Genomic DNA, 144,179 nt, shown 5'->3' on the forward strand with positions numbered 1-144,179 from the left:
TTTTTTATTTTTTTTTTTATAACCGGGGTGTCCGGGCTAGTTTATGCACACCTTAACTAATGTTCAAGACCCATTGAACACCCTATAAGTCTAATGTTCTAGGTAAGCTACAAATGTGATAAGTGATCTCAAGGTGGTTTAAACCTAGGAAGTCAATGAAATGAGCAAACCTTCTTGACCACTAGGCCAACCCCTTGAGGTGAACCAACTTTAACATTCATCAGGCTGTAATAGTAACATAAACAATCTATTTGATAAATAAGAAAATATTTACATACTTCTGTTCCAGATGAATCAAATAAATGTTGTAAGTCATGCTTCAGACTTTCTTCCAATTTTTTGTTGTTTGTAGTTAATTTTTGTTCGTCGTTGCTTAGCAATTGATAGATCCCTCTTGATAATTATAACCTAAATTACAGATTAAAATAGTCACTAACTTAATTTACTTCTAATTTAGATTTGTGTTGGCATTTGAAGGGGACAATTCATTTTATGTTATGATAACAATATCCTTGTGTGTAAGCCACAAAAACATGAGATTTCCAAATCACATATTTTTCATTAAATATCAAAATCTTTAAACTCCTAATAAATAGAATAATCAGCATGTTCCCATCCAAGGTTTGGCGAAATGGCAAGTTTCCACCCTTGGTTTCATAAATTTTAGATTCTCACCATTAAACCAACATCGTTAGCGATTTTTAGGTTTTGACATAAGTGCAAAGGGTGTTTTTACCATACTGCCCTTGACAAATAAATTAATAAGTTTCAAATTTATAGAATTAGTAATAAGAATATATTACCATACCCTTAAATTAATAGAATTAGAAAAATAATCATTTTACTTTCAAATTTATTTCAATAACACTCTCTTCTTCAACCTTCACATCATCTCATCTCCAACCACCCAGCCCCTTCCATTGCCACCACCATCTAGCCCCTGTCGTCGAACGATAAACCCAAACACTCTGAAAATCAACCAATCAATTCTAGAAATCCCAAACGAACAAATCCACTCCAACAAATCAACAATCAATCCACAACCTACAATTAACCAAACAACAAATGCGCAATGAGGACACAATCAACCTCCAATCAAACCAAATCTCAATCTCCCATCAAACCCAAATCTCATCAATCTCCTTCCAAAACTCCAAACAACCTCCAATCAACCAAAAAGATCACTAAAACATGCAAAACCCTAAAGGAAGTGGCGAGTGGCGATCAACAGGCAACCAGGGTCGTCAGGGGGGGGGGGGGGTGGTTAGGTGTCGATGATTGCAATTGGTGGTGTCAGGGTGAATTCCAAAACGCCAAGATTGACTAAGATTTGGCTTGAATCGCGACAAAGAGCGATGGTTGACGATTGGCTATGTAATCGGGTAGAGGTGATAGGGTTTTGATGTGTGGGCTAAGTGGAGTGTGTTGGTGGTGTCGGGGCACCGATGATGTCAAATCAGGCTAGATTGGCTTGAGACAATAGTCGCGCATAGGTGGGGTTAGGTCATAAGAAACCAGGCCCAACTTAACCCCTAGGTAGGTGAGGCCCCTGCCTAGGGCCCCCAAAAAAAGGGGTAAAAAAAGGGGCATAAAATTATTTTTTAAAGTATTTTTAATATATTTATAATTTTTTAATTCTCATCAATCCCACCATGTACTCGCCTATGTCTGTCTTTACCCAAAATTATTTTTTTAAGAGTTTTTTAATATATTTATAATTTTTCAATTCCCATCAATCCCACCCTATGTCCAATCAGCCATGCCTATCTCTAAACTTAAAATGCAATTGGCGGCTCATTTTTCCGTTGAAAATTCACGCAACTCTCCAACTCTCAAATGTCAAATCATATCTCCTCTTTCCCCCAAATCTCTTATATAAACCTCATTTCACTTAAAGTTTTCTCATCTTTTACTCATTATTCTCAACTCAGTTTACTCTCTTGTCTCTCCTTTCTTATCTCTTGTCTCTCATTTCTCATCTTTATTACGTAAATTTATCAAGTGAATGTGATTTACATTATTATTATTTTTATGCAAGGTAATATTAAGAGCTTTAAATCATTTTACTCTTAGCATTCTGAACTGATTTTACTTGATATTTGATCAAGTGAATAACTGATTTACATTATTATTTTTATGTAGGATAATAATATAAGATTTTTGAGTATTAGCATAGCAAAAAGCAAAATCAGGAGCATAAATCAGGTGCTAAAGTTCCTTCTTAATTTTTATAATTATTTTTATTTTAACAAAATAATATTAAGAGCTCTAAATTATTTATTCTTTGAATATATATGTCTACTAAGAAGTGTGAATCTAGATTTGAAAAACATAAGAAAAAAAAAAAGAATTGAAGAACTAATTCAACCCCAAAAAGATGCACTTGATAAATTTGTTAGTAATACAAAACACCAAATGCTAGAAAAACCAAATGAAGATTTAAATGAAAAATCAATTGCAAATTGTGAAGAAATTTTTAAAGATAACAATTCAAATTCATCAAATACTTGTGAAGAGTCTCATGAAAATTTAGAAGAAGAAATTCCATTTGACAAAAATGAAAATATTAATGATAAAGATGAAACAACTATTAAAAATATTTATGACCCTGTACATTGGAACAATTTAGACACAAACTTATGTGATTTATTAGTTCATAAAGGTCCAATTAGACAAGTTTTAGATTTTCTAAGAGATGAAAATTCTAGATGCTTTTCTACAATTCATTACATTCGAAAATTACCAAATGGAGAAAAACATGATTGAAAATGGCTAATATATTCAAAAGAATTAAATAAAGTATTTTGTTTTTGTTGTAAATTATTTAGTTTAAAAGGAAATACAATTCAATTAGCAAATGAAGGGTGTGGAGATTGGAAAAATCTTAGTGCCAAGCTTAAGAGTCACGAAACAAGCAATGAACATGCTATAAATATGAACATTTGGGTTGATGTTGAGATGAGATTGCTTAAAAACAAAACAATTGATAAATATTTACAAGAGAAAATAAATAAAGAGAAAGACCATTAGAAGAATATATTATTAAGACTTATAGCGGTTGTAAAAAATCTTTCAAAAAATAATTTGGCATTTTGTGGTACAAATGAGAAGATTTATCAAGAAAATAATGGACATTTTTTGAGTTTAATTAAAATGATTGCTGAGTTTGATCCAATAATGCAAGAACACCTTAGACTTATTCAAAATGGAGAAATTCATACTCATTATCTTGGTCATAATATACAAAATGAGTTGATAAATATTTTAGCATTAGAAATAAGAAATACCATTATTAAAAAAATCAAAGAATCAAAATATTTTTCAGTTATACTTGATTATACCCAAGATACAAGTCATCAAGAACAAATGTCACTTATATTAAGATGTGTAGATATTTCAATAAGTCCAATAAAAATATAAGAGTACTTTATAGATTTTATAAAAGTGGATGATACTTCTCGTCAAGGCCTTTTTAATGTTCTCACAAGTATATTAAAAAATCTTGAACTTGATGTAAATAATGTGAGAGGACAAGGATATGATAATGGATCTAATATGAAAGGTAAACATCAAGGTGTGCAACAAAGATTATTAGATATAAATTCTGGAGTATTTTATACATCATGTGGTTATCACAATCTTAATTTAGTTCTTTGTGATATGGCTAATTTATGTGCTAATGCTATTACATTTTTTGGAGTGACACAACGTATATATTCATTATTTTTTTCTTCTATAAAATGATGGAAAATTTTGTGAGATCATGTTTCTAATTTGACACTTAAGCCATTATCACAAACACGTTGGGAAAGTCGTGTTGAAAGTGTTAAAGCAATAAAATTTTAAGCTCCACAAATAAGAGATACTTTATATCAATTAGCAGAAACTAGTGAAGATCCTAAAACAAAAAGTGAAGCTATTTCTTTAGTAACATATGAGATTGAAAATTTTGAATTTCTATTAGGCATGAATATATGGTATGAAATGTTATTTGCTGTTAATACGGTTAGTAAATATTTACAATCTAAAAATATGGATATTGTTGTTGCAACAGATCAGTTGAAAGGTCTTGTTTCATTTTTTGAAAAATATAGAGAAAATGGGTTTACATCTTCTATGATTTCTACTAAAGAGATTGCAGAGCAAATGAATATAGAACTAAAATTTCATGAAAAACGTATAATAAAAAGAAAATAAACAATTTGATGAGAATGAAAACGAAGAGATGAAATTGTCTGCTGAAGAATCTTTTAGAATAAATTATTTCATATATTTAGTTGATCATGTCATTTCCTCACTTCAAAGTAAGTTTGAACAATTTGAAATATATAGTAATAATTTTGGTTTCATTTATAATATAGAAAAGTTATAATAAAATTGCTTGATGATGATAGTTTGCAGAAACATTGTTTAAATCTTGAAAACTTTTTAAAACATGATATGCTCTCTGATATTAATGGTTTAGATTTATATACAGACTTAAAAGTTCTAAAAGAAATTATAAATGTGGAAATTAAAACACCACTTGAGATACTAGATTTTATAAAAAAAAGTGAATTTTTTTCCAAATGCACGATAGCTAATAGAATATTGTTAACTATTCATGTTACTGTAGCTTCAGCAGAAAGAAGTTTTCCAAAATTAAAGTTAATAAAATCTTATTTGCGTTCAACTATATCACAAGAACGATTAGGTAATTTGGCTATATTATCAATTGAAAAAGATTTGGTTTCTAAACTTGAATATAAAAATTTAATTAGTGATTTTGCATCTCAAAAGGTAAGAAAAATAATTTTGAAATAATTTTTCTAATATATGTTTATATTATTAGAAGGCCCCCAAAGTAATTCTTGTCTAGGGTCACAAATGTTCTTGAGACAACCCTGCAAGAAACGACGTTATTTCAACCAATTCATGAGTGGGGTTGGGTCACGCAGGTGTATGTGCAAGCGGGGAGGCTATGGCTACTAGTTAGGGAGAGAAATGGGAGGTTGTGGCTGAGGGAGGGAGAAAGAAAGAAATGGTAGATGAGAAGAAATAGTTTTAGAGAGAGGATGCTTCTGAGAGAAATTTGAGATGTGGAGGGTTATTTTAAAATTTTTATTTTTATTTTAGATTTAATACTATACAAATGACCACTTTACCCTTTGATCCTTATATTAAACAATTTTCTGTTAATATAAGGGTAGGAATTTGAAATTTATAAAACCATGGGCGTAAACTTTCTATTTTGCCAAACCATGGGTGGGAACTTGTGGCCTACTCTAATAAATATGATAATAGCTAAGCTAAAAAGTCAAGGATTTTTTTTTAATAAATCCTAAATTATTTTATTTATAAGTATTAACTAGTCGTCTAATATTTTAATAGTCAGTTCCCTAGAATAGTTCGGCCCACCACCCTTCTTCCCATCGACTTAAATAAAGAGTTCTTCAAATTTTTAAATTTTTTTTTTTATATTCGATAGTCTTCTTCTTTCAATGAATTTGACCATTTTGTCTGTGAATGTACTATGTAGTTTTATTAACTTTATACAAATGGCCATTTTAAGTTCCGATGGACAATGATCCATGATCAGTTAAATTTAATTTACTTTTAAACATTAGACTAGCAGTTGTTTTTTTTTTTTTTTTTTTTATTATCAATAATTTACAATAGATTCTTTAGTAATTCATCAAATACTTCCAAAATCCAGATATAAAAATATGAATAAGACTAAAAACAGCATATTAATTAACAAATGAACCAATTAATGTAATAAATTAACAAGTTTTCAAACTTATCGCAACTTTGCAGTTGCACCTAATATATTTCTTTATATACATATAAAATTCTACAAATCACACTATTTTATTTTATTTTATTATATTCAACTAAACACCCAACCGACTGTAACGCCTCCGTTACATAACCGTCAGCCAAGAGTGTCCTATAGAAGGATGCGGTGATAACGGAGATAACAAAGGCATACCAAATATGCCCTCTCCAGCATCCCAAACCTCCGTCCAACTTGATGGCGTCAACGGACAAACCCCCGCACTAACGGTCTCCGTCACCGTCTCTTCAGCCACCTCCTTCTTCACGACCTTGCTCTCCACACACTGTGTTTCTTCATTTTTCCTCTTCTTTCCAAACTGACTTCTATTTCAGATTCCCCAAAGTTTGAACTTCCAATCTCAAGAGGAAAGTTCAAGATCGCCTTGCTTCCTCGGAACTTAAACGCAGCGTTATCATAAGCTTTTGCAGCTTCAATAGCAGTGTCAAACGTTCCCAACCAGACCCGAACCCCTTTTCTATTTGGGTCACGGATCTCTGCCGCGTATTTTCCCCATGGCCGTCTCCTTACTCCTCTGTAGTGCTTTTCTTCAGCTTCTGTTTCCGTCTTCACAACTGGGTTAAGGTTGGAGTTGGTTTTGAAGTTTGCCGCTGGAGGTATTGTCACGTTTAGAGACGGTTTGCGCTGACTTAGTGTAGTTGAAGATTTCAGAGCATTTTGGTTTTGTGTTTGCGCTTGCGGTTTGTGGGTATGGATTTGTTCGAGTTCCGGCTCCTTTTTTGGTTCCAAGTAATCGAATTGAGGGGATGTGTTGTAAAGATTGAGACTGGTGATGAAATTGTCTATAGAAGAGCAGTCAGTGAGGAGATACTGGCTGATGAGTTCTAATGTTGAAGCTTCATCTGGAGTTGCCATTTCAGAGAGTGAGAATTGAAAGAGAAGAAGATTTGAGTGGAAAAGAGCGATGTGTAGATTGAGTATTTAAAGGAAAGTAATTACTTGGGCATTAAATTGGGGGGTTAACAGTTGAGGATCTTGGATAGAAGTATAGAACTGGAAGCATCATTTAATAAATGTTGAAATGGTGGGTCCTTTCCTTGCGTTTTGATAGGATTCTGTTTCCAGGGTAGGGCCAAACATCTGTAGCCTGTACAAATAAAAGATTTGAATTTTAATTAAGTGACACAAGATGATGCATTTCATCATTGTAAATATTTTATAGGGAGAACGGCATTTTCCCACCCAAGCTTTGGCGAAAGTACACATTCCCACATGTCAAGTTTTAAAATGATAATTTCTTACATCTGTAACTTTCTTGTTAGTGTTTTTTTATTAATATTTCACTAAAAAGATGAAAATATTTTTAAATAATTTATTATAAATTAAAATTTAGTTAATTTAAAGTTTTTACTCAATTATTTTTTAGTTCAAATACAATCGAACTTCTTTATAGTCGTAATGTTGGAATCGATTAAATTTATTTCTATAAGGAGGTTATAACTTAATAGAGGCGTAGTTACAAGAATTATTTTTTTTATTTCTTATTTTATAATTCATGTTTTAGTAGTATTAGGATTTCAATTCATTGTTTTGGTAGTATTAGGATAGCACGGAAATGGATATTAAAGAGTCACTGTAAAATTAAGTGATCAGATTTGACAATTTCACTGCACTAATCAAATAGATATTAATGTCTTTCTCAATAATCCAAATGAGCAACTAGTCGTGTATGTTTTAACTGAAAAAGAAATCATTATTGGAATTAGACAAGAAGATGAATGAGATAATATTGAGAATGATAGTACGGAAATACGAAAAATTTTATGCCAAAAAGCTCTAAACATGCTTGAGAGTTAGAAATAGTTTGATTTCAACAAGAAAGTGTCCATGCTAATGGCTTATTATGTACCCACAAGATAAATGATGTAGTAACAACTTTAAAGCATAAATTATTGTCCTAAACAATTTTAGATAAATATTTTATTTCATCTTAAACTTTTATTGTAATATAGCATATATTTTTTGCAATATGCATATAAGTATTACTATATAGAGGCAAGTTCTTTAAGACGAGATCTAGAAAAATTATAACTTATTACAATGAGAAATTTATTCTTATTTATAACTAGTCCAAGTTGGGACCGAAAGTTTTTATGACTACATGGAGGTTATTCTTATATAAAGTATTATCATAAAGATGTTTTACTGTATAAAGATATCTTTCTTCCTTTGTTTATTTAATTAATTAAGAATATTGATTTTCTATGTTAATTAGTAAAAATAAATAACATTTTATGTATCATGAAAAACATTATAAATTTAGTAGATTATTGAATAACAGTAATGGGATATTGATGACATTATAAATAAATAAATATTAAGTTAATTTAACTTTAAACAATTCCATAACATTACTTTTAATTTATTTTTTCTTTTCTGACTTTTTAATATTTAACTTTTTGGCTTATAAAAAATTTATAAAGTTAGATATTTAAAGATATTTTTATTTTTTCAGTAAAATATTAACGAAAAATATAACAGAATCTAACGAAATGTAGGAAAGTGTCATTTGAAACTTGAAAGGTGGGAAAGTGTTATTTCGCCAAACCTTAGGTGGGAAATTGTCGTTCTCCCTATATAATATTACACTTAATTATGGTAAGTACAAATAAGATAACATCATAAATTAATTAAAATCTTTAGGGAAAGAGAAACTTTTTTGGTGCACATTTTATTTGCGTCTTTTTTATGATATACAGTATTTATCAAAATGTTATATTATGTTTAATATGTGAGTTTATCAAACAATAAATATGTGGGTTTATCTTTTACTTCATTAAACATTATATATCAATTTTAATTTCTTTTATAAATTTTAGTTAACATGAATAAACATCTCCATATTCATTATCATCTATTTACATAAATTTTTAGTCAAACCATATATAAGGATAGAGTTTTTATGATAACATTAATAATAAAATAATTAATTATGCAATTATTGTTAAGTATTATAGTATTCTTACACCGCTATTGACTTTTTACCTTCTGTGTAAGAAAAAATATCTTAACAGATCTTTTATATGATAATAAAACATTTTTATATTTTTACAAGTAAAAATATTTAATCAAAATTCTATTTTCGTAAATTTACTTGTATTTTGAAGAGAAACTTAATTTTTTAGTTGTCTTTTCTACTAGGCAAATCTTCCCATCTCATGCTTTCATAATTTTATTTATAGCCTTATACAAGTGATAATAAAAATTTATTCATTATTATTGAACCATGTATTTAGGATTAAATATCGTATTGGGTTTGCTCATGATCTCATCATTAGAGTAAAAATATGTAGCGTTAATATCTAGATCAATGAAATAAAACACAATTTAAGAAAAGAACGAATAAATTCAAACTAATCTTCAAACATATAACATCTAAACTTAATTAGTTCCCTATTGCACTCTCATCGCTACTTAGTATGTACATATATATTTCTCAGCCGTCCGATATTTCAAAATTTAGTATAGATCCAATTAACGTTCGTTACATAACGGGAAGCTGAGAGTATCCCATACAAGGATGCGGAGATAACGGAGATAACGGTGGCACACTGAAAACCCCGTTCCCGTTACCAACGTCCCAGAACCCCTTCCAACTTGACGGCGTCAAAGGATGATCCCCAGTGGTTATAGTCTCCGCCGCCACCGTTTCCTCGAATTCTTCCTCCTTCTTCACGACTTTTCTCTCCATACTACTCTCTGCCTCTTCACTCTTCCTCTTTTTCCCGCAATTCGCTTGTAATTTAGACTCCACGGAACTCGAAATTGAACTTGAATTCCCAATCTCAAGTGGAAAGTTCAAGATCGCTTTGCTTCCACGTAGCTTAAACGCTGCGTTATCATAAGCTTTGGCAGCTTCAATGGCGGTTTCAAAGGTTCCTAACCAGACCCGACTCCCTTTTCTATTTGGGTCACGGATTTCCGCAGCATATTTTCCCCATGGTCTTCTCCTTACTCCTCTGTAGTGCTTTTCCTTCTCAGCTTCTGTTTTCACAACTGAGTGATTGTTGGAGGTCGAAGTAAAGCTTGTTGCTGGAGGAATCGTCACGTTTATAGATGGTTTTCTCTGGCTTAAAGTACTTGATGATTTTACAAGGGTTGGATGGTTCTGAGAATTGATTTGTTTGAGTTCTTGTTGTTGGGGTTGTTGGTTGATGGATGAAGTGTGAAAATTGAAATTTGTGATGAAGGATTCCATGGAAGTACTACAATCATTGAGGAGGTACTGGTTGATAGATTCTAAGGTAAAAGCTTCGTCTTGATAGGCCATCTGAAGAGGAGATCAATAAGTTGGAAATTTAAGTTTGATAGATGAGAATTAATGAAGAGGAGAAGCTTGAGTGGAAATGAGGAGTGTGGGATTTGTTTATAAAGAGAAGAATTTGAAGGAGATCTGGGGAGTTTCACTGGAGGTTCGATGTTAGATCCTGGAAGCATCGTTTGAGATCATTCAGGCATACTCAAAGTGGTTTTATGTTTGAAGTTTTGTCGTTTTTTGAAGTTTTTAATGATTGTGGGGTTTGTATGTTTTTCCATGGAGAGTTTCCAGGCTGGTTCCGGTTAAACCCGTGCACTAAATGACTTCTGGTAAATTTGACTTTCCGCTATATAAACTAATAGCACGTTCAAACTTCAAAAGTGACTTAAAGGTTTATCTTTAAATTTTAATTTTTAAAGGACATCATTCTATTTTGAGATATTATTTAGTATATGTATTTCCTATACAATTTTCAAACATTTGATATTCAGTTGAGAGATTTTATAGGTTCTATTATTTGACCACGTGCATTAATTAGCTTTTGGCTCTTGAGGAATGCTGTTAATAAATATAATAATATCATTTATGTAATTAAGTATATATAATCTATGAATATACAAACAAGTCTTACAAAAATTTATGTATAAATTGATGTGACACAAAATAAATAGAAGAATGAATATGATAAATTTGACTTTTTATATTTACTTTTTTATTCATTTTATATCATATTAGTTTGTACACAAATCTTTGTAAGATTTGTTTATACAACTAATATTATTGATAATCTATATGCTAATCTTATTTATATCTTTTTGTAATATATTTCCTAACGAGGCTGGAAAAGGAGCCAATTTCGATAATTCTGATAAACTACCGACAACAAGTGAAAAAGCACAAAGCAGAAGTGATGGTTGTGTCTTGTGGCTTGCAAGTAACCGGTTGGGACATCAAATATTACAGACCAGTCGGGGCATGTTGGATGTTGGTGGCACCACCAACCATGACATTACAACTCCTTATCCTAAATTTATAATACATCCACTAGTAAGACAAACATAATTGAGTTATATATAAAGAAGAAATTTTTACTCTATGATTGTTGAATTGAATACTTTAGCGTCTTCTCAGTCAAAATTGTGTTCGACTATACCCTAACATGAAATGCAAAACGTCGGTAAAAGGTTCATAATATGTCTCATTTTACACGTTTTTTCTAAAAATATTTTTTGATGCATGCATTTTTACCTTCTGTGCTAGTCCAATTTAGAGAAGAAAAAAAAGGCATGAATTGTGTCATTATCAAGTTACATTTTATAATTTTCAACGAAGGACCCTGCTTCATTCAAAACAACAAAACTAAAAAATACTGAGGACCCCGGTAAAACTAAAACATTGATTTTGTCTTTGACTATTAATCATGTGGATTTGAATTTTGAATTTAATGTTTTAGAATTTAAATAAATATAATTTAATCCGAAGAACCTGCTGTGTATGTGCCTTGTTCCAACAAGTTGCAAGGTTCAAGTCTCTTTTATCAACTTGCTATATCCGCTAGGCAGAAACCAGCTAAGTAAAGAAACAAATATCATGAATCTGGTCATCTTTTACAATAGCGCCATTTTATTTTGATTGATAGCTGCTGTTTATTGGCTTAGTTGACCAATTAGGTTAGATGTTTCATCAAGAAACTAAAGAAAGAAGAAAATTATTCATTAGCTGATGGAGATAGCTATGTAACTGCTGTCGAACGCCCCATAGACCATACTACATTTGGTTTGAGACTTCTTTTATTTGTCGTATCTTAAATTTAAATATCCAACAACCCATATCATAAAATTGTTTTTACAACTAAAAATATTGAAGATAATTTTTTTTTTTTAAGTTGTTAATTTTATTTGTAAGCGTTGGAAAGAAAGAAAGAAAACCACCACTGGGTGACCAGCAGTCAATTAAGACTCTTGTGTATATTACTTAAAGGGTCTTAAGTTCGATCTATTTGAGTTATTAATAGAGTTGACCATTGAGGAGATTTACTCGGCTATCAACTTCAGGGTCCTAGGAGATTTGTTGAGATAAGCATAAACTGGTTCGGACATCCCTAGTCACCCAAATAAAAAAAAAAAAAACTGTTGAGTGTCTATAAATATGTAGTGACGAGCAATGTTCTGAAAACCAAACCGGACCGTCCGATCGGACCAGTTCGACCGGCAACCGGCGGCAAATCCAGACCGGTATATATAAAAACCTACTATTTTGATTTAAACCGGATTGGACCGCGATTGGACTGCCGAAATAGTGCTGAATCGCGGTCCAATCGCAGCTAAACCCTGCCGGATTCCGGAATCTTTCGATGGAGAAAACACCCCCATTCGACGGACGGCATCTCCACGACCAAACCCATCCATTTTTAGTTGTCATTGCCCAGCCTACGTCGATCGCCGTCCACCTAAAGTTCACGCGACGTCAAATTTCTTTTGTTGATTCCGGCGAGTTCCGACACCGATGGAACTCCCTAGCACCACCATCAGAGTCGCTAGAACCTACATATCAAAAGCCCCAAGATTCCAGCTTCGATTGGCCGTCGATCGTCGTTGTCGCCACCATTCACCAGAATCTTCGTGTGACAGGGGTGTTTTAGATAGATTTCAAACCTTAAGGGAGTATTAAGGGGTGTTTTTGATGAATTTCAAATCTTTAAGGACTAAAAGAATTTTACAAATTACAGTCCAACCGACCGATCCAACTGGTTAAACCGGAAACCGGACCCTTGAACGGGTCATTGTCCGGTCCGGTTTTCAGAACATTGGTGACGAGTATATTATAACTTTCCTACCATATTTATTAATGTTATATACTTTTGTTTCTTATCTATCGGTAATCGTAGAAAGCTATATAATGATAAATAAACTTCAAAATATTGTAAACTATTAAAATACTAATAAACAAAGAAAAAGAAATGTCAAGGTTGATAATTACATACTGTTGTTTTAAGCTAGGTTGTTTGAAGTCTCACGAAACAAACTAAAAATAAGATGCAATTTCAACGGGAAGCAATAAGAAGGAAAAATGATCTCACCTGCAGATATTACTTTCGTCTTACGCAAAGAGAAATTAAGAAAGAGACATCAATTTAATCACATGGTGTTTTGTAATTGTATATTTGTATATATAAATTAACTTTTCAATTAATTAATTGTCATTTAGAAGTGCGGTATTTGTTGACAGTTGAATAGAGTAGTTCAAGCATGGATGAATTATATGACATATATTAATTACTGCACGCCACTTTGTTGACAAAAGAATACTGAATCACAGAATCTGACATTCGTGTCAAACAGATGGAGCAACTGTTCCATCACAACCTTTGAATATTGACCACGAATTAGCTAATACTTGACCCTTTTATTATTATTTTTTATTATATTCCAAATCATAAATTTCATCTCACACAAGTTGATTCTTATAGCTCAGAATCTTCTATCTTTTTTTTATAAGTACTCGTTGGTTTAACATATGACATTAAACAAGAATAACAAAATACTTATTACCCAAAATAGGATAATTTCATTGGTATTTTTTAAGGATTAGTTGAACTAGGATAGATAGCTATTTGCGTTTTGTTTTTTTTTTTGCGAGTACTCTAAGATCTCCTACCAATAAGGTTTCAAACTGTCTATTTTTTTATTTTTTAAAAACTTTAGAAATGGCGATGCATAAATTTTAAGGTTATCATCTATTATCTCCTATTTGGTTTTATAAAATATGGGTAATGTTATGGGTGCTAATGGATTTTACTAACTAGTATACTAACTTAAAGCATAGTACGAATACCATACGCATAGTACGGGTACTAGGTGGGATTTTAATAAAGGTTAGTACACTAGTTAGTAAAATCCGTTAGTATGCAAAGTATTATTCATAAAATATTAGCAAGACTATTAGCTTTGGTTGCTGCGACATTATTCTATTGCTTGTCTTAGTCCAAGTGTCATATTGTAATTGGATTAGATATTGTAATTAGTTATTTAAGAGAATTTAAATAGTTGTAGTCTCGCAGCTTCTAACATGATATTAGAATATTGATCTTGGGTTCAATTTTCGACAAGTTGGGGAGCCAAATCATTAGCCAAGTTTTAATAGGCAGTGACAATTACAATCTTAGGAGTCGAACGATGAAAATCACACTCCTTGTGAAAAACAAGTTAGGGTTTATTGACGAAACAGTACTCTTGTTACCTCTTGATCTGATTAAGGCTCAAAAGTGGGATCATTGTAATGCCACTGTCATGTCTTTGATAATGAATTGCATTTTCAAAGATCTTGTAGGTTGAGTCATCTATGGAACCTAGAATCGAAGCTCTTAATTCTATTACAAGATTTTGCAATATACACAATCAAATTCAATTGTGTGAGAGAAACTTTGTTTCTTCTTGATTGGCAAAAGAAGAAAGGTATTGAAATTGAATGGCCCATGCTGAAAAATCCCCGTCCAGAAATAGTGTGAGAAGAAGGAGAAAGAAGAAAGAAGAAAGAAGAAAAGAGAAAGAGAAGAAAAAAAAATTATGTTTTTTGTTTTTCAACTTTATATAGGGGCAAAATGACAAAACTATTCTTTTAATTTTTTCTTTTTTGAAATTATTGTTTCATCATTCTACAGTTAAAAATAACGGAAAAATTGGATGAATGAGTGGAAAACTGTTATTTTGAAACTTTTCGAGTGGGCCAAACCAAGTTCCCCCTTCATAAAATAATCCATATTCTCACCACCTTTGTTGTTGTCAAATAATAATCAAAATTATCAAAGGTAATTAGTCATGTAAGGTCAAAAATTAACTGGAATCACATCAAAAAGGTTTAAATTAAAGTTTCAACCCGGTTAATTTAGATAGAATCAATTAAGGAAAATGTATGAAAAGAGAGTATGGAGGGAGTCAACTAATGTATTAAGCTCAGCTGATTCAGCTCTTGAGTTTATTGAAGCTTTAATCTCTTTAGCTCTAACATGAGGAAATAAGGAATAAAATGATCAACGAATCATCGATCAATCCCAAAGCTTCGATGGTTAACATTAGAGAAAGGCTTTAGTTAAAACCTTAATGGAAGCTTATAACAAGGTTAAGGGGTGAATTAATGCGTCAATTTATGACATATTAATTTTGACCGTCAATTTAAAGAGATAAGTTATGATTTTACCAAATATTAGTAGAGTTTATAGATGATTTATATTATCTAAGGGGTCTTAAAGTAATTTATTTTTTGTTTTAAAATGTTTGACTAATAATTATTAAAAAGCATTGCAGTTTATTTATTATATTATAATATATATAATTATCATTTTATAGATATTATTCTTTAAATATACTCTCAAGTCTCAATGGCCATGAACCTCTATTTTTCAAAAAATAAACTAAAAAGAAGAAGAAGAAGAAGAAGGAACTCATTACATCAGCTGAGATCATGGAGCATTGGATACCATTATTAAAGAAAAGAAAACGTATCATAAGGTTCTTTTCATTAATTCGTCCTTTTATATATAATATATGAAAGTTGATGTATGCTTTTGTTTAAATAAAATTGCTTCAACCTATACAATTCTAATTTGGTGGGGCACTGTAAGAGAGTTATCTTAATGTTAATAATTTTTAATTGTTTGTTTCAAATTCCAAAAAATCTTGCAAATAAAATCTTAGTTTATTGGTGAAACATTGATGATGGCATTGTAGATATAAGTGGACTCTGAATTGATTCACATAAAAAAGAAAAAGAAAAAAAGGTAAATTCCAAAGAGGCAGTGTGTTATATAGTAAGTTCAAGAGGCACGAATTTATGTCACGTGTCCTAACAGTCCTATGACTATGCTACTAGAGTATGAGCTCTTGCCATGTGTCCTATGGTTATGTATTTGTCTAGATCTTATGTCATACAGTAAAGGGATTACTTTATTTGTAAGACTGTCATAGGTTGCTTCAATAGTAAGTAGGCTTGGCAAACGGGCAAGTATGGATCGGGTAGCGACGGGTCCCAGGTGAAACAAGTATGGGTTCGCAGGTAAAATTTACTAACGGATCGATATATACATGACCCGTACCCGCCCGCGCGGGTACGGGTCACCCGTGGAAAATGACATTTTTTGTATTTTCCATATTTTTGTTATTTTTCACTGTTTTTCTGTATTCAAATTGCTACTGCCATGCTGCTGCTGCCGTGAGAGAAGAGAGTTGACTGAGATGAGGGTTGTTGACTTGCTGCCGTGAGAGAAGTGAGAGAGTAAGGGAGTGGAGCTGCTGTGAGAGAAGTGGAGCTGCTGTGAGAGGAGTGGAACTGCGTTTTTTGTCTTTTTTCAGTGATAAGTTTTCACTTAGATTAGGGTTTTGGTTTTGTTTTCTTTAGTTTTTACTTTTTAGAATATTTTATTTTATTTTTTTTAATTTCAAATTGTGGGTTCACGGGTACCCGCTGGTATTACCCGGTCCACCAACAAATATCACGGGCGGGCCGGGTACGAGTCAAATTTTCACAGGTCGACTTATGTGTTACACGTACTCGCTCGTTAAATACGGGTATCCGTTTACCCGTAGGTACAGGTGGGTGATTGCTAGGTCAATAAGGTTTAGGATTGAGTTATCATTTAGGTCATATGTCATCTTATGAGAGGGTTGTTTTGCCATTAAGTCTCCATGAAGAGCGGTTTGCTAGGTCACATGTCATGTCATAAGGAGGTTACTTCATGAATAAGTTTGCCTCCCAAAAAAGGTTTTGAAAATTTCATTTTTCTCAATAGCTAAAAGCAATTGCCTTATTTGAGTGCAAACAACTTTGTACACACACAAAAACAAAAAAAGCAATAAAAGTAATAAAATAATAGTGGGCTTAAGATTTGTATTTTACATTCAACTCACTTTAAAAAAAAAAAATTTATTTTTTATTCTTTGTTTATTTACTTGCATTATTAATTTTTTCTCATTAGTTCAGCGTCATATTCTCGATTTCTCATAAATACTTGTGTGAAGTTTCTTGAAGGCTCGCATACTTATCATTGATGCGAGAAATCGCAACAGCCCAGTGGATTTAATGGAATTCCGGGTACAAAATAGAAAGAAAAACACTTTGTTTACTCACGACTTGTACTAACCTCCTTACAACCTTTGTTAAAATTTTACATGGTACCCGTACTATGCGTATAGTATCAGTACTATGCGTTATATTTACAAAGGATAGTAAGATGGTTAGTAAGATGGTGAGTAAGTATAGTATGGTTGAAATAGAAATGTTGAATAACATTGTACAACTAATTAATAATGTAGGAGAACGTGTTCTTCTAAAATTTATCGATAAATTAATTCTCTTTACTTTTCCTTACTTTATTTCAATTGTCAAATCGATACTTTATATCAACAATCGAACCAATCTCTTGTTGCCAAACCAAGTAAAAAATACTTATGAGATAAGGTGAATATGACCATTAAATTAAGCTTTATCATAAACCTATCAAATGTGGTTATATGTGGAACACGTGTTTCCATCAAACATGTGTTACACTTCCTCCTTAAAAATTGGCCTTCGTTTTTCATAGAAAATCGTAACAAAAAGAAAGGCAACGGGACCAATCCATCAAGCATCAATTTTCATGTTTACTCCATCTATCATGCGTATTGACTTAAACAAGTTTTGCCAAGAAACCATGGCCAGGCCCATGGTTGCGGAATCTTTAAGATGTCGTTAATTAATTGTTATTGCTTTCTTGATGTGAGTCTCATTTCTTACCTAATAAGATCTTATTGAAGGAAATGATTACATTCTCTAATAGGCTTAAATATGTCTAGTTAATGTGAAACTTCAACACTCCTCCTCACTGTCAAATCCATATGTTGGGTCATGCCTATTGATGGAGGTAGTAGCTAGTTTTAACTCTTTACTCGCTGGTCAAGTACTCAGCTTCACTAGGTTTAACCCTGATATCATGATAGAATTTGAGTTGGGTTTGACTTTTCACCTAATAAGACTTTATTGAATGGGAGAATTACCTCCTCTAGTAAGCTTTAGCATGTTTAGTCGGTGTGAGACTCCAACAATAACTATGGTTCGCCGATCATTTCTTGAAATGATAATTAATAGTTAGAGGACTATAATTGACGAACAAAGGGTGGAGCTAATAAGTTGATTTTTGGGGGTTAAAGCGTAATGTATTGCGATTGAGTTAGGTTAGAGTATAAACAATGAATTTAGAAAGTTTAGGGGACAAAGTGTGAAGTTTAACAAATGAAGGGGGACAAAGGGTAAACTTAATCTATAAGGATGAAATATATATTTCTGTACGAATTCTGAAAATTTTTGTGGATATAGCTCCGTCCCTGTTTATGAACCTTCCATTTTTTTATGAGTTAGCTCAATTATTTCGCGAAAATGATAGTTAATAGTTTAGGGACCATAATTGATAATCCTCCAGTTTGAGTAGGTGTTTATCTGAGCTTATAAAAATTAGCTTATAAGTGACAAATGCTTATTAACTATTATTTATAAGTACTTATAAGTGATTGATAAGTAATTAACGTGTTTGATAAAATGTGACTTATAAGTACATTTTATTATAAAATGACTAAAAAATGTACTATATTAAATAAGGATAATGTGGTAATATACTTGATCAAACTAGCTTATAATCAGAGTGTTTATAAGTCAAAAAAAAAAAAAAAAAGGTACCTCCCCCTAACTTATTTTTTTTTTTTGCTTATAAGTTCAACTTATAAGCTCAAAAAAGTTATAAACAAATACGTCAACTTAATTTTAGAGTTTATAAGCTAGTTTGACCAGCGTATAAGCTCAGACAAACATCCCTAGATCATTTTTCAAAACAGTAGTTTGAAAAATTGTAATTGATGAACCCACACGCAACTTTAACTTAATAATGGTGATATGGTACGAATTTTCATTTTATTTTAATTTGTTGACTTTTAATTGATAGATTTCTCTACGACAATTCTTGTTACTCCAATTGGTCTCTCTTTTATACAAAAATTCACATAACAGTTGGAAAATAAGTTCATGTTGGTTGTCATTTCAAAGGAACCACAACCATTAATGCAAAGCTTTGGTTGAGATTTTCAGATGTTAAGAAGAATTGAGTCTAGATAAGACTTTTTGTATCGAAATTTATTAGATCTTCAATATTAATATTGTCGTTGAATCTTTATTATTAACTTAATTAAACAAGTTATAAGTTGAAAGAGATAAAAAACTATTACTTAACCCCAGAGGTTTTCACCATTAACAATTTAAGCCATTTGGTTTTGGATATATAACCCTCAATCCCTTACAGTTTGTCAAAGTTGAATTTTATAAGCACACATAAGCACCTTTTTAACCCTTGTTTATATGTTAAAAGTCCCTTTTTTACTCTTAAAAATTACTATAATTCATATATTTAACAACTAATTGATAATCCCCCTTTTAGAATTTAATAACTAATGTTAGTCGGCAAGGGTTGAGTCAAATACTTAATATTAGCCTCTCTTATCCATTAGATGGGTATTAACTTAGTTAAATAACGCCTACTTTTAAAAACTTATATTTTAATGCTATATTGTCGTGGACCTGGCTGGACTTGAAGATTCAATCTAACCCCATTAGAGAGGCCAGCTAAACTCTTACTCAACGACCACAAACTACACAACTCATTGGAAATATTTTGTCAAGTAGGCGTGATGAAAAAATGAAAAAGAAACCGAGGATAAAATTTCTACTACTTTCCCAAGATGATGCAAGAGCAACCGACTGAATAGTTAATTAAAAAGAATTATGTATTATTAATGGCCTGTAGCAAATCAACACTGTCATATTACGATTGACAGCATATTCATTTGGGTGAAATCCAATTAGATTATTTGTCCATTTGTAAGCATGTTGTGTCTGTAATGTGAACACCAATAATTGAACTTTTTATAATTTAATTTGACCCGTGAACTTGATGAATTGAGATCAATTTTGAGTCTGTGAACAGGATTAATTTATGTTCAACAAGTTGATACAAACAAAATCGGATCATAAAAAAATTTGCACAAGTTTCAAAATATTCTTATCACCAACCAAATTTGTTTTATATACGTATGATTAATATTGAATATTTTGTCCATGTATATAGTTTGTTGGGGTGAATCTGAACGGAAATACAGATGCAATAGAGATATGCGAAATCAAAATAACAGACAAACAAACGTACATATCACAAACAATAAAACCAAAAAAGAGGTACGTTTTACTCTAGTTCATTCAATTAATAGATTACGTCTAACAAAGTCAATATCATTTCAATACTATCTCACCTCTCTGATTTACAATGAAGTAATTTACTCTATGATTGTTATAACTTATTATAATAGAAAAGTGTATTTATATATTAGGTTTAAAAGACTAAAACCTAATCTTATAAGGATTTTTATTTCTAAACTCAAATTCAATAAGAAATTAATAACTTAAATAAATCATTTAACGGTTGTATAAGAAAAAGACCTAAACCGCCTACGAGTTATGGAGTGTTGCCCCTGCGACCTTCACTCACTCACCCAAGAGTGGAACCCCCGCCCGAACCCTCAAATACATCTAAGTGGCTCATTGATGCTAAAATAGTCCACAATTCCAAGATTCCAACCGAACGCACCCCACCAAGAAGAAAAACGAATAAGTTCCTTACATAATGCTTTTGAGAAATACTAATGACACACCAATGACATAATACAATGACCTCACCTCTTCAATTAGCTCCATCACGTGATAGAACTGCTCCTCCCATTTGCCCACTTGCCCAACTCAACTTTCACTGCAACTCCTTATAAAGTTTAAACCCATTTCCACAAGTTATAATAATCAACTTCTTTAATCTCTTTCTTCTTCTATATATATATATATATATAGAGTGAGAGAGAGAGAGAGAGAGAGAGAGAGAGACCGCAGTTTAGAACTTCTCCACAGAAATTCCTCTCAAATATCTTCTTTACACGTTTTGCTTTAGCTTTACAAGAAACGTCTGGCCATTATGCCCAACCAAGTTATGTTCTTTAGCAATCTCAGCTCTTGCTTAACGGAGCACTGGGGTGATTTGCCCTTAAAAGTTGACGACTCCGAGGACATGATCATCTACAACTCCCTCCGTGATGCCGTTAATTCTGGATGGTCTCCGTTAGATGTTACTGCAACCACGACAACGGTAAAAGCTGAGCCCAGAGAAGAGCTCGAGCTTGAGCGGGAGCCAGCGGCTTCGAATTGCATAAGCGAAAGTATTAATAAAAAGGAAAAGATTGTTAAGGGGAGACATTACAGAGGGGTGAGGCAGAGACCGTGGGGGAAATTCGCGGCGGAGATAAGAGACCCGGCAAAGAATGGCGCCAGACTATGGCTTGGAACGTATGAAACGGCTGAGGAAGCGGCTTTGGCTTATGATCGAGCCGCTTATAGGATTCGTGGGTCAAGGGCTTTGTTGAATTTTCCTCACCGGGTTGGTATTAATGAGCCGGAGCCGGTGAGAGTGACGGCCAAGCGTTCGGGTAAGAAGAGGAAAGGTTTGACGGCTAATGAAGCCGGACTCACTGTGTTTCAGATTGGCCTACTGGCGAGTGGCGAGCAATTGTTGGTCACTTAATGCTGAGCTGGAATAGGGTTTTGTTAATTAACTGTGTAAATTGAAAAGGTGTACACTGTAATTGTCGGCAAAGTGTGAATGTACTACTATTTTTATGGATAAAAATTAAAAGAGCTTGTTTTTGATAAAATATTAGCAAATGAAATTGGCCATAACCACCCTTATAATGCCAATGTGGAAACAAAATTATGCTTTTCCTTTTCTTCTACTGGCTAACTTTCTTTATTCCATTTCCATATAGTCTTTAATTAAGAAAGGTAAAATATCATTAAATTCATTAATTAATTATGTCTGAAAACGACCCTTTAATAAAGAGTAAACAATTTTTCCTACTTAAATAATGGTTTAATGGCATTTTTCTATACATAGACTTTTAAAATACTATTTTACTATCTAAATTTATATTCAATTTCCAATTCTGACATAGTTGCCACCTTACACCACTATCATTTTCTTCTCTAATCATCTTTCATCAAAACCCCTCAAACCTACTTCCACCAGTCCTACTAATCGCTGACAATCGACCAATTAGGGTTTGTACAACCATCCCTCTTACGTCAAATTTTAATCAATCTTAACCATTGAAATCCAATGTTCCACTACTAAAAAACTTATCGGTCTCTCCTCTTCAAAAATCCCAACAGTCTGGACCAAGTTTGCTTTCTGTTTACTATCGGAGTATAAATTTAGATAGTAAAGTGGTACTTTGAAAGTCTGTGAGTGAGAAAGTATCATTAAGTCATCATTTGGGTAAGAAAAAATGATTAACTCTTTAATAAAACTTTAAAATATTACATAAGATTTTATATAAATATAGAACGATTAGGATATGAACAAGAGAATGTCAATATCATGAAATTTATAATGACCTAGTTGGTTGGGAACAGATTTGGGGTAGAACCAAACCGATTTCCATGTATTTTTAAATGAATTAATTTAGATATGATCTATAATTGCATACACTTTCTATGTAGAATATACTCAATCAGATCAGAAATTTGAGTAACTCTCCAATATATTTCTAAAGGGTAACATAACACTTGGAAGTTTATGTATATAAAAATCAAAATTAACCTTGTGAAAAGGAATAAATCTTAAAGCATAGATCGGAACTACAAATCAAACATTTGAATAAAATATTTTATTGATTGGCTGAGTCAACTGCGCTTGCAAGCTACTTTTCAATTAAAAAAAACAATTAATTTGGTTAAAGTTTCTCAAGAAAAAAATAAGAGATTATCCATTAATTTCTTTATCCACCTACCACCATGCATGTATCCAATTTTGTTGAATAAAGCCTAAAGATTTTGAATAAGTAACATAAAATCATTGATTTATTAATTGTACTTTCTTATTAATATTTTTGTACGGCGCAAAATGTTTAATTTTATAAATATGATTGTAATCAAACTGATTTTGCCATTTTGGTACCATGCAATAACATTATCATTAGACCTAAAAAATTAAAATTTAACATCCAGCAATGATATATATAAGCTTTAATTAACATATATAATCTCAAATTTCCCATTGGATATCGTGTTTTTGAGAAACAAAAACGTGTACAGTATTTCTTTTATCCCAATAAATTGAAACGTGGAACAAACACTTAATAGACAGATAATTTTCCAACTCTTCGAAACCCTTTTTTACTAACAAAAAGGGGATCCTTGTTTGAATCTAGACTTGTTTATTAAAGCATAAATCTACAAGGGGAAGGGGTAAGGTGTGAGTTTTCCAAGTTAAAGATTGAAAAGGTTTATTTTTTTTTTTTTAATGACTAGGGGTATTCAGACCAATTTACAAGTATATCAATATTAATCTCCCGAGACTCTAGAATTATTGACTGAGTAAGAGCTCCAATGACTACCATTATTAGTAACTGAGTGACTACCTCTATTAGCAATCAAGGAGTGATTTAAACTCAGAGTCTCTTGAGCAATATCCAAAAGTTTGTATCAAACCACTCCCACACAGAATTAGTTAAAGATTGAAAAGTTGATAAATATGAAAGGAATAAAGTTCAACTAAAAATATCAATGAAATATACAATTTTATTTTCCAAAAAGTGAACACATTTTAGGATAGTGGTTGGCCATACACCAAAAAAGCCAAAAAACTTGGCAAAAATTTCCATAGAAATCGATCACAAGTCTACACTGAAACCATGAAAGATAAATCCCACAAACTGATTTATCAACGTCTAAAAAGATATGCACTGAAAAGGCATAAAACGTTGTTGATGGTCCATGGCGTAAGAAAGCAAAAACATCCCAATTTTGAATGATTAAATTTCTCCTCCCTATTGCTTTTTTGCTTCATTAAGTCTTTGACAAACCATTGCATCTAGTCTTTTAATAAAGTAGTCTACAAACTAATAAAAGCTTGAGGGGATTTTTGACTGTGGATAATCTTAGTTATAAGAGTCTTTAGTTTTTACGTTTCATAGACCTATTTAGTTTGAATTATATTAGTCAATAAGCAATAACATCGGATTGAATAATACAACTCAATTAATGCATGTTATCAAATTAAATGTTAGGTTTACCTTACCTAAGATTAAAACATCTATATATATGTCAACTCAATTAATGCATGTTATCAAATTAAATGTTAGGTTTACCTTACCTAAGATTAAAACATCTATATATATGGCCGACGTTATTGCTTATTGACTAATATAACTCAAACTGAACAGATCTATGAAACGTAAAAGCTAAAGACTCTTATAACAAAGATTATCCACAATAAAAAATCTCCTCAAGTTTTTATTAGTCTACAAACTAATAAATAGATTTGTGTCATATGGCCTTTATTTTCATGGCTTCTTCAATATTTCAATTAAATTGTTTTCAGATTATACTGTTGTATAAGAGTTCTCTTCTCAACATTCTTAAATTTTTTTTATTTCTAAAATAATGATAATAAAAATAATTCATTTTCTCTTCTGAACAATCAAAATTAGTTTTTTTCTTTGACTCTAAAAGTCTCTTGCTTAAAAGTTCACATTTTTCAATAAGATTTCTCTTTCTCTGATTGATTTATAGATTTATCAATAATACCTAGTGGGTTATCCTGCAAAATTTTTGCTTTTCTTGACAAAGTTTTAAACGTTGATTGTAGATGTCAAATGGTGACATATTTGAGAAGAACCATGATAATATGGACTTTGAGTTCAATTTATGGATATTTTATTTATTTATTTTTTAATTATCAATTCAATATAGAAAATATATATTTAAATCACAAAAAAACCACTAATAATGTAACAAAAATATAATAAACATACCCGTGCAATGCAACTTGAAAATGAATATAAGTTATCGGAAAATTGCAAAAGGTCAATATAAATTTTAAGTTTAAATAGTTGATCTTGATAATATTCAAGTGATATTAAATATCATACACGATTCACTACAAAATACTGACATTGAATATCAAAAGTATGTTTGCAAAAATAATAGCAATTGTACAAGGTGATGATCCCAAAAATATAATTAGATCATATAATATTCATGTGATCTTTTCAAGTTGAATAAATGATTTAATGACATCTACCCATAATTGATATCAATAATTATGTAGGTACAATTATTAATTTTATCTTAACACAACTTTGTATATATATATATACATTAAAATTTGTATAATGTAACAATTATTATGTCGTAATCTAATTTATTTATTTTGTTAAAATAAATTTATTTACACTCTCTTTCAAAAATATTGAATAAACATACTTGCGCAACTTACGGGCCCTATGACTAGTTTTGAAAATTAAGCATGAAAATCGACATATATAGGAAATTAATTTTGACTTTTCATAGTGAATTAATTAATTATCAAATCATATAATCTGATATAGACTGTTTTTTGAAAATATCAATTGGAGAAGCATATTAGCTATAGTGGGCTAGGAATAAGTAAGTCCAGCCCAGTATTAATTCAGCCCATGTAATCGGGTTTTTTTCCCTTATGCCTAGCCTCAATCCAATTCAAAACAAAGGGGCTGGCCCTCCCTCATAACACAATACAGTACTCCTCAATAAAGGTGGAAAAGTAACCCGCCCGGCCCGCGGCGGGTTACTTTGTTTGGTGGGCCGGGCCTAACCCGCCCGCCAACAAAGGCAGGCCGGGTTAGGCTCGCCATTTTCTCCAAAATGGCTGGCCCAGCCCGGCCCGCTAGCCCTAACCCGCCGGGTTAGGTGGCGGGTTGGGCCGGGTTAGCCCGATTTTCCTTTTTTTTTTTTTTATTTAACTTTTCAAATAAATATTTATAAATATAATTGTTTTTAATTAACTTTTCTAATATCAATAATTCAATTCAATTTTTTTGTTTGTTAACATTTCAAATATTAATTCAATTTTGATACAATAAAATTATAATATAAGAAAAATTAGACTTATTGGAGTATGGAAATTGGAATTTGGAAAATTGGAAATATGAATTAAAAATTGCAAAAACTAATAAAAATTAAAATATGAGCAAATTGCAAAAACTAATAAATGAATAATTGAGAGATTAGAGATTAGAGAATATGAGAGAATGAGAGAATTTGAGTTGTGAGAAAAATGTGAGAACTTAGGGCCAATTTATAGAAAAAAAATAGGAAAGAGAAAAGACGAAAAAGACCCTTTCAATGGCTATAAAACGGCTATATTTCAAGGGTAAAGGGATAATTTGAAAAAATAAAATAAAATTTTTATTTTTTTTTATTTTTTTCGGCCAACCCGGCGGGTTGGCGGGTTGTAACGGCAACCCGCCGGGTTGACACAACCAACCCGCGGGTTGCCGGGTCTCTTGCAAAAGAGACAAAATAGCAACCCACCGGGTTGCGGGTTGCCATTGTGCAACCCGGCCCGCCGGGGTTACTGCGGGTTAGGGTCAACCCGGATCGCCATCTTGGCGGTCTGGGCTTAACCCTCATTTTCCCGGGCCGGGTTAGGGTTGACCCGCCTAACCCGGCCCAAATTTTCACCTTCACTCCTCATGATAGGTCTTTATATACCTAAGAATAATGTTACACCAATAATCTTTTCTCACATATTTTTTTACAATCATTCGACGTAACAACTGAGTTGACCATTCCTTATGAAAGAATGGTCGCTCCTCATAGAAAGAATAACCTTTCCTTAGAACAACCAAATGAATTACTGTTCATAAATAAGAAAAAACAACTCCTAATGGCCGTTCATAAATAAAGAACAATCATTCCTAATGACTGTTTATAATAAGGAAACAGTCATTCCTTATGAAATGAATGGTTGTTTCTTAAGGAACAACTATTTCTTATGAAAGAATGATTGTTCCTTAAGGAACACCTATTTCTTATGTAAGAATGCTTGTTTTTTCTTAAGAAACAGATATTCCTTATAAAAGAATAATTGTTCTTTCATAAAGAATAGTCATTCTTTACGAAGGAAATTGTTCTTTCATAAAGAACAACCGTTCGTTTAATAGTGTCTTTTGATGTCTTGAGTGTTGTGAGAGTGAAGTGATAGTATTAATTTGTTGATATATTGGGATTATAAGAAAAGATTATGAGATTGAGTTGTAAAAATAACATATTTAATATTTAATAGATGGAGCGTGTGAAGCATATATGTTTATTAGGAAATAGCACGCACCCGGCAGTGAAACATGAAAATAACTCGAGCTTTTTCTACTCCTTTAATGTTAATTTAAAAAGCAGGAAGACGAAGGAGACACTAATTGGTTGAAGACAGCTGATGGTCTTCATGTATTATAGGTGTTATCCTCCAACGCTCGCCACCCTTCTTCCCTTCCAACCGCCTGATTCAGACAAAAATCAACGTGCCCAAATCATAACCCACTTCGTTGCATGCAACCCCTGCATGATAGCCTCTTCAACACGTGCCTCCTTTTCCTTCAACACGTGCCTCCCACTCTCCCACTCTTCCTCCTATTTAACTCTTCACTCTTTCCCACTTTCAACCTCAACTCATCAAAATCACCGATTTCCTTTTCTCAAATTCATCAAAACCTCTTTGTAACCGTCAGATTTTTCATCAATGGCTGAACATTACCAGCAGCTCCACCAAACACAGTACCACAACCAACAACAGCCTCGGTCCCACCAGGTTGTGAAGGCCGCCACTGCTGTCACCGCCGGTGGCTCTCTTTTGCTTCTCTCCGGTTTGACTCTGGCTGGCACCGTCATTGCACTGACCATTGCCACTCCACTCTTCGTCATATTCAGTCCTGTTCTTGTCCCTGCGGTCATTACAGTGGCTCTTTTGACCACGGGCTTCCTCGCGTCCGGTGGTTTCGGTGTAGCAGCTATCACTGTTTTGTCATGGATCTACAGGTATATAAACCTCAAAACCGAGCAGCCATTCACCTTCAATTGATGGTTTGATTAAGATCGTTAAACTCGCAGGTTTGTTACTGGGAAGCACCCACCTGGGGCAGATCAGCTTGATTATGCACGCAATAAACTGGCTGGTAAAGCGCGAGAAATGAAGGACAAGGTTGAGCACTANAAAAATTAAAATATGAGCAAATTGCAAAAACTAATAAATGAATAATTGAGAGATTAGAGATTAGAGAATATGAGAGAATGAAAGAATTTGAGTTGTGAGAAAAATGTGAGAACTTAGGGCCAATTTATAGAAAAAAAATAGGAAAGAGAAATGACGAAAAAGACCCTTTCAATGGCTATAAAACGGCTATATTTCAAGGGTAAAGGGATAATTTGAAAAATAAAATAAAAATTTTTATTTTTTTTTATTTTTTTCGGCCAACCCGGCGGGTTGGCGGGTTGTAACGGCCAACCCGCCGGGTTGCACACAACCAACCCGGCGGGTTGCCGGGTCTCTTGCAAAAGAGACAAAATAGCAACCCACCGGGTTGCGGGTTGCCATTGTGCAACCCGGCCCGCCCGGGGGTTACTGCCGGGTTAGGGTCAACCCGGATCGCCATCTTGGCGGTCTGGGCTTAACCCTCATTTTCCCGGGCCGGGTTAGGGTTGACCCGCCTAACCCGGCCCAAATTTTCCACCTCTACTCCTCAATGATAGGTCTTATATATACCTAATGAATAATGTTACACCAATAATCTTTTCTCACATATTTTTCTTACAATCATTCAACATGACAACTAAGTTGACCATTCCTTATGAAGGAATGGTGGTTCCTCATAGAAAGAATAATCGTTCCTTAGAACAACCAAATGAATTACTGTTAATAAATAAAAAACAACAATTCCTAACAGCCGTTTATAAATAAAGAACAATCATTCCTAATAGCCGTTTATAATAAGGAAACAATCATTCCTTATGAAATTTCTTATGAAGGAATGGTTGTTCCTTAAGGAACACCTATTTCTTATGTAAGAATGCTTGTTCTTTCTTAAGAGACAGACATTTCTTTTAAAAGAATAATTGTTCTTTCATAAAGAATAGTTATTCTTTATGAAGAAAATTGTTCTTTCATAAACAACAATCGTTCGTTTAATAGTGTCTTTTGATGTCTTTGGTGTTGTGAAAGTTGAAGTGATAGTACTGATTTGTTAACACGTTGGGATTTTAAAAAAAGATTATGAGATTGGATTGTAAAAATAGCGTTAGCACGCACCAGGCAGTGAAACATGAAAATAACTCGAGCTTTTTCCACTCCTTTTATGTTAATTTAAAAAGCAGGAAGACGATGGAGACACTAATTGGTTGAAGACAGCTGATGGTCTTCATGTATTATAGGTGTTATCCTCCAACGCTCGCCACCCTTCTTCCCTTCCAACGGCCTGATTCAGACAAAAATCAACGTGCCCAAATCATAACCCACTTCGTTGCATGCAACCCCTGCATGATAGCCTCTTCAACACGTGCCTCCTTTTCCTTCAACACGTGCCTCCCACTCTCCCACTCTTCCTCCTATTTAACTCTTCACTCTTTCCCACCTTCAACCTCAACGCATCAAAATCACCAATTTCCTTTTCTCAAATTCATCAAAACCTCTTTGTAACCGTCAGATTTTTCATCAATGGCTGAACATTACCAGCAGCTCCACCCAACACAGTACCACAACCAACAACAGCCTCGGTCCCACCAGGTTGTGAAGGCCGCCACTGCTGTCACCGCCGGTGGCTCCCTTTTGCTTCTCTCCGGTTTGACTCTGGCTGGCACCGTCATTGCACTGACCATTGCCACTCCACTCTTCGTCATATTCAGTCCTGTTCTTGTCCCTGCGGTCATTACAGTGGCTCTTTTAACCACGGGCTTCCTCGCGTCCGGTGGTTTCGGTGTAGCAGCTATCACTGTTTTGTCATGGATCTACAGGTATATCAACCTCAAAACCGAGCAGCCATTCACCTTCAATTGATGGTTTGATTAAGATTGTTAAACTCGCAGGTTTGTTACTGGGAAGCACCCACCTGGGGTAGATCAGCTTGATTATGCACGCAATAAACTGGCTGGTAAAGCGCGAGAAATGAAGGACAAGGTTGAGCACTATGGGCAGCAGCACACGGGGACGCAGCAGCATCAGAGCTCTTAAGCCGTGTTGTGTTGATGGGATCTCTGCCATGTGATGGACGTCGATGGTGATAGATGATTGGTTGGAGATCAAACGTCTATGATACAATCAAAGTGTTGTAGTTGAGAAGTCAATTGGTTCTATGTGTTTGTTTTTAATAAAGAGAGTGTTGTTGTAACGGGTTCTTTGTAAGGGTTTTTTTTTTTGTTAATTTGGTGCTACTACTCTTTGAAATGCACTCTTCTTAATCTTAATAGTTGCTCATTTCAGGTCCAGTGGTAATTTCTTTCGGTGTTTTAGTTTTTTTTTTTAATTTCAATTATCATCTTTATTTCGTTATATAATTGGCAAATCATCACCGGCGGCAAGGGCATGCATGTTAGAATTTTGACCACTGTGTTCTGCTCAACTGCGATGGGTGGTAGTCCAGCTCCGGTGGAAGGAGGTGGACACGCGGCATGTTGAGTAGAAGTGGTGAGTGACAGTTGCCATGCATTGGGTAGAAATGTCATAAATTTACCTAGTCAAGTCACAGGTGTTATCCACCACAAAGCAAAGATAATTTTTTACTATATTTTTTTTGTTCTTTTTCTTCTCGTTAGCAGACAGGTTCTGAACTTCTACAAATATGATGACATGAACGTGATACTTCACATCATTCGAAATAAATTACCCCATTTTTTGATCTCCTTTTTGTATTTAGTCACGTTAATGTCGAATCCTAATATTTCAGAGTTCTTAATTATATGCTTAATCCAGCCATTGAATATCGATTGAATCAATATTCAGTCCATAATTGAATTAAGGTATGTAATCAGAAGCTTTAGTTCCTCCTTGCTGAAATTCTGATTTAGACACACAATAATAGAAATTTTATGTTTCCATATAAAATTTGTTCCCATACAACACAACACAATCTTTCACCTCCTTTAATAACCTTTTCGGTTAACCATGAAATCCACAAAAATATTCTCATATTTGTACCATAGACCTTCTCTTGCACTTAAACTCTGTCAATCAAAGTTTCTTGTTGCAAGTCAAACACAAATTCACCACTTGGAATACTCAATTTGATCATTTCTAGCTTAAGGGATGACACAAACCTGTCTTAACTTGATAATTTCTATCCACGAAGAGGCAGAGGCAGAAAATTGATTTCAGATTAAAGTATAATGTTTGGCAGAGGCAGAAAATTGATTTGGGAGTAAAGTTAAAAGTTTGAGGAAATTGATTTTGGGGTAGAGTAGAATGTTTGACTAACAAGAGGTCAGAGTATGAAAATGAATAATAATTAATAAGTCTTCATTTAAGGGGACTAAAGCGTGAATTTAAACAAATAAGAAGAGAAAATAAAAAAACAAAGTGTTTAGAAAATAATTTTTAAAATTGATTAAAGCTGATTATGATGTAATTAGATTTATATTTGAGAATTTGTTTAAATCTGAAGCTGATGATGAAATACTTTAGTTTATAAAAAGAAGTTGAAAAAGTTATTTTTGTAGCTTTTGAAAATCAGATTAATCTTTTAATAAGTTTCAACTAAATTATTTTTTGTTTCTATGTATTTTTTACAGGTTTCAAATCTATATTGAGAGTTCTTAAGTGTAACATTTTTAGTTTCAATCTAGTGTTCTTAGTTAAGTCATTTTGATTTCAAGTTCAAGGTTAATAGTTGTAGGTTTTATATGATGATTTTTAAGTTTTATTTTTTACATTTCAATCCCAAGTTAAATGTTTCAAATCTATTGTTATTGATTTCAAATACAATGTTTTTTGTTTCATGTTTCAAGTCTATTTTCTAAATACACTCATAGCTTAATTTTTTTTTTTTTTTTTCACCAATCTTCATAGCTTCTAGAACTAATAAATATCAACCATCACACGTAGAATCATAGACTCAATATAAGCACATTTAATAATAGCACTACTTGATTTATTATTTATTAACTTACTGGAGGTAAGTGACCATTTACTAAAAGTAAAGGAAGTTGTTGATCTTTCCAAAAGCTGTAATGGAGGTCACAGATAATTAAACCAACTTGTAGTAATACTACTCCAAATATTTAAAAACATGAAGAAATTCACTGAAATATACACTTAAAAAAATAATCTACATTTGGCTTTCGCTATATTTGACGGTTAAGCTTATTGACGTTTATGAAACTATTTTTTACTTACTCATATTTCGCAATTAAGATGCGGTTTATTCTTCTCAGTCCTCAGGTCAGGCTAAGAACTAATTAATTAATTGTTTTATCAGTTTCTTTATTGTATATACTTCTGCTAGCTCCCACACGTGGCCTATATTAAGTTCCTTTTTTTTTTTTTTTTTTTTTTGAGACAAGGGGTGTCGGATTAATTTGTGTATACTTAATAATCCCTCAATGCCTGAAGTTGACAGCGGGTAAATCTCCTCAGTGACCACCTATTAACAACCTAAATATCAAACAAAATTCTTGAAAAATACACCAAAAATCTAGACCGTTATCATGAATGGTGTTATATAATTCCATGATAAATATGGATTATGTATAATCAAGTAGCAGCAAGATACACATAAAATACAAAAAGTAACAACAGAAAATACTCCATCTTTACTCAAACAGACACTGATATATGGTATTAATTACTGGAAACAACACATAAAATTATTACATCAAGAAAAAACAATAAGAACATGAACTCTCTTCACTCATTAAAACAGGAAAAATAAATACATAAACTTAAAAACACAAAATTAAGACCCTCCATCCAAACACAATTAATCTTTACACATTAAAGGCACCAAATTGAAGCGTATATGTGTAATCCATCCCAAAACATAAAATTACACTTGAAATTTACTGCACAACTCTGAAATCCATTCAATATTCGGCAAATCAAATCCGAAACTCAATCCCAACGCCGCGACTCTTCTCTCTTCCTCATCAATTTCCACCCTCAAACTCTTCAGGATTTCTAAACTCTTCAAAACATACTGATCACCAGTCCTCCACGTTGACGGAGAACCTGACGACTCAGCTATAAGAGCTGAGGAGGCATGCTCCCTCTGCCAAATTCCGATCCACTTCCCATCATGAAACGATCTCCACGTTCATTCTTTCCCTGAAAACAAATGGCACTTGTGTTTGGCGCTCGGGCGGAGTTATCGGGGTGTGGGCAAAGAAACAGACCTTACGTTGACAAAACCTCCCGCATTGCATGCACGTGTCCGGTACCGAGCGGGTGAAGCCAGTACTCGAAAACGCCGTGAGCGAAATCACGTGTCGCTTTCGGGCACTTTCCGTTTCGAAAAGCGGGGCAGGCGATAGCACAGTAGGGCACCTTGCGTGGGTCACGGCGCTGAGCCTTCTCCCTTTGTGGGCGTAGGGGCAGTCGGTCCAGTCTGGTGCGGGTCCGAGTGCACCGTTTGATCTTGTACGCATACATGCGGAAATCATCGGAGCCGTAGATTGCTTCGTCGAGCATCTTTTAGCCTAGGGTTTAGAGCTAAGCCACAAAATGGGTATCTGCGAATCGTAGAAATTGGAATTCACACCTGTCAACATTTTTTTTTTTTAAATTAAGGCAATTAGAAAAGCTGCTTCACAGTTTCAAAAAGACAGTGAAAAGCTTATATTCAGATAAAAATTAATATAGTTATGGCAATGATCCTTAATGGTAGTGTTGATTTTGCATAATAGAATATGCAGTTTGATAATTAAAGGATAATTGAGCTGATTAAGAGAGTGCAAAAAGGAAAAAGAAGAGAAAGTAAACGCAGAGAGAAGGCATTGACATGAAAAGAAACGAAAAGCAAAATGGGTTTAAAGAGGAAGCAGTGGAAGGTTGAGGAAGAGGTGATGCATTTATAGAGCAATGAAGTCAAGTGTTGTTCAGTTAAGTGAAAAAGTAAACCATATATAATGAGAGTTACTTTAACTCTTATCTAACGGTAACGGATGTCTCTGGTTTCCCCTGAGCCTTGAGGTTTTGGTTCTATTTATATATATATATATAACCACCATTTTAAGCACATTACCCATTGTTGTTACCCAATTTCATGCTATATTATCTCTTCCTTTTTTCAAATGTCTGTACTATAAGAAAGTGTGTCCTTCTAAGAAAGTGATTCTAGTCAACTTTGGGTATTGCCAACAAATGCTGGTTCTGAGAAACTTCTTTTCATCTATATATATTACAGATTGATAGTTAAATGAAGCATATTATGATAGGTTTATTTATGACATACACGTTAAGAAGAGCTTAAATACCGACTGCAGGTTAATGAAGGTTTCCATCATAATTAACAAAGGTCTTGTGTTGCCTTAGCTAATTACTTAAATGTTTGAATTTGTAATAAACGAAAGGGGTGTTGCTTTAATGAAACCAAAATTAACAAAGTAGTGAGTTTGAACAACATTTATTTACGCTATGATGAGGGCTCAAGTGGGTAATCCAATCGAGAGGATGCTGAAGTTAAGTGACGTCCCTGAGCTTCATAGTGAAGTAACGGACGTCTGAACAAAGAGTATAAAATTGGATAGGAGGGGTAAGTGCATGGCTAGCCACACGTGTTGGTGATAAGTACAAGGGCTTATATTAAGACAAATTGCAGCCTTAGATTCGCTTACGTGTTTAGGCTCTGCCCTGAGGTTTGTTTTAATTTGGCAACGTTTCTTATAAGGGTTTGCTAAAAAAATGAACAATGACAGCCAATTTACACTACACTTATTCGAACTAACTTCATTCGTTCCCTTCAATAAACTTCTGGGTTCATCTTCTTCCCTATGAACAGATTATCAAAATATAATAAAGATTTTAATTAATTTGGTGCTTTTCATTCTCTTCCTGTGGGACAACTATTGTTTAAATTGCATTGAGAGCTTCTAACTTTAGGTCTCTGAAATGTTTTAATTTCTTGTTAATTAGATATTAATTAAATAATCTATAATTTTTAGTGTGACTATCAACTACTCCTGCACTTTGTTGACAAAAAAACGAATTTGAATTCCAATATAACAATAAAGAGATAAGGTAAAACTACCTCTAGGTAATTTGACGGTTCGCTTGGGACTCTTAGGTGTATATCAAAAGGTCCTGATTCGAATCCTCATGACTACTAATAAATGGTAGTCATTGGAGATTACTTGATGTTAATTTAGGGTCTCAGATGACTGGTTGAGATACCGCAAGTGGTCTGGCATCCGGGATACCAAAAAAAGAAGAAGATAAGTAGTTAAACAATAAAAACTTGAATAATTATGATTTTGCTTTAATGACTTGATTAAATTTTACTTAAAAGAAACCATAAATTAAAATATGAGAATGAGGATCTTACCATATCCTTATCTTAGTCGTCTAAGGAAGTGATCATCAAACTTTTGATTTTTTTCATAAACCTGTCAATAAATAAAGATTAGATTTAAGATTAAGATATAATATAACAACAACAGAAGGGAATATTAACCTACAATTCAACCATGGAATTTTGAGTATTCATAATTCAAAGCAGAAATTTGAAACACAACACATTATGTAATAAGATTAACCTACAAGTACTAAAAGAACGGAAACCCTAATTATTTTTGTTTCTGATTCTTATTTATCAATCGAAAACAAAGTTTTCAATTTGATTAGATAATTTCTTAAAGATGAAGGCTTTCAAATGAATATGAGGGAAGAAATTTGAAAGAATAAATATTTCATAAAATTAAATAAAATTATCAATAAATAAGTAAGAAACCCATAAAATTACATGTTTTTCACACAAATATTTTAAATGATCACAAGATTTGCATATAAGATAAGCATCAAATTGTAAAATATTAATTTATTTTTCAATGAAAGGAAACTTGCAAATAAGCACTGGCATATAATAATTTCTGCTGCCTTATAACAAAAGACGAAGCATGCAATTGATAAAGTGAGATGATTTTGAAGGGAATATGACTTGCAATGATTAGTAAATTCATGTACATATATGGGCATTAGAAGCTTTATTTAGTATTAGGAAAATCTAAATTACAATTAAAAGTCTAATATTAGACCTACAAACTTCATTCCTCAATAAAAGATTTAAAAAAAAAAAAAAAAAAAAAACTTTGTTTAATTCAGAACAAGATCTGTATTGTATAGAACTTTTCATACTTTACCTTGAGAATGTCAATCAATAAAATTAATTATTCTGCCTCTTCTCAAATTTACCTCCACAACATGGATCTTCCCCTGATTTGCAATAAATAAAAAATAAATGATTACAATTAGCCCCTAAAAACCTCAATATAAAAATTTAAAATTATTTATATACTATTTCTAAATAATTTACTATTCAAGTAGGCGTCATCTTCCAGCATCGACTTTGGCCTCGATGTAGACAAGTTTTCCTGTGGTGGATATCTCAATATCTGAGATCAAGTTGAAATCACGAACAATTGATATAACTTTGAAATGCTAATTAGAGATGACAAAGTCAGGGGCTAGGGTCGAGTATCTGCATCCCTAGCCCTAGAACGGAGAAGAGCTCCCCAATTCGGAGGAAAAATAGGTAATTTTTTTGTCAGAGTTAGGGTTAATGATTCCCCAGATAAGGGCGAGTTTTTGCTTCATTAAGTTTACAACATAATTTAAAATGAAAAAAGGTTTGAATCTTGATACCGATGACTTTAAATGGTATCGGTGTTCACCGAAGCTCTTAAAAATGGTATTTATAATAATTCTATGAATTTTATAATTAATAAGCAGTGAGTTGAAGGATCTCTAAGTAAAAACATTTCATTTGTTTCCATTTATGCAATATGACATATTAATTGTTGTCTCGTACTTCATTATCGGTCAAGTGTTATTAGATATACAAGGCATAATTGGATTTTTATTAATATTCTTTATTATAAGAAATTAATGAATGTTAGTTTAAGGATTATTATAAGAAATTAATTAGAGTTAATATAATAGTACATCGAGCGGCTAAGATGTTGACACGTAGTGCTATGCTGAGTTTTTGACGGGTTGATTGATCGATTTGACAGTGGAAAAAGGGTCACATGGAACTAAAAAAAAAAATTGAAAATTAATATCAAAAGAAAACAAATAGGCGGTGTGGGTGTGGGTGTGCGTGTGGGTGTGGGGTTTGGGTTTAGTGAGTGATGTGGAAAACACTAAACAGATAATTTGCTAAAAATAGGAAAGGGGCACATGAGATGCACATGCAGAAGCACACGTGGTGGAATGTTATCTTATAATTAAGACAAAACTATGCAATGTAACCGACAGTGTGTGTCAGACACCTGATGTTCCGCGAGCGTTTCCTGTTGATTTACTCACAAAACGACATACCAACTCAACTAATGTTGCATCACATCTTACTGTTACTGTCCATATATGAAACTACCACTACCACCCAACCCAACTTTTATTTTCCTCAAATTAGTGTGAGATCAAGCTTGTAAAAATAAATATAAATATTTCTTATAATTTGAAGAACTTTCTATGACATTTGTGATTTGCTAAATGGTTGGGATTCTCAAAGCTTGTAAAAGACTAACAATTCTCTGTTATCGATCTGAGTCCAAATAATTTTGTAATTGACATTAAATAGTTTTGGATAATAAAAAAATACTAGATATTATCATAACTAAAACATTATTAAAGAAGAGATAAAAAAAATTATGATATCGTTTAAACTTTCTTAAAATTGTAAGTATGAAAAAAACAATAAATTGTATTTGAGTTAAAAAAAAAAAAAAAAGATATGAGATGGAATGATTTAAATACCTGTTTATGTTATGTAGATCTAACAAAGAAAGAACTCATAAGACAATTTACACACCAGATTTTCTTCACTTTCATGTGATAATATTATTTTATGCTTTGTAGATTAATTTTTTTTTTTTTTTTAGTTTCGTTTGGAAGAGGGTTTATAATTGAAGTTAGATATTTGGAATTCTTCAAGAGATTTGTACCTTATTTTTATGAAGGTTAAGAAGATATAGGGTAATATTGGAATAGGATATATAATGAAATTTATTTAATATAGAGTTTAGAGAGAGTTTGGATGGGCTCAAATAACAACACTCTTCTAAAAATGGAGAAAAAGCCCGAGTTCTTAATAACCAGGCCGGGCCTGTCAGGGTTTAAGGCCTGGATTTGATAGAAATAATCAGGTGAAAGACAGTTGATAGTTACGGATATAGTTCTTTCAGGAGAATATATTTTTTTCGTAGGGTAATATAAAATAAATAAATAAATAAAAATCACCGCTAGATGACCCAACGGTTAACTAAAACTCTTAAATGAATTACTCAAAAGATCATTAATTTGATCCATCTGAATTGCTAATAGGTGTAACTACTAAGAGGATTTACACGATTGTCAACTTCAAAATCTTGAAAGATTAGTTAAAATACATATAAACTGACCTAAACACCTTCGGTAACCCAAAAAAAAAGAAAAAAAAAACGAAACCGGGCCCATAATAACTATTGGTGGTGAAATGTCATGGATTAAAGTAACATAGTGAAGAAAAGCATCTTGGTAAGTCACAACTTTTTATTTAATTTTTGGATTTGGATTAGTACCATACCACACAGGCCTCCCAGTATCACAATGGTAATGGTTTCACTTTGCAATTTAACATCTGTTTTAGGCTTGCATTTACTTCCAATTTTTATTAATAATTGGGGAATTCCACAATCCACAGTCCAATATCAATTCCCTTAAAAGAACCAGCCCTACAGTGGTATTTGATGGCAACTATTTAACCATATGAAGATGCAACATATTAACTCCAAATAAAATAAAAACAAAATATATTTGCACTAAATCTCTTGCTCTATAATTTGAATAATGGTATTTGATGGCAATATTTTTTGAATTATACAGTTACATGGTGCAACAGTACAAGAAGGTAAACAGCTTGAGTGGCCTTTAGAATGGGTGAAGAGAGCAGAGAAAAATCTACGCAAAAACCAGCACAAGCTAGAAATGCTATAAAGATAAATGATTAGAATTGGAACTCTACCTCTTCGCTCATCATCATTCACCCATTCACAGCCAAAAAAAAAAAAAAAAAGAATTAAAAATAAAAATCACCTCTTCAGCTTTTCATGGGATCCAAATCCTGCTTTTGGTATTGTTCCAGAGTAATATTACAATTGTTCATGGTGCGTGCATCAAGCAGTCCATGATTCCACAGTTTGATCATAAACAGTCTCCAACACCTGCACAACCAAATACTAATTAATTAATACATTGCATCTGCAACTTCCACTTACAGAATGATTACATTCTTAACCTTCGATACCCGTAAACCCATATGACCATCCATAAATAAATAAACAAAATCACATGCACATTCAACAAATCCCTGGATGTAGAACCTTAAGTGCCAAGGAGACACTGGATCAGAGTATGAGATTGGTGACAAGATCAATGAAAAATAATAAACATAATTTAGTTACAAACCAAAAATCACAAGGACAAGAACAAAACTATATAGTGAGAGATAATATTCTCAAATTTAATTATACGGATGACTACCAAAGTTTTACATATGGCAGGAATAGCTGTAGCACTAATCCAAATTAGTAATTATGAGAATGCTGATAGCAGTTTACCACTAATTCAAACAAATGGGCAACCCTTACATTTGGCTAAGTTCACTTGATTGCTATTTGTGAAACATGACAATTCAATTACAAAATCCTATATACCATTATCCCATTTTACTGAAAATAAAAATAGGTGCTACAAATCACACCCATTTTCTAATGAACTCAAACAAAACTAAAGCACCGAATTGGCTCTCATACAACTTCTATTTACTAAAATTAGTTGGTTAATCAGAAACAATGCTTTCACAAAAGAAATTACAATTACTCAACTATATACCTTGCCGATAAATATGATGCACTTGACAAACTGTGTAATTGTACAGCAGCTGCTCAGTAATAAAAGTTTAAGCCATCTAAAAGGCTTACGCGGAAAACCTTCATGTCACGCTTTTAATAAATTGAGACTATAAACATTACATGATTTTTCAAAATTTTTAATGTAGTTCAGCTGTAACTGTACTGTCAACTGAATACTAATTCCTTAGTAAATTACTGATTCATTGAAAATAAAAATACCACAAGATATTGCAAAACACAATCAGTTGGCATATGTAAGGGAGAAAGGCAAAAGTTAGAAGCCATTGGGAAAGAATATATGGAGGTTCATTAAAACAATCAGAGTCAATGAGAAAAAAGATGAGCTCACCAATTCAGGGCTGGGGCTTGGACCAGGTCATGACCATGTAGTTTCGTAAATGCTTCACACGCCCAGGGAATATGACCATCAGCCAAAACCCTGTGATCATAATTAGAACAGAAACCTAAGTTAAACAACCACAATACAAAATTCAAAAATACCGAATCACATATAGGCACAAAGGATTTTTGCTAATACACACTAAGTACGTTAGAGATAGCCATATACAAATGCATCATGCAGTGAAGTATGACAAAAGCACCCAGGCCAGTTGATGAGTCGGATTTGGTTCAGATTACGTAAGATCTGAATCTCAATCTAATATTTGAAGCTGATATATAAATGAATTCGAAAACCAAATTTTTATTCTGATTATGATTTAAATCTATCTTATTTAATAATTCATCCCAATCCTAGAGGTTAATTTGTGTTCTTAAGCAAGCGGAAAATAAATCAAATGTATTTCTACTGAAAATGATCATTGCATTTGACAAATTTACATAAAATACGACTTTATAATTTTTATAATTTATATGATTCAATATTGCTCCTCCTAAATGAAATTCTTGGCTACGCAACTGTCCGTGTTCAAACACAGTTCCCAATAAAATTGAGTCTGACACTGTTAAAAAAACCACCTGCCCACCTAAAAAATTTTAGCTTATAAGAAATGACTCAACAATAACATTAAAATTATAAGAGAGAAAATCAATTATCACCCCTGATGTTTCAAAAAACATCACTTAAGTGGTGACTATTATAAGTTTAATCAGAATCATCACAGAACTATTTGAAATCCATAATTAAGTACCCTAAATCCTAACGCTGTTAGACTTCTGTTGGTTAGTCAATATAGAAGGACCAAATTGCCCTTATTTTCTAAAATTTAAAAAAAAAAAAAAAAAAAAAAATTTGTTGAACCAACAACCAGCCATTGTCCCTTCATTGCATATCGCTGCCACTGTTCCCTCATCATATATTGCCGCGATCACCGTTACAAAACACCTCCACCAGTCCACTTGCTGAACCAGCCATGCCAGCACCCCCATCGCACCAAAGAACCAAACCCACCCCATCATAAACCACCAACACAGCCCCAGCCCTCACCCCCTCAACACCACCCCAAACAAAGCTCCACAACCAGTCCCCAAAATATTAGCAACAAATTTCAAAGGACAAACACCCCTCTTATGTCCTTTCTCCCCATTTTCTTCATCTCCCACCATCCACTGCCACCACCACCCCACCATTGCCATCTCTCGAGTTTCACTCTTCTAAATCTTAGTAAAGAACCTAATCTAAACCACAAAATCAACCCGTAAATCGGAAAATAAGCAGCAATAAATCAACCACATTTTTATTTCTTTTGTCCAAATTCAAAATTTTTATAGTTCTTCTCCAAGTTCTTAATGGCAGCAATTGGAGTCACGTTTCAAAACCCAGCCATGACATTAAATGTTGCTGGGCAGCAAAGAGAACCGATTTGAAGCAGCCTAATCCCACAAAAACACAGAATCGCAATCAAAACTCTCACATCACAGCCGCACCTATTCCATCACAGCCGTGGTTGGGGTTGGTAACAGGGCGCTGCAGGTGGGGTTTGGTTGCATGCGTGGGGTGGTGCTGGCGATTTTGTAGTGGGGTTAATTTGAGTCAAGTGTGATAGAAAGTCAACAAAAATTGGAAATTATGTTATTACCCGTGAGATCCTAACAGATTCTAAACAGAATCCATCCTAGGGGTAGTTATTGATGGATTTCAAATAGATCACGAATTAGTTTGATTAAACTTGTAATAGTTACCACCCGAGTGCTGATTTCTGAGATATCAAGAGTGTAACTGATTTTCTCTCAAAATTATAACAATATCTCTATAGAGAATGTAGACGAATTATAAATTATAACTACAATATCTTATCTATACGTATCAATTTAGAATACTTACCTGCTCAAACCCAATTATAATTCAATTTGATTACATGAAAATTACTTCCAGACTAATTAATTCGATTTGGTTGTCAGGCCTGGTAATTGATGAATGAATTGAGCTTAAATTCAGACCCATTAAACGGAGCATCTATCAACCACATTGATTTGGTTTCAATGTGTATTATTATAGCAAAAACACTAAAGAACCATTCATCAACAAATACCTGAGAGCTATAGTGAAAATAACCAAGAAACAACCAAAACACCAAAAGAAAAGAGTGATTTGATACAAAAGGGTCCAGAAAACAAGGTCCAGTCATAAAATGTTTTAAGAAAACAAGTTAGGCAAGGTCAACTAACTGTTAAGGGACTCACAGATTGACCCAAAGGAGCAGGGTATCAGGCCTTTCTACGAAACCTCAAGAAACCAAACAACTCAAAATAATTAAGATAAAACTTATGGAGGATTTTCTTTCTTCAATTGGGAATGGCATAGAATTGATTCTTACAACCAGCTCCCAGAGAGAACCAGTCATGGGCACAAAGAATAAATAACTTAAAAAGGAAAGTGGATAGTGAAAAATACCGTTGCTTTCTCACAAAGGAGTTCCACAAGTGCATCATTTGCTTCTCATCTTTAGTTACATCCACAAAATCATCAAGCATCTGAAACATACTTGAATACATTATGGTTGTCCTATCATGAATGAAATCACTAACAAAGCAGAACACCAAATCTTGCAAAAGTAAAGCCTAACTGGCACAAGGGAAAACTCAATTGATGGTGACAGCACATATAACTCAGTCCATGACTCATTTATCCATGCAAAAATCAGATCAAGCAAGGGGAAAAGTCAATCAATAATAACAGCTCATATAACTCAGTCCATGCCTCATTCTTCCATGCAAAGATCAGATCAAGCATGAATTTATTTTACGATTATATCAAATTACAAGAGTTCACATTTCATGACCATGGCCAGTAATATACTAAGATTTACACAAGCATATATAATTTTTTATGTGGTAATACTAAGATGCAGTATTACTTCGCAATAAATGATCAGAAACCAATCAAGGGTGCAGGTAAAAATAGCTGGACTTTCAGGCGGTCCTTGAAGTTTGGGTACATGCAACCTCGCTTGAACCTTGGATTGAAATAAGAAATGCATCAACCAAACATCTTTTGAACTATAAAAATTCGAAGTAGCACTATGTAAAATGTTTTCTCTATTTTATTTTCACATCATTTCTCGCAATTCCTTATAGATTTAATACCATATTTTTCCTAGTAGCAGGAAACCAATATCATCAATCAGTTAAAGCATTCATCTAGTGTCCCCAAGAAATATATTCATGATTAAAAACAATCAGACTCAAGAAAATTTATGCACAATGTATCTTTAGCTATTTCATTGAGCATATAAATATATAGTTGTCAATAACATAAAAAAGACGGTTTTAGTTTCAATCTAGGAGTTCAATGGCACTCAAAGAATGAGCAGAGGAAATTATGCTGCTTGAGGATATACATTAGATATCTCAATGCCTGCGATATATGTTATTTACAGATCCATGTCATAAAAGTTTTTTTTTCTAACATGCATCAAAATTACAAAAAATGAAATTTACAAGGTGACCACAATACATGATATATTTACAAGATGATAAAATACAAGATTTAAATGATGCAGCCATTTTACATACCCTTCGGTCTTCCAAATCTGCAACATCATCATCAACTTCATCCTCGCTATCCCGATCTGACATTACTTGCTCTGGAGCCATTGGCTTTATGGATAGAAGAGTAACTATTTTCAGATGTTTGACACATAATTGCTTGTAATCAAAGTAAAGGTGATCTACTGATGGTAGTCATTCAAAAGGAGAGAAAAACAATATAATCAACTCCCATTTATAATTAAGACATCTTTGGGTAAACACTAACTCATGAGCTTAACAATTGAAGATTTCAAAAGTTCCCAAACTAATAATACTCTTTAAAGGCAGTCTAACCCCCATTTTACCTAAGATGATCAATTATATTGCAACAGATAAATTTGCTACTCACATAATTTGATGAGACTACTACAAAATTAAGGAGCAATCAATTTCAAGGAAAGAATAATCTTTTGAGAAGCCTGATAAATCCAATACTTCCCATTGAGAGTAAGAAGCATACCGCGACGAAAACAGATTATCAATCAAATTAGAAACCATTAGCTACCTGAGCTCTATGCGAGTGAAAGAACTGTCGCTTCTGAAGGAGGGTACGGCTGAAAAGAGAGAATAAAAACTTAGATCAAATCCACATTGATGCTATGAGATATGCAACCAATATGAGATATCTAGTAATAAATTTAACAAGTCATGTGACAACACCTTAAATTATTGCAATAAAAATGGGTGAAGTCACCCTCATATTAACAATAAACACAATATCATGACTAAATCAACATCCCAATACAGCACTAATAAAATGGCCTTACGCTCTTGGTTTGCTGGAATTGACTTAACCAACTCAGCACTCGTAAGCATTTAGTGGTAATTTACTCTCTAGTTGGTTCCATTACAACTATTAGCCTCCTAACCCACATTATATGAATAATTAAGCAACTACAACCACTTTAAAAAGATAAACCACACCACCCAAAACAGGTGGAAATCCAAATGATCAGATCAATATGACAATTATAAAGTTCCATATTTAAACAAATTAGAAGGTATGCCTCAAGCAATAACACTAATCTTATAAGAAACTTCATCATAATAGAGGTCAACTTAACAGCTTAAAGAAAAAATTTCAAAGTTTAGGACAGCATAGCTTTCCTAGTAGCGTTTTATTTTTCTTTTCTTTTCATTGTCCCTCCAAATAAAAAGCATTTAGAAATTTTTTTCAATGATTAACTGATTAATATATACAAATAAATTTTTTACAATAAGGTGAAAAAGCCTTTAGAAAGAGAAAATCCTGTGCTTAAAAAATAGAACAATAGGACATAATACATACTTTCTGGGATCAGTTCGTTCGATAGATAACTTTCTTGTCTTTGCAAATTGTAGCATGGCAGGGGGAGCAAGATTGTTTCCAGATACAGACTGAAGAAACTCAGGATCAGCATATGATTGTGCTGCAGCACCTGAAACTCCCGCAACATTAAAGCTGGGTGTAACACTCTGTGCACACTCCGCAAAACCAACACTAGCATTCTGAAAATCATTCCCACCTGAAATATATCCTTCTTAATTAGTAGTTCAATACAGAACTTCACACAAGGAGCATGTCAGATAAAAAAACTACACAAGTCAACTAAACATAACATCCAACCAAGTATCAAGCACAATCAATGTCGAAGAATACATTCAGTTACACCAAGTAAGATGCATTTTCAGTTCAATATTGGTCTGAGGGCAACAGATCAACCTAATAAAAAAAATGATATACTGGGAACTGCTACTTGGCTATCAGGTTAGCAATTGTTAGGGCATAAACAAAAGCCATCTTATTTAAAAACCTCAGCAAGTAAGAAATACAGGAAAGAATAGCATGATTTTAGAAAGATGGTGCCATATAAGAAATCCATTAACAATAGTATCCCCTTAGGAGTATGGCATATGAATGAGTAGAGAGATATTCAAATCACCGGACTTAGAACCCAACTTGGTCATCAATTTCTGGGGCACATATGTGAGATTACCAATTTTGTAAACCATCTAAGACAACTTATAAGTTCCATGCGAGCAAGGAAAACTAAGAGTGTTACTTTTATAGTATTTACACACTTATTATTAATTCTGCTTTAAATATCCCAGTTTATGTCTCCCCTCTAATTTAAAATTTGGTGTTCGTATATCCCATAAAAGAATAGCCTTCTTTGAGGCAAACATAAGTGCTGTACCTATTCAATTTACTGAGTGGCAGGTAAAAAAGAAACAAACCTTTTCCCCTGATGCTCCCATGGCAGATCTTCTTTATGCAGGTTTCTGGGAAAATGTTGTCCTATAATTAAGATGCAACTAATAATTCTATAGCCCTTGGTTAGTTTAGAGGTTAAGGCCTATGGTAAACCAAGAGGATAAGGGTTAAATCCCCTAAAAGGTCATGAACTTTAAATATAAAATCCTACAAGCTTCTTGCCAAGGTTTTATTTTTGCTAATTGTCTATGGGAGTGCACTGTCAATGCTTTCACTCTCTACAGAAATAATATAAACCAAGACAATAAGGGCCAGTTTGATTTACAGTTCTTGATTTAAAAAGCAGGGGATACAGAAAATTTCATGAAAACACATTTGGTTGAAATGAATTGAAATATTTCCGAAATCAATTTTAAAAAACAATCCAAAAAACTTGGTGCAAAACAAAAATGAGGAAAAAGGAGCCAATTTTCTCATTTTCTATGGTTTTTTACTCTAAAAATTATTTTTGAATACCGTATCAAAGACAATTTTAGTATTCATAAAAACTGAGATACATCTAAAGATTTTGAATAGTATCTAGGTTTTTGAAAATTATTTTTGGGTCACAAACCAAACGGGCCCCTTAAAAGACTCAGTTCTATGTATCTACAATTTTCTCAAGTATTCTATAGTGTTGAGTAGAAGGCTAACATCCATCTAAGCGTACACCAACAATGAGATGGAACACATACCGTTAACCTTGTCAAGAAGCTCACAAACTCCTTCAGGCAAGTTTGACTCTAACACAAGTGGATGCACATGCTTTGAATGTTGAATTAGGTTCTTCCATCTCCTGTGTCTTCGTCTTTTTGAACTGTGCACAATAAGGAGCTTGTTCCAGATCATTTCATGGCATTCACATATATGAACATAACTAGATAAAGCCATGAAAATCTAGAAAATAAACAATGATAAAAAGAAACAGATACTTACCAAAAGAAGAATGTTTGTTGCTTAGGATCAACATCATCCGCAACAACCTGAATAAACATATTGGCACATAAATGATAACTTCTAAAATGCTAGAGTTTATTGAACATACTAATTCTATAATGATCTCAAGAAAAAACTGAATCCATTAAGCAATAACTTAATTGACATACCAATTTTAAAATGAAAATTTCATCGAAATGTATTGTTTAGTAATATCGCAAGATGTATAGTCTCATTGGAAGAAACCCAACAATAATATGTAATAACCAAAAGTAATTAACAAAATTGTCACAGAGATCCAAACACAAAACCATCCATGTGGAAACAAACACAAGCTCATCTTGCTCTCTCCATTATATAATTCTAGAATTGGGGATTAAACACAAGAACTCTTGGTTAAATAGAGTAACAATAAAATTCAAATAAAGTTATCCCAAATGCTCATGCAGGTTTGGAACTTCAAGTTAATTATTCCAACACAAACAATCACAAGTCTAAACTAAATAAATACCACAAAGAACCCTCCAAAAGTAATTTTAGTAAGAAAAAGTCCTGACCTCAGATCTCCAAGTGTCAGTCTTCACGGATACATTTACAGCTTGATATTCTTCAGTAACCTATAAAAGTATTTGTTGATTTAGCAGTTACAATTCACAACATATGGAAGTTATCAGAACAGCACTAAAGATTCCTGAGGTTTACCAACCCAAAATTCAAAGTTGAATAGATCATGTGACGAGGGCAGGTGGTATCTAAGACCCTACAACAATATAAGAAGTTAGTAAGCATCAAGCCAGAACAGTTTAGCTACTATAAGGTCAATAAATTTAAACCACAATGATATTAAACAAAAATATACATCAGGATAAGGTTCAACCTTAAAGCTTGCACATTTCACCAAGCAGAATGGACAAGAAAAGTCTTCAGTTACTGCAAGTTAAAAGATTAATCAGGTTCACACACAACACTAGAAATAATTTCCGACAGCATAAATACAGATAAAAGTTAGAACTAAAAGTTTTCAAGTATTCAAAACAAGACACCTTTCAGTAAATTATAGGCACCAAAAGCATTGTATCAATTGAACAGAAACCGTAGAATTTGTAGATAAATATATTCATTTCACCTGAAGTTAAAGCCTGTCAAATTGTTTCAGCTACACAAAGGATTTGAATGCAAGGCTTGTAATTGCAAAATACTTAAAAAAAAAAAAAAAATTCACATGTACTTCTGTTATTTACCCTTTTACTCTAATGTTTTGTAACATACACAAAAGCAATAAACATTTAATTGAGTGCATTTGTAAAACAATGACCATCAGCTTTGTACCAACATGCCTGAACTTGGAAAAGCCAATCATCTACTATTAAATAAATAAGATATCATCTACTATTAAATAAAAAAGATTCACTAAAAGTAATTAAATAAACAAAAATATAGATATAAGACCTATAAATATTAGGAACAAGAGGAAATGTGAGAATATATCCACATACCTTCAGTTCTCTGTAATTTGTTGTTGTAATATCTATAGTTGAAGACAACATTTCCGGCCCTCAACCTAATAACAGAAGTAGAAAATAGTAACATAAAGCCCATGGGTAATAAAATTATTTATGGATCAATTAGGGAACCCAATGAAGCACCAAATAGTAGTAATACTGAATGCACAAGTCAATGCCTTCCCAATGCAGAGAAAGTTGTATGTTCACCTAAGGGTTAAAAATTCTAAAACTAAGTACTCAAAAGGATCTTCAACAACTATTTGTTTAAGGTAACACATGATATGGTAAACCTGAAGCATGAAAGCAAACTACAAATAGATAGCCACATACTTATGCAGACAGATACATAGATGTATGGAGAGGGAAGGAAGAGAAAGAAAGAGAGAGTTACGCCCAATTGTAGAGAATCTGGGTACATAAAGAACCAAAGCACACAAAAATGGGGAAACTCATTAATCAGTCATTCCAGGATTAAGAAAAGTTATAAGTTCACATGAAAAACAGTAATGATATATAGCAGCAAGAGAAGAGTGACCATGATAATAACAAAGTGAGTAATCTTAGGAGACAAACTATTACCGAATAATACGAGCCAATGATGAAGAAGTAATATCACTACAAGTGTATGAATTGTAGGCTGATTTTTCCTTTCCCCCTATCTCTTCTGCAGAAATGGTGACATGCACCTGCTGTGATGTATTCTTTGAAAGACAAAAGAAAAAAAGTTGAAAAACAAAGAAAAATCAGAAAAGGGATCAACATGAAAAAACACAAACAAAAAAGAAAAAAGAAATAACAAAACATGAAGAATTAAACAAACCGAGGCTCCAGAAGAAAAGGGTATTTGGATTGAGACACTTTTATCCTTATTCAAACAACTCAACTGCAACAAAAAACAGAAATAATATAAATACAAATTACCGAGAAAATATTTTTTCATATATAAAAAATAAAAATAGAAAAACTAATGAGTCCTGAAAAGCCAAATGAAACAAATCATATAAATAAAACCTTTTCCCACAGTTTAAATTTCTAGCAAAAACTAATAGTTTTTATTTCCTTCCTTTGTCAGCACAATCATACTACTTTTCATTTAGTCATATATAACATATTCTAACCCTTATTATTTCATCAGTTGTCCAAAAAATGTGGAAATGGAGGCATAGAAGTAAAATCACAGGTGGTTTCTAAGAAACATACACAAATTAGATGGCATAGAACTTCAAGAAGACAAGCTTTTGAGATCATCATTTGTTTAGCAGTCCTTTTCCTCTGGACTCTTATTTTCCTTTTCGAGATTGGCATAGTTAAAATTTTAGTGGTTATTAGCTCTTTCTTTTTTCAGTTCTTTTTTTCTATTTCTTTGGGGTGGTCTCTCCAGTATTCTCCAAATGTACTTAAAGGAATCTTCAGGAAAGCTTACCAAAAAAGGGGGTTAAGAAAAACTTCAATGGCATACTAAATTGTGATAATGCTTTCAAGTAAAAACAAAGACAACCATGCAAAGAGAAACTGAGAACTAATCATAGGAATCCAAAAACATGCATATAGGTTGGTTTATAGATCCACTGTCAACAAGATGAACATCAAGTTTTAATATACTCCATTTCAAAATGAAAATTGAATTGAAATGCCTTAGACAAGGAAATGTCCTAGATATTATTCATTAATTGCACCCTCACAATGTCGCTAGACATAAAAATATATAGAAATAAACTAGCATCCAATAAGAGCAAAATTTAGTGTGCCAAGAAGTCGTCTTCATTAAGTGCAGTGTGTCAAAGAATAAAATGATAGACCAACCAAAATTGCATAAAATGGCATTGTGTAAACTGTTTAGCCAAATAATCAATATTGAGTCAAGATTTCACAATATGAAGAAGAAGAAGAAGAAGAACGAAAAGTTCTACAAGAGGATGCTTAATGCTGTACCTTCAAGAAGCAAGAAAGCATGTCAACAGGATACGTCACCTCAGCTCTTTGTCCCAGACTCAAATTTGGGGACTTCTCCCACGACATATAAAGTGATTCCAAAGGTATCTTGCCCCAAAGGCAGCATCCTCCATCATTTGCTGTAAGGTAAAATTGAATGGAATTTAAAAGGGGATGAAGAATATTCAAGGTCAAGAGTAACAGAAACAGTTTTGCACTTGACAGCAGTAATCCAGAAGTTGCCAGGAAATTATTGTGATACAGAGACCATAATCCAGAATAAAATTAAAACTCCAAGAAATAGCCACATGTACTTTATTCCATTTAATGAGTAGGAATAATAAAACACAGCAATTTTAGAATTTTGAATAACAATGAATTTCAATAAGACCTACAAACAGTTGCCAGTAGAAATGTGGGCTCCCAAAGTTCCTTATAATCAATTCATATTAATACTTCAGGGAATTCCCTATCACAAGAAGTCCAAAAGAACTAAGTTTGATCTAATAAAAATTAAGCAACAAGAGTATATCTCACATGGAAATGATGTCATACCCAAACGAGCCTTAGTTAAATCAATTCCACACAAAGAATTTGGGGTTGCAGCTGCAAGGAATAACCAAGACCAAAATTCAGACTGATTTTGATACATAAATCCTAGCTCATCAATCAAAAATACAAATGAAAAAATATATTTAAATATACCAAAGTTGACAAGCAAGATCGCCAGTGAGCCTGATTTGGCCTTCAATGCTAGCTTAGTAATGTCAGGGAGAATAAAATTTGCCTGAACCTGAGTACTCCCCTCAACTCCAGTGAAATTTGTCAAAATACAAGCTCGATTAAAACGATATTCTGCAGAATACTTTATTTTGGAATAATATATGCATATTAGAAAACCATACTACAATGAAGTAAAATAAACGGCATATATATATATATATATATCGAAAGAAAGAGTAAATCTCTTATGCAGACGTCCTGAAGTTTTAAACATGCGGACGGAGGGTGAGCAACCAATCACTAGCTCACAGAGTTCAAAAATCAAAGCCAACAACTACTCACTCGCCCTCAGTGTGCACATTATAAATTTTAGGGCGTCCACACCTGAGAATTTTCATATACATATTTATATACACACAAACATTAATATATCAATGAGCTTTAGAGAAATGCATCCCTACCTCTGTAATAGACACTAGTCTTGCCAACAAAATGTACAAAGGAAACGGACACTGAGCTTGTACACCTTCATTGACAGTTCCTGACAGGGAAATTGTCATTTGTATTCTACAAATTCAACCAACAGATGCATAGTTAGTATCTCAAATTCATTTGTATTATAAATATTTAACCAACGCAAACAAGCCAACATCATTAAACAGAACACCTTCAATCAGACCAATTGCATCAAAATTTCAGGCAATCATCAGACGGTGTGAATAAAAAACTATTTAATCATCAAAAATAATTTATTAAATTAAACCATAAGTATCATTAAGACTTGTTAAAAAAACATGGTGAATTATTTGGGACTAGCCATCCAAGATAGCTTAATATGAAAACCTCAAGAAAAGGTACTCCAGCTCCGTAACTGGCAAGGGGTTTGAGTTGATGGGTTCCACTTTTTTGTTGTTTGCAGGCTGTTGTAATCTCTCTCTTTTGTGGTGTTCATATTGCACAAATAACACAAGGTTTTTGAGAATTTTTTTTGTACATATCTCTCTAGCTGTGGACACCTAGTCCACCACTGTAAACATTTACTCTTTTTCAATATAATCAGTGTTTCATATAAAAAAAAAAGGTACTCCAGCTCAGTAACTCCTATGATTACTACAGACTCAGTATCCCAGATTACATGGCATAAAGGGCTATACGAAAAATTGATTTCATACCTGAAGAAACTATATTACATAAATTCGCATAGCGTATGTTTTTTGCACTGTAAGGACAGCACAAAAAGAATGAATAGCAACAGTTTTTTTTTTTTTAAACAGCGGTTGAAGAGAGTTAAGTACTATTAAGTCCCTTACAAAGAGCAAAAAGAAGACCTATAGGGGCAACAGGTCTCATGGGTGTCCATCTCCATGATGCACAGGCTTTTCACAAAAATGTGCAACCATAATATATTTATAAATATTTATTTTAAAAAAAATAAAAAATAATTAAATACAAACTAAAATTAAAATTTTAAAAATTTAAGAATGCAATCAATATCATAATCTGAAAACAATATTATGAAAATGCAAACAATAAAAAGTGATAAGGAGAGCTTTTAAAAAATGAAGAGTATATATTTTTAATAAATAATTACTAAGATATTTCATTAATATTCTTAATACAAATTAATATAATTATAAAAGATTAAGAAAAGATTCATACAACTCAAAATATTTTTTGATTTGAAAAATTAACCCAGATAATGAAGAAAACAGTACTAAAGTGCGTTGCTTTTTTTTTTTTGTCTTTCCTTTATTGAAATTTGAAAATAGATTTTTATTTTTTATTTTCAGAAACCGATAACTAAAATGAATATTTTCTAAACTCTGAAAACAATAAATCATTCACCAAAAATGAAAACGCATGCAGCCAGGGGTTGTTCACTTATGGTTTTAGCGTTTAAATTTTCAAAGAATAAAAAAATAAAATAAAATATCGAATTTTTAAATTAAAATAAAAAATTGAATTTTAATGATTTGAGAACGCATTAAATAACAGATATCTGATTTTTTTTATGCATAACTGTTAAAATACTTTATTACAATTATCATAATTTTAGAAATGAAATCCAGACGACTTATAAAAAATCAAATAAACAACTCAAAATTTCTTTCTGACTCTGATAATGAAATCTTTCAAACGGAGAAAACAATAATTTTTTTTTTTTTGTTACACCACCTTTTAGTCAAAAGGAGAGAAAATAAGACTATTCATTTGTGATAACAGAAAATGAAAACAGGTGTCAGACATGTATTTCACATTTTATAAGAGAAGAAAACATAAAATCAAGAATGGAACCAGTCAACCCCTAAATTTTCCGACGAATCTGTTTCAAAGGGAGATACAACATACTAAAAATAATAACTTCTTAAAACATGTAGCTACTCCAACGCGCGACACAATTTTCCAAGGGAAACCACTGTAAGCTTATCATTGCTAAAAAAATCATAAGCAACTACTAAACAGAACTCTTCCACACAAAAATTCCATATAACAACATATCGTCCCAGCAAACCTAATACTACCATAAAAAACTTTCACAATGCAATTATTTTAGAAATAGAAACCAGATGATTGGCATATTATTACCTCCTTCTGTGCTTTTCTTGAATTTGGTAGTTCAAACATCTTTGAAGAAATGATGGCTACATCAGACAACATTGCTCAGTTAGAAACAAGAAACAAATAACAGAAGAAACTATCAATATGCAAAGTGAAGTGAGAATGCAAAGGATCATGCAGGCATATGAGTATGTGCAAGGTGCAAAAGCAGCACAATTGCACTAAGAACCATTCATTTCCACAATGGTTTGTGCAATCAAGAATCTATTCCAAAGAAAGAAAAAGAAAATGGTTCAAACCACCAAGCTAATTTGAATTGGACCATCAACTTCTCTGGTACAACATTGCTGTAAGCAAAAATACAATCTCTATATAGAGAAAACATAATGAGATGAAACAAAACATGGAAATATTGACAGATCAAAAGCATTACACTTCCTATAGCACGTCGTTGAAGGATGTTGTAAAATTCTACAGGCTTGCAATAGATAGAGAGACTCTCTTCAGCAGCAATTTCCTCCTCTGCAGTTAAATGCGCACGAGAGTCTTCGCGGCACATTTGATCCGTGCTTCTAGAGTACCTGCAGTAGCAAACAAGAAATTCTAACGATGAACTCACATAAAAGGATGAGATTCTCTAAACTCCCATGATGAAAAAGTCCATTACATTCATAAATACATAAATAACGTTTTACACCAAATATTCAAACCCCCCTTCATATCCAATGAAAATTTCCCATTATAATTCTAAGATCAGAAAACAATACTAGTAAACCGGTAAGGATAGAGTATTATACAATCAAGCATCATAACCATAGCTCGAATGAGTTTTCGAATTTCCAACTATTACTCTGGGGTATTCATTTGCATCAGGTATAAAGAAACCACCCAAACCATACCAAACCCATCAAAGAAGAAAATGATAACTAAAGTTAGTAAATCACAAAAGCTACAATCTCCACATTCATTCACACGCATTTTCAGTTTACAAAGAATATAATTTAAGCAAATAACGAGAATAACATAACAAAAGTAACAAAACAGCGTCGTCTTGAGGAGAACATACGAGGAAGTTTCACGTGCCACCAAAGGAATGCCCGGCATTATTGCTAGAGAGCATCGGAATATGATTTCGCAGCCATTCAGTAAGCCAAACCAAACACCTAAACTAAAAAAACAAAAAAATTTAAAAACAAAAATAATGTTTAAAAAAAAAACTCGCAACAATTCTTCAACTACATATAAAATCAATTACTCAACAGAATCCATTAGTCACAAAATAAACGATAAAATCAGAACACAAATGAAGAAAGCAATAATCGAATTAAAAAAAAAAAAAAGGACCTCGTCGAGTTAGAAACCCTAAATGTTAGAAGAAATTGTTTAAGATAAATGCAAGACGTTTGAAGCTTTTTGTTTACCAGAAGTTTCGTTAGGAATTGGGTGCGTTTTAAGAGAGAGAAAGAGAGAAAGGTGATTAAAACGCAGTTACCGAGGCGGGGTTGTTGGGTTCAGCACTTTGAGGTTGAGTCGAGGTCTCTAGCAAAAAGCACGTAAAGCATTGGCAGCTACGATTCTCTGCGGTTAATTGAAGGCGTTACTTTTTAGTTTTTACAGTGGACTGCTTCTGTTTGTCCATACTTTCTTCACAATTTTTTTGATTTTTTCTCTGGATGGATTGGAGATTAACATACGCTTGTTTATACAAAGATTGGGCTGCACTTGGTCCACTTGGACATAGGGACGGTACAAAAACCTGGTTCGGGTCGATTATGACTGGCCGGATCAAAACCAAGATCCTGAAAGATCAAACTGTCTGGATGACTGGACAGATTTATATTACTGGAATATTAGGGTCTATTTATTTTATTATTTTAGATAGAATTTTAAGAATAATATTATTAGGAGGTAAAATTTAAAAATTCATAAAAAAACCCCCTAGGTTTGCTAATTTAATAAACACCCTAATATATAAAATATTGTAAAACGAAAAAAACATCCCCACCATCTGCAATGTCAAATTCTGACTACCACCGTCAGAATCTGGTCGAAAAATTGCATAACAACACATACCAGTCGGATATGGCAAGTATGGCGTCGATATGGCATTTTTCGACCAGATCCATACAGCCAGATGTGACTGTCGACGACCGAAAAAGGCCAAAGAAGTCCATCTTTGGTTGTCGTTATCGGTCAACGATAGACAAGATTTGGCCGTTAGCGACGGCCAAAGATATGGCCGTTGTTGTCAGTCAATGATGGCAAAGATTTGGCCGTCAGCGGTGAATTACTGGCCAATTCTGGTAGTGGTATAGGCCGTTGTGACAGATTCTGGCTACCACCAACGGTGGTTACCGGAATCTGGCAAGTATGGGTCGGTGGGGGTATTTTGTTAATTTTTAAATTTTTTTTTGGGTATTTAATGAAATTAATAAACTTAAGGAGTCTAAAAATAATTAAAAAATATAGTAATATTTTTCAAATAATATGTCAAACAATACTTTGAGAATATGGGTAGAAATAGGGAACCAAACGCACCCTTAAATATTAACGAAATAGTATCTACACATATTACATAACGAAATAGTATTTATACATATTTTAACAGCAATTAATTTTTTTAATGCTAATTATTTATGGCATTTTATAGTATTTTCTTTAAATGAAAAAAAAAAATAAAAATCATGTAAAAAAATTTGGGCCTGTTTGATCTGTGAATTGAAAATAAGGACACCCTTCAAAATTTTGAGTCATATTCTTACAATTTTAATTGCAAAATAATTTATTCCTTAATAAATTATAATATAGTTAAAAGTAACATAATGTAGGCTTAGTTTGAAATTTGTTGTAATTTTTCTTATAATCATTTATGTGTAAACTTGAAGAACAATTAACTTTAGATAAAATCTATAATGTGTTATTGTTTTGCTTAATTTTAAAATTACTTTCGCTTTTGGGAGGAGAGATATAACTTATATAAAAAGAGCTAAAGACAAAAACTAGGTATTTTAAAATAATTTTTTCTATTATAAAAACATAGTTTATTTATTTATTTTAAATAAATAAAAAAGTTTAAAATCAAGAGAATATGAAAACTGACCCGGAGTTGTAAACTAATTGTTACCGATAAACCACCGATAACAAGTAGAGCAATACTGCCGGCACCGGTAAACTATCAATAGTAAATGAGATAATACCGCTAACACCATAGATATACTTACCTTAAATATAATCATTTTCTGATATATGGTTACCAAATAATTATTAATCCATAATAATAGAAATAATAATCAGAAATATTAATATATAAACATACCATAAAATAATATTTCTGGTTCAATACAAGTAATAATGGATAGAAGTAGAAAAGAATTAAATTGGTTGACAAAAATAACTCCCAATTATCATAAAAGCTTTCTGTAAACTCAATATTATAGTTGGAAAGATATCCAATATGATTTTTGATATTGTGTCTCAATATGGAAGTATAAATCAAGTTGAAATTCTTAGAAAATAAATAAAAAGAAATTAAATCCCATAAATCTACTCTTATCATAAAAGATTATCAAGAAACTCAATAATGTAATTGAGAAGAACTCTAAGAGACTTTGGTGGAGGAAGACATATCTTCAAATTCTTGGAAATTGTTTTTAAATAAATATAAAATTATTTTTGCATTATATATATATATATAATAAAAAAAAAATAATAAAAAAAAAAAAAAATACAAAAAAAAAAAAAAAAAAAAAAAAAATTAAAAAAAAATAATAAAAAATATATAAAAAAATTAAAAATTAAATAAAATAAAAAAAAAAAAATTAAAAAAAAAAATATTAAAATTATATAAAAAATAAAAAAATAAAAAAAAAAAAAAAAAAAAAAAAAAAATAAAAAGGTTTAATTAATTTTATTTGAATTTAGTGTTAATCAACAGATGATGTATAGCTGGTTTCTCCAGTTAAAGCAAATCTGAAAAATCCTAACCAATTATATCAACTCCCAAAAATGTGTAAAAACTGGAGGCAGATAAGACATTAATATCATGAACAAAATCTTTGCTGTTTACAGTGGATACGTGTGTTTACTTGGAAGGCAAGAAGAAGCCTATAAAAACTCTCAAGATAAGAAGAAAGTAAAACCTTGGACTTTATCGAAACACTACCATTCATCAGTTTTCTCGATGGCCAGAGAAACAACCAGAAAATGTTCTCACTGTGGGAACATTGGCCATAACTCAAGAACTTGCAATGGCAAGGGATGTTTTAAGCTTTTCGGTGTTGAACTTTCTGATCAGAATCAGGATCAATCCATTAAGAAAAGTGCGAGCTTTGGAAATTTACAGTCTCTTTTTGCGGAGCCACACAACTCCCATGGAGATGGTGACGGTGATGGTGATGATGGATATCTCTCTGATGGACAGGTCCATTGTAAGAGAGCCAAGACTGCACGTGAAAGGAAGAAGGGTAATATTTGAGATCTATTTATATGATTCTATTTGTATGTTTGTTGGTTGGCATTCAATAACCCATTACTTCCCTTTGTTTGAGATCTGTTATTGATGGATATAGGCTTTCTGAGATAGAAGGGTAATATTAATATTCTTCTGGGTTTATTTATCTTACTGTGATGTGATCAGGGAAACCATGGAATGAGGATGAACATGTGAACTTCTTAGCTGGATTGAAATTGCTGGGGAAAGGTGATTGGAAAGGCATTTCAAAGAAATTTGTACCCACCAGGACCCCAACTCAAGTTGCAAGTCATGCACAAAAGTATTTTCTTAGACAGGGCTTAAGCGATAAGAAGAATCGAAGAGCCAGTGTCTTTGACATTCCTTATTCAGAATCTGTAATCTCTTTTTCTTTTTCTCATGCATTAATTGACGAAATACATTACATGTCTCATTTCTTGCTTGAATAAATCTACAGGCTCCAGCTCCTCCTAAAGATTCATTGCCTCCGATTTCAGAGAAACCAGTTGCTGAAACTTCATCACAAGTAATCCATGGCCATTTCAATTTGTTTTTACAACATTAATTTTCTTTGATTGTGAGAATATAGTTGAAATGGGGGGTCTTGTACTATTACAGGTAAATGCACCACCATCTTCAATTATGCCATTGAAGAGTACTTTTGAAATGCCATTGCAGGTAGTTAAAAGTCTTTATACCAACAGAAATATTTCTTTGTTCTGTAATTTATTCACGAGTTCATTAATAACATTGGTTTCATTTTATCTTACAGGCTAATAACTTAAGTCAGATTGCAAATCAATTCCCAAATCTCTGCTTGAATGCTGTTCCAATTGCTCTAACTTCTAGCAATCCGAATTACTCGGCTTTCCCTTACGGAGTAAGAACCCATTTGATCAATGTGAATTTTATTTTAATGGTTCTGATTATGTAAATTAATGACTCTTTTTGATTCAAAATATATGAATTTCTCATGTTTACACAGCTGGAAACCCCTTGCAATGGTCAGAGGTTTAGAGGATTTCAGGCAATGAATTATCAGAGGCCGGGTTATGTCTACATGCCTCCTTGTGCACCACTTACAACCCACCACCCCTCTGGTATTCCTCCACCACCACATTCATCTCAAGATGCTCCAAGAACCTTCAAAAGAGCTTCTACAACTTCAACTACAAAAGATTCTTTGGAACTTAAAATTGGACCCCCTGAATCCCCGCAAAGAGCTGATCTATCTTCTGGAGCAATTCAAGTCGTATGAAAAAAAAAAAAAAATTTGTTTTTGCTTGTGTTTTCTGCAATTTTGTTTCAGATATGAGGATTAGATTAGACGGAAATTGAGTTTTAGTGTTATGCATAAAGTTGCACATTTTTGGGTGCATATGTTTTATTTTTTCATACTCTATTCCCTGTCCTATTTATTTTATTATTTGAGAAATACTATTTTATTTTTTTTTAAATTACTTTTAGTCTTTTACACCTCTTAAGTTCATTAATTTAATTAAACACTCCTAGAAAAAAAAGTTTAAAAATTAACAAAAACACCACCACCCACCCATAGTTGCTAGATTCTGGGTGTGGTTGCCGGAATATGTCACAACGGAGTAGAAATGACCGTAACTGGCTTGTAATTAGCTGATCTGGCCTTTTCCAGTTAGATTCACAGTGGATCTGGCCGTCAGCGACAGCCATTTCTTTGGCCGCTGCTGATGGTCAACGACGGTCATATCTTTGGCCGTTGCTGATGGCCAAATCTGGCCTTTTACGGCCGTCGACGGGTGGATCTAGTCGAAAAAGGCCATGTCGATGCACGACTAGCCAGATCCGACCGATTTGCGTCGTAACGCCATTTTTCGGCCAGATTCCGACTGTGGTGGCTAGAATCTGGCACTGTGGGTGGGTGGGGGTGTTTTTTTCATTTTACAAAAGTTTTATATATTAGGGTGTTTAGTTAAATTAACAAACCTAGCGGGTTTTTTTGTTAATTTTAAAATTTTATCTTGTAATAATCACCCTATTCAACTATCCAATATTATTCCCAAAATCCTATCCAAAATAATAAAACAAACGCACCCTTTGTTTCCATTGACATTAAAAAATACTAGCCCCTTGGGATTATTTATGCTTGCATTTTGATGTTTAATGTTCGGCATTCTCAGCAATTGAGCCCTAATTCCAAGTTTTAATGTTATCAATGGTGTCTCAACAAACTAGCTAAGATAGAATAAGGGCCAATTATCAGCCAGATTTCTATTCTCAATTGAATCTTTAATCTTCTTTAAATCCATGGCTTGGACTCTAACCACCGACTTTACATAATCCTGGATAGTTAAGGCATCTCAGTAATTCCTTTTGAATCTTCTCTCATTTCTCTCTATCCACAAAGAATGAATAGTAGAACTAAGTAACAGCTTCCTTAGAATAAACTTCAACTTGTTCTTCATCCATAAGTATTGCAATACCTTAGATCGCACATATGAAGGATACGGTTCCAAAATGGTCGAAGTGAAGCAACAATCAAATAACAGGTGGTTCAAAATTTCAATTCTTGCATTACAAAAGCAATCGATGTTAGCATGGATAAAAATATGCACCAATCCCTTCTACCTTGTTAAAGGTGGTCTTCATTACACAGCTGGACTTTCCATTTACTTAATATCCCACAAGGAGATTGCATGAATCACCATTTCCAGGGCATTAAACGATGTAGTATGTCACCAAATTATAAATTAACTGTTCGTTTAAATTACTTTTTGTTCAAATATGTCAAAGTTTATTAGAAATTTAAAATTTTATCGATATGATTTAATTTTAAAAATTTCCCACTTGTGTTTATTTCATTAATGATGTTTGTTAGGTTGAAAAACAAAAAGCTGTGGCAACGGGAAATGTTAAACCTGTAAGGACATGTTTGGTATGTTACTTTGTATAATACAATATAATATTGTTCTGTATTGCACATCATTATATAATACTGTTAGAATTATTTATAATTCTTATAAAGTGGACCATGTAAATTAAATATAATATAAGGTTTAGTAATAATTAATTTAATTGAAGAGCATATTGGTCTTTAACCGTTGATGGAAAGGTTGCATCAGTTAATAAAATAACTGATGTGTGTAGTTAATTAAATAACTGCAATTTAAAAGGTGGGTTCTCTCTCTATTTCCAATGTACGCTAAAATTTTTCTCTGTCCATCAAGAGAGTTTGCGATTATAAAAGGGAAGAAAGGGAGAAAAACGTTACCTATTTTTTATTCAATCAAGATTCAAGTTTTAATTTTCAAACTATGGAATCAGGTATGTATTTCTTTTATATATATGTGAAAGTTCATCAAGTTTCAAGATCCTATAACTTTATATTTGTACAACTTAGGGCATAAAAACATGAATTGATTATTGATTCTTTGCTTATGATAAGTATGCTTTTAAGTTTACAAATACTACTAAAAATATATTTATTTCAATATAATAAATCATTTTTTTTTTAATGAATTTTAACTTTATCTTAAAATTTAGATTAAATATTACACGATTTACAAAAAAAAAAAAAAAAAAAAAAAAAAAAAAAAAGGTTAAAGTCGTGAGAGAGAGTTGAAATTTTAACCACTTTGGGGTGCAGAGGTTGAATAAGGATTTTGAGGTATTACTAAAAGATTTTGAGTTCAATTCACCTCGTTGCTAATAGAGGTGACATTAGAGGTTTATCTGATCGTTAACTTTAGGGTCTATAGATTAGTAAAGTATACGTAAACTGGCTCAAGGTTTTCTTTTTGACAAGTGAGATGATACTTCTAACACCAGTTAATCAATGAATTGATATCCACGTTATATTCTAAATTTTTAATTATTTATAATTTTAAATCAATAATTTTAGGCACCAGGCTAACTTTATCATGAATGCAAAATTCATAAAACAATAAAACATGTTCTCAACTCTGCACTTATAAGAAGGTAATTTTTAATTTTGGTGATTCGAAAGGATATTGTCTTTGTAAAATTGAAATACAGTACAAAAGAAAGTATTAACAGATTTGTCAATTATCAATTAAGAAAGATTACTATCTATTTTCGTTGTTAATTCAGGAAAACTCATGTAATAATTAATTAAAGCACAGATCTACTTAGATTTTCCTAAAGAGAATTTAATTAAGTGAGCTAAAGTGAATACTAAAACAAAATCTTTTCAAAGAATAATATTAGTCTTACAAAGAGGCATACAAAAAGTCATACAAAGAGTCAAATCCAGTCCTTGAAAGATCTTTCTCTTTTTCTCTTCTTTCAAAGACTGTATTTGACTATTTATATAGCTCTTTGTATGCCTCTTTGTATGGCTAGTATTACTCCTTTTCAAATCCTTAGAGACATCAAATTTCCTTGTCCTTGGCGAAGTTGCAGAACAGGAAACAGCAACTCTATAAAAGCAACACAAGTTTGAAATGGAATCAAACTGATCTTGTAGTAATCTCATACTATTTTAGCTTCTCTCCTGATTTTCAATAAGATGGAGAACAAAAAGGGATGTTTCAAGCTTTTTGGTGTTATTATTTCAGAGCAAAATCAACATCAGAATATACAAAACAACGTTACCAATTCGAATTCGGAGACTTCTGCAGAAGACAAAGCTGAGGTTGAAGTGATTGAAGCTCATCCGAGGAAACGCAAAGCGGCACGTGCGACGCAAATTAAAGGTATATATGATTGACAAGATTTGTGATTGGATTGAAGACAGAGAATGGTAGTAGTGGTGACTTATATGTTTGTGTTATTTTGGATGAATTAATCAGTCAAGAGATGGACGGAGGAGGAACATCAAAAGTTTTTGAGTGGTCTGAAATATTGCGGAAGAGGAGATTGGAAAGGAATTTCAAAGTTCTTTGTGCCCACCAGGACACCAACGCAGGTTGCTAGTCATGCTCAGAAGTATTTTATTTCACAGGCTTCAACTGACCGGAGGAATTTTAGACCAAGCATCTTTGATTTGTCACTCAACCAATCTGTAATTTTTCTAACTCTAATTCTCTTACATTGATGCGTACGCTAATAAGGAATCATGGTATTTGTTTATTCATATTTTGGTATATAATTATGCTTACACAGAAGAATCAACAGAGCAGAAGTCGACTGTGTTTGATCATAAATCGTAGTGTTAATTGGTGTCAATTTATTATCAAACCACTTGTACTAAATTTCTGAATTTTTACAGGTACAACCTCCCAGAAAAGATCAATGGCTTCCAGGAAGTAGTAAAACGCCATCGTTGTTGCCGTCGCCGTCACCATCACCATTACCATCACCATCATGTGTCGAGGCATCGAGCCATCTGAGATCAGCTTATGCACTCATGCCTACACCCTGGCTGACTATGCATTTGCCATAGTTACTCCTTCAACTTCAACGCCTAACTATAATTGAAAGGCTTAATAGTAGATACAATTTTGTTTTGGATTTCTAAAGTTGTATAATCAGAATTAGTAATTTCATTATTCTGTTCTATAAATATACATATAGAGTTTATACAATTAATTGAGAAGTAGATTAGAAATAAATGCGTAGACTTTGGAATTGGACTATTTTTTAATACTATGGATAAACAAGATATGGAAAGAGATGGTGTTAAAGAAAAAAAGAAAGAAAGGTGAGCAACAAAAATTTCACGCTTTGACTAATTGACTTCAATTAATTTTTCATTCTTTTATTTAACAACACTTTGTTGCCGAGACATCTCTTAAGTGATAAACGTATATCGTTTAAAAGATGGTCATTTAATAAAGAGTTTCAAACTTCATGACTTTTTAATTCATTTCTAACTTGAACTAGTATTTTAATCGAATTTCTCAGTTTATTTGTGCTTGTTCGCGAGAATGGTGGAGTCGGGTCTATGGTAAAATCAAATCAAATATTGATTATCTATTTAAAATTTCATTACATAAATTATCATATCTTATCTAGATAATCTTATAAAAAATGTAAAGTCAATTGGTTGCCTTAAATATTTTTCTTTTTGTGTGACTATTATAAATATTAAATATTTTACGTATGTATCAAATTAACTTCATTCTAAAATTATCTATTAATGTCATAATCAAGTTTAATTGAGATATATATTAAGTTAATCTGAAATCCTTTTACGTCCCTCAAGGAGTAAATGTTTATAGTTATATTTTGAATGTTAAACATGTTTAACAAACATGAATATGGATATGAAATTACTTAAAATAAGAAGAGAAATCTAAAAAAAAATTAATTATTTATTAAATTTCTTAATAAAGTTATATAAATAATAATTAAAAAAATTTTGTTTCCAATAATTTTAACTTTATTTGATATATTAGAGGAAGATTTCTATAAATTTTAGCCTTAGCCCAAAATGTCATAAGAAAAATTTATTATAACATAAATTTCAAATATTTATTTAATAGGGTGAATAATTGAGCTTGGATTTATTTATCCATTTTTAATTCATTTAGATATTTTTATTTTCCAATTATAGTGCATATATATCCTAATTTTAACCCAAAGAGTATTAATATTAAGCTAGGTGAATATATATAATAATCAATGCTGAGAGAAAAATATTCCTAAGTTCCATATAACAAAAGATTTTCGAGAGCAGAATATATGATATTGCATGCCGAAAAGGAAAATAAATATATACAAGGAGACAAAATACCAATTAGGAAGACAATTCAGTTGCCTTAAAAACTTTTTAATTTCTCTTCCAATCTATCTCTTTGTGTGAAAACACGAAACATGGTGAAGGAAACAGCAAGAACTAGTTTTCTTAATGAAAAGGGTTGTGTTAAACTCTTTGGTGCCAATATTCATGTTCATCTTGAGAGAGATGAAGTTGATATGAAAAAGGGTATTTTAAGATGTTGAAGTCTTTATATTTATTGTTTTCGATCTTAAAGATGATATTTGTGAATTTATAGTTTTGTTTCTAACTTGTAATATTTAGGAGAGCCATGACGAAAGAAAGAACTCCAACGCTTTTTAATGGCGTTGAAAAAGGTTGGGAGAGGAAACTGGAAAAAAGATTTCAATGGAATACGTGCACACCAAAACCCCAACGCAAATCCCTAGTCATGCTCAGAAATATTTTCTCAGACAAGCTTTAACTGATTAAAAGAAACGTAGATTTCATGATTTAATCAGATTGTAAATGAATTCCCAAGTCGTCGCTTGGAACCTCTGATGAACATTCCACATTACGGTAGGATTCCTTACATGGTAAGAAACAGTTAAAAAGGTTTTAATTGGTTCATTAAATACTATAACTAATTAATTTAACATTATTCTTTTTTAATTCAATATATCTAATTCTTGGAAGCATATGGTTTAATTAAATTGAATAGGGAACAAGTAATGTGCCATGTCTTTTCGTACATTAAAGTGAGGGTGTTCAAAAGAACCGGTTGGAACCGGAACTGATAGGTACCTGGGGTTTGGTTTCGGTTCCTACCTGGAACTGGCCATCAACGGGTAGGTTTCGGTTCTAAATTTGTGGAACCATTATTGTGCAATTCCGGTTTCAGTTTTGGTTTCGGTTTTAATTCCGGTTCTGGTTCCTATAGTTAGGAATCGGAACTGGGAACCGAGACTAATATAAAATAAAATTAAAGAGTAAGGGGGTTCATTAAAACTTTTGTAAAAAAAATAATGTGAATACATTTATATTTATATTTCATAACATTTAAAGTAAGTTGGTTTGACTTTTGAGAATCTAACTTACAAAGTGATGGAGTTTGTAATTTTGAATTTATAATTTATAATTTTATTTTTGTTAACAAGTGTCAGGTGGGGGGTATTTGTAAGTTTTTAAGGGTTTTTTGCCATTTTAAAAACTTTTGGGGGGTCATGAATTTTACAGGGTATCCTGAACCGGAACCAGAACCGTTGTTACAGGTTTCGGTTTTGGTTCCAAATTTCAAGGAACCGTCTATTCCAGTTCCTTCAAAAAATTACAGGGTACCAGAAACCTAACACCCCTACATTAAAGCAATGAAGTACTATTGTCAGCTGTATGCGTTGAGGTGTCGCCTCTGACAATTTTAATGCTCGGAGAGCTTCACCAATGTCAATGTCACTGCAAACCGCTGCTTCCACATCTTCAAATGCAAGAGATGACGATTCTCTCGACCTTCAAATTGGACTGCCTCAATCCTCCCATCAAAACTAGGTTTATTTTATTATACCTCTTTGACCATTTGAACGTTTATTTTACTAATTATTTTGGTATTTGTTATTAGAATCATCTCATATTATATTATGACTGATCGGCTTTAACTTTTCAATAAGATGGTTCAGAAATATTTTTCCAATAAACACTTGTGCATGCATGTGGTAATCTCTGCTTATTTTGTACAATTGCAGAGCTATATGCTGGCTGACTGGAATTTAAGTGTTATTTTTAATGATATTATTATATTTATTAATTATTACATCTCGAATTTATTGTTAATTTGTAAATTGTTGTATTATAAAAAATATATGTTAATTAAAATGATATTATTATCATAATTTTAACTATTTCATGGTCTAATAAAGAAAACCACATAAATGTTTCAGTATTTAACAATGAACAAAGATTGAGACTTATGTAACTATTGTGAATTCGCATAAACATATAATTTATCAAAATTAATAATATGTGAAGCAAATCACCAATTATACAAAAAATATAATAATTTAATGTGATTCGACGTAAAACTTTCATACACTAATAGCAGAAAGAATAATATGTTGATATCTTTGTATAGTATAGGAAAGTGTCAGATTTTAGTTTGAGTAATACTATGCTTACTCACCATCTTACTACCTATCTTACTATCTTTTGTAAATATAACGCATAGTGCAGGTACTATACGTATAGTACGGATACTATGTGTAATTTTAACAAAAATAGTAAAACGGTTAGTATAACTCGTGAATAAGCATAGTATTTTTCTTTTAGTTTACATAGAAGTGAGGTATTTTCTTGTCCCACATTAACTATAATGTTTATTTTTTATGGTTTTAGTTTAATGGTTTGGTTTTTGAAAATAAAAATGTGGTTGAAGTTGAATTAAAAGAAATTGGAAGTAGTTATGGAAATTGATTTCAGGAAAAAATTGAATAGTGTGAGCACGAGTGGAGGGCGCACGGTAAATTTAGAAATTCTAAGGGAACCTTTTGATATTTTACTGATCCACCGTGGATGATGGAAAATATTAGTACAATGTAAATTATCGCATAAGCCCCATACTTGGAAATATTAACATTCTAATCCTATTTTAAAAAAATACTTTTATTCATGTTAAAATCCATCCTAAACACATAAACAACATTATATATAACAAATCAATCCAAAATAACAATTTACTTATTCTTATTCCCTCAACTTCAACGCCTAACTATGCTGTTGCGGAGGAGGGATGAAATATGTGATACCAAATTTAGTGATGAATCGGGCGGGCTATTAAAATATCATTTCAAGTTTAAAATGAATTAAATAATCATAAAGTTTCTAATATAATATCACTTAAGCAATTTAAACATATTGATTAATAGATAAGTTTATATATAAGATTACATAGTTTAAGCGATAAACTTATATTGCTTAAAAGATGATCATTTAGTAAAGAATTTCAAATTTTATGACTTTTTAATTCATTCCAAAATTGAAATGGTATTTTAATCAAATTTTTCGGTTTTTATTTGTGTTTGTTTGCGAGAACGGTGGAGTCGGGCTGTGGTAAAATAAATTAATAAAATCAAATAATGATTATCTATTTAAAATTTCTTTAGGTAAATTACCATATCTTATCTAGATAATCTTATAAAAAATGTAAAGTTAATTGGTGCCTTAAATATTTTTCTTTTTGTGTAACTATTATAAATATTAAATATTTTACGGATGTATCAAATTAACTTCAATCTAAATTTATCTATTAATGTCATAATCAAGTTTAATTGAGATATATTAAGTTAATCTGAAATCCTTTTACGTCCCTCGAGGTGTTAATGTTTTATAGTTATGTTATTAATGTTAAAGCATTTTTAAAAAACATGAATATGGATATGAAATTACTTAAAATAAGAAGAGAAAACTTAAAAAAATTATTAATTTAATTATTTATTAAAGTTCTTAATAAAATTATATAAATAATAATTAAAAAATTTTAGCATAATTTGTTGTTTCTAATAATTTTAATTTTATATTAGAGCAAGATTTCTTTAAATTTTAGCCTTAGCCCAAAATTCCATAAGAAAAATTTATTATAACATAAATTTCAAAGATTTATTTAGTAGGGTGAACAATTGAGATTTATTTATCCAATTTTTAATTCATTTACATATTTTTATTTTCCAATTATAGTGCATATATATCCTAATTTTAACCTAAAGGAGACGTTTGACTCGTATAATTTTTTTATCTTAATAATAAGATTAGCAGAAAGAAATATTACATTTTATCTTAATAATAACTGCAGTCCCTCCAAAGGCTGAACCAGCGAGAAAGGCGACGCCTCCAGCCAAGATGGAGGGCTTGCGGCCAAAGGCTCTGGTGACGGAAGATGCAAAGAAGGAAGCGATAAGACGAGCAACATAGAGAGAAGATGTGAAAGAGGTCAACAGTCGGCTATCAAATTTGCAGTAGTTGCTGATCTTTGTGTCTTCTTTCATCTTCGTGTATACTTCCGGGAAAAAATTCTTCAGAAATGATTCCACTGAGGCAACTCCACCTTCATAATGTTCTTAATCAGGTTCATCTTGCCAAGATAATATGACTAAAATTTTGACACTAATTGTGTGTAATTCATTAATTCAAATTCAACTCTCCAGTCTGCACCAGTACAAATACAATTAAAAGATGGAAAAAGATAAGAGTGGCATATTTTAAATGGTCCTAATGAGAAACAGACAAGGGGCCTACTAGAAAGAAAAACACTGTAGACAAAAACTTGTAGGCCGTAAACTACAACTAATTGTCAAGGAAGAACTCTGCTTGGAACTAACAATTTTAGACTAAATAATAGTGAAATGGATTAGCACTGTAAGAAGGGCTCTTTGCTACACACAAAAAAAAAAAATTTACTCAGCCAAATAATCAAGTTGGAAAAGGGTAAATGAACTTCATTGAAAAGAAATGATTGACGAAAGCAAGGTAAAACATGTAACATACTATATCCTGAAAATTGCTGCAGAGAAGCCGGAGGCTAAGTGCAGTCTAGAAACAATGGATACCAAAGAAAAACTGAAAAATTAAAGGAAGGATTTAAAGGGACAAAACCTGAAATTCCAATATCAAAGCCAAAAATAACTCCTCCCATGGCAGCCATCATAAAGACAAGACAACAAATAGAGTCATTTTGCCACTGTATTGCCTGCCTTCACTAGAAGTTATTGTTAGACCGACTGCCATGGCTGATAGCTTGAATTTCTTCCAAACTCACTCACAGAACACAGAGAAATTAAGTTCAAAGTTGTAGATAGTAAAGACAAAAATAAGCTGCCATCCTTGACTTCAATGATGTAGAGATGAACCATATAAATATCAAAATAAAATATCAATCGAACGTTGGACTTTATAGTAGCATGTGGGGTTGAACATGGAAGATGAGAACTTGAAGTCTTATGACTGGTATTTTACTTGTTGAACAGATTAGACAAGAGAGAAATAATAAAAAGAATATGTGATCACAATCTTCATCGTTGAAGGAGAATTGCATTAATTTGGAAATTATAAATTGAGAAAGAAAAGATTCATGTAATGAATGAATCTTTGCTTTACATTGGATAGAGTTGAGTTAACGATTATCCTTCTATATCTAATATGACTGGCTAGCAGGCACCAGCTGTAGGATAATTTGGCTTGTTTTGAAGCAGAAATAGTAAAAACAAAATTGCAAATTGACCTTTCAATGTATTAATTTTGAGTTTCATGGTTCTTGCATCTCAGTCTCTCCATCCACTTCCCCCACAATTCTTTTCCAAAACCAATGCACCCTCCACACGTTATCCATCTGTTCAAGTGGAATATTTTTAGTCTCTGGTAAAAGAAAGTACACAAATGAGGTCATCAGCACCACCCATCCTCCAAAGAAGAAGAAAATCCCTGACTTGAAGTGACAAAGCATAGCTAGAAATGTCTGTGCAACAATAGAAGTAAAGAGAAAACACACTGCAACAGTAATACTCTGCCCTGCTGATCTGATCTCCAAGGGCAAAATCTCACTTGGAACCAACCATCCCAATGGCCCCCATGACCACCCAAATCCAGCCACAAATATGCATATCAGAACTAAGACTATATAAGCATACCCTTTGCTCAATCCACCATGATCACCTAGCTGAGTTGCCATAATCCCCCCAACGATTATATGTGACACAAACATTTGGATCCCCCCAACTAAAAGCAATACTCTTCGTCCAAGTTTATCGACTACAAGCATCGATATGAATGTTGATCCTGTAGCCATGAGGCTGGTTACAATTGTGGACATGAGCGATGCACTTTCACCTAGACCAACCGTCCTGAACAATATTGGAGCATAGAACGCTATGACAGTAATACCTGTAACTTGTGTAAAAAATGGCATGGCTATTGCCATTACTAGTTGGGGCCTGTATTTTCTTCGTATGATTTTCTGAAATGGGTGTTTAACAGTTTTTGAGATTGAGTTTGCTCGTATTAAATCATCAAGTTCTGCTTGGACATCAGCAGTGCCTCGTACACGTTGCAGCATCAGTTTGGCCTTTTGGTGATCGTTGCTGCGTTGGATTAGACAATTAGGCGTATCTGGAAGGAAGATCGCACCTAATGTTAGCATTGAAGCAGGGACTGCCGCCATTGCTAGGGAAATTCTCCAACCCCAACCACCCTTGATCTTCTGAGTAACATAGTTAACAAGGTTAGCTGACAACGCCCCAACTGCAACGCAGAGTTGGAAGCCATTGTTGATTGCACCTCTGTGTCTTGGTGGTGCCATTTCTGAGAGATAAACTGGTACTGACTGCAGAAAAAAATACATGGAGAATTAATGTTGTGTCAAATATGTATAGATCGTTAAAAAAACAAACAACCAAACCGACCTGATTGGCAAAACCAACTCCAATTCCAAGCAAGACACGGCCAAATATGAACATATACGCGTTAAAAGCGGCACCACCGAGGGCTGAACCAGCAAGGAATGCTGTACCTCCGACCAATATTGATGACTTGCGGCCAAGGGCTCTAGTGACTGAGGATGCAAAGAATGAGGCCACAAGGCCAGCAACATAGAGGGAAGATGTGAAGGCGGTTAATAGTTGGCTATCAAATCTGCAGTAGTTACTAATCTTTGTGTCTTCTTTCATTTTTGTGTTCACTTCTGGGAAGAATTTCTCTAGAAATGGCTCCATAGAGGTCACTCCACCTTTATGTTCCCAACTCAATATGATTAGTTTACTTAAATATAATTTGTAAGTGCTTTTATCAATATTATAATCATAGTAAAATGTGTTTGAAATTTCATTGTTTAGTTACAAAGAAGAAATGAAGATAAAAAATAACAAAACCTGAAATTCCAATGTCATAGCCATAAATAAGTCCCCCCATGGAAGCCACCATACGAGAAAAGACAAGAAATGGAGTCATCTTCCCACTATGATGTCCATGCACAACTTCAGGTTTTGGTAACTCTGGTGCCATGACTGCAGCTTGATATTGATCTTCCGAACTCATATACAGTGGAAGGAGAGAGTTCAAAGTTTCAGACAATAATTAAACAGTTTAAAGAAGCAGTCTTTCTTGACTTGTGGCTGTGAATAGCAAGTGGGATTGAGTTGAAGTTGAACATGGAACATAAGAAGTTTGGCGGTTTCATGAGCTAGCTTCACTAACAGACAAGTAATACCACATTAGAGTAAACAACTTTTACCTACCCAAGTTTTGCCTCAATGACTTTCCCACCCAAGTTTCAAAATATCACTTTTCCACCCAAAGTTTATATTCCGTTTACTGCCCAGAATACACTTTCCGATTCAACAGCCAATAGAGAGCAAACTCCTTCCAAGATGTTGGGGCTTTTGAAGAAGGGATACCGATGAATCTTTTGGTAGTGATAGGTTAAATTTTGGTGGTCGAGATTACTCAGAATCTGACTTGGGAGGGGCAGTTACGCGTTTTACAAATTACTCGATTTTTGATGATTGGCGGGGTCTACAAGAGCAAGGTTTGAGATGTTTTGATGAGTGATTATCGAGGAAGAGAATGGTGGTGGTGCAGGGTAGTAAAGATGTCGGAATCGGCCAGCAATTGATCATAATATAAACTTTGGGTGGGAAAATGATATTTTGAAACTTTTTGAGTGGAAAAGTGTCATTAAGGCAAACCTTGGGTGGGAAAAAGCCGTTTACTCTAGTACATTATTACTAATTAATTCAAACCATTTATACTTGCTGTTGCTGGTTCAATTGGAAATGTTGAAAATTGCGTTTTGGTTTTTAGGTGTTGACATTGCGCTAAGCCTTAAATATGTTAAAATGGGCTCAGTTGAAATGGACAGCCCCATAAGGTAAAGGGCTTAAGCTATATCTGTGGTGTGTAGTCTCTTGTGGGCTCGTTTGCCACTCCATCAAATGGTCCAGCCCTTTTGTTTTTCGTTTAATCAACATTTGCCATGCATAATCCATGTTTAAAGATCCTTAATTCGGGCACCATTAGAAAAAATTAGAAAAAAAAATGAACATCCTATTTCATATCACATGAATAATAAAGGAGATATTTTAATTACAAAATTATTTAAAGCTCAATAACAAGAATATTCATATTGAAAAATGATCCAAGTTTAAATAAAGAATAAGATTCATTCCGGGAAAAGGCTTTTGTAATAATATGTAAATGTAGACCTAATAATATGTTTAGAAAAGTATCAAAATTTTGTTTTTAAAGAATAATAATAATAAAAAGCTTAAAATTTGTCCTCACACATTGTTCATTTGTAAGCATAGAAAGGTACAAGTACAACAAATAATATATAATGTGGAAAGCTTAAGTAATTTAAGCCGTCCAACTTTTAATTTCGTATCGTCTTACCTTTTTAATAGCTATTAATTTAATTCTAATATTCTATTAATGTATAACAATCTTAACATAACTTAACAAAATAGTTAACGACATGTTCCCACCCAAAAACTGGTTCATTGACACTTTCCCACCCTCCAAGTTTTAAAATACTGTTTTACCATCCAAATTAGGGGTGAGAGGTTCTAGGTATCTTGCATTTTTCGAGAAAACCGGAACCCAAACCGCACAGTGCAGATTCCCAAAAAAAGGAACAGGAACTGAAACAGCATAATGCAGGTTCTTAAATTCAAAAAACTGGAACCTAAAATGTAGGTTCTAGTTGCTTTCTTGAGTATCCTATAAAAAATCAATTACCCCTTTATTAGTTTAAAAAATGACAAAAATATCTTAAAAGTTAACAAATACACCCTTTACAAATTTTGATTACTCATTCATTTGTGTCCAATGTGACTTATAAATCCTCTAATCTTTAGGCAACATTTGAATTCAATCAATTCATCACAATTCACATAAAATTCCTTCATCAAAACCAAAACACAAACAATTAATTAAATTAATTAAACAATCATACTATAAATCTATAATTAATTAAATTTCTAATCATTTAATTAAGTATTGTACTAATGTTTACGATGAAATATTATAATTAATTAAATAATTATACTATAAATCTATAATGTAATGTTATAATTAATTAAATTTTTAATCATTTAATTAAGAAATGTACTAACGTAGTAAATTACTAATGTTTATAATGTAATGTTATAAATTTATAATTAATTGAGTAATCATTTAACTATGTAATGTTATAATTAATTAAGTGGTTATAATATAATGTAATGCTATAATTAATTAAGTAATTATTTAAATATAATATAATGTTTTAATTAATTAAATTTCTAATAATTTAATTAAGTAATCATTTATTTATATCGTAATGTTATAATTAATTAAGTAATCATACTATAAATTTATAATGTAATATTATAATTAATTAAATTTCTAATCATTTAATTAAGTACTGTGCTAATGTAGTAAATTACTAATGTTTATAATTGAATATTATAATTAATTAAGTAATCATACTATAAATTTATAATATAATGTTATAATTAATTAAATTTTTAATAATTGAATTAAGTATTATGCTAATTTAGTAAATTACTACTCCCTCTGTTTTTAAATAATTATCGTTTTAAGGGTGTTTTATTTTTTCAAAATAAAAGTTGTCATTGTCTTGTCCTTTCTCCACTTTAATTTATAACCACATCTCCTCTGTCTCTCTTTAATCTTTGTCTTCTCCTTTCTCAACTTTTCGTCATGACCACATCTTCTCTGTCTCTCTTTAATCTTTGTCTTCTCCTTTCTCAACTTTTCATGATGCCCACATCTCCTCTGTCTCTCTTTAATCTTCCCCTCTTCTCCCCTCTTCCATATTTTCCATCGCCACTTCTTCTTTCTCTGCTTCCATCTTTTCTCTCTTTTTCGAACAAAGTTTAAAGACAGGATCCCCGACTGGGACTTTACCGAAGGTCAATTCTTTGACTTTAAGAAGCCACGTTTCGCCGGGTTGCTGTGTGGAGTCGAGGGGTTCGAAGGCGTAAATGGTGGACTGGGCGAGAGAGAGGTCACCATGGGGTAAGGTGTGAGGGTTTGACAGAAGGAAAATTTGAGATCGGAGCGAGGAGGGAGAGGGGTGGTGGACAAGGAGGAACTGAGAGTCGAAATGAGTTACATACGGCGTGGAAAGAGAGGATGTCTATACGTGTGGCAAGGCGTTTAGCGATGGCGTTGAGGAGAAGTGCAGGGAGAGTGGACCAGTCTAGTTGAGTGGTGTCCACGGGAGAAAAAGGAGAAAATGGGTGTTTGTGGTAGTTGTGTAGTAGATTTGAGTTCACTTCAATAGAGATTCAAAAATTGCTTGTCCTTGTTCATTTGTAAGGTTTTTTTCAACTCACATGTGTATTAACTTTCTCGGTTATATCATCAACTTCATTCGTAGTTTCTAATGTTGGAAGAACATTTAAATCAATTTCCCTAAGCACACCTCTACTATTACATTGTTCGGTCATGGTGACTGACCGAACAGAATCAAAGAAATGGAAATGGAAATGAGTGAAGGACGAGAAAATAAAAGACATGGAACAGACTACAGGGTAAAAGAAAAAGAAGGGACGAAGAGTAGAGTACAGAAAAGAAAGGGACGAAGAGCAGGAAATGGAATAAGACAAAATGGTTAATTATTTAAATATGCAACGGGAATGTTTCACACCTGCAAAGTCTTTTCCCACCTGCAAAATAAGGGGAAAAAGTTGGTGGGAGAGACAAAATTTTATTTTTATTAAAACTTGTGCCCAACCTTAAAACGTCTTTTAAATAGGAACAAAGAGAGTAATATTTATAATATAATGTCATAATTAATTAAGTAATCATTTAATTATGTAATGTTATAATTAATTATTTGATCATACTATAATGTAATGTTATAATGAATTAAGTAATCATGCTATAAAATTTTAATGTAATATTATAATTAATTAAATTTTTAATCATTTAATTAAGTATTGTACTAATATTTATAATGGAATGTTATAATTAACTAAGTAATCATTTAATTAAATAATCATTTGTTTATAATGTAATGTTATAATTAATTAAGTAATTATACTATAAATCTATAATGTAATGTTATAATTGATTAAGTAATCATTAAACTAATAATGTAATAATGTTTATCAATTTATCATATATAATTAATTAATTATTATTTTACTACAGATATAATTAGAACTTGATAATTGAAGTAAATAACTAAATATTATATTATTATTCAATCAAATATTCAAATATATTATTTTATTAAAAAATAATTATTTTAATAACATTAAAACACTTTTAATTGGTCCTAATTCCAATTATACACTTAATTAATCAAAATTTTAATATTAATATATTATAACATATTAAAGTTTTTTATATAGTGTAGTTTATATGTAATAAGTATAATTGTATGTTTATTTAATTAGGTTATTATAAAAATTTAACTGTTTTCATTTTAATTTTTATGTAAAATTACATAGACCCCCTAATTCTTCACAGATATTTCATTTCAGCCTAGGTTCCAGAACATGTTCCAAACCAAGTACCTGCTGCAAGTTCTTTTTTCCAACTTTCGATTTCGGTTTTGGTTCATCTACATGTAGGAATCGGAATCGGAACCGCACAGTGTCGGTTCCAGAAAAATGGAATCGGAACCTACCCGCACAATGTCAGTTCCGGGTAGGTTCCAGTTCCAATTCTACCTGTAGGTTCCATGTCTACCCGCTACCTGTGCTCACCCCTAACCCAAATAATATGTTTCTCTCTGATTTGATTGGGAAATATAGTGATTTATGAAAAAAAACCCCTCTTCTTAGTCTCTTCCATTGCCGGTAATTGCCATCAGCGTTGGGGAGTGCCGACAACAAGAAAATACTACAAACAAATATTCCTCAGTTGTCTTTCAACTCAACAAACACAAAAACTGAACGGATCAAACTCAATTAATCCAATTGAAACTCGAAAAACCCTAGGGTGAGGAAGCTTCAATAGCCAGCGATTGGTGAGCAAAAGAGATCGAGAATGTCGAGTCTTTTGGAGAGGAGGATCCAGGTAGTTGATTGATGGTGGGAGGGATGATTTCTGACACTGGAAACGATCGAAAATTGGCTTGGACGTTGAAAGGTCATGCGATGCACGGTTGGCGATCGGCAAGCAATGGACGGTGATGGAGGTTAGGGTTTTGTAGAGTGGGTTGTGGGGAGTGTGATAGTGGTGTCTAGGGGAATTTATGGCAAAGAAATCGACCGAAAATATGGCTTGAAGAGTTGGCCGTGCGAATGGTGGTGGTGGTAGGAAATGGTGAGTGATGATGGCAAATGGAGGCTTGGGCTTTGTTGAGGAGGTGATGAGGATTCTGTGGGTGGTCTCGGAAATGATTTGGAATGCCAAGATCGGTAAAAAAAGGGCAAAAACCGACGGCTATAACGCTGCTAACGTGTGCCATCCCTTTTTTTTTTTCTTCTTTTACGACCATCAAATGTTTGTTGACCATTCTGCTCTCATTAATAATGGACTTTTGGTTATTTTTCCCTTTCTAGCAACGAAAATTATTAACAAAATTATGCTTTAAGTACTGAAAGGGTATTTTAAAAGTGAATAGATATGAATTTGTCAATGTGTCATTTTTTGAGTGAGAACATGTCGTTAACTCCTTAACAAAATAGATACACAGAAATTTTGAAGTGCAAAATCGGGAGGAAAAGGATAGATTCTGTGGGTGAGACATCATTCTCATAGAAGTTGAAAAAAAGCATATTATAGTTGATTTTATACACAAATAAATCCAAACACTTAGCCATCAATATACTTATTACGGTTGAATAACGTCGACCCAAATCAATAAAATATAAATTAACATGTGCAATCAATCCGAAATTAAGGGTCCCTTCAATTCAATCACGGTCATGAATCAATAAAATCTTTAAAAAAAAATTTACACAATCTCGAGGGATTAACTATAAATAACCACTATCAACGGCAAAATACATGGAGAAATTTGTATTTAATCGAATAATTATCAAATTAATACAAAGAATAATATTATACATACAATATTTTTATAAACATTCCTCATACAACATTATGTGATAAAATATGATTGATTAATTTTAAATTAAAATTAAATTTTTACCTAATAATCTTTTCCCACATAATGTTGTGTGAAAAATATTGTATGTGTTGTATTATTCTAATATAAATTAAATGTTGTAATCAAATATCAAAGAGGTGGCCTAGCTTCAAACCGACAATGGTTTTTTCTACTACATTTAATTTATTTAAATCTCTTACACCAGGACTTAATTCAAACACATGCAATAATTAGTTAGAAAAAGATCATTAATTTCAATCCAAATTAATATTTTCAGACGATTTGATGTGGATAATAAAATCAATGTGTAATAACCAACCGTTACGTGACTGAGTGGTTCACTAAGAACTCTTAAGTATATTATTCAAGAGGTTTCGAGTTTGAATCTCTCATCGATTGTTAATAAGAGTGATCACTAAAGCTCTTATCCGATCGATAATTCTAAGGTTCCTAAAAATTAGCTAAGGTGCGTATAAGTTGACCCAAACACCTCTGATAAACACAAAAAAAGAAAAAAAAAAAAATCTATGCATACACGAGAGTGATGATATTATAAATTGAAGGTTTGAATATACAATTTTATTGAATTTCGGTTCATGCAAAGTACAAATTTCTATAAATTGAAACTTGATTACATGCATATATTCAGGGATTACAAAATTAACGTAAAATTTGGACGTCAAGACAAAGACTTAAATGGGTTAATTGAAGTGGGGATAATGAAGAGATTGGCCGTAATTAAATAAAATTGTGATTGCATGGATTGATGGCGACTACGCACATGCTTTTGCTTCTATAAATACCAGCAATTTTCCGGATTAATAATCATAGCTAAAGCTGATAGCAGTTATTATATGTTGTTTCTGAAAATGGCAAGTTTATTCCTCTACTATTTGGTAGCTTTCTTTTGCTACTTACAGCTTTCTTCTTGCTTCTACCCAAAACATTTGAACTTGTCATCCACTGGAACCCCCAGTGGTCGCCTGCCGGAGCCACCTGGTATGGCAGCCCAGATGGTGCCGGAAGCGACGGTAATGTGTATAAATATTTATATATATACAAGAGAGAGACATGCATATATATGTTTTATTATTAATATTGTTGAGTGAATTATTTAAATGTTATTCATGCATGCAGGAGGTTCTTGTGGTTATGGTAGTGCTGTGTCTCAGCGTCCTTTCTCTTCTCTTGTCACTGCAATTGGCCCAAATCTTTATGATTCCGGCAAATCCAATATGCACGGTAGACATAAATTCAATACAATTAAGATATATACTAGGTTAAATTGGTAACTCAAAAGTTTGATGGGGCGGTATAAATTTGCAGGGTTGTGTGTGATTATTCAGGGAAACAGATAGTGCTCCATGTGGACCAAGGGTCAAATCCAAACTACTTTGCGGTGGTGGTTGAGTTTGAAGCGGGAGATGGAGATCTCGGAGCAGTTGATCTGAAGGAGGGTTCGGGGTCAGGTGAATGGAGGAGCATGACACAAAATCGTGGGGAGCGGTTTGGAAGTTGTCGACTAAATTGACATCAAAGTATTCGGGGAAGACGCCGGTGGCCTCAAGGATGGAAGGCGGCAGCTAGTTACAGATCGGTGGTTGAGTTTGAGTTTGAGATCAAATAATTATAAATAGGTTTAGTGTGTTAAGTTAGAATTGAGCACCCACAATTATGGAGAAGATCTTGTAATATTCAGGTGCCGGCTACAGCTAGTTTTAATTAATATCTGCCAAAAATGTGTAATCCAATGATTTTTATAAAGAATGAAATACCCCATATATAAAGGTTTTTAATATTTTTAAGGGGTTTTATAATATTTTTTGTGATAAATATATAATTATTTCCAAAAATAACAATTGTTTTATCATTTAATTAATAATTTCTAGTATAACATTACACAAACAACTTTTTCTATAGAAAAAAGTAATTCCATTTATTTCAATATATTGTCAACCAAATAATAGTTTAATGACACACTTTTTCAGTCACAGAATTTTTAAAATCCCACTTTATTATTCAAATTTATATTCTATTTTCGATTTCGGTATCATTGTAACCTCATACAATTCTTATTCTCTTTTTCGATCATCACTCACCAAAACCTCACTCCTTCGACACCATCAATTGCTAATAATCAAGCGATTAGGGTTTGTACAGATGTCTTTCCTAAATCAAATTCGGATTAATTCTAACTACCAAAATCTAACCTTCATTATCAAAGGACTTATCAGTCAACTCTCTTTAAAAGTCGTTATAATCTGAACCGAATTTACTCTATAATGATATTTGAAATATTAATTTTAATAATAAAATAATAATTTATAAATTTATAAATTTATAAATAAAAAAATATTGTTCAACCATTATTTGAGTAAGAAAAAGATGATAACTCTTAAAAGAAATATATATATATATATCATCTTTTTCAATATGTATAGGAAGGATTCGAAAAAAAAAGGTCATCTAAAATTCTAAATCGAAAGCCCAGCTGGCCAGCTCTAAGGTCTCACTCAACTGTTATTACACACAGTGATGTTCTTCACCGTCCCCATATTCCATCCAGGTACACTGAAAATGGGTAGTCAACAGCACTAATAAATTGTCAATACTTTGGTTTAATAATGGGAATATTAACGTCACTTAGACTATCATATTTAGCTTCCGCTCCACACCGTTTCAATCAAAATTCAACCCTCTTCTTTCTACACAATTCTTCCATTTTCACCTCTCCACCACTTTTCTCACTTAGACATACTAAACTAAAAGCACTTGCCACCGATTCTGCATCTCCAATATCAAATATGGTCAAAGCCATTAGGGTTCATGAACTTGGCGGACCTGAGGTTTGTTGTCTGTTCCTTATTTCCTGATCAATTTGTGAAATCCATTTCTAGTTTTGTATTATTGATTCCAATTTATGGTTGTTTTATTATATTACACTACCGTTGAATATGAGATTTTTATAAATTTACCTTGTATGCAATCTGGGTCATGTATAATTTTGCAGTTTAATTCTTAGAAATGAAACATTAATATGGGGGATGCAAGAGTTGTTACTAAGTTTTGTAAATGGAGATGTTTTCTGTATAACTTATTATTGTGCGTGATTATGGTAGGTTCTGAAGTGGGAGGATGTGGAAATAGGGGAGCCTGGTGAAGGCGAGATACGCGTGAGAAACAAAGCGATTGGGCTTAATTTTATCGATATTTACTTCCGGAAAGGCGTTTATAAGGCTGCCACAATGCCCTTCACCCCAGGTGTGGCTCTGTTACTTTATATTTCATATTTTCCATTTTCAAGAAAGAATGACTCCTAGTTATTTTAACAATAATTGCTTATTAGATGCATTGTGCAAGTTATTGATTATGGCATAGCCCTTGTTATTTTCTTCTCTGTAGACTGTAAGTGATGTGTAAGTTACTGCAAGATGCTATGTGTTTAATAATTGCTAGAAGATTATGAATAATACGTGATATCTCATCTGAAATTTGATTATGACAATTTCTTAAAGTATCATTTTTGTTATGTGATCTTTTTGGTCTAAGCTACTGCCACATTCATTTGGCTTTATGTTCTTCAAGCAAGTAGCAAGCGAACTCCTTTGGTATTAGAAATTACTTTTTATATTTGATTCTAAGTTAATTTAGGTTGCTGTGTTTTTATGATATTAGATTAAGTATACCTGCTTGTTGAGCCATGGTGCTAGGACATTTGCTCATGCAGCATCGTGAATAAATCAGCTGCAAGGCTATTAAATGACTTTCGTTTCTCTATTGTAGGTATGGAGGCTGTTGGAGAGGTAATTGCTGTGGGCCCTGGGCTTACTGGCAGGGAAGTTGGAGATATCGTGGCTTATGCTGGCGGTCCAATGGGTTCATATTCTGAAGAGCAGATCCTTCCTGCAAACAAAGTGGTTTCTGTTCCTTCTTCTATCTCACCTGTTATTGCAGCTTCTGTCATACTTAAGGGTATGACAGCTCAGTTTCTACTTCGCCGTTGCTTCAAGGTAGGTATCATGTGCATCTTCGAGCATTTGCTCTTCCAAGTTCCATTATCGGGGTATGAAATAGTTCTTGGCCAGAAAAGTTATATGATACAAAAACTCATGTTGGTTGCTATTTTTAAGAATTCCTGCTTGGATCAAGTGGATTAATATTTGGACATTTTATCAATGATTGTACATGTCAAAGTTGTTGTCATAAATGTGTGCAGAATGAGCCACATAGAGTATTTTACTTATAAAACATAGAAAAGAGAGCAACAAAAAATGATTTTCTGGAGGAAAACAATTGATTTATTAATTATAAGCTAAATAACTGTATTGGGAAAAACATTACTTTTAAGTAAGTTATCCTTGAATTGGACGTCTCTATGGCTAGCAAAAACAAAAAAGTTTGGCATATGGGCATTCTCCGTGTATGAAAGACTGTTAGAATAAAATGCCTTCATCATGAATGTGTTATTTATCTTCACAATTTCATTATTTTAGTCATTTTAATAATGATGTAGCATGATTGTCCGGATATCATGCTGACCTGTTAGGATAGATTGATTCTTCTTTTCTTACTTCAGTAGTAAAAAGGATGTGATTCTCTTTTTATATACACAGGTTGAGCGTGGACACACAATTCTTGTTCATGCTGCAGCTGGTGGGGTTGGATCTCTGTTATGCCAATGGGCAAATGCTCTGGGTGCAACTGTTATTGGCACTGTCTCAACTAAAGAGAAGGCAACTCAAGCCAAGGATGATGGATGTCACCATGTTATAATCTACAAGGAAGAGGATTTTGTTGCCCGCGTTAATGAGATAACATCAAGCAATGGGGTAGATGTTGTCTATGATTCTGTAGGAAAAGACACCTTTCAGGTAACATGACTTTATTCTCCTTATGTACAGATGGTTGAATCAATGGGAAGTATAGTATTGTACATAATAGGGTGTGTCACAGAAGCAGAATCTTGACTAAACCTTTTAAAGTGGATACACTTAAATGATGCTCATGTTTTTCAGTGTGCTTTTCATGTTAGCTTATATTAGTCGCCAGGAGTGCATCTGTGATAGGATAGTTGATTTGGAATTTAAACAACTAAAAGTTTACTGTATCCACTTGAGGACAAATTGGGGGATTGTTCCTTGTTGTCCCATAAGGTTATGAAGCACGTTAGTTATATTATTGAAAGCAATTTGATCCTAGGCTAGAACTGATTAATTGTCTTGAAGAATTTAAATTAATAATGAAGTTGGTTTAATAAAATTTTGCTAAAATGCAATCCAGATTGAACCGAGTTGATCCATTAAGAGTTTTGGTTGACGTAAACGGTTGTTGGGTTTAACAGGTCTCTCTACTTTGTTCTCTTAAATTTGTTGGGAGTCAGTTCTTAACATCTAAGTTTTACCATATTCAGGGATCACTGGCATGCTTAAAGCTTCGGGGTTACATGGTGAGTTTTGGGCAGTCTTCTGGTATACCAGATCCAGTTCCCTTATCAGCACTGGCACCAAAATCTCTGTTCTTGACGAGGCCTTCTCTCATGCAATACACGACAACCCGGGATGAGCTGCTAGAAACTGCTGGGGAGGTATTTGCCAACGTTTCATCAGGTGTCTTGCGGGTTCGTGTAAATCATACATACCCTTTGGCACAAGCAGCACAGGCACATGCAGAGCTGGAGAGCCGAAAAACATCTGGATCAGTTGTGCTAATACCATGAAGGTGAGCAGTCTGTTTCATCTTACACAGAATAGATGGAGGTTGTTTGGTCAAGTGTGTTGTGAGCCTTGCTATGTATACAAAGATCCATGTCCAGTAACTATACGTGGTCAGCAAGAGAACTTAGAGAAGTCGTGTTTGTGGTGTGGTAGCAATAAAAATGTAGAATTCTGGACATTTGAATGGTTTTGCTGCTTGTAATCATGTTGATGGTACTTTGCTTTTGGTACTAGTATGGAGTGTGGTTGTGAATATAGAAGATGAAGCAATTGATTTCGACATTTATAACATTCAATATAAACTTATTACAAATATATTTGTAAATGTGATATTTCATCTTAATAGGAGGCTTGAAAATCTGTGTTAAATTTGTAATACGAAAAAGATTCAATTCAAGCATCCATCTTTGAATTTTGGTTTAATTAATTAATTGAAAGTTGAAACATCTAGTAAAGCTTCGCCACTCTCATTAATTATTTCACAGCCTTTGAACTCCCACGCATTCACATCATCACCCGTTGAGATTCTTTGACAAGAGAACGTCTTATTGGAACCTTCCAAGGAGGGGCGTCTTTGGACTGAGCTTAAGAGTAGCGGGATGCTCAATTGGGTTAATAGGAAGGAAGGAAGTTCCTCAGAAACGATGAGATGGAGAAATTAGACGGTGAAGAAGAAGATGTACACACAGATTGGTCCCCTAAGGAGATGAAGGAGAGTCGGAAGAGAAAGCGTGCGGCGCACATGTTTATTACTAGCTGTGAGAAGAGTAAGAAGAAGAAATGGACAAAGAACTTAAGTTCTAGATGGTCGAAAGAGGTATCAAATAGCTGGAGTGAACATGTTGAAGATATTGAAGGAGAAAGAAACGGTGTTTGGGAAGCCGATATTGCGGCTGGTGTTGAGATCGAAGACGAGGAAACTGATTGGCGATACCGGTCTATTGGATCATTTGTTGAAACACATGGTGGGGAAGGCAACACCAAGGGGACAAGAGAGGTTTTGAAGGAGGCATAATGCCAACAGAAAAATGGAGTATTGGTTAGAGAGCACTGATTTGGTTAATATTCGCAAAGAGGTGGAGTTGAGGATCCTTATTGGATTCCACCGCCTGGTTGGAGCCTTGGTGATAATCCGATTCAGGATTTTGTCTGTGCCATGGAGTTCAAGCTGCTCAAAGAAGTCATGGCTAAAATGGAGAGGTTACTACGTGCTTGTAACTTGTTAATTTCCTTATAACAAATTGTTGTTGAATAATACTAATATATATGTGTTTTGTTTGGAAATCTACTGTAACATGCAAGAGCTCCATGGTCGAAAACAATTAGATTGACGCATGATCGGTTGGATCGTCTTTTTGGTGTTGACAACAACTGACGATGGTTGTTGATGGCCGATATGAGAATGTTTTTGTTAATTTATAAATTTTTATTATAAAAAGTAATTATTAAATATTTTGAGCGAAATATAATGTAAAAGTGAACCAAACAGGGGTACACTTTTTGTTCTCTATACGAGACAATACCACCAATATTAAAAGAAAAAGAAGTAGTGGTCCTGAATCTCCTGATGGTCACGTGACTAGGCTTTCTTTACATTATATCCTTAATCCTTATATATACATTGATGAGTCGTGGCCCTATTTTTAGTCAACTTCAATTACAATTGGAAAAAGTAGTTTAAAGCGACAACACGTTTAAACTTTAAAATGTTAATTTTATTATTTAATCTTATAATATTCTTTTATAACTTTTGATATTTATAATTTGTAACTTAATACTTCGTAATTGGTTTATAATTTTAATAATTTGTAATTGATCAATTTATAAATAGATTTTATTTATTTATTATGTGTCTTGTCTATCTGATCAATTAAGTTAGAAATTATCTATTTATTTATTATGTTTATAATTTTTAACTTAATAATTCTTGGTTTATAATTTCTAACCGATCATAATTAATCAGTTTATAAATAGGTTTTATTTATTTATTATGTGTTAGAAAAAATTACGAAAGATTAATGAATGAGTAATGCTATGGGTACTAACGGATTTTACTAACCAGTGTACTAACCTTTGTTAAAATCATACATAGTACGGATACTATACGTATAGTACGGGTACTATGTATGATTTTAACAAAGGTTAGTATACTGGTTAGTAAAATCCGTTAGTACGCAAAGTATTATTCTTAATGAATTTATTACATCTTCGAATTGGCTTATGCAGACAGCTAGCTAAGGTAGGTCTTTGACCCACGCGCTTCCACTCTCACTCTTACTACCTCTGCGCCCTGCGACTCTAACTATATCAGTTTTATTATAAATTTAAATAATTTTTCATTTATATTAAAACGATGATACCATCGCTGGATCAAATGTAACCCCAGGAAGCCGATTATGAACCTTCCGAGAAGGGGCGATGCTGGAATGAGCTTAAGAGGAAGAAAGTTCAGTTCCTGAGAATGCTGATAAATTAGATGGTGAAGAAGAAGATAATTAATAATAATAAATAATCAATAAAAAAGGACTAATAACAGTAATATAATTATTGTTGATAATTTAGTTTTATGTACGGAGTTGTAACTCTGCAAAACCATTTGCATAAACAATTTGTTGATTAATCATTCAAACTTCGTTTACTCCTTAAAATAACAACTCTTTTAAAATCAGACCGAGAAGAATCTCAAAAAAATGTAATATTTATCAATGCTTTCAACTCTGAAGCCATTTTCTTGCTCGAACTTTTAACATCTTTATGTTATGAAGAAAGAAAGAAGAAGAAGATATGTTCACTAAGCTTGCATGATTATCTAGTTCTCTTCTACCCAAATCTCTACTCTTGAATTTGAGAATGATTATTGTAGAGTACAAAGAAAATTAGCATGATCGCTTAAGCGATGCGAGATATCACTTAAGTAAATCATGGCTTATGTATATAGGATCGCTTAAGCGATATATAACATCGTTTAAACGATCTATTGTTATTCTATTATTTTTGTTAGTTCTTAGCAAGAAAGTAATATATAATAAATATAATATTAATATAAAATTGAACTCTGCAACCATATGCTTTGCACTCTGTAGACCAAGAGAGTGCCAAAATTTTTTAGAAACTTTTTCACTATGAACAATGGCTCCTGTTATCACAATAAGTTTTTCAGCACAGCTGCTGTAACCTTCTTAAGCGACCAAGGCTAAATAGACGGGATCGCTTAACTGATTAAGGGTAATTTACTTCAATATCTCTTTTCCAAGTTCATGGACATATGTTTAATATAGACGTAAACATTCTACACCATATATGTTTAATATAGATGTAAAAAAACTATATGTTTAATTAAAATATAATAACGGTCATGTTCCACTGAACGAATCGTACACCTTATATGTTTAATATAGACGTAAACATTCTACACCATAGATGTTTAATATAGACATAAAAGAACTAATTTAATTAAAATATAATAACGGTCATGGTCCACTGAATGAATTGTACACCTGATATATTTAATATAGACGTAAACATTCTACACCATACATGTTTAATATAGCTATAAAAGAACTAATTTAATTAAAATATAATAACGGTCATGGTCCACTGAACGATTCGTATACCTTATATGTTTAAGATAGCGTTAGTCGCTTAACCGATCTTCTGAAATACAATAAAAATAATCCAAATATAGTGGATCGCTTAAGAGATCTCATTTCTCGCCTAAGCGATCCTGTGTATTTAGACTTAGTTGCTTAAGAGATCTGGTGGTATTTATGATATCGCTTAATCGATTATACACTTTTACACTTGGTAGCTTAAGCGATTTACGATCTTTTAAGTGATCATGAACAAAGAATACATAAGTGCCCACACGAACAATCGCTTAAGCGATTGATAACATCACTTAAGCGATCATTTGCTTTTAACCTTAGTTGCTTAAGAGATTTGTAATCGCTTAAGCGATCATGTCCGAGGCAGAAAGAATGAACTTCTGCTCAGATGAACGATTGCTTAAGCGATTAAGTGTATCGCTTAAGCGATTCGTCGCTTTCACTGTTGGTTGTTTAAGCGATCATTTCCGAGGCAGAATCAACATCTGTCCAGATGCAATATCGGTTAAGCGATCTTTTGTATCGCTTAAGAGATTGTTCGCTTTTACTCTTGGTCACTTAAGCGACCGCTAATCGCTAAAACGACCATGTCTGAGGCAGCATCAACATCTGCCCAGATGCAAGATCGCTTAAGCGATTCATCTCTTTTATTCTTGGTCATTTAAGCGATCCTTCATCGCTTAAGCAATAATGTCCGAGGCAGAATCAACATCTACTCAGATGCAAGATCGCATAAGCGATTGTTCGCTTTTACTCTTGGTCGCTTAAACGATAGTGTCCGAGGAAGAATCATCTGCCCAGATGCAAGATCGCTTAAGCGATTAAGTTTATCGCTTAAGTGATTCATGGTATTTACTCTTGGTCGCTTAAGCGACCATGTCCAAAGCAGAATCAACATCTGCTCAGATGCAAGATCGCTTAAGCGATTGTTTGCTTTTACTCTTGGTCGCTTAAGCGATCTATGATCGCTTAAGCGATAATATCCGAGGCAGAATCAACATCTGCCCAGATGTAAGATCGCTTAAGTGATTCAATTTATCGCTTAAGCGGTTCATCTCTTTAACTCTTGTCGCTTAAGCAATAATGTTCGAGGCAGAATCAACATCTGCCTAGATGCAAGATTGCTTAAGCGATGCAAGATTGCTGAAGCCATTGTTAGCTTTTACTCTCGGTCGCTTAAGCGATCCTTTCTGGAAAACTCTTTCTCGCTTAAGCGATATATTTGGTCACTGATAAGAGCTTGAAAGTAATTATTTTATTAGGGATTTAATTGGATTATTTGTGGAAAAATGTGTTTAATTTGTGGAATTTGAATTAATTATTTCATAAATACATTTTACGGGATCACGGGTGTATTTTGAGTATTTTCAGGTTCAAACCGATATTTGCAAGAAAAAGAATGATGTCGATGGAATTCGTGACAAGTAGGAACAAACGGTGCAAGAATCGGAGTTGAAACGAGAAAGTTGTGACGTGTCGAAGATACAACGTAAAATCTGGAAATCCTTCAAGATGAGCATGCTTCGATATTTCTATCATAACTTGAGCTGTAGAATTCAACGATTCTTATGGAGTTGGAAAGCTTATTTAGAGAACTACAAAGTTCATGTTGATGACTTTACCAAATTATGAATATCATAGACTCGTGGGATAGAAAGAACGATCGCCGCAGCGACTGTTATTACTGCCGCGACGATGGGTCACGGGCCTGCTAGGTTAATGCATTATCCTAGTCTGAATCTGAATGGGTTGAGGCATTTAACTTTTTCCTAAGTAAGATCAAAACCTTAGGACTATAAATAAGGGTCTTTAAATAGTTTTGAGGGAGATTAGAGAAGGAGAAAGGACGACTACTATTTTGGAGCTTGGAATTCTGGCAGTTCTCGTTCACCAATTAGAGAAGTGTTTATATTTTTCTTTCTTGAACTCATGTTATTGAATAGAAAGATGGTTTTTATTATTGCAACTATGAACTAAATCTCTTTTCTAGGGCTAAAGATGTAGCCCAATTTATGAATATGTGTTGACATTATCTTTATTGATTTCTTATTGAGCATTAATTCTAAGTTTTATTATTATGTGTAATGCTTTCAATTCTTAAGGATCTGAGGGTTGAATGATATCATGAGATTGGGTTGAGATCAAGAGATGAAACCTGATTTGTCTAAGGTAATAAAACCATAGATTGAGCGAACGCTAGAGATAGGTTACCGCAATCTATGAGGCGCTGGTAAATTCCATAGAACTTAATGATCTTTTAGTTTCTAAATCCAACTTAGAGATATTTTGGGTTGTTGTTTAAAGGTTAATTCGCTAATTGTTCGAGAGAAAGTTAGTGGAATATTAGGGAGTTTGGCCTTTAGAATAAGCTTAATTCGGTTAGCAATAATCGTCAATACATAGGACTAAATTGGTGTGAAATCTGTGCCCTAGGGTTTAGCCATATTGATCTTCATATCCAAATATTTATAAAATTTTAATTTTGTTTAGTTTTTAATTTGTTTTCTTTTTATATTAAATTCATTCATAAAATTCTGTTTCATCAAATAGCAATAAAATAGACTAGTTTGGTACTTGGTAGGTAGTTCTCTTGGAATTCGACACCCGTTTACTCGAGCTTTATTACTTGCACGATTTCGTATACTTGCGAATAGCTTGTCAAGTTTTTGGAATATCGCTCAAGCGATCATGGGCAATACAGATTTTTCCTAGTTTTCTCCTGAATTATGTAATAATCTCTCTTTGTAGACCTAATTTCTAAATTACTGTGATTGTGATACATTTCGACCTCACTCATTTTCATAAGTAGTATTGATATCAGTTAACATTTGATTCTACTTCCTTTGTATTGCGATGAAATCGGTGCATTTGAGACTGACAAGAGACTATTCCGCACAACATAAAATTAATGAAATTTGACAAAGATTCATTGGAACTGGGCACCAAATCAGAAGAATCAAGTACTCTGTAAATTCCTCCCGAATTCAAAAAGAATAAGCAGCAAAATTAAGTAATTTATATCAAGCTAATTCATCACAAATCAAAATATAAGAGACATCATTGTAATTGAAAGTTTAAACTTAAAATCATCCAAAATAGTGCCAAAACACAAAAAATCCTAAGACATTTAACTCCAGTTCTGATTGTAATCAAATTTCCTCCACCCAGACAATTGACCAAAAAAAAAAAAAAAAAAAAAAATGTTGCAAAGAAAAACCCAATTCCAAGTACCATTTTTTCCTCTCATTTCCCTTCCATAAATTCTCATTGATGACTCAATGTAAACTAAATTTTTTCCTCTCATCACTGTCTGAGATCATTGTTTGGTACCATGCCTTACCAGTAGCCTTGATTGTAAATGCCTCCTCCTTGCTAGCAGCCTTGATTGCAGATGCCTTGCCAGCAGCCTCCTATGACAGCCCAAGCCATTTTGAGAAGTTTTCAAATTCTGTAGAATCATTGTCTGAGATTATTGTTTAGTACCATGCCTTGCCAGTAGCCTTGATTGTAAATGCCTCCTCGTTACCAGCAGCCTCCTGTGACACCCGAAGCCACTTTGAGAAGTTTTCGAATTCTGTATAATCACTGTCTAAGATCATTGTTTGGTACCATGCCTTGCCAGTAGCCTTGATTGCAGATGCTGCTACTTTGAGAAGTTTTCGAATTCTGTATAATCACTGTCTAAGATCATTGTTTGGTACCATGCCTTGCCAGTAGCCTTGATTGCAGATGCCTCCTTCTCGCCAACAGCCTTGATTGCAAATGCCTTGCTGGCAACCTACTGTGACACCCCAAGCCACTTTGAGAAGTTTCCTCTCATTGTTTGCCAGCAACCTGCAAAATTATCTGGTACACCTGCAGCCACATCAGCTTTTCTAAATGAAAAAAAAAAAAATCAAAAAGATTTTCAGGGCCATTTTGTTAAATGAAGTTAAATTTTCTCTCTTCACGAACCCAACTGTTGCTTTCACCATCTGTTAATTTATTTAACCAAACTAAGCTTAAAGTAGGAGTCTCACTCGCTTTCACGAACAAAGGGAAGCCGAAACAAGTGCTTTTATTGTGTAAAATGTTTGCGTCCAAAGCGGATAAGTTATGGAATGCAAGATTGAGAAGTTCACTGAGTCTGTCTCTTTCGATAAAGCTGTGTATAAGCATGATACCTGCAACATCAGCACCACAACCCAAGTATCAACATCAACATCACATAAACTATAAAATTCAAAGTCCAACTTCCATACCTTTTGATTGAGTTCTGGTCACTCAAAAGGGATCCATATGCCCATGGAAGCACTCAACAGCCCAGCGCTCTAGACATTTGCTCATTGTTTCGTCATTCAAGCCGTCCATCGGGGTGTTGGTCATGTTGAACTCAATAAATTTCAGGGCATATGCCCCACAATCAACATTACAATAGGAAGAAGACATTAGCATTAGAATCAGCTTATAGAACAATTGTATTATGTAAGTTAGTTTTATACAAAATTTACCTTGACTCATTTGTTAGACAGGAAAGCGCTTCAATGGCCACTTTCCTGTCAGTACTTGATCACTAAAGTGCTCAAACATCCTGCTGTGGCACAACAGTAGCGGGAATAGCACGGACAGTGGCTCCAACTCTGTCTCCAACTGCCTGTCTCGACAAATAGTTGGGTTGCAGTCAAGGATCTTTAGCAACCCCTCCTCTAGAAGCGCGATGACTGCTATCCAGTACATATCCTTGATGTTGATGATGCAGTAAACTCTTTTAACCTTTGCCCAACTGTAGCCATATTTAGGCCTTTCCCCTTGTACATACTACATGATCCCATCATCAAACTGAAAATCATCAGGGATGTTGTCCAAGTCTTCTGTGCCCAATCTTTTTCACTTGGCTTCTTTTGTTGTACCTTTACTAATGGCCTTTTTCATTAAACTGTGATATGTCGTTACTAGCGTTTGACCAAAGGCCACATCGGTGATGGCACAATCGGGATACAATAGATCACCATTACTACTCTGTCGTAGCCTTATCAGTGTCAATACTTCACCGATGTGCTACATCAAATAAAAACAACATGATAAGTATTCAATGCCTCATGGAAAACGTAAGCAAAAATAAGGAAAATTAAGCGAAAATAACTCACTGAGTCATTAAGCCACCTGCCCATCGTCAACATCTTTTTAAACCAGTCCCAAGGATAATCCCCGGTCTTGCACTTTACATGGGCATCACTTCCAGATTCATTGTAATAGGCATAGAAGAGTTTTTTCTTTTCCTCCTCTATTGCCTTATACAAATCGACCTTTAACTCCATTTTCGCTTGCCCACTTCCTCACTCTTCCTCCATTTGTACATCCCCGCTTCCTTCGCCTTCCGCCTCACCCTCTTCCATTATCACTGCCTCACTTCCTCCAGCAACCTCCTCCATTTTTTCTTCTTCCTCAATTTGTTTCTTCATTTTCCTCTTCTTTCCATGTGTTACTACGGTGTAAGATGATTTGACAAACTTGATCTTTCGGTTCTCTTTTTTCAGCCCAGGTTGCACTTCAACTGCCTTCAATACTTTACCAACTTCCTCTACTGTACTAACTTTCTCTGCCATCTTATCCACTTTTTCTTCCACCTTTTTCATTCGCTCTTCCATCTTGTCAAACCTCTCATAAACGGCTGTTGTAAAACTCTCAAATAGACCGTTTATGAGGTCAACCACCTTATTTTCTCGACCCCGACGCCTCGACAAAGCGGTACTTGTTGTACCGGTTTATGAGGCATACGAACCTCTTCCTCCCTCTCCTCCTCCTCCTCCTCCTCCTCCCTCCCGCCGATTGGAGCTTAATCATCCTCGGCATCAACAACATTCTCAAGCAGTGGCCCTGCAACTACCGTCACATGCGTGACCCCTACTAGGTCCTGTATCAGGTGATCTATCCGTTCATCGCTTTCATCCTCCAGTCGTTCGAAAGATGTGACATACTACTTTTCCGCTTCACCCCTACTAACGGTGAGAAAGGGACGGACGACTCCCTGCAATAAGAAATACAATCAATTAGATTGAAGCGACATTTTAAAACAAGTGCATATTCAAAAGCTTAATCCTTTAATCTTACCTGAGCCGCTTCAATTTCAATGTCTATTTGGTCATAATCCCAATGGGTACACTTCTCGATGTGCCACTGCAACATCCTAGGAAATTTTTGTCGCACATCCAAACTGTTCGTCCTCCTTCTTGCCTTAGCGAAGACAGGGACGACCTCATACATCTAAGCCTACATTGTAAAAAAATAGTTCATATCATAATTCAAACACATATATTACAAAAAATATAACAAAAAGCTATTAATATTTACCTGCATTGCCCATGGGAAGCCAAACAAATTATACGTGCTTGATCTATCCTTCCCGACCCATTGGGAGTGCTTTAACGCCATGTCTTTTATTTGTAGGGAATCTATGGTTCGCTTAAATGATAACCGTCCCCACGGATAAGCATTAAAGAAGTTCAAGTTGCTTGCAAACATCACCCAATCTATATCAATGGCTTTTGTTGAGTCACCAACCATTAGGATCGAATGTAAGAACAATACCAAGCACAGTTTCAACTTCTCTGAATCGGTTAATCGAACTGCTTCTATCCTCTGCTCTAAATTGTGTCCTGTAATAGACCCCTGCAAAACCTTATTAGCCAACCTTATGGCTGCCATACTCTCCTTTATTGTCTTTTCCTCATTTGTATCTGGCAATTTCCCACAACTTAAGCCTGTCACCAAGGCATATTCCATCATCCCAAAACATAGTGGCTTTCCATCCACCACGAACCACATTTCTTGTTTTTTTTTTTTTTTTACATTTTACTGAGTGTAGCAATATATAATGCACTCCCTGCCCACAGAACGCCTTTTTCCAATTTGTTCCGATATCAAAAAATTGACCGAAACAAGTCTCCCTAAATCACTGTGCACCATTCCTCACTCCCCTTAAAGTCCCCTTTATTCTTTTAAAAACTTCCCAACTCGACCTGACTGTCACTCTTACAGGAAAGTACGGTACCTTATCGCTTACAATCTCCAACCTGTAGTCTTTAAAGTTTACGCTTCGGGAAATATGCGCAATCGATATAAACAAAATATCAGCAAAATAATTAAACCAAAACAACTAATAGGCTGCCAACATACTTTGTAAACAAAGAAAAAGTATCATTCATTGAAATGTATCACAATCACAGTAATTTAGAAATTAGCTCTGTAAAGAGAGATTATTACATAATTCAGGAGAAAAGTAGGAAAAATCTGTTTTGACCATGATTGCTTAAGCGATATATGAGCGACCACATATATTGCTTAAGCGACGAAGAGTTTTCCAGAAATGATCGCTTAAGTGATCCTAAATCGCTTAAGCAATTTTAGATCGTTTAAGTGATCTTAGCTCTGCGTAAATGTTCATTCTACCTCGGCTAAGATCACTTAAGCGATCTGAAATCGCTTAAGCGACCAAGAGTAAAAGCGATGAATCGCTTAAGCGATACAAAAGATTGCTTAAGCGATTTGAGATCTAGCAGATGATTCTGCCTCAGACAAGATCGCTTAAGCGATCCTAAATCGCTTAAGCGAACAAGATTGAAATCGATGAATCGCTTAAGCGATCTTAGATCTGGGCAGACGTTTATTCTACCTCGGACATGATCGCATAAGTGACAATACAAAGCAAAGTGTTGACATTTTCAGTCGGATAGCACGACTTGCATACATTTCTTCCTACTGATATATGAATTCACTGAATTCAAAAATTTAATTGCGCTCTCTTATTTCATCACAGGATAAAAATGACCCCTGATTGATCCATCTATCAATAGTTCAATACACAACTTTCTCTTATTTAATCAACAATAACTTGAAAAATTTCAGGCAAGTGTTTCAACAACCAAATACAATTTCTTGTTTCCATTTTGGGCAACAGAAAAGTAAAACCTCACCACAAAACACAAGATCTAACATTATCAGTTAATAATAAGCAAGCAAAAGGTTCTTCTAACCATATATTCAAGATTGAAGTAAAGAAACAAAACCTACAAAATTCTTATATTACTTCCTTCAAGGAATGATTAAATTAGATCCACAACAATACACAAGAACTACAGCATCACATATCTAAACCAGTAGTGTCAGTGACATGAAACACCACACCATGCACCAAACAAAGGCTAAGCATAGAATTGGTATGGCGAACAAAAATACAATACAGTATAAAAACTCCCAAAACAAATACGTACCCTTTCTTCGCCGGCCTCCTCCTCCTCGCCTGGATTCTTGCTGGCCTCCTCCTCCTTGCCGGACTCCTCCTCCTCGCCTGAATTCTCGTCGACCTCCTCCTCTTTAGAACCGTTTTTCCATTCTTCTCTTTGTTGTTGTGCTGCCATCATCTCCTTTGCTTGTGGACCACCTTCACTGATCGGATGATCCATTGGAGCAGCCATTGAACTGCTTGCGCCACCGGACTCTTGGATTCGAAGTGGCATTGGGTTTTCCTCCTCATTATGAATGTCAGCCATGGTTTTAAGAAAGGAAGCTTTAGGATTGAATTTCGTTTGAAAATTTGCAGGAATGTGGACTGTACTTGCCGAAAATCGTAGACAATGGGTTTTCGGTTCAAGAATCGATTTTTACCTTTTCAGTTTCGATTAAGAAATTTGAATGGGTGGGGCTCATTTTTAAATTTCAAATTTTAAAAAACTTTCATTAATTATGATTTTGCCCACATGTGTTTCAATCTTTTCATTTTAACCCATTTTACATGTTTAATGAATCATAACTGTGTCATGTCAGCTTCTCTAAATTAAAAAATAAATCAAAAAAATTAAAAACATTTTCAAGGCCATTTTGTTAAATGGAAACTTGGGATGGCCGGGGAGTTAAATTTTCTCCACTTAGACATACTAAACTAAAAGCACTTGCCACCGATTCTGGGGGCAGTTTATTAAAAGGCAATCTACAGTTTGAATTTAATTGAAAGGCTATCAAGTTTTAAAGTGTTAACTAAATAGCCATATTATTGATTAAGGGTAATTAAATTTGATTAGTGCTTAATTAGGATTAATGAAGTATTATGTAATCTTTTAAAAATTATACTATATTCCCAAAAACCCAAAATTCTTGCAAACAAACCCAAACACCTTCTTCTTCCTACCACCATTAACGCATCTCTACCTTGGTTGCTGTTTCTTCTTAGCTTCGTTTACATCTCCTTCTTCCTCTGCATCTTCTTCTTCTTCCTCCTTCCTCTACATCTTCTTCTTTCTCATTCCTCTATATCTTCTTGTTTCTCCGCCATTAACACTTTCTTCTTCCTCCACCATTAACATCTTCTCCCCAAAGATCCCCTTCCTCCTCCTCCTCCTGACATTTCGTCTAAGTATTTATATCTCCTTTTTACATTTTATATTTAGATTTATGAAGATTTAATAATAGATGGGGTTTGGGTTATGATTTTGATTTGGTTGTTTAGGTTGTTGGGTTGTGTTTGATGTAATGCAAGTTGAAAGGAGTGAAATTTATTGAAAATTTGTTCTGGGTATGTGTTCTGGGTATGATGGATCGATTGTAGGTGGAGATAACTGAAAATGTGTTTTGGGTATGATGGATCGCTTAATTGATCTGGTGTATCGCTTAAGCGATCTAGTAGGTCTGGTAATGCAGCAGATAGATTGCTTAAGCGATCAGGTATGTGGCATAAGATCGCTTAAGCGATCTAGTAAAAGTCTTGTGTATAGGAGCAGATCGCTTAAGCGATCAATAAATAGCATAAGATCGCTTAAGCAATCATGGTTATTTATACTAGATCGCTTAAGCGATACAGTAGACCATATAAGCGACCGTGCAGATTTTTTTTAAAATATTTGAACCCTTAGTACAGCATTTAAGAATATTTTTTTTCTTGCATTACATGTAGTTGACTATTATTACACATGGGACAAGTTGTTTTGGGTGTTGAATATTTTGGTGAGTGGATAGAGGAAGAAAATAGTTGGAAGTGGATTGGGAAGAGCAAAGAAGTTATATCAATTGTTGTGAGCACAAAGGTTAGTTTTGATGAGTTGATTGATAAAATAATTAGAAGAGGTAATTTGAGTTGCTCACGTAGTGATATAGTTGTGAAATATGTTTTAAGTAGAGTTCTTGAACATTATAAGGTACCTCCAGCTATATTAAAGTCGGATGAAAGTGTGAAGTTATAAATGATTGATGTGGCCAATAATGGTTCGAGGCCGATTTTAAGGGTTTCTTTTGTAAAAAAACCGTTGGAAGTTGGTTCAAAGGAAGGGGATAATGAGGAAGTAGGCGGAGATTTGCCTGGTTTTAATTTGAACTACAAGGTCATTGATTTGTTAGTTGAAAGTTCAAGAGTAGACGGTGAATTGGGTGGTGAGGAGGACACTGTAGAAGAGGTTGGTGATGGGAGGTAGAATGAAAATATTGAGGAGGAGGACCCCGTAGATGTTCCCATAGATGTAGAGATTCCTTTAAATACAAATTATGCAGAAGGCATAGATTGTGAGGAAGAGAACAATATGGTCGTTTATGCAAGTTCAAAGGGGGCAATTGGAGGTAGTAGTGAATCAGCTCATGTTTTTACGGATGGATCAGAGTTGCAAATAGGATATTTATTTGACAACAAAGAGGAAGTGGTGAGGAAGCTAAAACTTGTTGCCGTGAGAGGTAATTTTGAGTTCATCACCAAAAAGTCAAATTCATTGGTTGTGACGGTTGCATGTCGTGACCAAAAGTGCAAGTGACGGGTTTATTGTAGAAGGTTGGCAGAGTCGGAAAAATTTATTCTTAGCACATATACCCATGAGCACACTTGTGGTTTAGGACATATTTCAGGTGAGCATCGACAAGCGTTCGCTGATGTTATTGGATAATTTGTCAAAAGTCGGTTCGTTGAAGGGAAAGGTCTATCTCTTAAAGACATTCAGAGACTTGTGCACATAGAGTTGGGATGTGCTATTAGTTACTAGAAATGCTGGAAAGGGAGACAACATGCACAAGATTTTGTGAGGGCACGCCGGAGCACGGGTACGCAGTATTAGAAGCATACCATTATATGCCTGAGTTGACAAACCTAGGTAGCAAGACGGCTTTGAAGTGGGACAGGAATATGATGTTTAAATATTTTTTTGTCGCTTACGGTTCTACTATAAGGGGTTTTGTAAACATGAGAAATGTGTTGACTGTTGATGGTTGCTTTCTGACGGGAAAGTATGGAGGTACATTGTTGATGGCCACTGCACAGGACAGCAAGAATCACACATATCCTGTTGCATGGTGTGTGGTTGACTCTGAGAATGACGAGTCGTGGACTTGATTTTTTTGGCAATTACGTACGATAGTGCCTGACAATGACGAGTTGTGCATAATATCCGATAGGCACAACTCTATAAAGAAGGAGATTGCCACTATTTACTGTCAAGCACATCACGGATTCTGTATGAGGCACCTTGGTGAGAAAATAAAACAAAAGTTTAAGTGTGCTGGCCTTCTTCAAACATACTACATGGCAGCAAAAGCTTATCGAGTTGATGAGTTCGAGGAGTACTTCCAACAAATCCGAATCAATGATGATAGAGTTGCTAAGTATCTTGAGCATGATGTTGGTTTCGAGCAATGGAGTAGAGCTTACTTTCCTGGAAGAAGGTTTGATGTCATGACCACGAATATAGCGGAGTCCATAAATTCAAAGTTGTTAATAGAAAGAGAGTTTCCAATAGTTGCACTTTTTGATGCAATCCAGAGGACATTGTCACGGTGGTTCCATGAGCGTCGTACGGAGTCAGATAATTTTACTACAACCCTTGTTCTGTCAGCTGAAAAATTATTGTGAGAGGAAAATGATAGAGTTACCGAAAAGTTTACACCGAATTTGTGCACCGAATGACATGGCAAAATTCTAACCGTTGATTAATATTAACTGATAATAAATCAACGGTCAGGATTTTGTCACGTCATTCGGTGCACACCCGTCGGTAACTGTAGCATTACTCATTGCGAGAACGTATGAAACTGTCAAATGCATCGTTTGCCTATCCTTTTAATGCTCAAGAGTTTACTATGCGCGGCTATGGTCCGGATGCCTTAGTTAACCTTGTTAGTAAAACTTGCAGTTGTAAAATGTTTGACATTCAACGTTTACCTTGTCCTCATACACTAGTAGCACTGAAACACTAACGGAAGTCGGATTTTGGTTCAAGAATTTACATGGAACTTTGCTCTCCTCTCTATATGGAAGATCACTACATGCTAGCTTATTCAGAAACAATATATCCAATGCCTCCAGAAGAGCAGTGGGTAGTGCCGCCAGAGTTAGCTAACATTATCATCCATCCGCCATTCAAGAAGACAGTAAAGGGGAGAAAAATAGTTAAGCATATTCTATCAGCCTTTGTGGTTCCCCGAAAGATGAATAAGTGCTCAATTTGCAAGCAGTCTGGCTACAAGAGAAGCAGTTGCCAGAAGTAATCACATGTAGATCCAAAAAATTAGGTTCGAAGAAGGATGAAATTCAGGGAGTTGCGAAAGCCAACCATTGATGAGTTATTGTTTTCAATTATTGATGTTTTAAATTTTATTATTACCTTTAATAAATCATTCTTTATATTTCTTGTTACATGGCCTAAATATTTGTTGGTGATTTTAGTTTGGAATTAGGGTTTTCATATTCAGGAGAAAGTATGGAATTAATACGTGTTGGTAATTTTAGTTTGTCAAAATTCAGAAGAAAAGCTGGAAAAGTATATATTGCCCATGATCGCTTAAGCGACTAAGTATATCGCTTAAGCGACAAAGGGTTTTTCAAACAGGATCGTTTAAGCGATATCATGGATTGCTTAAGCGATCGTGCACCTGGGCAGATATGATTTTGCTCAGGTGCACGATCGCTTAATCGACCAAGACAAAAAGACACGAATCGCTTAAGCGATATCTCAGATCGCTTAAGCGCTCATGCACCTAGGCAGATTTGATTCTGCTAATCACATGATCGCTACGATCGCTTAAGCGACCCTGTGTAAACGAAGTTGCTTTTAGTACGATCGCTTAATCGACCAACGAAAAATTTTAAAATTTAACAAATACACCCCTACCTACCCAACTTCCCAGATTTCGGCCACCACTGTCGGAATCTTACCGAGAAAGGGCATTACGATGCATAGCGGTCAGATCAAGCGGATAGGGCATCGATATGGCCTTTTTCGGCCAGATCGACCATGGATGTGGAAAATGTCAAATCATGGCCAAATCTGGCCGTCGACAGATGGAAAAGTCCACATCTGGCCGTCTGCGATGGCCAAATATATGGTCGTCATTTTCGGTTAACGATGCCCAAGATTTGGCCGTCGTTGACCTTCAACGTTGACCATTTCTTTGAAAGTCAATGATGGCCAGATGTGGCCTTTTCCAGCCAGATCTATAGTGGATCTGGCCGAAAAATGTCACATCTGTGAAATACCGGCCATTTTTGGTCGTTTGTAGCCATCGGTGGTAGCCGAAATCTAGGAAGTTGGGTGGGTGGGGGTATTTTTCTTAATTTTTAAACTTTTTCAGGCGGTATTAATGAAATTAACTCAGTTAATGGGTCTAAAATTTATTAAAAAAATACTAATATTTCATAAATAATTAAACAAAGAAATATTTTGGGAATAGGATTTGTAATATTTATAGGAATACTCAACCAAACGCACCCTTTATGTTCTGAACAAAGAAGAAGAACACATGTTCACTAAGATTCCATGGTTACATTTGAAATATAATAACAATCATGGTCCACTGAACGAATTGTAAACCCCATATGTTTAGCATAAACGTAAACATTCTACACCTTATATATTTCATACTGACATAAAAGAACTATATGTTTAATATAAATATAATAACGGTCATAGTCTACTGAACGAATCGTAAACGCTATATGTTTAGCATAGCGTTAATCAATAAACCGATGCTTTGAAATACAGTAAATAATATCCAAATACATAGGATCACTTAAGCGATCTTCTGTATTTACACAGTCGGTTAAGCGATCTTATGTATCGCTTAAGTTATTCTTCCTAAACGAGTCTATGTCGCTTAAGCGATTTGGGATCGCTTAAGCGATCTTGGTCAAGGCAGAATGAACATCTGCCCAGATGGGTAATCACTTAAGTGATCTTATGTATCGCTTAAGCGATGCTTCGTAATAGACTCTTGGTCGCTTAAGCGATTTGAGATCGCTTAAGCGATCATATCTGGAAAAGTCTTGGTCGTTTAAGATATATATGTGGTCGGTCATATACGTAATTGTTTGGTACCATGCCATTCTTTAAGTTAATTAATTTTGAAATGATTGTGATTGGGAAAAATTTGTACATCACTCATTTCCCTCCCAAATCCGAAAAGAATTTGTATCGCAAAATTAAGCAATTTATATCAATCTAATTCATCACAAATCAAAATATAAGAGACATCAATGTAACCTGTTTATCGAAACACAAAATAAAAAATAGGCATGAGATGCAGCAAATATCGAAATATGTGGACAAGCTAACCATTAGCCCCAATTGTGGTGAATCAAACAATCAACCAGTACATCACACCTTGTAGTGATACAGAAAATGAAACAAAACGCTAAAAAACCATTATCCAACTTGGGTGAAGCAAATGATTACACCATACATAGTAAATTCAAACTGCTAATGAGATATCTTATATGGACAAAAAAAAATATCTCCCAAATGTCAGATCCAATTCTTTACAATGATTTTGCAGGCACAATATGTTTGGCTGCCGTAAGAAGAGCCACAGCACAACAATTTCCTATACATTGCCTTTAATTTACTTTTTGATGCCAAAGAGTTTAATGTCACTAACACCTTTGCACAATCCCTTTATTGCAGATGCCTCCTCCTGCTAACCAGCCTTTGAGAAGTTTTCGAATTCTGTTTGCCAGCAACCTTTCTAAGATCATTGTTTGGTACCATGCCTTCCCATCAGCCTTTATTGCAGATGCCTCCTCTTGCCAACCAGCCTTTGAGAAGTTTCCTCTCATTGTTTGCCAAGAACCTGCAAAATTATCCGGCACACACCTGCAGACACGTCAACTTTTGTAAAAAAAAAAAAAAACACGTCAAAAAGTTACAGAGTGGGTAGGTGAGAAGTTCACTCAGTCCGTGTCTTTCGGTAAAGCTCCATATAAGCATGACACCTGCAGCATCAGCACCACAACCCAAGTATCAACATCAACATCACATAAACTACAAAATTCAAAGTCCAACTTTCATACCTTTTTATTGGGTTCTGCTCACTAAAAACGGATCCATCTGCCCATGGAAGCAGTCGACAGCCCAGCCCTCCCGACAGTCTCTCATTGTTTCGTCATTCAACCCGTCCATCGGGGTGTTGGTCATGTCAAAAATTTCAGGGCATATGCCCCACATTCAGCACTACAATAGTAAGAAGACATTAGCATTAGAATAAACTTATAGAACAATTATATTATGTAAGTTAGTTTTATACAAAAGTTACCTTGACTCATTTATTGGGCCGGTAGAGTACTTAATTGGCCACTTTCCGGTTAGTACTTGATTACTCAAGTGCCCAAACATCCCGCTGTCACGCAACAGCCGCAGGAACAACCTGGACAGTGGCTCCAACTCGACCTCCAACTGCTTGTCTCGACAAATAGTGGGGTTGCAGTCAAGGATCTTCAGCAATCTCTCTTCTAGATGCACAACGACTGCTATCCAGTGCAGTACACTCTTTTAACAAAGGCCCAACCGTGGCCATATTTGGGCCGATCCCCCTGTATATACTGCATAATTCTGTCATCAAAATGAAAATCATCAGGGATGCAGTCCAACTGTACTGGGGCCAATCTTTTTTGCTTTGGTCCTTTTGCTACACCACTAGTAACGACATTTTTAATTAAAGTGCGATATGTCGAAACAAGCGTTTGGTCAAACGCCACATCAGTGATGACACAGTCGGGATACAACAGATCACTATCAGTAGTCTGTCGTAGCCTCATCAGTGCCAATATCTCATCGATGTGCTGCATCACATAAAAACAACAAGATAAGTATGGAAAATATAGGCAAAAATAAGGAAAATTAAGCAAAAATAACTCACCGAGTCCTCAAGCCACGTGCCCATCGTCAACAACTTCTGAAACCATTCCCAGGGATAATCCACAATCTTATATATTATATGACCATTACTTCCTGATCCATTGTAATAGGCATAGAAGAGTTTTTTCTTTTCCTCTATTGGCCTATACAAATCGACATTTGAGTCCAATTTCCCTTGTCCACTTCCTCCCCCTTCCTCCATTTTTACATCGCCTCCCACCTCACCCTCCTCCATTATCACCGCCCCACTTCCTCCAGCAACCTCCTCCACCTTCTCCATTTCTAGTTCTTCCTCCATTTGTTTCTTAATTTTCTTTTTCTTCACCTGTATCACTACCATGTAAGGCGATTTCACAAACTTGCTCTTTCGGCTCTCTCTTTTCAAGCCAGTTTGCACTTCAACCGCCTTTAATTCTCCACCAACTTCCTCCTCCATTGTACCAACTTCCTCCTCCACTGTACCAACTTCCTCCTCCACTGTACCAACTTTCTCTCCCAGCTTATCCACTTTCTCTTCCACCTTTTTCATGCACTCTTCCATCTTGTTAAACCTTGCATAAATAGCTGTTGTAAAACTCTCAAACAGGCCGTTTATGAGGTCAACAACCTCATTCTCCCGACGCCGATGTCTTGGCAAAACGGTACTTGTTGTATCGGTTTGCTGAGGCATACGAACCTCTTCCTCCCTCTTCTCCTCCTCATCCTCGAGCCTCCCACCCATTGGAGCTTCATAATCCTTAGCATCAACGACGTTGTCAAGCAATGGCCCTGCAACTGCCGTCACATACGTGACCTCTTTTAGGTCCTGCATCAGGCGGTCTATTTGTTCATCCCTTTCATCTTCCATTGCTTTGAAAGATGTGACATAGTCCTCTTTCGCTTCATCCCCAGTAGCGGTGAGAAAGGGACGAACGACTCCCTACAATAAGAAACAAAATCAATCAGATTGAAGCGACATTATAAAGCAACTGCATATCAAAAGCTTAATCCTTTAATCTTACCCCAGCCCTTTTATCTCAATCTCTATTTGGTCGTAATCAGAATAGTTACACCTCCCGACATGCCACCTCAACATCCTAGGATATTGCTATTGCACATCGAAACTGTTGCTCCTCCCTCCCCCCCCCCCCCCCCCCCCCCCCCCCCCCCCCCCCCCCCCCCCCCCCCCCCCCTTGCGAAGACAGGGATGGCCTCGTACATCTAAGCTTACATTATAAAAAAACAGTCCATATCATAATTCAAACACATATATTATAAAAAAAATAAAATATAAAGCTATTAATATTTACCTGCATTGCCCATGGGAAGCCAAACAAATTATACGTGCTTGGTTTATCCTTCCCGACCCATTGGGCATGCTTTAACGCCATGTCTGGTTTTCTCAAGCTGTTGATGGTTCGCTCAAATGATATCCGTCCCCACGGATAAGAATTAAAGAACTCCAAGTCGCTTGCAAACAACAACCAATCTTTCTCAACAGCTTTTGTTGAGTCACCAGCCAATAAGATAGAATGTAAAAACAATAGCAAGCACAATTTTATCTTCTCTCCATCATTAAACCGAACTGTTTCTAGCCTCTCCTCTAAAACCTGTCCGGTAATAGACTTTGCCCCCTACAAAACCTCCTTACGAAACCTTATTGCTCCCGGACTCGTCCTTATTGCGTCTGCCTCTGCCTTATCTAGCACTTCCCTTCATCCTAAGCCCGTCACCAAGGCATACTCCATCATCCCAAACCGTAATGGCTTTCCGTCTACCACGAACCACATTTTTTTTTTTTTTTTTTTATTGCATTTTACTGAGTGCAGCAACATGTAATGCACTCCTTGCCCCCAAAATGCCTTTTTCCAATTTGTTCCGATTCTTAAAAACTGACTGAAACAACTACGACGGAAATCTCTTTCACCATGCCTTATTCCATTTAAAATGGCCTTTATTCTGTCAAAAAATCCCAACTTGACCTCACGGTCACCCTTGTACGGAAGTAGGGTACCTTCTTACTTGTAGACTCCAACTCGTAGTCTTTACAGTTTACGGTCCACACAATCTGCACAATCGATATAAACAAAATGTCAGCAACAAAAATAAACCAAAACAACTAATAAACAAAATATCAGCAACAAAAAATTACCATTGTAGTCGCTTAAGCGATTTCGGATCGCTTAAGAGATCTTGACTCTGCCTCGTACAAGATTGCTTAAGCGATCTAAAATCGCTTAAGCGACCAAGAGTAAACTGAAAGAATCTCTTAAGCAATACAAAAGATCGCTTATTATATATGTGATTCTGCCTCGACAAGATCGCTTAAGCGATCTGAAATCGCTTAAGCGACCAAGAGTAAACTGAATCAATCGCTTAAGCGATCATGAGTGCGATAATGAGTAAAACAAATTCAAACGATCGCTTAAGCAACAGTACAAGCAATATTCCCAAAACAACGTACCCTTTCTTCGTCAGCCTCCTCTTCGTTGCCTGAATCCTCGGACGACTCCTCCTGGCCTGAATTCTCGCCTGACTCCTCGTCTTCAGAACCGTTTGTCGATTCTTCCCTCTGTTCTTCTGCCGTCGGCGTCTCCTCTACCTGTGGACCACCTTCACTAATCGGATGATCCATTGGAGCAGCCATTGAACTGCTTGCGCCACCGGAATCTAGGATTCGAAGTGGTGTTGGGTTTTCCGCGTCATTGTGAGTGTCAGCCATGGTTTTGGATTGAATTTGGTGTCAAAATTTGTAGTTTCGATCGGAAATGTGGGCTGTATCGCCGAAAATCGCACAGATTCTGTTTAGGGTTCAAGAAATCGATTTTAGGGTTCAAGAAATCGATCGAAAATCATGACTTATCACTGGAAATCACCAATGTATTCCGTTTAGGGTTTAAGAAATTGAGTTTACGAAATATGGTGTGGAAATTTGCAGGTTCAATAGGAAATCGCACTGTCTCCCTTTGGTTCAAGAAATCGCTTTTTGCCCTAATGAATTTCGATTAAGCGAGGTGAATAGATGGTATTTGTTTTGTAAATTTCAAATTTAAAAAACTTTCATTATTTATATTCAACCCATATATGTTTTAATCTTTTTATTTTAACTTATTTTACGTGTTTAATTAATCGTAACTATAACACGTCATCTTCTCTAAATTAAAAAAAAAAAAAAAAAAACATTTTCATGGCGATTTTCTTAAATCGAAACTTGAGATGGCCTGCCAGCTAAATTTTCTCCCGATTCTGCATTTCCAATATCAAATATGGTCAAAGCCATTCGGGTTCATGAACTTGGCGGACCTGAGGTTTGTTGTCTGTTCCTTATTTCCTGATCAATTTGGGAAATCCATTTCTAGTTTTGTATTATTGATTCCAATTTATGGTTGTTTTATTATATTACACTACCGTTGAATATGAAATTTTTATTAATTTACCTTGTATGCAATCTGGGTCATGTATAAGTTTGCAGTTTAATTCTTAGAAATGAAACATTAATATGGGGGAGGCAAGAGTTGTTACTAAGTTTTGTAAATGGAGATGTTTTCCGTATAACTTATTACTTATTATTGCGCGTGATTATGGTAGGTTCTGAAGTGGGAGGATGTGGAAATAGGGGAGCCTGGTGAAGGCGAGATACGCGTGAGAAACAAAGCGATTGGGCTTAATTTTATCGATATTTACTTCCGGAAAGGCGTTTATAAGGCTGCCACAATGCCCTTCACCCCAGGTGTGGCTCTGTTACTTTATATTTCATATTTTCCATTTTCAAGAAAGAATGACTCCTAGTTATTTTAACAATAATTGCTTATTAGATGCATTTTGCAAGTTATTGATTATGGCATAGCCCTTGTTATTTTCTTCTCTGTAGACTGTAAGTGATGTGTAAGTTACTGCAAGATGCTATGTGATTAATAATTGCTAGAAGATTATGAATAATACGTGATATCTCATCTGAAATTTGATTATGACAATTTCTTGAAGTATCATTTTTGTTATGTGATCTTTTTGGTCTAAGCTACTGCCACATTCATTTGGCTTTATGTTCTTCAAGCAAGTAGCAAGCGAACTCCTTTGGTATTAGAATTTACTTTCTATATTTGATTCCAAGTTAATTTAGGTTGCTGTGTTTTTATGATATTAGATTAAGTATACCTGCTTGATGAGCCATGGTGCTAGGACATTTGCTCATGCAGCATCGTGAATAAATCAGCTGCAAGGCTATTAAATGACTTTCGTTTCTCTATTGTAGGTACGGAGGCTGTTGGAGAGGTAATTGCTGTGGGCCCTGGGCTTACTGGCAGGGAAGTTGGAGATATCGTGGCTTATGCTGACAGTCCAATGGGTTCATATTCTGAAGAGCAGATCCTTCCTGCAAACAAAGTGGTTCCTGTTCCTTCTTCTATCTCACCTGTTATTGCAGCTTCTGTCATGCTTAAGGGTATGACAGCTCAGTTTCTACTTCGCCGTTGCTTCAAGGTAGGTATCATGTGCATCTTCGAGCATTTGCTCTTCCAAGTTCCATTATCGGGGTATGAAATAGTTCTTGGCCAGAAAAGTTATATGATACAAAAACTCATGTTGGTTGCTATTTTTTAAGAATTCCTGCTTGGATCAAGTGGATTAATATTTGGACATTTTATCAATGATTGTACATGTCAAAGTTGTTGTCATATACGTGTGCAGAATGAGCCACATAGAGTATTTTACTTATAAAACATAGAAAAGAGAGCAAGAAAAAATGATTTTCTGGAGGAAAACAATTGATTTATTAATTATAAGCTAAATAACTATATTGGGAAAAACATTACTTTTAAGTAAGTTATCCTTGAATTGGACGTCTCTATGGCTAGCAAAAACAAAAAAGTTTGGCATATGGGCATTCTCCGTATATGAAAGACTGTTAGAATAAGATGCCTTCATCATGAATGTGTTATTTATCTTCACAATTTCATTATTTTAGTCATTTTAATAATGAGGTAGCATGATTGTCCAGATATCATGCTGACCTGTCAGGACAGATTGATTCTTCTTTTCTTACTTCAGTAGTAAAAAGGATGTGATTCTCTTTTTATATACACAGGTTGAGCGTGGACACACAATTCTTGTTCATGCTGCAGCTGGTGGGGTTGGCTCTCTGTTATGCCAATGGGCAAATGCTCTGGGTGCAACTGTTATTGGCACTGTCTCAACTAAAGAGAAGGCAACTCAAGCCAAGGATGGTGGATGTCACCATGTTATAATCTACAAGGAAGAGGATGTTGTTGCCCGTGTTAATGAGATAACATCAAGCAATGGGGTAGATGTTGTCTATGATTCTGTAGGAAAAGACACCTTTCAGGTAACATGACTTTATTCTCCTTATGTACAGATGGTTGAATCAATGGGAAGTATAGTATTGTACAGAATAGGGTGTGTCACAGAAGCAGTAACTTGACTATACCTTTTAAAGTGGATACACTCAAATGATGCTCATGTTTTTCAGTGTGCTTTTCATGTTAGCTTATATTAGTCGCCAAGAGTGCATCTGTGTTAGGATAGTTGATTTTGAATTTAAACAACTAAAAGTTTATTGTATCCACTTGAGGACAAATTGGGGGATCGTTCCTTGTTGTCCCATAAGGTTATGGAGCACGTTAGTTATATTATTGAAAGCAATTTGATCCTAGACTAGAACTGATTAATTGTCTAGAAGAATTTAAATTAATAATGAAGTTGGTTTAGTAAAATGTTGCTAAAATGCAATCCAGATTGAACCGAGTTGATCCATTAAGAGTTTTGGTTGACGTAAACGGTTGTTGGGTTTAACAGGTCTCTCTACTTTGTTCTCTTAAATTTGTTGGGAGTCGGTTCTTAACATCTAAGTTTTACCATATTCAGGGATCACTGGCATGCTTAAAGCTTCGGGGTTACATGGTGAGTTTTGGGCAGTCTTCTGGTACACCAGATCCAGTTCCCTTATCAGCACTGGCACCAAAATCTCTGTTCTTGACGAGGCCTTCTCTCATGCAATATACGACAACCCGGGATGAGCTGCTAGAAACTGCTGGGGAGGTATTTGCCAACATTTCATCAGGTGTCTTGCGGGTTCGTGTAAATCATACATACCCTTTGGCACAAGCAGCACAGGCACATGCAGAGCTGGAGAGCCGAAAAACATCTGGATCAGTTGTGCTAATACCATGAAGGTGAGCAGTCTGTTTCATCTTACACAGAATAGATGGAGGTTGTTTGGTCAAGTGTGTTGTGAGCCTTGCTATGTACACAAAGATCCATGTCCAGTAACTATACGCGGTCACCAAGAGAACTTAGAGAAGTCGTGTTTGTGGTATGGTAGCAATAAAAATGTAGAATTCTGGACATTTGACTGGTTTTTCTGCTTGTAATCATGTTGATGGTACTTTGCTTTTGGTACTAGTATGGAGTGTGGTTGTGAATATAGAAGATGAAGCAATTGATTTTGACATTTATAACATTCAATATGAACTTATTACAAATATATTTGTAAATGTGATATTTCATCTTAATAGTAAAGGCTTGAAAATCTGTGTTAAATTTGTAATATGAAAAAGATTCAATTCAAGCATCCATCTTTGAATTTTGGTTTAATTAATTAATTGAAACATCTGGTAAAACTTTGCCGCTCTCATTAATTATTTCACAGCCTTTGAACTCCCACCAGGGCCGGCTTAAGGGGTAGGCAGGTGAGACACCTGCCTAGAGCCCCAAAAAAAAAAGAGGCCCAAATTTTTTATAATTTTTTTTTTTTTTTTTTTTTTGAATATCTTACAAAAATGAAAATGGTTTATAATTTCTTATCTAAGTGAAGGAGCCCCCAAAAAAAAAAAACTAAAAAAGCCTAAATTTATTATAAACTTTTTACATATATTCGCACCCAAAGTTTAACAAAATAGCAAGTTTGTACCTCTAGTTTTATATGTTCTAGTTTATACCTCTAAATTAACACATTGAATATCTTTTAATAATGGAAGACTAAAATAGTCATTTACATATCTCAAATTACTCACCCCAAATTCAATCCCAAAATTTGACATTCACATAAATCATCTCCAGCCCTCTTCTGCAGCTAGTGGTTTGGAGTTGATTTCGGTCAATTTTGGTTCCGGTCGATTTTCTCACCAAAATCGACCGAAATTATCATTTTATCATTTCCCAACCTTGATAGCCCTCAATTTGACTAATTTTTGATGAATCTCGCAACCCAACTCCACCACACGACAACCATTTCCAGCCTTTTTGGCATGTACTCGACATTGTTGCCTTTCCCCGACACCACCATCTTCCTCCCCTCAGCCCTCTCACCAAAACCCCTATCATACCTTATCCGTTTACTCTGCCAATCATCGGCCATCGATACCTTTTGGGCCGTGACTTCTCAAGCCTTTTCTTATCAATCTTGGTATTAGAAATCACCCATTTCACCACCCATCACTTCTCCAACATCTACTCTCCAAAACCCCCCACCAACCTAACCTTGTTAGCCTACCGATTGCTGTCCACCTCTCCTAGTGATTTTTCATCTCGAAAGGCAAAAAAAAAAAAAAATAAAAAAAAAAAATAATTTTTTAATATATGCTTATATTGTTAGAGGGTCCCAAAGTAACTCTTGCCTAGGGTCACAAATGTTCTAAAGACGACCCTGACTCCCACGCACTCACATCATCACCCGTTGAGATTCTTGAAAACGAGAACGTCTTATTGGAACCTTCCAAGGAGGGGCGTTGTTGGACTGAGCTTAAGAGTAGTGTGATGCTTAAGTGGGGTAATGGGAAGGAAGTTCCTCAGAAATGATGAGATAGAGAAATTAGACAATGAAGAAGAAGATGTACAGTTAGATTGGTCCGCTAAGAAGATGAAGGAGAGTCGGAAGAGAAAGCGTGCGGCGCACATGTTTATTATAGGCATGACAATGGGACGGGGATCTCATTCACCGTACTCATCTCTGTCCTCAAAATCACTATCCACCCTTGCATCATCCTCGTTACGGGGATGACAAGAATTCCCCTTCCCCGTCCCAAAGGGGAATATTGGAGTTCCGTCCCCACCGCATTAATTTTATATAAACACAAATTAATTTGAGTATTACCAAACACAATAGTTAATTCTCGCCCACATGACAAACACTTAAATTAATCATTTAAACATAATTAATTATATATAAATATGAATCAAGCTTTGTTCTCGTTCAATTGTTTAAGGTGAGAGAAATTAGGAAAATATAAGTTTATATAGGTAGAATAATTGTGTAATTAAGTGAAATATAGGAATATTAGTAAAAAGTATATATATATATATATATTTTTTAATTTTTTTTTAAATTTTATATATTATATACAAGCCCAGGGAAAGGCATCACCCACCCTGCCCCATCCCCGAGCCGCCCCATCCCCTATCCCCAAAAAACCGGGGCTTCCCGCCCCGTTCTAGATGGTCGAAAGAGAGGTATAAAATGGCAGAAGTGAACATGTCGAAGATATTGAAGGAGAAAGAAGCGGTGTTTGGGAAGCCGATATTGAGGCCGGCGTTGAGATCGGAGGCGAGGAATTGATTGGCGATACCGGTTTGTTCCATCATTTGTTGAAATAACATGTCGGCAAAGGTTTCGAAGGAGGCATAACGCCGACGGAGCAATGGAGTACTGGTTGGAGAGCGCTGACTTGGTTGATTTCGGAAAGAGGCCGGAGTTGAGGATCCTCATTGGATTCTACCGCCGGGTTGGAGCCTTGGTGATAATCTGACTCAGGATTCTGTTTGTGCCGTGGAGTTCAAGCTGCTTAAGGAAGCCATGGCCAAAATGGAAAGGTTACTGCCCGCTTGCAGCTTGTTAATTTCCTTATAACAAATTGATGTTGAATAATACTACTGTATCTGTGTTTTGTTTGGAAATCTACAGGAACATGCAGGAGCTCTTGTTTAAGAAGCAGGAGGATGATGTGGCTATTGTGAACACTCAAAGTTCTTGTAATACGAGTCAGAACTTTGATCATGACAACTTCTTGCTTCCATTGAAGGTAAATGATTAACTAGTGAACAGTGGATTTAATCCCCAAAGTGTTGTTGATCTTACTCTTTAGGTGTTTGTTTTGGCAGGAGATGTATACAAATTTGATGAATAAAAAAGCTAAGATTAAGGAACAAATGATGGAAGTTTCACATTCTCTTTGTGAAATGGAAGTATTCAATTATTAAACCTTCAATTTGTTATAAGGAAATTAACAAGCTGCAGGCACGCAGTAACCTTTCCATTTTGGCCTCTTTCCGGCAGAAACAGGATCCTTAGTCAGATTATCACCAAGGCTCCAAGCAAGCAGTAGAATCCAATAAGGATCCTCAACTCCGGCCTCTTTCCGAATATCAACCAAATCTGCACTCTCCAACCGGTACTCCATTGCTCCGTGGAACCCAAAAATCTGCGGCAGTGGAACCCAAAAATCCACACCTAACCCGAGCATTTTGGTTGGTTTTAACTTTTTAACTTTTAAGTAACAAAAATCCAAAACTGAACTGAATATATATTTGACGGTCATCTCAATGCTCTAACATCCATATTAATATGAGCCAAACTTTGTTATGATATTACACTTATAATTTAATTTTATAAATTTTTTTTTACAACCTCAATATAGAAGTTCACAATAGATCTCGTTTGTCTTAGTCATATCTATCCAAATATAATCTGACCAATTACAAACTGTTATATCAGAATTGTAAGAAAAAAATTATAAAATTAGATTATAAACCAATACTTATTATATGACATTTTGAACTTAACTTTATAACATTTTAATGAATGAACAATCAAACCCTTGAGACATACTGCAACCCAGGTGACAAAGAGTTAACATTGAAGTGCCAAACCTTCCTATCAATGTAAAGCTTTTGGAAAAGATCAATTTATTATTCTTAGAATAACTTTTATCTATTGAGCAACATCCCTGTCACTAGACACGATCGGATTATTAAGGCAAATTTTCAAACTTTCTCGAGGGTTTACTCTTCAACCCATAGACATTGAATTGAAAAGTGCATTTTAAATTAATTTATCATGAATTAATATTGTTGTTGTAATCACAAAATTATATTGTTAGAATTATATTGGTATTATTATTATCATGCAAAATGGGTAACACATATTGCTCTTCATTTTCTTCATGCAAAATGGGTAAAGATTAGATATGGGTAGCTAACGATACGTATCAGAGAGTGTATCTTAAACCTTTTCGATGCGTTGATATGTATTCTACGATATGATACGTATCCCTAAAAATATTGATACAACTTTATTAATTTGGGCCAAAGATCCAAAAAAAATTGGGTCAGATTCGAGTCACCCAACCCAATTCACTAAAACCTATCCAATTTTACCCATTTTGCATGGGGAAAATGAAAAGGAATATGTGTCGCCAATTTTGCGTGATAATAATAATACCAGTAGAGATATATATATTGACATTGATCTTAAAAATGATATAAATGGTTGAGAGAAAATGATATAGATTCTTAATTTTGTGATTAATTTTGATTATGTAATACCATAATTTAAAGTCAATAATATCACACAATTTTTTAATTAATCATTGGAATGATATTAATTTTTAGAAAAATTTTATTATTTTATTAATTTTTTTGAAAAAGACGTACATACCACTTGAAAAATTAGATTTTTATTATACAATGCGAGTTGACAACCACTTCTACCTATAACCTCTTGGTTGATTCCAAAAGTCTATGCCACTTAACCCAACCCTTGAAGTCAAACTGAGTTCAAAATAAATCAAGAAGAAAGAAAAAAATAATTGTAGGACACTCTGAAAAGAAAAAAAAAAAAAAAACAAAACAGGTTCTAATGGTAACTTGGCTCTTATATTGTATTTAGGGTACATTTGGTTCAGAGAATGTTGGATTATTAGGAATGTTGGATTACTAGAAAGTTAGATTACCTTGAAGATTACTGAAAATCTTTAGGAAAATATGTTTGGTTAGTTGGTGGGTATGTTATATTAATATGTTTGGTTAGGAGGAATAAATTTGTGGATATGTTATTTAAATTACTGAATTGTCCTCTAATTAAATCTTATTATTATATTATTTTTTAATATTGATTATTGTTTGGATTATTATAACCCCCTTGCATTTAAAAACTTGGCAAAACAACCCCATAATGAAAGTTTGGAAAATCAATAAAGCACCCCCACCAACCTAGCCACTGCCGGCCGCCAACAACCACCGCAGGCCAATACAGCCAGCAACCTAACGGCGCACGGAAGGCAAAAAATAGTCTCCGTGCGCCATATGGCCATTTTCGACCAAAGATTTGGCCGAAAATGGCCAGATCATGACAGATCTGGCTGTTGACGACTAGAGCCATCCATCTGGCCGTTGACGGCCAAATCTGTCACGATCTGGCCATTTTTGGCCTTCCATGCGCCGTTCTGATGGCGGCCGCGACGGTGGTTATCGGCGGCAAGTGGGTGGGGGTGATGACTTGGGTGGGCTGCAATTTATTTTGAATTCAAGGGTAATTTTGTCCCAAAAGTTAATTAATTGGGGTGAAATGATAAAAGTCATATTCATGTAAATAAATTTAAAAATAAGGGCATTATTATCCTAAAATTTTATTAATAAAGGATAGAATTGTAACAAAGAAATATTACCCTAGTAATATTAGAATACCTAAGAAAATAGAGGTAATCAGATTACTTCTCATATTATCAATAGTAACTACTATTGGTATTTGAAGATTACCAAAATCTTATATTATTTAACAATCAAACATAGTAATCAAGTAATACAAGATCACATAACTTCAGTAATCCTATATTACCCCCAACCAGACGCTCATGCAAGATGGTTTTTCAATTTAAGAACTTTGATCTTATTCTTGAAAAAAGGTTAAAAGGATATAGTTTGTCTTTTACGATTTACTTATAAAAGACAAGAATAAAAAGAATAAATTGAAATCCGCAAATACAGTTCTCTTTTTGGAAGATACTTTTTCAAGTAATTAATGACTATTTCATTGTTTTTACTGCATGCTATTTCGTATTATTATTATCTTCGTTTTCAATTTCCTGTTGTTTGATTAATATTGTCACTTCCATTGCCCAGGATCAAACAGTTGAGATAATTCTGGATAAATCTTTAAAGTTATTTTACAAATATAGTCTCATAACTTTAAAAGTGATTTCTGGTCATTATCAGTAATTACAAAAATGATGCAATACCCAAATTGAAATGGTAAGAAATTTAGACTTATATTCTCAAAATTGCTTTATTTAAATATATAACATCAAGCTTAGATTCACTATTCTTATTGAATACATTAATACAGAAATTGAATGGATCTCTTTCTAATTTAAATGTATAAGGATATATGCGATGACTAGGGGATCAGGCCTACCATCTACTTGAGTCTCCTTGAATTATAGATTACAACAAACCTGTGTAACCCATCTATAGCTTAGAATATACATTTGAACTATTGTTGGGAATGTCTTCAAGGTTGATGTAACGAGAAAGTGCAGTTGTGAGCTTCTTTATATCATCTGTAGTATGCACTGCAGTTAGAGTTACTCGTAACCTGAAAAAGTAAAAGGAAAGTAGGCAATCGGCAAAACATTTTCGATACAAAAATATTACAATAAAACTGACAATGTTTTCAGACATCAGCCCAAGTTGGTCCAATCTTCGACAACATATAGAATATAATAAGAATCTCCGTGGATTTCTTTAATAAGTTCAGAGTTTTCTAGACGTATTTTCAACATGTTCTATTTTTGGGTTGATGGATGAACAACTTTGCTAAACTGAATACTGAATATGATCTAACTCTAACACGAGCCATTGCCAGTTAGTTCAGTGTGTGAGACAGAAGACTAAAGGAATCTAAGGTATATCGTTAACCCACACATGTTTTGCATATGTTTGAAAGCTACATCTACTATTGTAAGTTACAGTAAAGTATTTCCACCATGCATTATTTACGAGGATCTAAATGGACAATTTTGGGGCAAACCAAAATTGTTCTACATATGAAAAGTTGTCAGACAATATCCACAACCGTTTTAGGCATATTAGAGGGAACACTTGGGAAATACAACCACACCATATGGGAGTGAACATTATAGGAAAGTTGGAAAGATTCATGCAACTGAAACTAAGTTAGACATGTTAACAGAAAGTATAAAAAGTATTATAAAGGAACTGCAACAAACCTGCATGAGTTGGAAGGGACTGTTGGCGGTCTGATTGCAGTCACATGGAAACCAGATTCTAAGAGATGCCTGCTCCATAAAATTGAAACAGTATGAAGCTGTTGTAGCTATGGCCTTAAGCACACAAACCAGAAAAAGCTGAGAGAGGAGAGGAGATACCTGCTAGCTAGAAGGGCCTTCTCTTCACTCCCTACAATAAGAGATATAATGGGACTTGAGATTCGGATTCCAGTAAGAGCATGAAAGTCCTGAACCCGGTTCCAAATAGCCCTTCTACGCCATGTTTCCTTTTTTGCCACAATAACAGCAGCTGCTAAGTCATACTTGCTTTGTCAACAACAGAAAATACCACAATAATAGGTACTTGCTAGACACATAAGATGCCCTGAGACATCATAAAATACATTTCTTGCAACGTAAAGGATTTACTCATTTTTATTTACCATTTTGTAACGGGACAATTGTACCACAAACAGACTCTTCATGCAACATTTCTTGCCCCCGAACCAAACTCAATTTGGAATAATTATTCAACTCTCTTTGTCATTGGAACTCACCTCTAGTGGCAAAACTGGTTATAACCACAACAATTCATCATGCGATTGCTTTACCTTTTAAAACATCTTTTCACATTCCATAAGTGCTAGCACTCATAAATGGGAAACTAACAAAGACAATCCAAGAAATGTTATTCAACTAATTTTCTTTAAATAAACTCAAGGAAAAATATTGTCTGTACCATGTGCGGCAGCAGCAATGGGAATTGGTGCAGAAGTTGAAAATATAAAAGAACGACCCCTAGATTGTATGAACTGCTTCCACCTTTTGCTGTATAGAAAGATTCAGAATAGCTGTAAGTATTATACATATCTTGACCATCATCATATAAATATAGTACATGTGCACATAAGATACTCTTCATAGCAAACAAGAAAATGCAAATCATAAAATGTGTCAGTAACTATTTTGTGCAAAAATCAATAACTTTCAAGCTATGTCCCACCGAAAGAAAAAAAAAATAGCTTCATCAATCGGCAAAGAAGCAGTCAACCAAAATTTTGAAAGTAGATATCTTGTACTGTTCGTATCAAAGAAACGAATTACATTCCATCATCCTTGATCCTACAAAAACCTTCAATACGTTTTACTCTCAAGCTAAAATGGCTTCTGCTTCTGTTGATCTACCAACAAAGGAAACATGTAAACTCAAATTGGGGGAACTCATGAAATTTTTGTTAAGCATTAAGTTGATTTAAAGTCGTTCTTTCTAAGCAATTTCATTGCACTTGTTTTTGTAATAGTTTAACATAGGATGTCTGTAGACACTGCAACAATATGGTAGGCAATTCTTCAATCACCAAAAGTGAAAATTTGGAAGGAACTCTATTGAAGTGCTAAAATAACCTTGTTAAGGCCTACATTCGAGCAAAAAAGCACAATGTAAGGGAATTGTTCTGCTTTCTGTTCTTAACAGAACAAAAAGGGCCAGGTTCTCGTAATTACCTGCATGCTATGAAACCACCATGACAACCTGCCGCCTTACTCAGAGTGCCAATGCATATGTCTACATCTCTTTCGCAATTGAATTCCTCAGCCACTCCCCCACCACTTTTGCCACAGACAAATGTTCCATGAGCCTGAAAATACTTAAGGAATAGTTACTTGGCGCTAGCATACACCTGAAGCTAATTTATGAAGTAGATACCATCTTGCCCTATGCCATACACTAAAATTTTGGACAAGCGTTTTAGCATATTAAAGAGAGGAAAGATAATATATATATATCAACTGAAAAATGATTTATTGAAGAATCAATCTAATTAGAATAGTTTTTGAAAAACTGAAATGTTAGACCTTTTTATGTAGCATAATTTAAAGGCTTTAAGTGTGCAAGAAATAAACGAGTATGTAGTCCAATTCCTCAACAACTTCATGTAAAAGACAAACTCATAACAGTTTCTTTAAGTGCTAAATTCTTGAACATTTTCTTTTACGCCTAGAAATACCCCCAACCTTTCTTAAATTTTCATGAATTTTAGACTGGGGATTACAAGAAACTCATTGGATGTATCCAAGTAAGTGCTTTGGAGAATGTTTTACCCCTAACCTCTTGGTTGATTCCAAAAGTCTATACTGCTTAACCCAACCCTTGAAGTCAAACAAGTTCAAAATAAATTAAAAAGAAAAAAAAAAAGTGTAGAACACTGGACCATCAAGACAACTTACATCATCTAAGACTAACAAAAAGCCATATTTCTTGCGAAGCTTCACAAGTTCAACCATTGGTGCAAAGTCTCCATCCATACTAAACAAGCTGCAGAAAGAAGAGAATTAAGCACATCGTCGAGAAAATATGCCAGAAATTAAAACATCAGGATTTTCAGCAGTAAAAACATTAATAAATAAATAAATAACACAACATATAAACATAGTAATACCAGCAATCTGTCAAACATATGGTATATTAACAAAACACCTAGCAAATATTTTCAAAAGACTAGTTGAAGTCACTCAAAGGACTGTGAACCACATAGCAGTAAATTTTCCTAGACAAGATGCAAAATATCCACAGTGTAATACACTAATTAAATGGTGTCAGCCATGTATCCGAAGTTTACAATCTTATTAGGAGATTTAACACAATATGAAATTACAGCATGAAAATTTGGAATAAAAATGAAGATGCAGGTCCAAACAGACTATGCATCACACACAGCAAGATTCACAATTACCAGGCTTGTTACTTCCACCTTCAAACTAAGAGAATCCTAAGTTAAGGCATGGAACTAAATGGAAATATATTAATTCAACTCATGCTTAAGCCTTGTGGGTGCTTGAGGCTCACACCTTAATATTTTAAAGATCCAAATGTCCACCTTACATTTTTCCGCAAGATCACGAAATAACCTAAAGTCCAAAATACCATCCCTCCAAGTTTCCTTTAGCTTTCCCTCAAAATGGTCCTACAAATATCTAACACATATTTTTAAGCAATCTAGTAGATGGATTAAATGGATGACCCTTTGAAATTAATTCTGTCTGATCCAACAATAAATCTTATTGCTTATTAGTATATGGAGAAAAAGAAAAAGTACAGTAAAAAGAAAAAAGAATGATATCCTAGAACAAGCATCAGACTCTGAATATTTGTGACCAACAACTATATCTATTTCTTAAGTTATCTAACCAAAGGGGAAACAAAAGCTAAGGTATTAAAGGAAGAAATTCAGAAAAGATGACTACCTGTCAGTCACAACAACTTTTTTCTTCATTGTGCAACTTGATCTGTCATAACACAAACTCATTACAGTGACAAGAACAATGGGAATAACAGATGGAACAAAAACTAATACATGGAATACTTTAAAAGAGAAGTGAAATGCTTACAACAGCGCCTTGAGGTGGGACATGTCACAGTGTTTATAGATAAAAGGTTCTACACTTTTTGTTCCCTCAGCAAGACGAATACCATCAATTATTGACGCATGGTTTAGTGCATCAGAAAAAATTGCAATTTTTTCATAATTCAAAGGTTTATCACCAGCAGCCAGGAGTGAGGCAATGCTTCCAATTGCTACCATCACAGCCATATTGGCCGCAAATCCTGTAGGACAAAGAAGACAATCCTAGAGCATGAATTGGAACAAGAATGCATCAGTTTTCAGATTACTGTAGTAAACCTCTTAGCAGCCAAATGAAAATAATACAGTAGAGAACTCCAAGAAATCTCAAAACTAATACTCTTTTTTTTTTTTTTTTTTCTTTCATTTGAGAAGCAACATATCAATATCAACGATTGAAATAATAATAAAAAGGTGAACAAGTTGTCCACAAAAAATAAGATCCATCAAAAAAATCATAGAAAAACACATACAATATAGATTGAACAGCTCAAGAAAGCTATGGACAACTCAAACATCAATACCAATGGTATTAAATTAACCAAGAACCCCTTCCCAATCTAGGTGTACAAAGATAAAAGAAGTGTTTTGGAAAACATTAGATACCGATGCCCAAAGAGAGGCAAGTAAATGAATTTTGTCCCACATAACTAATATTTTAGGAGCAAAACAATTTCATATTTTAAAATCTGTTAAACAGGCACGGGCAATAACAGTTTCTTGTGTCTGATAATGCAAAGTAAATTACACAGTTTGTTTATCATAAGCTAAAATACGAGGTCCATCAACAGGAGCCCGAAATTACAATGCATCATGTGCACTCTCCACGTGTCACGTTAGAATGTGCCATAGGTTAATATCAAAGAAAAAATCATATACCTTCAGTCAACATCTTTAACAACCTGTTTCACTAAAATGTGTCCTGTTCACTCTCTTTATGAGATTGCTCCAGTCAATGGCTCTATTCTAAGTTAAAGCATGCAAACATGACTGTAAAAACAACCATAAAGAACTTCTTCCAATAAATTCAATGCAAAGATTATACCTCCTTCTTCTTTAAATCTGCCAAGGATGACTCTAGTAACCTATGGTAATTGGTGTATCCACAGATTAAAGCAGAGCCCCTAGGGCCCATTCCATGCTCTAGCGCTGCCTAATTTTTAAAGTACAGATAAAGAAATTAGGCCTTAAAGTGAATTAGATAAATAAGAAAGGCATAAGCTTTATGTTGAAGTGACATAAATCAAGAACCAAACCTTTGCAACAGCCTTCGCAATTGTGGGATGTGAACTCAATCCCAAATAATCATTTCCAGAGAACAGAAGTAGCTTCTTGAACTGCCTAGAGCATGTGGTGGCCTTACCATTAGCTACTCCATCTCTGGAGACAATCTCATCTCCTGAAAATCCAAAAAGAAACGGTTAAGTATCAAATAAAGTACTAAGCCATGTCTCCACTCATATTGTTAATAGCCCTGTCCCAGTAAAATCCAAAGAGCAATACTAGTACATAAATCGTTCACCAATAACTATATGACAATGTTTGGTAAGCCAAATTGTACTGTAGCATTTGCAATACTATAATGAATTATTATATTGTCTCGGGTATATTTTAATCATAAAAGTATTTTTTGATTAATTTTAATAAATTATACAACCTAAACCTATTGTACAGAATTATGTATATACATTAAGTATACACGGTATTAATTAATACAATATGTATTGATTTTATTCACTATGAATATGATACGGGGCTGCTGTATAATCCTACAAAACGTTAACTAAAATCTTGGCAATATCATCCCTAAAAAACAATGGATAACAAGAAGCAAAAAAATGTATAATGAAAACCACATAAAAATATCATTAAAACCAATCAATATAAGACAAAGAAAGTGAGCAAAAGTACCAGAACTAGGAATGTCATGGAGCCATCTGTGAAAGGTGGAGTCAGAGATTGATATTTCAACGGCAGATCGATCCCAGGGTTGCATTTCATCGAACACCTCGTAATCATCGTCACGTTCTTCGATGGGTGGAGATTTTTCTTTCTGTAGTTCATTGGAGGAGACGTAAATGGGCCTTAGAGAGCGAAGCACTTTTAAAGTTTGAAGCTTTGAGAGTGCTGCTTCGACCCAGTGGTCCCATTCCCACAAGTTCGTCTCCATTTCGCAAAATGCGATGAATGAAGAACAAATGGAACAGAACAGAGACAGAGTTTAAGAATTAGAGATGAGTATAGTCGGAGTTGGCTGCTATGTATTCGAGTGTCAAATACGAAGTGGGCAGTTGCAAGTTGGGCCGATAACGGGTCCCAGTCCGGGTCCGCGTGAGGGTCGGCGCAAGTTAATGTGGAGTCAAATATTCTCACGTTGTCAATTGTCATGTACTCATGTTTGACTTGGTTTCTCGAGGGTCACTATTTTGGTTCAATAATGTTTAATTGATTTTAAATTAGTAATAAACTAAATAAATTAAGAAGGGATTATCTCTCAATATAATGTATTATCAATGACGACCAGATTTGGCCGTTTCTGACCAGATCCACAATAGATCTGGCCAGAAAAGGCCAAATTAGGTATGATCAGCTAAATCCAATTGGTCGTGCGGCATTTCGATAGATTTCGACTATCTTTCGACAATGGTGAGCGTTTGTCGATAATATGTGAGTGGGTAAAGATATTTTTATTAATTTATAAACTTTTATTGTGGGAGTGTTTAGTTAAATTAATAAATCTAAGGAATTAAAAATAATATACGGTGCGTTTGGTTTATTATTTTGGATAGGATTTTGTAAATAATATTGGATAATTGAGTAGAGTTATGATTATGAGAATATGATTTGAAAAATATATGTTTGGTAGAGTACTTTTACCTTGATATTTGTGTTGAATATTTTATTGATATATTTTTTTTATAAATGATTTATTAATATAATATTTTGGTGCATTTTGTTAAAATAATGTATTATTATATATATAACTTGTCAATTAACATTTTAATAATATTAAACATTTTATTGGTAATTTTGTCACCAGTAAATATTAAAAAACAAAAACTCATATTAATTTTAAGTACTAATCCAACTGTTTAAAAACATCACATTAATGTATATATGATAAAAGTACTAATTATCAACCCTTACAATCATTCTTACACGTATACTCCATTAACAACTACGACATGGTCCATTGTACTGCCCATAGTGCATTCATTATGTTATCCCGTATAATCGTTAAATTGTCTATAATTCCTTGCTGCGGTTGACTCAAGATGAGAAAATAAAAATAAAAATGAGAGAGAAAAAAAAAGCTGCAAAAAGTCTTAACGGTCAAATACATGATGCAGTGAAGCAGATGAGAAAATGAAAAAAAAAAATGAGAAAGAGAAAAAAAAAGCTGCGAAAAGTCTTATGGGTCAAATATATGTCAGGATCGTTTTTTCAGGATTCAATTGTATGAATAATAAGCCAAACACTATTCAAATAATCGGTTTCAGAATATGAGAATAAATAATAAGCCAAAGATGCCCATAAATATTTTCGGAAAATCCTATTAAAAAATGTATCAAAAACTTCTCAGAATCTTATCATATTTTCCAAAAATGTTAAATAGCATAGAATGCTATTCTAAATAACCAAATGGAGTCATAATTATTTAAACTTTTTTATTAGTTAAATAAAAAAATACCCAAATTTTATAAACATTTTAAGTAAGACCTCTTATGTTAATTTTTTTTTTTTTATTTTATCTCTATCTTTATCACCAAATAACACAAAATCCTTATCCTCAATATACAAGTGAAAACAAACAAAATTTCTGATTTAAGATTAAAATGTAGTAATTATTGTGGTTTTTTTTTTTTTTTTTTAAAATGATATATTGTTAAAAAACATAAAATGTCGAAAATGTGTTTTGGGTATAACAAAAACAAGAAAAGTTGTGATAATTCAAACGGAGTAGAAAATTCGAGTATAATGAACAAACTCGAGCAAGATTAAATAAATTGAAGCGCTTGAGTCTTGTAATAACCTTGCTCGAAGTGTAGCATTATTTCAGATTAATAAAAAGCATAAGAGACATATTTGATCATTTGTTGGGGTTTTTGGGTACAATGTCAATACAATTCCTATATAAAATCATACAAGCCCCTTTATCATTTCTTAATATCATTTATTTATTTATTATTTTTTTGTGACTGTAGTGTCCTGAGTCAGCTTGCGCACACATCAACTAATCTGGAGTCCATTGAACATCCTACTTTTGTGACTAAGTTGTCCGATCAACTTACGCACGTCTCGACTAATCATCGGTAACTAATCCTTAGGGTCCATTGAACATCCTACTTTTATGACTAGGTTATCCAGGTCAACTTGCGCTCTTCGACTAATCTTTAAGGTTTATTGAACACTTTACAAGAGTAATGGGTCCAGGAAGTCACAAACGTGATAGGTGACTATTTGATGGGACTCGAACACAAAATCTTTAGGTAACCTAAAGTCTTGCCATCTTGCCACAGCCAAGTAGATAACATTTATACTTGATTTGAAGAAGGTGAAATTGTGTTAGAGTTTATTCAACCTTACAGTTTATTAATATTTCCTTAAAAGTTTAACATTTCAAATATTCTTTTTTTATTTAAACAAACATGAGTTATTACAAACGTTATGTTAACCTACTTTATTGTAAATATTCATCAAAATCGAAGCTGATTGTTTTCATGCGTTTGCACATATAGGATCACAATCTTGTGTAACAAGGTCTAGATGATAACAGCAGACATAAAAGCAAACTCATTAATGGTAACATATACAATTCTTATTTTTTCATCTTGCATTTTGCTATATCTCTTGATACTATTACGAAGCTTCATACATTGCCTGTAGTTGTGGTCTTGAATGCTGCCTGTTAATGCAACTTTGCCCTTCGTAAACATCTAGAGACAATACATATATATATATATATAAGCAGCTACAGGTTGTTTATTCTTTTTGTAATCAATTAAATTGTCCTTTAATGGATCTTCTTCTTCTTCTTCCTTTTGTTTAATCAAGTCATCACATGGCATGTCTATTGCTGTATTGTTGCTACATCCTCCCTGGCTATCGCCTGAATTCATTTCTGCCATTGTCAATCTCAAAATGCATATGCTTTCCACAAAAAACCATATACACTATTATTCCATAAATGATCAATTAATAGCCAGTTGCCTTAAATTTATATATTCTGCAGGATATCTCTTCAATTATCTTAATTCTTGTATGATGTACTTGGTTCTCTGTTACTAATATCAATGTCAAATTGGTACGGAGCTAGCAGAAACCATATGCAGATCTAACATGCATGATCCATTATATTAATTATTTCGAAATAAGCATTCCTCATTATAGCCTCAAGCTTCTGCAGTTATATATACATTGCACTAAATGCTAGCTGCAGTAGCCATGTCTATCAATTTTTAGAGGTCAAAACCTTTAATGATATTTGATATCGCAAAAACTTCTGAATATTTCATTGTATACAGGCTTGTCCATCTAGCTGAATTTTTGTCTAACCTAAAGTATACAACACTGGTTTTGTTTCTTCTGAGAACAAGCAAGAACGGTTGGCTAGTTTATTAAAATTTGATGTTTGTTTGACATGGTGATAGAGATAGTCAACACTTCATTAAAATTATCTGATTAAGCTCAAAAGAAACTCTAACAAAATTAAGCAAAGTACAGACGACCAGCACACCTCCATCATTCCTGCCTGTTGCTGCCCATCTGCTTGCAAATTAAGCAACCCGTTGTTGACCTTCTTAACTTAAATAATCAAATAATTTTCTCTGAAGAACAACCAGCTGTTTCCGTTGACCTTTCACATTAACCGATACAGCCTACATTGCTAACTCTTTTCATGTGGTTGTCGGAGTATTCTGACAACGTGTAAACTCTTCTGAAACTCAATATAATAACTTATATGTAATTAATTTATTAAGCATGTGTTTCTGTTGATTTGCTAATTAATTCTTGTTTCTTTCCTGCTTTTCTTTTCACACTCTAGTAATTAATTCCAAATTTGAAGATTATAATTGAAATTTTAGGTAACCAACTACCTATAAAAGCCACCACATCCCAACTGAACAAACTACCTCAACATTTTCATATCTTGATAAATTAATTAATGGCTGAATCACAGACTACTGTGGAGCTTCCTGTACTTGATATTTCTCAGCCTTTAAGCACCTCCAAGCTCTCTGCCCTCTCCGCAGCCTGCAAAGAATGGGGTTTCTTCTATATCACCAACCAGGAGTCTCCAAAGATCTTTACAGGAAACTTCTTCCCTCTCAAATCATCTCTTCAACCTCCCTTATGAAACCAATCAAGGTTGGCCCTTTTTCATCCATCAACTTACACACCACACTTCATTGCGTCCCCTTTCTTCGAGAGTTTTCGAGTGTCTGGACCCGACTTTTCCTCTTCTGCCCAGAGTTCTGTGGAGGCTCCTCCTAAGGAACCAAATTCAGCTTCAGGTAAAAGCACGTTATACAGTTTTCTAATCTTCTTTTTATCACCGCATACTACTTGCGTTTCACGGCTACTTGAGCGCCCTTCTTTTACAAGTCAGTTTCAACGTGAATTTACTCATTGTAATTCTTACAATTGGTATCAAAACAAAACCATCTTCTAGACAAACCTTGAGGGTTTGGCACTCACTTAGGAACGCCTACCTTATCGCAAATGAGAACTAGTAACACTTTGATTTAAATTGGTTTAGATTGATTTAGATACTAATTATACGGCATGATTTAGTCATCTTTAACTCGTATTTTTCTGATAGTTGAGTGATTCTGTTTTGATTTTGTTGGCAGTGAGACATTAAAGGATATGAGGAAGATGACAGAGCTATCAAAAGCAATAGTCAGGTTGTTCTAATGAGCTTAGGCAAAGATTTTCAAAGAAATTCTATGAATCTGAATTAGCAAGTGCCATGGTTACTTGAGAATAATCAACTACTCACCTCCGGAAATGTGGTAGAAAAACAAGTTGAAGGGCTAGGGATGCACACAGACATGAGTTGTGTGGACAATAGTTTATCAAGATGAGATTGGAGGGCTTCAATGAGATCTAAAGAAGGTACATGGATGGACATAAACCCATGTGAAGACACTCTCGTTGTCACATTGGAGATTTGATGCATGCATGAGCAATGGAGGCTCAGGTCATCTGAACATAGAGTTGTTCTAAAACGTAATGCTAATAGATTTTCTTTGGCGTTCTTCTGGTGTTTTGAAGATGAGAAAAAACATTTCAGCCCCGATGAAGTTTCGGAGAAGAAGATCAAGGTATACAAGACGTTTTTTGTAAGGATTATTTGATTTAGAGAGAGCAGCGAGAAAGGGAAGTTTGAGAAGGTGGGTTTTACAGTGAAACAGTTTGCAGGAATTAATTCATAATCAAGAATAAGAAGTGATTATTGGGTTTGTTAATTAAGTTTTTGCTATGTATATTTCCAGTAACTTGTTCTTATTTGTTCATGAATTAATCTGAAGCAATGAATTGAAGCTTCAAATGTGTGGGTATGAATAAAATAATGATTCAATATGTGGCTATTTTGTTACTGTATATGTATAATGTGGATTGGATGACATCTGCCAGCACATTAACAGATAAGTATGCCAAAAATATTTTTGTGTAGCAGAAACAAAATCTTTTATAATTTCAGTGCTATAAATTTAGTTAAAATTTTATTTTTACTTGTATTCGGCAAGTAAAATCTAGTCTCAATCCATACTTACGAATATCAAGTTAGATCCACATTTTTTTTTTTTACCGGAGATGTCCGTACCAATTTATATGCATCTTAACTAATCTCCTAGAACTCGAAAACTACGGCTGGATAAGAGATCTAATGACTACCCCTAGTCAACTAAGTATAAACTCAAATTTAGTCTCATCCATACTTACGAATTTCAAGTTAGATCCATATATATAGATTTTGTGATCGGGGGATGTCTGTATTAGCTTATTGCACCTCATCTAACTCTCTGAGACTCTGAAAACGACCGGCCAAATAAGAGATTTAATGGATACACCATTAGCAACCAATTAGAAACCTCAATTCATGACCTCTTAGTAAAATACACTCAAGAGTCCCTATCCAACTATTGAATCACTCGGGGGTAGTTAAATTGTTGGTGATAAGATCTTTTCTCTTTAACTAATAGATTTTTTGGATGATAATTCCAAAGCAGATGTAGAATATCTACTTTGATTAACTATTTGAAGAGCGGACAATATGTTATAATGCCAATTACAAGTATTCATTTTATATAAAAAAAATTAAAAAAAAAAATCCTGTCAAGTTTAAACAAGTTGTTTTTTTAAAAAAAAAAAAAATAATAAAAATGACAGTTTTTGTTAATATGATTCGTGTTAACCCTACAAATAAAATGTAATACGTACTTTGTATTTATGTTATCTAGTGATAAACCAAACAACAAGAAGTTAACAAATTGCAATGTGATAGTTTAATTAATTTTTTTTTCTTTTTTATGGTCGGGGCTGTTCGAGCCAGCTTGTCGCAACTCATTTAATCGGGACTCTGAAATTGAGAGCTAGATAAATCCTCTCAGTAACCACCTGTATTAGCAATCCAAGTTATTGAATTCAAGACTTTTTATAACACACCCAAGATGTCAAAAGTCCTAGTTGGCCGTTGATCACTAAGTGGTAGTTAATAATTTATTAAGTAATTATGCATGGGAATTAGATAATAAATTAAATAAATAAATATACATCTACTCTTATTTATGTAAACTCGTGAGAAACCAACGTAAAAAAAAATAACGAATATAGCAAAGAAATAGAGAGTTAAATTATTAATAATTGATTTAAGTGTATAGGGAGGCCACAAAGCCTCCTGAGTCCTGAGGTTGAAGAATTAATGGGTGCTAAATATTGGCATTTCTCACGGGGACGGCCACCACCGATTATCAAATGGTGCACCTTTTGATCGAGCCCATTGAGGTCGTCAAATTACACCTCAATTTTCCTGTCAATTTAATTATTTAACCACCTCCAACTTAATTATGTTTATCAATTCCAATACTACGTCCAACCTCATAAACTAAAACTAAAATACATTAATTTTACTTTTAATTTTAATATTCTAATACTAAAACATTGTCTCGCTTCAACTTTATGCATATTGTTTGACTTCCTTAATTATGCCATAATTTTCTCTGCTTTGCACTATCATATATATATATATAAATTGAATACCTATACGGTCTGATCGACACATGACACATATTGAAGCTCTATAATTGTCCATTTTGATACATTGGATGACAAATCAATCAAATTGCTCTATCTTGATATGTTGAGTTAGTATTTATTGTCTATATATAATTTTAATAATTAAAAAATAGAATTTGTATTAATAATTATAATAGTAATAATAATAATAATACAGGTGCATTGCATTAGCATTATAAATGTCTAACCATAGACACCTGGATTGTGATTGTTGTTAGTTGAATTTTATTGGTGATGTGTAGATATATTAATTGTTGTAGCTATTCCAAAGTCTAAATAATCAGACATAAAGATTGGATTACATAGGTGCATTACATTGGTAGTAAAAGCATACTTGTTTATTAATATTAATAGGGCATGTATTACATTGCAAACATTTCTTCGTATTCAATTCGTATTTAATTGTGTTTATTCAAAAGGTCTAAATAAGGGGTTTAAAGAGGCGTATGTTTAGTTATGTATTATCGCAATATATTAGTTGGTTTCAACAATACGTTTGGTCTTTGTTATTGTTTATAGGTCATGTTAGTTTGTGCCATAATACATCTATTCTTCATGATTTTTGTATCGATAATTTTTATTTATTTATATTTTTGTTGTTGTTTACAGGTCAAAGATTCACGAATTGGCATATAATAAAGGAAGGATGTCCGATTGACATTGTCAAATGAGTTGTTATTTTGATTCGTTCTTCTGAACTGTAAGTATATAATCTAACTATTTTAATATGAAATGTAAGTATATCTCCTAACTATTTTAACGGTTATTATTTGGTTATGATTATTTTTATTCGGTCAATCTATTGAATGATAATTGTGTTAGTCCTGCCGAACAGTAAGTGTATTCCTTAATAATCTTAACATAAAATTAATTAAATTTTGTTATGTTGTTTTCAAGGAAATGTTCATACTTTACTAACATCAAATCGAGGATGATCTTATTGTCAGCTGAACTGTGAGTATGTGTATATCTATATTAATAGAAATAGTTCATTGTGTTGAATATGTTTCTGTAAAAATATTCGTGTATTTTAATTTGTTATATAAATGATTAATTGTTAATGTCTTACTGATGGGATTATATGTTAATGAATTAATTTTGGCTGATTATGTTTTCCAATTAATATGTGTTATTTTAAATATTTCTTATCAATTCTAATATGATAATCCCTTAAATTTGGGTCAAGTGAACCATTCATTTTATCATCACATGCATTTCAGTTTCCACTGAACAACTAGTAATAAATTGACCACAACTTGCTCAATAAAACTCCAATTGATGAGAGGTTTGAATCTTTAGAAACTAGACAGATAGGGATTTAATTTGATATATTATGCGCTTAATTTGGATAACTGTAGCCCTATTGCCGAACCATTCCTTTTATCATCACACTCATTTCGGTTTCCACTAAACAGTTAGTAGTAAATTAACTATAACTTGCTCAATAAAACTCCAATTGATGAGAGGTTTGAATCTTTAGAAACTAAATAGACAGGCATTTAATTTGGTATGTTATACACTTAATTTGGATAACTATAGCCCCACTATCGAATCATTCATTTTATTATCATACACATTTTGGTTTCCTCTGTTTCTCGATTTCCACTAAACAGTCAGTAGTAAATTAGTCATATCTTGCTCAATAAAAGTCCAATTGATGAGCGGTTTGAATCTTTGGAAACTAGAAAAGATAAGACTTTAATTTGATATATTATATGATGAATTAGGATAACTATAGACTTGTTGTCAAACCATTCATTTTATTATCACACACATAAAACAAGTTCAATTTTAGTGATGACAAAAGAAAACAAATATTGATATATAGTTTTAATTATATTTGTTCTATCTCTTTTTGTTGATTTTTTTGTTTGATTTGTGCGTATCGTATTTCTTTAGGATGCTATCATCAAATGCTTTTTTTGCTATAGGTGATAGTCAATTCTACTTGCAGCAAATAGATTTGTATCACAATACCTTTATCTTCATGGCTTCTTCAATGCTTCAATTAAGTTGCTTTCAGATTATACTGTTAGATTTGTTGTTGCATTCTATGTGAGTTCTCTTCTCAACATTTTTTATTTTTTTTAATTTCTAAAATAATAATAATAAAAATAATTCATTTTGTCTTCTCAACAATCAAAATCAATCTTTTCCTTTGGCTCTACAAGTCTCTTGCTTAAAAGTTCACATTTTTCAACAATGTTTCTCTTTCTCTGATTAATTTATAGACTTATCAATAATACCCAATGGGTTATCCTACAAAGTTTTTTGCTTTTCTTAACAAAGTTTTAAACTTTGGTTGCGGATTTCAAATAGTGACATATTTGAGAAAAACCATGATGATATAGACTTTGAGTTCAATTTGTGGATATTTTATTTATTAATTTTTTAATTATCAATTCAATATAAAATGAACTTCAACATAGAAAATATATATACAAAAAAAACCAATAATAATGTAAAAAAAAAAAATATATATATATATATATATATATATAATAAACATACCCGCGCATCGCAACTTGAAAATGATTATAGAAATTGCGGAAGGTTAGTATAAATTTTAAGTTTAAATAGTTGATCTTGATAATATTTAGGTGACATTAAATATTATACACAATTCACTATAAAATATTGACATCGAATATTAAAGACATGTCTGTAAAAATAATATCAATTGTACAAGGTGATGATCCTGAAAATATAATTAGACCATAAAATATTCAGGTGATCTTCTCACGTTGGATGAATGATTTAATGGCATCTACCTATAATTGATATTAATAATTATAAAGGTATAATTATTAATTTTATCTTAACACAACTTTGTATATATAAAAAATTTATATTTACTTTAAAATTTGTATAATTTAATAATTATTATGTCTTAATCTAATTGGTTTATTTTGTTTAAATAAATTTGTTTGCAATTTATTTAAAAAACATTGAATAAACATACTAGCGCAACACGTGGGCCCATGTCTATTTACATTATAATAACTTAATATAAATCATACAAGATTTATCATTTTCATTTCTATGTATTCAAAAAAGTATGTAAATAAGTTTAAGAATTACATGGAAACACTTGCAAAATGAGAAAAAAATCATGATCCTTTTCTAACATTGAATTTTCATGTTTAGTCTAACTAATATCAATTTTCGATCCAACTCGTTAGGACAATCGTATTAAACTCTATTTTTGTTATGTTTTGAGTTAAAAAGTGTTTTTCAGGAATATAATAAACAAGGATAGCATAATGAATTAAAAAGTAGAACCTGAATTTGAAGGGATGAATGTTAGAAATTTTCCTAATTGTGGGCCAATATTAATTATAATTTTTGTTTTATTTAAAATTGGGTAAATGCGTAATCCAAATGAGAATTTTATGTGATCGTTCAAAGATTGTCTAATACATTTCGTTATAATAATCTAGATAAACGACAAGTGTAGGTTTAGGCCTTTAATGGGTTTCAAGGTTTATTGGATCTTTAATTAGAGGAACCAATTAACCAATATTAAAATTGGTTGTCCCAGTTCAAATGTTTCAAAACAACTTAACTAATTGTAAGTCATCATTCAGTGTGTATTATTGGACAGGAAGACCTATGCTTTCTATCGATTCTGGAAAACCTCTACTTCTTTTATAAGGAATTCAAGAATAAGAAATCATGGCACAAACAGGTTTGTCTATAACCTTTAATTATTAATTCTATATTCAATAATCTATGTGTTGATCTTTTGATATATTATTGATTACAACTGGATTCTATTCTTATTGATTGATTAAAATATTGATAGAATTCATGTATAATTTTCTTACAATGAAGTTGTTGAAGCTTGATTTTGACATCAATGACGTGTAAAGCGCTACCAAGTTACATGTGAGCTAATTAAACTTTGTGGGTGAGGTACTGTTTGCACAATAGCATGCAAAGACGTAAAAATAGAGTTGACAAAGGAATTTTTATAGTGGTTCAGATGCTTAAAGCAAATCCTACATCCACTGTGTTTTTTTATATAAATTTGTTCCTAGTCGTTAGACAAGATTACAAGAGGTCACGAACTGCAATATGATATTACAAGTGCTTGGTGTTCTTAGAGAATGTCAAGTCAGTCTCTTTCTAGTAGTATGTCTTTCCTTTTTTTTTTTTTTTTTTTTATTGAATTCGTGAGGGTCTTATCTTCAAAAAAGGAATTGATGGGTCGGTTGAGATTACTGGATAGAGAGTTGATGTGAATCGGACATTTCTTCTGTTAGTGTATGCCCTAGGAACCAATCGTGTCGTCGGTTCCAATGCATTATGTTTTGTATATACAATTTATCTTATCAATAGAAGAAAGTGTTATTATTTCACATATGGTTTATTGCTTCATTTATATATATGTATTACATGTGAAATGTTCAGATGATACAAATCTTTAGAAAATCAAAATCATCAAAGTATTCCTTACGTAGGTAATATTAATTGGGCAATAATATTACATAGTAAGTATGTTGAATGCCTCCGTAGAGTATCATGTGATGATATTAGTGTGGGTGAGTATAAAAGTTATATCACTAGGGCATTAGCATGGATACGCGGTTAGTGAACTATTTATCGAATATAACCATTTATGATGAATCACATGGACATTTAAAATGTAGTCAATGATTTATCATAAAATTGTACTAGTGTATTATTAATCCTTAGACCTGAGATATAATGGTTGGATTATGCATAAACGCATATGGTTCATATGGTGAATAAACACGAGACTAATCATGTCATATGTTAATAAGCCGATTTGGCTATGTGTTGTTTATGTGTGAGGACAAGTGATAGTCAAGATGAGATCCGTTGACTTGGTATAGATGGATATCAAGTTCCTAGACAAATGTTAAGATACATTGGAAAAGGGAAATCTCCGGCCGAGGTATATAAAATGTTACTTAAAAGGTTGTTTCATGGTGACACGTTCCATATGTATTGATTGTCAATTTGATATAAAATTAAGATAAGGATTTTGACATATCATGAATCCATTCTTAATTAGGATTAGACAATGAAAGGATTTGGTTATACATCGCGTATGATTATAAAAGGGTTTGCTAGAATATATCTTCATTATGACTTAGGGGTTATGGAGTATTGCTAGATGCCTACCATAATCGATGGGAGTTTTGTTCATAAATATTTATGACAAAACATATCGAAGTAGACTATGATATTAGGCCCATGGCTAGGCCACCATGAACCTAAGCTGTCACATATAAAAACTAAGGAGAATTGAGAAATGGCCAAAGAGAGTTGATTGTCCAAGGTTGGCTAACACCTACCAAGGGTAATAAAGTTATTTATATTATTATCATTGAATTAGATTCCATGGAAGGTTATATTAGTTATTATGAATAATTTAAGAGTTAAATTGTTAATTAGAATTCCAATTCATAATTAATCATTTTCTTTATATTAAATTGGATTTAATAATAGGTTGTAATTGTAAACATATAAACAATTTAAGGATTAAATTGTTATGTAAATAATTTAAGAGTTAATTTGTTAATTGTAATTAAATGTTAGTCCAATGTTATTATTTAAAGAAGTTTAACAACTTCATAATAATTATGGAATTATTTATAACTCCAAAAACAATTATGGAATTGTTTAAAGAAGTCCAAAACAATTATTGAATTGTTTACAAGGCTACATATATAAAAAAAAATGATATATCAATTTTAGGATAGAAATCAAAATTTCTAAGAACCTTAAATGTCTCTTTTGACCTAATTCTTCTTTTGTCTTAATATGGATACTCTTTGGTTAATTTCTCTTGAAATTAAAAGTCTTCAAGGTTACTAAGGAATTGAGGTAACAAGTTATAGCTTCCTTGTTTTCAATTTGATTAAATTTTTTTTATAAAATATGAATATACGTATTATAGTATCACAAGCATCATTTTCCATATATTCCATCTTTCACCTTCTATCACCAAACTATTGATTGATACGGCATTAATGAGGGCCGAGTGTTTAGTTGCATGTGAAAAAAGTGGTTATAGATATTTTGGCTACATTCAAATATGCTTTAATTGCCAGATAATAAATAACAGGTGAGGTAACCACACAATTATATGCGATCTTGATTGTTTCAAATGTCATTTCAATTTTAAAGAGAATTTATTCGTTACTCTTGAATAAAACAACCAAAAAAAAACAAAAAAACCCTACAATAATATAGTATCGTTTTCAGTACTTAAATGCTACGAGATTCATGTATCGTTTTCAATACTTAAATGCTACGAGCTAGATTCATAATCATTGAACTCTAAGAGATAATTTGCAGATGAATCCAATAACATTCAACCATGGTTCTTACAAATAAACATAGGGCGTCCATACTAGAGAATTGTGTTAACTGTCCTAATATAATTATATCAGGATCACATATATTCACTATTAGATCCTTATATGTAAAATATTATTTCAGTTAAATGAGTGGATCCAACAGTATTGAAGTAATGTTTGGATATAATTATATTAGGATGGTCCAGACTAGTGAATATATTTATATATATTCCAACTTTTTGATTTAATTATATTAAGACCAAACTTAATTACTGTTAGACTCTTATTATAAAATATGATTTCAGTCTAATGAGTGAATAAATATCTAAACATGGTCATGACAAAATTAAAATTAGGACGTCCTAATCAGAGAACTAACGATATATATATATATATACAGTACAGAATAATTCTTTAGTCAGGATGTCCGACAAAATAAATGTAAGGATCATCGTGATCATACTTATATACTATTAGATTCATATGCAAATTAAAACATCTTTTCAATCTAATGAGATAAATTGAATGATTATTCTACATCGGGTAGACATGGTTTGTGACTTGGATTTACAAGGGTAGGCAGGCAAATAGGCAATATCACCCACTAGAAAAGTATTTTGATCACCTTAATAACGCGATCCTACCAAATTAACTTCATAAAATAATATTTCACATACAACATTATATGGTAAAAAATGATTGGGTAAAAGTTTAATTTTAATTTAAAATCAATCCATCATATTTAGTCACATAATGTTATATGAGAAATGTTGTATATATAGTATTACTTAACTTCATATATATGTATTTTGATTACATATCTTTTTAAAAAAAAATAATAAAAATATAAAGATAAATACAAAATTGACTTCAATGAACACAAGATACAAATCTGTATGAAAACCATGCATCTATTCTTTTTACAGTACAAGGTTGCAATACGCCGAATCTAGAGGATATAAAAAGGCTACAAACTTAATTTCAGCATAAACTCACCATTTAATCAAATATCATCCACGGATTCTGAATCCAAATGTCCACTTCATCAAGTTCCAGCTCCAGCAACTCATCAACAATTACTCACTCTAAGGCTAATTCTACAAAGAAAAAATCAAATAGCGCCAAACAAACAAGTACCGTAATTGAAAATGATGAGATCAATAACTGTGATAATGAAACAAGGTGCAGCAGTAGCCTGAGCCTCAAATATCCGACATATCGGGGCGTGAGAATGCGAAGCTGGGGCAAATGGGTGTCTGAAATACGTGAGCCCGGGAAGAAATCAAGAATTTGGCTTGGAAGTTTCCCTACTGCAGAAATGGCAGCTCGAGCCCATGATGTTGCCTCTCTGGCTATAAAGGGTCACTTGGCTCACCTGAATTTTCCCGAACTAGCTCACCGGCTTCCCCGGCCGGCTAGTGTTGCGCCTAAAGATATTCAGGCTGCAGCTTCTGAAGCTGCCGCTGCCACGTTTGAGTCTAGCCAGAATGGGATGGCGCCTTGTAAAAATGAAGAGTCGTCGTCGTTCCAGTGTTTATCAGAAGAAGAGAGTGATCGTGCATTGTTTGATCTTCCGGATCTCTGTGTTGAAGCAAGTGGTAACAGTAGCTATGAGTTTTGTTACGATTCATGGGAGGAAGTAGAGGGTGAATTTGATACGGGATTATTTGAGTTTGAAGAAGAATTATCCAGCTGGGATTATCTGTTGGGTAAATATTAATGTAGAGGGTTTTAAACTTTCAGTTTAATAAATATACATCGTTTTATTTTTGCTATATTATTCATCAATTTTACATACAATCTGATCGCACACTAAATGAAGATGCAATTTTCACAAATTGGATTTGATCGATTTCTAGGTTTCGTGGTAAACCTAATTGGTTACTTCCAATTACGTAAATCAATAGAGGTTACTTTGAGCCATATAAATTTTATCCTTTTTCCAAATAAAGTAAAATTAACTAAATAAGCAAAAGGGATATATAAGTGTTAAGAATGAATCAAACTCAACCTAACCTGTTCCTCTATCAAACACAACCAGCAAACACTCAAGAAACAATACAAACAATAAAGAATCAAGAATCAAGAACACAACCAATTTTACCGTGGTTCGTTTATCCCAAAGGAGTAAACTACATCCACGTTGAGCTCCAAGTAAAATGGAGGCTCACTGCACTATAAGGATCGATCCAATTACAGATTACAACTCAATCAAGAACAGCCACTCAAAACCCACAATCATCCAACCTTCAATCTCCCGTAATCTACTCTCAAAAAAGACAACTACTACAAACGTCTCAATCAGAAGAATCTAACACTTCTTCTACTCACAATTTACCCAATAAACTGCAACAGATTACACTAATTGAAGATTAACCAAACTAAGAATGAAAACCTAGCAAAGATGAAAAATGCAATAGAGAGGATGAAAGGCTGCTTTGAATTTATATGAAAATTTTAGCTTTATATATGTTGACTTCAAGGCCTCATTTGCACCGTTGGATTAGATTGAAAACCAAAGGCTGAGATCTGTCACTTAATAAATCTTCAAAACGACAGCGTTTGAAGCTTCACTCAACAATCTCCACCTTGAAGCTTCAACACCTGACCAGGACCAAATACCTTATCAGTGCAGTTCACCCACAAGTTACTCATCATAGCTCGGTTGCTGCCTTTTACTGAATATGCAACAGGTTCAAGCAGTGCTTGAACTTGGTTGGAGAGACCACCTTTATTCCCATATCTGAAGGGTTATCCTCGATTGACACTTTTTTCAGAATGATCACTCCTTTATCCACCAGTTCCCTTACAAAATGGTATTTGACATCAACATGTTTGGTTCTCTCGTGGTACACGGGGTTTTTGCTCAGGTGTATAGCACTTTGACTGTCTAAATAGACTATAATAGTACCCTCCAGCAGATTAACCTCTGACAGTAACCCTTGGAGCCATAAAGCTTCCTTGAAAACATCAGTTACAGCCACATACTCTGCCTCAGTTGTTGATAGGGCAACAATTGGCTGGAGTTGGGACTTCCAGCTCACACAATTTCCTCCTAAGGTGAACACGTATGTCGTGGTTGATTTCCTTGAATCCTTGTCACCTGCAAAGTCAGAATCTACAAACCCTACCAGATCAAGTGAGTCATATCTTTTTCCATAATTCAAGCCCACATGAACATAACTATTGATATATCTAAAAAGCCATTTAAGAGCAAGCCAATGTTCAAAACCAGGGTTTGACATAAATCTGCTTAAGAGGGAAATTGCAAAAGAAAGGTCTGGTTGGGTACTAATCATGGCATACATTACTGACCCAACTACGTTTGCATAAGGGATGTTTTCCATTTTTATTAAGTCTGCATCTGTTTTGGGACATTGACTCTTACTTAACATGAAATGTCCAGCCAAAGGTACTGTTACTACTTTAGAACCTGTCATGCCAAATTTGGTCACCAGTTTTTGCAAATATGAAGTCTAATGCACCTTCAGTTCATTATGCTTTCTGTTTCTATCTATGACCATGCCTAAAATCCTTCTTGCATGTCCTAAATCTTTCATATCAAATTTAGAGTTTAATTTTTCCTTTAACTCTTCTATCCTAGATTTAGACTTGCAAATTAAAAGCATGTCATCAACATATAGTAACAAATACGAAGGCATATCATCATATAAGGCATAATAGATCAGCTTTCATATTTGCTTTGATTGAAGCCAATACTAAGAATAAATGCATCAACACGTTTATACCACTGCCTAGGGGACTGTTTCAGTCCATATAAAGATTTGTGAAGTAAACATACATGGTTAGGCATGTTTCTATCTACAAATCCTATGGGCTGTCTCATGTAAATTTTTTCATCTAAATTCCCATGCAAAAAGGCAGTCTTGACATTCAACTGTTCTAATTCTAGGTCCTTATGAGCAACAATGGCTAACATGATCCTAATGGTTTTATATTTCACAACGGGGGAGAATATCTCGTTAAAGTCTATTCCCTCCCGCTGTGTGTAGCCTTTGGCTACTAACCTGGCCTTATATCTAGGAGGGTCAGAAGAGGTTATACCTTCCTTCAATTTGAATAGCCATCTACACTCAACCAGTTTCTGGTCTTTGGGATTTGGAACCAAAGACCAGGTTCCATTTACCTTAAGGGATAGCATCTCTTCCTCCATTGCAGCTTGCCATTGTGCTCTGTCTTTGGATCTAACTGCTTCTTCATAGCAGTCGGGTTCTGACCTCTGAACTTGAGCCCCTGCCACCAGGGCTGTGTAAATCAAGTCTGCATAGGAGTATCTTGATGGTGGCCTGATTTCTCTCCTACTTTTATCCCTGGCTAGCTGGTACTGAGCTAAAGGATCAGGATGGGGTTCAGCAGGTTCTGTTACATTTTCCTCTTCCAAGTCAGGGTCCAGATCTGGTTCATTTGCTTCAGCTTCCTGATGTTCCAAATCAGGTTGAATTTCAGCAGGCTCCACCTCAATTTGGACTCTCTCAGGCTGATCCTGGTTCATGGGATTGATGCTTGTTGATCCTGCATCAGGGTTAGCAACTTTGCAAGGAAATATATTTTCATTAAAAATTACATCTCTGCTGATTATTATTCTGACTCCTGGGGTACTTCTATCCCAAAGCCTATACCCTTTGGTTCCCTCTTGATAACCTAGGAAGACACATCTAAGTGACCTAGGGTCTAATTTCCCTTCACTGTTATGGACGTATGCAACACATCCAAATGTCCTCAAGTGTCCTAGACTAGGTTTCCTATTACTCCATTTTTCCTCAAGACACATGAAACTGATGGCACTTGAGGGACTTCTATTAATAAGGTAGGCATCTGTGTTTAGGGCTTCTCCCCAAAATGACTTAGGAAGGCTGGATGTAAAGAGAAGGCATCTCACCTTCTCTAAAAGGGTTCTGTTCATTCTTTCAGAAACCCCATTCTGCTAAGGGGTTCTCCTAACAGTTCTATGTCTTAGGATGCCATGTTTTGTGCAATATGAGTCAAATTCCAAGTTACAGAACTCTAAGCCATTGTCTGTTCTAAGGGTTTTAATCCTTTTGTCAGTTTGGTTCCCTACAAGAACCTTCCAACTCTTAAACCTACCCAAAGCTTCATCCTTAGTCCTAAGTAAGAAAACCCACACCTTCCTACTATAATCATCTACTATGGACAGAAAATAACTACTACCCCCGTGTGATTTGACCCTTTCAGGTCCCCACAAGTTAGCATGCAAATATTCTAAGCAGTTGGCAGCCAGTGGAAACTCAACCTATGTTGCTTGCCCATAATGCAGGTCTCACAAAATTCAAGAGGTTTAATTGGGTACTTACCAAACATGCCCTGCTTATGGAGGATGTCCAAGCCCTTTTGGCTCATATGGCCTAGTCTTAAGTGCCATTTTCAGTAACATTCAAGTTAGTAGAAACCAAAGCAGAATTTAAACAATCAGCATAATAGGATCCAGACAGAATATACAAGCCATTTCTTTTTATCCCTTCAAACAAAACACAGTTATTCTTATAGACATAAAGGCAATCATTTTCAGCTTTATAACTACAGCCAGATTCATCTAAGACACCTAATGAAATTAAGTTTCTTTTTAATTCTGGAATGTACCTCACTTTAGTCAACTTGATAGTTTTTCCACTGTTTAGTTTTAATGTGATATTGCCTATCCCTTCAACCCTACAGGCATTATTATTCGCCATGCAGACAGTTTCTAACCTATTCTCCTCATAGTCCTGAAACCAATCTTTGTTGGGACTCATATGAAAAGAGCACCCAGAGTCCATTACCCACTCATTTATCTTTTTTGTTTTAGAAACAGTTAAAACTTCAGATTCTTCTAAACTGGACTTAGAGGTTGCTAGGTTGCTTTCAGTATTCCCTTGTTTCTGTTTCTTAAGCCAGGCATAATAGTTCTTTTTCAAATGGCCAGCCTTGTTACAGAAGAAACACTTCCTGGTTTCTCCTTTGGCCTTACGGTTTTGTTTTCCTTTTTTCTTATTCCTAGGCCCACTATCAGACTAGACAGAATTACTAATCTGATTAAAATCACCCTTTCTTTTAGCAAAAAGATTACTACCAGTTCTTCTCTACAGTTTAATCTCTAATTCCCTAGCTTTTAACCTTGAAACTATTAAATCTACGCTTGGGACAGTACCAATATATTGGAGGGCATTTTTTACAACCTGGTAATCTTCAATTAAAGAATTCAAAAGAATCATAGCTAAACTCGAGTCTCCGAGTTCTTGATCTGTACCCTTCAACACTTGGGTCAGTTTCAAGAACTCATCAATATTCTCATCAATAGTCCTAGAGCTATCCATTTTATATGCAAATAAAACACCTTTTAAGTACGCTAGATTAGGAGCAGATTGTAATGCATAAAGAGATTCAAGTTTACCCCATACCGCTGTCGGAGTTTCAAAACCGTCTACCTTTCGCAGGACCGCATCGGAGAGGTTCATGATTATCAGATTGTACGCCTCCTCCTCCAGCTCTGCCTTCTTTTTCAGTTTCTCCTCTGACCATTTGGTCACGTCCTTTTCCAGTGCAATGGCTACCTTGTTATGAGATAACAAGGCCTTCATTTTCTTTTTCCAACTATTGAAATCAATTTTCCCATCAAATTGGGTGATTTCAACTCGTGTGTTAGTCATAGTGTTTAGATTTGGGGCTGGTGTTTGAATTTAGGGTTGACACAGAAGAAACCCTAATTTAGTTAGGATCGAATTTGGAACTGATTTCAAGAAATTGACTGGATAATCTAAGGTTTTCTTAACCCTAAGCCTCTAATTTGACTGATTATACCGAAACCCCCAATTTGTATAAACCCTAGGTTTCAAGAATCACTCAAATTAGACCGAAAACCCTAATCTCGCTCTGATACCACTGTTAAGAATGAATCAAACTCAACCTAACCTATTCCTCTATCAAACACAACCAGCAAACACTCAAGAAACAACACAAACAATAAAGAATAAAGAATCAAGAACACAGCCAATTTTACCATGGTTCGTTTATCCCAAAGGAGTAAACTACATCCACGTTGAGCTCCAAGTAAAATGGAGGCTCATGCACTATAAGGATCAATCCAATTACAGATTACAATTCAATCAAGAACAGCCACTCAAAACCCATAATCATCCAACCTTCAATTTTCCGTAATCTACTCTCAAAAAAGACAACTACTACAAGCGTCCCAATCAGAAGAATCTAACACTTCTTCTACTCACAATTTACCCAATAAACTGCAACAGATTACACTAATTGAAGATTAACCAAACTAAGAATGAAAACCTAGCAAAGATGAAAAATGCAATAGAGAGGATGAAAGGCTGCTTTGCATTTATGTGAAAATTTAAGCTATATATATGTTGACTTCAAGGCCTCATTTGCACCGTTGGATTAGATTGAAAACCAAAGGCTGAGATCTGTCACTTAATAAATCTTCAAAACGACAGCGTTTGAAGCTTCACTCAACAATAAGATTATAAGTATACTAGCTTTGGAAACTCTGATCAATTTTGGTAAAGAATCGGGAACACAATCCAACATTTTCAGTCACTCCTTTCTGCTTTTGTTTATTCTTCTGTTTCTTTCTATCATGGTCGAATAGAGTTAAATGCTTTTTTTATTTTTTGTTTTTTTTTTTAGGTTTGTCATAAGTAAACTTAATTCAACCATACAATCTAAAAGTAACATTTAGATAATTCTGGTTAATTGTGGTTCAGAAAAAGTCTTTAATTGAACCTCAAGAGATTGATTTGGCAGTCAATAAAGTTTGCTCCTTTTATTGACTTCCTAGGTTCAAACTATCTTGGGGTCATCTACTGCATTTGTGATTTACCTTGGAACATTGGGTTTGTAGGGTGTTCAATGAGCCCTAGGAAGACAAGGATTAGTTGAGATGTGCATAAATTGGCCCAGACCACTTGGTTATAAAAATACAAAAATTAATTATAAAAGTAACATTAGTGGAGGTTAGTGGATCAAATGGTGGTGACCGATAGAGTATTCGTCGCCAGAATCAGTCAAAAATTAACTAAGAACAGGAAACTCTAGCTTTGCGGTAGACTGTAATTAGCGAGAAATTAGATATCACAATGAGAGAGGTTTTGTAGAGAGGAAACCAAAGGTTTGAATGGTGATGACGAAGAGAATTTTTGCCACTGGAATCAGCTTTGGGTAGTAATGGAATATTAACTTTGGGTGGAAAGGTGATATTTTGAAACTTTTTGGGTGGCAAAGGGTCATTAAGGCAAACCTTGG

General features: G+C 33.8%; 16 protein-coding genes and 1 pseudogene across 24 annotated transcripts; 10 read left to right on the top strand and 7 right to left on the bottom strand.

The window, feature by feature from the left end:
* Window positions 1-5,779: 5,779 nt before the first annotated feature.
* Window positions 5,780-6,778, bottom strand: LOC116146178 (ethylene-responsive transcription factor ERF105-like). Its single transcript, XM_031431587.1, is given in 2 exon segments — window positions 5,780-6,131; window positions 6,134-6,778. Coding segments are annotated over 2 exon segments (786 nt in total). The 5' UTR covers window positions 6,692-6,778; the 3' UTR covers window positions 5,780-5,903.
* Window positions 6,779-9,162: 2,384 nt separating this feature from the next.
* Window positions 9,163-10,264, bottom strand: LOC116146190 (ethylene-responsive transcription factor ERF105-like). Its single transcript, XM_031431601.1, has one exon. It carries the CDS (start codon window positions 10,104-10,106, stop codon window positions 9,321-9,323), a length of 786 nt encoding a protein of 261 aa, XP_031287461.1. The 5' UTR covers window positions 10,107-10,264; the 3' UTR covers window positions 9,163-9,320.
* Window positions 10,265-20,976: 10,712 nt separating this feature from the next.
* On the top strand, window positions 20,977-21,892 carry LOC116146168 (ethylene-responsive transcription factor 2-like). The gene has a single exon (XM_031431572.1). It carries the CDS (start codon window positions 21,127-21,129, stop codon window positions 21,727-21,729), a length of 603 nt encoding a protein of 200 aa, XP_031287432.1. The 5' UTR covers window positions 20,977-21,126; the 3' UTR covers window positions 21,730-21,892.
* A 5,821-nt stretch (window positions 21,893-27,713) lies between these two features.
* Window positions 27,714-28,242, top strand: LOC116146215 (oleosin 1-like). The gene is made up of 2 exons (XM_031431618.1): window positions 27,714-28,058; window positions 28,131-28,242. Exons 1-2 carry the CDS (start codon window positions 27,763-27,765, stop codon window positions 28,240-28,242), a joined length of 408 nt encoding a protein of 135 aa, XP_031287478.1. The 5' UTR covers window positions 27,714-27,762.
* Window positions 28,243-29,730: 1,488 nt separating this feature from the next.
* LOC116146195 (oleosin 1-like) lies at window positions 29,731-30,374 on the top strand. Its single transcript, XM_031431604.1, has 2 exons — window positions 29,731-30,026; window positions 30,099-30,374. The coding sequence occupies exons 1-2, from the start codon at window positions 29,731-29,733 to the stop codon at window positions 30,241-30,243; spliced, it is 441 nt and encodes a 146-aa protein (XP_031287464.1). The 3' UTR covers window positions 30,244-30,374.
* A 2,675-nt stretch (window positions 30,375-33,049) lies between these two features.
* Window positions 33,050-33,690, bottom strand: LOC116146216. Its single transcript, XM_031431619.1, has 2 exons — window positions 33,412-33,690; window positions 33,050-33,271 (listed from the first exon to the last, which is right to left on the bottom strand). Exons 1-2 carry the CDS (start codon window positions 33,688-33,690, stop codon window positions 33,050-33,052), a joined length of 501 nt encoding a protein of 166 aa, XP_031287479.1.
* A 5,329-nt stretch (window positions 33,691-39,019) lies between these two features.
* Window positions 39,020-55,644, bottom strand: LOC116146169 (polycomb group protein EMBRYONIC FLOWER 2). Of its 8 annotated transcripts, none has more exons than XM_031431579.1 (22): window positions 55,409-55,644; window positions 55,054-55,155; window positions 54,421-54,568; window positions 54,015-54,070; window positions 51,890-51,995; window positions 51,411-51,570; window positions 51,261-51,311; window positions 50,706-50,845; window positions 49,594-49,656; window positions 49,353-49,474; window positions 48,765-48,829; window positions 48,146-48,198; window positions 47,975-48,028; window positions 47,826-47,885; window positions 47,269-47,315; window positions 47,028-47,149; window positions 45,388-45,604; window positions 44,605-44,653; window positions 44,085-44,168; window positions 42,964-43,043; window positions 40,459-40,548; window positions 39,020-39,419 (listed from the first exon to the last, which is right to left on the bottom strand). In XM_031431579.1, exons 2-22 carry the CDS (start codon window positions 55,089-55,091, stop codon window positions 39,296-39,298), a joined length of 1,929 nt encoding a protein of 642 aa, XP_031287439.1. In that variant the 5' UTR covers window positions 55,092-55,155; window positions 55,409-55,644; the 3' UTR covers window positions 39,020-39,295. The 8 variants fall into 8 exon arrangements, with proteins under 8 accessions (XP_031287439.1, XP_031287441.1, XP_031287438.1 ...); XM_031431581.1 differs by having other exon boundaries at window positions 45,388-45,526; window positions 51,243-51,311; XM_031431578.1 differs by having other exon boundaries at window positions 51,243-51,311; window positions 55,054-55,150; window positions 55,480-55,643.
* A 2,523-nt stretch (window positions 55,645-58,167) lies between these two features.
* LOC116146217 (probable transcription factor At5g61620) lies at window positions 58,168-59,716 on the top strand. Its single transcript, XM_031431620.1, has 6 exons — window positions 58,168-58,450; window positions 58,624-58,835; window positions 58,916-58,984; window positions 59,077-59,136; window positions 59,231-59,338; window positions 59,444-59,716. Exons 1-6 carry the CDS (start codon window positions 58,168-58,170, stop codon window positions 59,714-59,716), a joined length of 1,005 nt encoding a protein of 334 aa, XP_031287480.1.
* Window positions 59,717-62,962: 3,246 nt separating this feature from the next.
* On the top strand, window positions 62,963-63,838 carry LOC116146218 (probable transcription factor At5g61620). Its single transcript, XM_031431621.1, has 3 exons — window positions 62,963-63,149; window positions 63,246-63,457; window positions 63,665-63,838. Exons 1-3 carry the CDS (start codon window positions 62,963-62,965, stop codon window positions 63,836-63,838), a joined length of 573 nt encoding a protein of 190 aa, XP_031287481.1.
* A 6,482-nt stretch (window positions 63,839-70,320) lies between these two features.
* Window positions 70,321-72,133, bottom strand: LOC116146220 (hexose carrier protein HEX6-like). Its single transcript, XM_031431622.1, has 3 exons — window positions 72,001-72,133; window positions 71,536-71,858; window positions 70,321-71,456 (listed from the first exon to the last, which is right to left on the bottom strand). Exons 1-3 carry the CDS (start codon window positions 72,131-72,133, stop codon window positions 70,383-70,385), a joined length of 1,530 nt encoding a protein of 509 aa, XP_031287482.1. The 3' UTR covers window positions 70,321-70,382.
* A 5,287-nt stretch (window positions 72,134-77,420) lies between these two features.
* Window positions 77,421-79,731, top strand: LOC116146221 (expansin-B11-like). Its single transcript, XM_031431623.1, has 4 exons — window positions 77,421-77,505; window positions 79,121-79,231; window positions 79,338-79,442; window positions 79,547-79,731. The coding sequence occupies exons 1-4, from the start codon at window positions 77,421-77,423 to the stop codon at window positions 79,729-79,731; spliced, it is 486 nt and encodes a 161-aa protein (XP_031287483.1).
* A 1,070-nt stretch (window positions 79,732-80,801) lies between these two features.
* LOC116146186 (quinone oxidoreductase-like) lies at window positions 80,802-84,142 on the top strand. The gene is made up of 5 exons (XM_031431597.1): window positions 80,802-81,046; window positions 81,320-81,461; window positions 81,984-82,210; window positions 82,814-83,071; window positions 83,611-84,142. Exons 1-5 carry the CDS (start codon window positions 80,825-80,827, stop codon window positions 83,914-83,916), a joined length of 1,155 nt encoding a protein of 384 aa, XP_031287457.1. The 5' UTR covers window positions 80,802-80,824; the 3' UTR covers window positions 83,917-84,142.
* Window positions 84,143-106,803: 22,661 nt separating this feature from the next.
* On the top strand, window positions 106,804-110,106 carry LOC116146182 (quinone oxidoreductase-like). Its single transcript, XM_031431591.1, has 5 exons — window positions 106,804-106,939; window positions 107,220-107,361; window positions 107,884-108,110; window positions 108,715-108,972; window positions 109,512-110,106. The coding sequence occupies exons 1-5, from the start codon at window positions 106,898-106,900 to the stop codon at window positions 109,815-109,817; spliced, it is 975 nt and encodes a 324-aa protein (XP_031287451.1). The 5' UTR covers window positions 106,804-106,897; the 3' UTR covers window positions 109,818-110,106.
* Window positions 110,107-115,904: 5,798 nt separating this feature from the next.
* LOC116146233 (8-amino-7-oxononanoate synthase) lies at window positions 115,905-122,531 on the bottom strand. Of its 2 annotated transcripts, none has more exons than XM_031431640.1 (11): window positions 122,179-122,531; window positions 121,524-121,666; window positions 121,313-121,420; window positions 120,254-120,492; window positions 120,110-120,151; window positions 119,093-119,180; window positions 118,370-118,503; window positions 117,606-117,694; window positions 117,026-117,176; window positions 116,867-116,935; window positions 115,905-116,197 (listed from the first exon to the last, which is right to left on the bottom strand). In XM_031431640.1, exons 1-11 carry the CDS (start codon window positions 122,435-122,437, stop codon window positions 116,194-116,196), a joined length of 1,326 nt encoding a protein of 441 aa, XP_031287500.1. In that variant the 5' UTR covers window positions 122,438-122,531; the 3' UTR covers window positions 115,905-116,193. The 2 variants fall into 2 exon arrangements, with proteins under 2 accessions (XP_031287500.1, XP_031287499.1); XM_031431639.1 differs by having other exon boundaries at window positions 115,905-116,232; window positions 122,179-122,530.
* A 3,902-nt stretch (window positions 122,532-126,433) lies between these two features.
* Window positions 126,434-127,706, top strand: LOC116146222 (annotated as a pseudogene).
* Window positions 127,707-136,935: 9,229 nt separating this feature from the next.
* On the top strand, window positions 136,936-137,622 carry LOC116146223 (ethylene-responsive transcription factor ERF039-like). Its single transcript, XM_031431625.1, has one exon. The coding sequence runs from the start codon at window positions 136,936-136,938 to the stop codon at window positions 137,620-137,622; it is 687 nt and encodes a 228-aa protein (XP_031287485.1).
* Window positions 137,623-138,577: 955 nt separating this feature from the next.
* On the bottom strand, window positions 138,578-139,249 carry LOC116146224 (secreted RxLR effector protein 161-like). Its single transcript, XM_031431626.1, has one exon. It carries the CDS (start codon window positions 139,247-139,249, stop codon window positions 138,578-138,580), a length of 672 nt encoding a protein of 223 aa, XP_031287486.1.
* Between the last annotated feature and the right edge of the window lie 4,930 nt (window positions 139,250-144,179).

Source organism: Pistacia vera, unplaced genomic scaffold, assembly GCF_008641045.1.
Source record: "Pistacia vera cultivar Batoury unplaced genomic scaffold, PisVer_v2 Contig474, whole genome shotgun sequence".
NCBI lineage: Eukaryota > Viridiplantae > Streptophyta > Magnoliopsida > Sapindales > Anacardiaceae > Pistacia > Pistacia vera.

Excerpts from the sequence above, each read along its gene's own strand:
- LOC116146233 (XM_031431639.1), bottom strand. The coding sequence starts at position 122,437 with ATGGAGACGAACTTGTGGGAATGGGACCACTGGGTCGAAGCAGCACTC. Across the intron at positions 121,421-121,523 it reads TTGCGAAGGCTGTTGCAAAG|GCAGCGCTAGAGCATGGAAT; the intron begins GTTTGGTTCTTG and ends TTTAAAAATTAG. Across the intron at positions 120,493-121,312 it reads CAGATTTAAAGAAGAAGGAG|GATTGTCTTCTTTGTCCTAC; the intron begins GTATAATCTTTG and ends TTCATGCTCTAG.
- LOC116146223 (XM_031431625.1), top strand. The coding sequence starts at position 136,936 with ATGTCCACTTCATCAAGTTCCAGCTCCAGCAACTCATCAACAATTACT.
- LOC116146216 (XM_031431619.1), bottom strand. The coding sequence starts at position 33,690 with ATGCTCGACGAAGCAATCTACGGCTCCGATGATTTCCGCATGTATGCG. Across the intron at positions 33,272-33,411 it reads ACGTGCATGCAATGCGGGAG|AGGGAGCATGCCTCCTCAGC; the intron begins GTTTTGTCAACG and ends GGAATTTGGCAG.
- LOC116146218 (XM_031431621.1), top strand. The coding sequence starts at position 62,963 with ATGGAGAACAAAAAGGGATGTTTCAAGCTTTTTGGTGTTATTATTTCA. Across the intron at positions 63,150-63,245 it reads ACGTGCGACGCAAATTAAAG|TCAAGAGATGGACGGAGGAG; the intron begins GTATATATGATT and ends TGAATTAATCAG. Across the intron at positions 63,458-63,664 it reads ATTTGTCACTCAACCAATCT|GTACAACCTCCCAGAAAAGA; the intron begins GTAATTTTTCTA and ends GAATTTTTACAG.
- LOC116146186 (XM_031431597.1), top strand. The coding sequence starts at position 80,825 with ATGGGAATATTAACGTCACTTAGACTATCATATTTAGCTTCCGCTCCA. Across the intron at positions 81,047-81,319 it reads ATGAACTTGGCGGACCTGAG|GTTCTGAAGTGGGAGGATGT; the intron begins GTTTGTTGTCTG and ends TGATTATGGTAG. Across the intron at positions 81,462-81,983 it reads CACAATGCCCTTCACCCCAG|GTATGGAGGCTGTTGGAGAG; the intron begins GTGTGGCTCTGT and ends TCTCTATTGTAG.
- LOC116146195 (XM_031431604.1), top strand. The coding sequence starts at position 29,731 with ATGGCTGAACATTACCAGCAGCTCCACCCAACACAGTACCACAACCAA. Across the intron at positions 30,027-30,098 it reads GTTTTGTCATGGATCTACAG|GTTTGTTACTGGGAAGCACC; the intron begins GTATATCAACCT and ends TTAAACTCGCAG.
- LOC116146190 (XM_031431601.1), bottom strand. The coding sequence starts at position 10,106 with ATGGCCTATCAAGACGAAGCTTTTACCTTAGAATCTATCAACCAGTAC.
- LOC116146221 (XM_031431623.1), top strand. The coding sequence starts at position 77,421 with ATGGCAAATGGAGGCTTGGGCTTTGTTGAGGAGGTGATGAGGATTCTG. Across the intron at positions 77,506-79,120 it reads GATTTGGAATGCCAAGATCG|CTTTCTTCTTGCTTCTACCC; the intron begins GTAAAAAAAGGG and ends TGCTACTTACAG. Across the intron at positions 79,443-79,546 it reads CGGCAAATCCAATATGCACG|GGAAACAGATAGTGCTCCAT; the intron begins GTAGACATAAAT and ends GTGATTATTCAG.
- LOC116146168 (XM_031431572.1), top strand. The coding sequence starts at position 21,127 with ATGCCCAACCAAGTTATGTTCTTTAGCAATCTCAGCTCTTGCTTAACG.
- LOC116146169 (XM_031431578.1), bottom strand. The coding sequence starts at position 55,091 with ATGCCGGGCATTCCTTTGGTGGCACGTGAAACTTCCTC. Across the intron at positions 51,571-51,889 it reads GACTAGTGTCTATTACAGAG|TATTCTGCAGAATATCGTTT; the intron begins GTAGGGATGCAT and ends TCCAAAATAAAG. Across the intron at positions 47,150-47,268 it reads CAACAAACATTCTTCTTTTG|TTCAAAAAGACGAAGACACA; the intron begins GTAAGTATCTGT and ends TATTGTGCACAG.
- LOC116146220 (XM_031431622.1), bottom strand. The coding sequence starts at position 72,133 with ATGGCACCAGAGTTACCAAAACCTGAAGTTGTGCATGGACATCATAGT. Across the intron at positions 71,859-72,000 it reads CTATGACATTGGAATTTCAG|GTGGAGTGACCTCTATGGAG; the intron begins GTTTTGTTATTT and ends GGGAACATAAAG. Across the intron at positions 71,457-71,535 it reads GAGTTGGTTTTGCCAATCAG|TCAGTACCAGTTTATCTCTC; the intron begins GTCGGTTTGGTT and ends TTTTTTCTGCAG.
- LOC116146182 (XM_031431591.1), top strand. The coding sequence starts at position 106,898 with ATGGTCAAAGCCATTCGGGTTCATGAACTTGGCGGACCTGAG. Across the intron at positions 106,940-107,219 it reads ATGAACTTGGCGGACCTGAG|GTTCTGAAGTGGGAGGATGT; the intron begins GTTTGTTGTCTG and ends TGATTATGGTAG. Across the intron at positions 107,362-107,883 it reads CACAATGCCCTTCACCCCAG|GTACGGAGGCTGTTGGAGAG; the intron begins GTGTGGCTCTGT and ends TCTCTATTGTAG.
- LOC116146217 (XM_031431620.1), top strand. The coding sequence starts at position 58,168 with ATGGCCAGAGAAACAACCAGAAAATGTTCTCACTGTGGGAACATTGGC. Across the intron at positions 58,451-58,623 it reads TGCACGTGAAAGGAAGAAGG|GGAAACCATGGAATGAGGAT; the intron begins GTAATATTTGAG and ends TGATGTGATCAG. Across the intron at positions 59,137-59,230 it reads CTTTTGAAATGCCATTGCAG|GCTAATAACTTAAGTCAGAT; the intron begins GTAGTTAAAAGT and ends TTTATCTTACAG.
- LOC116146224 (XM_031431626.1), bottom strand. The coding sequence starts at position 139,249 with ATGGAAAACATCCCTTATGCAAACGTAGTTGGGTCAGTAATGTATGCC.